Source organism: Rhea pennata, chromosome 18 (assembly GCF_028389875.1).
Source record: "Rhea pennata isolate bPtePen1 chromosome 18, bPtePen1.pri, whole genome shotgun sequence".
NCBI lineage: Eukaryota > Metazoa > Chordata > Aves > Rheiformes > Rheidae > Rhea > Rhea pennata.
In genome coordinates this window covers 10,012,758-10,138,972 of record NC_084680.1, presented here as the reverse complement: position 1 = coordinate 10,138,972, position 126,215 = coordinate 10,012,758, and the positions used below count along the sequence as shown (strand labels likewise).

Sequence of the window (126,215 nt, the reverse complement as noted above, 5' to 3'; positions counted from 1 at the left end):
GGTGGGAGACTAACAAGCTCCCACAGGAGTGACAGGTCAGCACTGCCTCCCCACCTACCTTTTTGCACTTCTTCCAGTTCCGTCTCTCAGGCGAACACTTGTTTGAAAACACACGTTTGAAAACAGTGCAAAACTCTACCAAATACAACTTTCTGCTGCCTTCAGGTATCTCCTCTAGGGAAGGGGTAAGTGAAAGAGGAGTCCGTGTGTGACATGAGTCAGGCATGTTACTCAATGTGGGACCAGAAGGTGCTCAAATTCAGCGGCCGTTTCAGGTGGCCAAAGGAGCAGGGCTGAGAGCACTGAGAAGGGAGCATAAGCAGGTGAAAGCAATGCCCAGGTGGTGAGGACAGAATTGACGGCACCTAGTATTGGGCTATAGTGAGCCAGGTAAGGAGTGAGAAGAGCGGTCAGCCTCAAAGTATTAAATTTCTCAACTGACTAACTTTTGAGAACCAAAATGACTTCTGTTCCTCCTAGGCAATTACCAAAGAGAGTTGCAGGTTTTCATGCAGTATGGTTTTGAACACTTGAGAAGGAAGGATGTTTGAAAAGCTTCAGTATAAAATTAACCTGCAGAGAGAATGAGAGTTACTAGCATTTATTAGATTAAAATAAAAAACAGTGAAGCCCACCTGATCTTATTATGATTACTATTGGGAAGGGCAATCAGGTTTAAGGCAAATGTCAACTTAAACAGAGAAGAAACCCCTGAGGATGAAAATGACTCAGAGAGAGTGATGCAGAGAGTATAAGTTAGAACTGATCTTGTGCATAAGGGGAAGAAAATACGACCTTCTCCTTCCTGATTGTCAGGTATGAATTAATAGGGACTATTGGCAAATTCATAGCAGGAGGAATACAGCCCAACTACTAGGAAATTTTATTGCTATTAACTGGGCATATAATGGTGCAAGTGGTTATGATGAATATGTTATTCATCATAACAAATGATTAATCTGTTTTTTTTTAACTTAGAATACCTTTTTATTTCAGTTTCACCATCATTTAGTAGATAGGTCTGGATTTCTGGAGTTATTATGGAAAGAAAGAGGCATGCATGCACAGCTGAAGCTAAGCCTAATTTGCTCATAATGAACTTTAAGCCCTTTCTGCAAATGTGTTTGAGTTGCAGTTAGGTGAGCAGGAACCAAATTCTGCCTGTATTTACACTTCAGTTAGATACAGACTACTCTGAGCTGTTTTACTCATTGTACCACTACCCAATCCTGAATTAGTAGTTTGAATTCAACTCAAACCATCTCCTCAATAAACCAGGGCAGGTTGTTGCTCTTCCTGTGGAGCAGGGGTGGTTGAGCTGCAGTGCTCCACGAGCTGTGCAACCGGGTTGGGTGCCTGGGGCTGCTGTGGGAGCTGGCATTTGCTGCTACACAGGCTCCTGGGTTGTCTGAGCACCCAAACGCGGAGGAGCTGCTGAGGGTCGCAGTGGTGGGTTCCCCTGACACAGTCCAGCACGGAGCAGATGGAGGTACCTGCTCACACTGAGGTGTGTGGTGGTGATGTTCAGCTGGGTGAAACTGCAGCACAGGTATTGATTTTGGTGTGGTTTGCTTTTGCACCTTGGTAATGGTGGGGCCTTACTGCCCTTCAGCGTGGAAGCTTCCAAGTGGAGTTTCTGGCTTGGAAGTAACGGTGCTACGAAGCTCTTATATAAAGCTCCCTGTGAGTCAGAGCTGGACTCTTCGAGTTTGCCTTCCTTACTGCTCCTCCGAGCCCTGCTCTGGGAGCCTGCAGTCCTGCCTCTCCCCGGAGGGGCTCTTGGGCCTTTTCCCTGCTCTTATCTGGCTCCATGGCTGTTTAGCTGGGAGCCTGAGGCAGGGCCATGCACCTTCGTCTCTGTGTCCACACCGTGTCCCCTGCCAGTAATAGGAGCCCACGTCCTCCTCTGCTGGCCAGGACAGGGCTGGCCGGCTGTGCTGCTGCACGTCGTTCCCGCAGCTGATACACTCGTGTGTCTGTAACTTTGCTGATGCAGGATTAGGCATTACTCCACGCTTGAGTTAGACCCTGGCTTGGTCGTGCCAGGAGTGCTTGGGAGTGGAGCCCTGTCCCAGATGTGGCCCTGCCTGTGCAGCTGGAGCATCTCGAGTTGGCACTGCGAGGCCTTGGGAGGAAAAGGAGCGAGGAGGTAACCTTGGCTGAACACCTGCTACCAGAGGGTGCCTAGATCTGACACAAGAGACTTTTAACATTAATACCTCTACTTCAGAGAAACACCAACTGATTAGGATAGCAAGTGACAGAACTTCCCTGTTTACCTCAATTTATTTTTTCCATAAGCTGTTGGGGGTGGGGGGAGACAACTCAGGAAAAACCTCTGATTCTTCTGAACTCTCCTTTTTGGCATATTTTTTTGGTGTTTATATGTTACAGTAAAATAGCTAAAAACAAGGTTTGTAGGAGGATTCTGCCTCTGTAGAAACGCCTGCACTGGCGCCTCTGAAGTGCTGTCTGGCAAGGGCTGCAGCTCCTTGCACGTGTGGCCTTGACAGTCCTACAGCATCATTCCCATGCCCTTCATTGGAAAAGGACCCTGCATGCTTGAGCGTGAGACGGTCAAATCTGTGTTGAGGAAGGAGATTTCACCGGGAACACGGAGAGCCATCAGAAGTGCAGAGCAGTTACACTGGTTTCTTGGATTTGTGTGTGTTGGTGTGTTAGAGAAGCAGAGTTTAGTTCCCTGTGTGTCCTCAGTGTTGTGGTCCAGCTCAAAACTATACCAGCAGAGGCAGAAGACGGCCCTCAAACTGGGTAAAAGCCCAGAGGAGGTTTGGGAGCCAGCACTGTGTTTGGTCCTGGCAAACCCAGCTGTACCAACTCACTGATGTTTTGGATCCAGAGCCTGAAGCTGACAGAAACCAAACATTAACAGCTTGTGTGTTAGAAACACTGCACCATGGGAGAAAGTAATCCTTGGAGCAGAGCTGGTGGAGTCCTCTAAATGTTTTCTTGACAGGATTGATGCCCCTCCTCAGCGACATCACTTTTACTGCTTTATCTAATTTCAACCCAGTGCAGCCTGTCCCGGACCCTGAGGACTTGCCAGGATCATGCCCATCTGGCACGAGCCTCTGTATCCATGAGTGCTGCTCCGCAGTCTTACTCTGAAAAGTTTCCCCCGGTTCTGGAGTTGCTGTAGGCGTAGGACCCAGGCTTGATGGGTTCTGCCGTCCTCTCCAGCTGGACACCGGATTTCAGACTCTGTCCCACACGCAAGCTGGGGGTGAGGCCGGTCCTTCAGCAGTTCCTCAGGCAGCTGAGAAGATGCTACTCATGTGGCAGATTCTCTGATGAGAATCTGCAGCATGTGGTGTCTTCCCTAAACTGATTTATTTTGAAGCTTGCTTTGCTTTACTCTGCTATGAGAGCTCCCTGGAGGAGACAGCTCTAGCCTTCACTTCCCCTCCACTCTCTCCCTTTCCCAGAGAGACCTGGTGTGGTGGTTCACCCTTCCCTGAGCAGCAGTTTCCTTGGGACTCTGCCCCATTGGCCCACGCGCTTGTTCCAGCACAAACTGGACCCTGTTGCTGCTTTACAGCACTGGTTCAGACCCGGTTTTACCAGGGGAGTTTACAGCTTCTTCCAGATGTGAAGTGGCAAATTTAAATATTGCAATTACAAAACGTGTAGCGAAGCCTTGTACTTCATTAATGTAAGAGAAGGAATCTGCTAAGGCTACAAGGACAATTAAATATTAGAGACTGTCTTTGATTCACATTCCTGCTGTGTAAATGGAAGGAAGGTTGCTGTATGTGCCTTGCCTTCGCACGCACGAAATGAAAAGCACACCCACTGCAAGTTGTCCTTTGATAGATTTTTAATATGATTTTAAAGAGTTTTGTTTGGCCTCATTCTTATTCAATGAGATTAATTTAAAGCACTTATCCCCTGGGTTTAAGCCAATCCATGTAGGATTTGGGATGGGGTTTGTTGCCCGGGGAGGAGGTTTGTTTGCAGGCCTCTCTGAAAGACTCCTTTCCCACTTCATTAACCCCGAGCTGGGAGCGACCCCCCCCCTTCCTCCTCCTCCTCCTCCTCACCCCAGCCCGGCCAGAGGATTTACCAAACTCCCCCATTCACATGCAAAGGAACAGCCCGGTCCACAAAGGCCAGGGGCTGCTCGACTCGGTGCGTGGCTGCGCATTTCGCCGGGCGACAACGACCCTCCGGGCGCTGCCGCCGCGGCTCGGCGGCGCCTCTCGCGGGGCAGAGCCCCCGCGGCCGCCGCAGCCGGGCCGGGCCGGGCCGGGCGGGCCGCGGAGCGGAGCCGAGCGGAGCGGGCGGTTTGCAGGGCCGGGGCTCGGCGGTGGGGGCCGGGGGGGGTGGGGGGCTCTGCAGACAGCCGGGCCGCCGGCTGCGGAGGGCCGGGGGGAGGCGGCGCGGCGCAGGCCGGGCTCAGCCCGCAGCCCATCTGTCGGCTCCCCGAGACGGCGGCCGCTCCCAGGCTGGCCCGGGCACCAGCTGCTGAGCTCGCTGGCTGCGGCCAGATGAGCGACACTTTTAAAGGGTGGAAACAATCCATTTTCCAAAGCGATCATTTAAAGCACTTAGGCAATTATACACTTAAGATGAGCGTTAATAATTCACCAGCACCGTGGCTATCGCTGCGCGGGGCTGCGCCCGCCGCCTCCGCCGGCCCCGCATGCCGGCACTGGGGCCGCCCCGGGCGCGCTCGGCCGCGGGAGCCCGGCCGGGCCCCGCCGCGCCCGGCGGCTCCTCCCGCCGCCTTCGCGCGGCCGCTTTTGATGGCAGTTGAGAAAACTTCTCTTTGCTTTTCCCTTCCCTCGGCGGCGGCTCGTCCGCCAGAGTAAACAAGCGCTCGGGGAAGAAAGGCCCGGCGGAGACGAGAGCCGTGCGTTTGTAAAGAAGTTTTATTTCCACATTTAAAAAAGAGGGAGAGAGCGCGGGAGCCCGAGCGTCTCCGCATCCTCCCTGCCCCGTCCGGGCCGGGCTCCGGGTACAGACTGACAAGAATCACTTACACAAATACGCCCTTAGGGTTCACAAATAAATAATTCATATACATTTTGCGCACAGTATTTACATTTCGCCGCTTTTTCTTTTCATTCTTTCTTTCTTTTTTTTTCTTTTTCTTTCTTTTTTCTTTCTTTTTTTCTTTTCTTTTTTTCTTTCTTTTTTTTTTTTTTTGAGTTACGGACGTCCCAAAGTGTCGCCTCAGCAGGCGGGGGCCGGGCCGGGCAGCCCGCGGCTCCCGCGGCCCTTCCCGGCGGCGGGGCCGGTGCCCCGGGAGCAGCCCCCGGGGGCGGCCCGGCCCGGCCCAGTCCCCGTGGCCCGGAGCGGCGGGGCCGGGCTGCCGCGGAGAGGCCGATGGGGGCTCCCCGAGGCTGTCGCGGTCCGAGGCCCCCTCCCCACCCCGGGCGATTGCCCGGGTGGGGACGGAGAGGGAAATTCCACCCCCACCCCGGCGCCGGAGCCCCCTCGGCGGGGCCGGGGCCTGGGCTGCAGTCCCAGGAGGGGGGCGGCAGGGGCGGGGGGCGCAGCATCCCCGCTGCTCTGCGGGGCAAAACGGGCCCCAAGCCGGGGGGAGGGAATGGGGAGCCGGGCTCTGCGGGCTCTCGGTGCTGCCAGACCTTGTCCTTAACTTCTTGCATTCATTATATATTAAAAAAGTGGGGGTGTCTCATATAGATATATATATATTTTGGGGGGTGAGCGGCAGTCTGTCGCTTGCTCGCGGCCCCCGGAGGTGGGGGTCGCCCCCGGCGGCCCCCCGGCCCGGGGTGTCTGCCGGGCGGCGGGGGCGGCGCGGGGCTCACCGGGGCTGCGCGGCCCGCGGCAGGACGCCGGGCAGCGGCGGCAGGGGCGGCGGGGGCTCGCTGCCGCCCTGCAGTCCGTGGATGAGGATGCGGGGCACCAAGGGTCTCTGGAGGGCCGGGGGGGGAGCGCTGGGTCCGCGGTACAGGTAGAGGGCGGCGCCGGGGTCCAGGTTGGAAACCAAACTCTGCGGGTAGAAGTAGGGCGAGGGGAACATCCTCTGGAGGGCTGAGTAATTCCCAGCCTCAGCCAGCAGCTCCAGGCCCACCGCCGTCTGCCTTTTCCACTTGGTCCTGCGGGTGGGGTGAGGGGAACAAGCCGAAATAGGGGGTTAAGGAGGGAGGGATGCTCCAAAAGCGGCTGCACGCCCCGTCTGTTCCCCCTCGTTCACCCCCTCTGCCCCGGGGTCTGTCCCAGACGCTAAACCCCTTGCACGCCCCGTCGGCCCCAGGCTCTGCTCCCCTTGTACCCCCTCCTGTCCACCCCCCCCCCACACCGGCGGAGCGGTGCGAGGCGCGGGGCACCAGCCTCTGGGCAGGGACAGGGAGGAAAAGGATGGGGGGAGATGAGCCCTGTGCGGGGTGGGGGCACACAACCCCCGTTATCGGGGCGAGGAAGCGCTCGCAAGCCCCTTAGCTCGTTGGCGTCCCGTCCGCGGCTCCCCGGCGGCGCCGGGGCCACAAACCGGCCGGGATCAAACTGCCGGGTGCAAACTGCGCTGTATAAAACGCGACCAATATTTTAGCCCTTTCCTTGTAGGCAAGTTGCAGATTACAAATTACGTATCATATATACGTATCTTCCATATTATGGGTGACCCCGCAGCGGGCGGCCTCGCTGGCGAGACGAGCTGCCGCGGCCGCGGAGCGACGCTGCCCGCGGCTGCGGGCGCCGCCGCGGCGGCTCCCGGGAGCGGCCCGGGCGCGGGCGGCCGCCGAGGTCCCACGGGAGGCACGAATGGGGCAGCGCGCCGGGGCCGGGGGATTCCTTTGCGGAGTTTGTGTATGCGTGTGTGTGTTTATATAAATACGCGCGTGTGTGTGTGGGGGGGGGGATATGTGTGCGTATAGCGTGAGTGCTGTATCTTCTGGGGGGGGGGGGGGGGTGTCCCGGCCCCGCTCCCTCGGCTAAAACTGGGCCCCCGACGGGGCCGAGCTGGCCCGGGGCGGCTCGGGAAGGGGCTGCGGGCCCTGCGCCGGGGTTTCCTTGCGGGAGGGATTTCGGAGGGGTTGAGCCCACAGCCCCCCCCCCCCCCCCCGCCTCCTCTAAGCATCTTAAAAGCCCCGACGGTTTGGAGGGTCGCTGATCTCTGCAGCTCGCCAAGCGGGACAGGAAATCGGGGTGGTGAAGACGGTGAAAAGCAGGGGAGAGAGGGGACGACGGGGGGGCCTGCAGTCAGGTGTCGTTCGTTTCGTCGCGGTGGCGATGGTCGGGGCTGGGGACAGCGCCGAAGGAAACGTCCGGGCAAATCAACTGAAGCCATCAAACATCTCCAGCCCTTTTACAGTTTTGTCGCTGAAGCGCTAAACCTATTTCTACCAGTAAATTATTCATCATAATAATAATTGTGTAATTACTGTAAGGGGTGTTAATTATTGATGCCCAAAGCAGTAATTGGTATCTATTATTAATGGGCCGATGCGTTATGCTGTTGTGTTTAGCTGGAAGCCCTGTCCTGCCTTCCCCTGCCGGGGCCGGGGGAAAGGGGCCCGCATTGCTCCTCCAGGCCCAAATCTGCCCTCGATCAGCACCACTTCTGCCCCCTGATTCCGGGCAAGGCTAAAAGACACTGCGGCACGGGCAGTGAGGGTCTGGCGAGGGGGAAGCGCTCCCGGCCCGGTGCCGGGGCAGGGGCCGAGCACCTCCGGGGCGCTTTATAAAGGCATGTGGTGTGCACAGTCCCTGGGTGCTCGGGGGGCAGGATCGGCCCCCCGAGCCCCGGCTGCAGGGAGAGCCCGGCGCCGTGCCACCCCCCTCCCACCCCGTACCCGGGCAGGAGGGAACGGTGCATTTTACCTTCTGTTCTGGTACCACGTTTTCACCTGCGTGTCGGTGAGGTTGAGGGACGCGGCCAGCTCCATCCTGTCCTGCACGCTCAGGTATTTTTGCCTCTCGAAGCTGCGCTCCAGCTGGGCCAGCTGATGGTCGGTGAAGGCTGTGCGGGCTTTGCGCGGCTTTTTCAGCCGCACTGGGGGGCTGTCCCGGGAGCTGGAGATTTCTCGGTCTCCTTCTTCTTTCACTGGGCCGAGAGGGAGAAAGAGAGGCCGGATTAGGGCAGGAAGGGAAGGGAAGCACGCTCGAAGGGGGTGTAATTCCCTGCAACAATAAAACGGAGGAGAAAGACTCAGGTACCGAGTCGCATTTAAAGCGCATTTGTTCTGCAGCCCCGTAAATTTTAACCGGGCCCAACTGCTCTCTACGCGCCCACGGGGGGACTCATGGGTGTCCTCAAGGCAGACCCCGGCCTGTCCCCGTCCCCAAGACCTGGGAGCAGGGCTGGAAAGCCAGGAGGGAGACATGGCGGAGCTGGGAGCTCTGGCTCCATCCCCGCCGGGCTCCTGCTCCACTCCGGGAGCTGCGCAGCGGCTTGGTGCGGAGATGCGCCGGGGTCTCCTTCACACCCTCATTTCACCCTGGGAAGGATCCGGCCTGGGTTTTATTCCCGAGAACCCAGTAGTTTTCTCACGTTCTTGATTTTTCTTTCTTTCTCTCTCTCTCTCTCTCTCTCTCTCTTTTATTTTTATTTTTTTTATCCAAAACAAAAACAACCCTAAATGGATAAGGTGAGGCCGTATTTCTGGAGCAGAAAGTTGCGGGGGGCAGATGCCTCGGATTTTGCTGCCCTCTGCACAAAGGCCCCCGCGATGCTCCCTGTCCTCACAGGGATGCTGCCGGGGCATGAAATCAGCCTCCCCCCTTCCACGGTTACAACGAAATATTTAGGAAGCGGCACCGCAAGCCCGCGCCTATGCCGTGATTGCGCTTAAAAAATGCGTGACGAGATGGTTTATTGATGGTAGATTAGCGCGGGAGGGAGCGTGTCTGTGTATTTGCGGAATATGCACACAGCAGATCAATATGACACAGCAATGCGAGCCGGGGCCGGCGGCCGGCGGGGATTTACGGCGCAAAACACTTGTAAGGTGACGGGAAAATATCCGAGCAGAAGAGGAAGATAAGAAAGAAAGAAAAGAAAAAAAAAAGAAGAAGAAAAAAAAAGCCCTGCTCTGTCCTCCCCTTCCCAACCCTCCTGGAAGAGATTATGTAACAAAAAGGCTCAGTTTATATAAATCGGCGGCATTAGGTTTTTACGGGGGTTTATGTTAAATTTCCTCGTGGAAGGTGTTAGGAGTGACAGGGCTGTAGCTGAACGCGGGTTGATTTCTCTCTGTAGGAAGACAATAATCCGGTTAATTGAGCCACCGGGGAGCGAAACCCTTCAACCAGAAATCCCGGCTCTAGCCGAGCAGACAGAGCCCGAGCCGGGGAATATCCCTTAAACATGAGAACCGGTTTCATTTAACGGAGAAACCGAGAGCGCCGGCTCCGCCCGCCCTGCGCACCGGGAAGGGGCCGGGGCCGGGCCAGGCCGGGCCGGGCCGGACCGGGCCAGGGGAGGACCGGCTTCAGGGGGGTGCCGGCCTCGCTCCCTCCCGCGGAAGGCCCGAAAGTTTCTGTGGAGTTTTTCCTTGCCCGGGGAGAAACGGGCAGAGGAAGCAGAGCTTCGCCTCCCGCATCTCGGGAAAGGCAAATTCCTGGAGCCCCTTGGCCGGCCCGGTTAGGTCTCTGAGGCCGGGGATAAACCTCCTTCCTTAAAAAAAAAAAAAAAAAAAAAAAAAAAAAAAAAAAAAAGTTCCTGCTCGCAAAGGGCTGCTCTCGCTATCGGTGGAGATTTCCCCGTTCAGCTCCGGATCTCCCCCCCCGCCCCGACTAGTCCTAGCTTAAAAAAATATATATATATATATATATTACGGGTGTTCCGGCACTTTTGCGTGGGCCAAATCCTGCCGTTCTTGCTGCGGCTAGGCCCCAGCCCTGCAGCCCCTTTTCCGGCGTCAATCAGAGGGCGTTTTGCCCGAGGAAAAGCTATTTCCAAAGCAGGAAAATGAATTGCGTTCGGACTGGGGCCCTTCGTCTTCTGCCTCGCTTAAGTGATGTTTTTAACTCCGTTGAAGAGATGATTTAACTCCGTTGAAGAGATGATTTAACTCTATTGAAGAGATGTTTTTAACACTATTTAAGCGGTGTTTTTATTCGTGGCTGTGGATGCCCCGTCGCGGGTGGGGGGGGGGGGGGAGGCAGGCGAGGAGCCGATGCTCGGGAAGAGATTTCCCTCCCGCACCCTACGGGTCGGGGAGCCTCGCTAGCACCGGGGCCCCCTGTTTCCACCATCATCATCGCTGCGACGATCTTCATCGCCGCGCAGTTGCCTAACGCGGAGCGCGATGCTCCCGTCCCCGCCTGCGGGCGCAGCTCTGGGCGGCGGTTTCTCTCCTTGCCGTTGGCTAATAACAACCACCAAAACATGCCCCTGGCAGCACCGAGCTCGGCCCGGCTCAGTGGAAAGCGGCGAACCCGCATTTCTTTTCCTCCCTCGCTTCTTTCCTATCTCGGCACGTGGAGAAAGGGGACAAAGACTGAAAGAAATCAGGCAAAAATGTAGGAGACGAAAATAAAATCCAAAGGCGGGAATCGCTGCTGTTTTCGATCCCGGCATTTCAAAACCGCGGAGCCGATCCCTGCCTTTCTCCTGGGTCACTGGCACACCCGGCACCAGCCCGGGACTGTTTCCTCCGATCAGAGAGCAAACGCACCCGGCAGTGTCGGAGCCTCCCGAGGCGCTGGCGGAACCTGCTCTGGGCGCTTGTTTTTCCTCCCCGAAAGCCTCCCGGGCTTCAGCGTGGCGGCTTCAGGCGGGCCGAGGGTACAGGAGAGCCGGCTCGGGGCTCACATCCCCGTCCCCGTCCCCGTCCTGCCCAGCGGCCGAGCCAGGGTCACCCCCGGCCGCTTGCCCCCCACCCCGCCCCCTGCCTTCCCCTCGCAAACACCCATCAAACAATTTTCCCGGGTGAAAGTTTTGCGGAGGATGATGCGGACGGGATGGGCGAAGGCTCCCGGAACAGCCTTCTCCGAGGGGGCAAGGACCAGCAGTGCCCACAGGAGACCCCAGACCTCCAGTGCCCTTCTCTCCCCCCCCGCCACTTCCTCAGGCTCCGGCTGCCGGGGGGAAAGGCCGGGCAGGGGCTGGGGGGGGGGGGCTGTGAGGGCGAACCCGGGCCCGGGGCGAGCGGCAGCCGCCTGCAGCCCCCCCCCCCCCACCCCCGCCGGCGCCGTGGCTGCGGCCCGGGGGTTCCTCGCGTGCCCTGCTTTTTTCTAAATAGTCTCCAAAATAATAATAGAGACAATAATGGCAATACAAATCAAACCGAAACCCGGCGACTTTCTCATTCGTTTGTCACTCGCGGCAGGAGAAACACTCGGCAAAATCCCGCAGTTATTTGTTGTTGTTGTTGTTGTTGTTCAGGAAAAACCCGTCCCCGGCTCCCCTCTTCCCTCTCCCCGCGGGCGGGAAGGAAACAGCCGGATCTTCCCCGCGTAAAACAACCCGGCGGATCCTCCCAGGCGCGCTGGCGAGGCACCCACCGCCCCGGCCCACCGCAGCCGAGCCCCACCGACCTTTTCGTCCCCAAGTTTTCCCAAGTTGGCGCCGACCCCGCGGTCATTTCGGGGCGCTCGGGGCCGCGCAGGAGCCGGCCTCCGCGGCGGACTCCCGGCGCTCCGCGAGGTTCCGCGGCCGCCCGAGGCTTGGGGCTAGGCCGCCTTTGCTCGCTGCGCAAAGCCCGAACGGCGAGAACCGCTCTTACCTTTGTACTCCGAGTCCGAAGAGGAGCTGCTGGTATTTTTTTCAATTTTCTCCCTAAAGTCCTCGCCGGGCTTGGTAGGGATCCTGCCCGCTGGCTCCTGCCCGCCGTGAGGTCCATTGGTGCTGGAATAAGGTGCGCAGGCGGCCAGGGGCTTGCAGTCGGCCAGGATGTCTCTGATGAGGAAGGAGGAGGTGACGGTCCGGGACTGGGAAGGAGCCGAGACCTGCCCCGGCTGGAGGTGCGCATCCAGGCCCGGCCGCGGCACCGCCGCCTCCAGGCACTCGCGGCCCGGCGAGCGGGGCGAGGGGCACCCGCTGCTGCCCTCCGAGCGGGGGCTCAGCTCCAGCGGCGACCGGCCGTCGCCCACCAGCGGGTCCCCCTTGGGCACGGCCGGGCTGCCGGCTCGGTGGGAGAGGATGGAGTCGATCCCAAACCCGGTGGAGCCTTCCATGGCCCCCGCGAGGTGCCGGCGCTCACACGGGCATTGGCGGGGAGGGCGCGGCGGAAGCGGCTTAATAATGATAATTTACAATAAACAAACAAACAAACAAAAAAAGCAAAAGAAAAAAATTCAAAAAAGCAAAAAGAAAAAGAGCAAAGTTCAGCCTGAGATCCGGGCAACAATTGCTGCAAGGCTCTCCGAGGCGCCGCGCATTAGATCCAGGGCTGCTCCGTCTTCAGCATCGCGCCCAGCTGCACTCACAGACAGACAGACAGAAGAGGGGGGGGAAGAGGGAGGCAGAGTCAAACTTTGGCCGCGGAGGGGGAGTGCAGGGTGGTGGTGGGGGGACTGACCCCAACCTCAGCCCGGGCCCCGAGCCCTACCCGGCCACCCCACCCTTGCCGGACCCGTGGCGGCGCGGGGCTGGGGGCAGCCCGGGGGCTGCCAGCCGGAGGTGGGGAGGCAGCGATCGATAGTGAGGCTTTGCGGCTCCTTAACCACTTAATGATCCAGAAATCAATGGGGAGGGCGAGGGGAGGGCGGAGGAGGTGGCCACCCGTCGGCCCGCCGCGGCTCCCCCCCCGCCCCGATTCCCCGCCAGCACCTCGGACAGCGCTGGGAAGGACGGGAGGGGGGAACCGGAGTGAATCCGGAGTCACCCCGCGTTCAGCACCTCGGACAGCGCCCGGGACCGGAGTCAATCCGGAGTCACCCCGCGTTCAGCACCTCGGACAGCGGCTCCGCTCGGCGCCTTCCCCCGCGGGGGGGAAAAAAATTGGGGGGGGGGGCCGGAAAAATGAACTTGTGCCACGGCGCCCTGGGGGCCCCGGCGCCCCCCCACACACACACTACACACACACCCCGTGTGAACGCGCCCATTGGCCGGGAGGCGTTTTGGGGGGTGTCGCTCCCCGGTGGCGACACCTTGCTGCTTGATTAACGGGAATTAATTGCCGCCCGGACCCCCGCGGTTTCCGGGCGGTTTCCGCCCTCTTTGCTGTCATTACCCCGCTGATGGAGCTCGTAATGGGGCGATTAGCCGGGGGGGGGGGGGGGGGGGGAAGGGAGGGAAGGTGAGCGGCTGTCGAGAGGTTGCAACTTTCTGCTCGCCTCTCTACCCCCCCCCCCAACACCCGATCAGCCGAAATCTCCTGAGCGGGGAAAGTTTTGCTGCACGTTAAAAAAATGAAGAAAAAAAATTAAAAAAGAGAAAAAAGAAAGAAAAGAAAAAACACTAAACCCCTCCCCAAAGCCCCAGCGCAGAGGCGGCTGCTTTGAGCCCGAGGTGAAGCTCGGAGCGAGGAATTTCGTTGAATCCCCTCGAAATCGGTTGTGAACGAGCAGAGAGGTCCTTTTGCGAAAGCAACCACGGGGCCATCGGGAAACCATCGCTCCGGCGAAACGCAGCGCTCCTAAAGCGGCGAGGAGCCGGGGCTGCTCGCGGCGCTCCCCCGGCGCCCAGCCGCGGTACGTACTGGTGCGACTGGGAAGGGGTCGAGCTCAGGGCAGCGAGGACGGGTGCGAAGTTGGCAGAACCCGCTGCTAAGGACACACTGTCGTTGCCATCCGAGGAGAAACATTCAGCAGCCGGGGCTGGCTACGGGCAAAGCCTCGGCGACCGTGTTTCCCCCCTTCGATGGGCGCCGGCGTCCCGCCTCCGGCCAAGCCACTTTCCTGGCCGAGGTGCTTTTTATTACTGTTATTTTTCTCTGCTGCTAATCTCTTTTTAAAAACAACTCCGACGGCTCGAGGGGCTCCAGGCCGAGCTGCCTGCCCTGATAGTGAAACAAGCGCGGGCTATTCAGGACCAGCTCGGTTCCCCTCCCTCCTGCCTGTTTTTCCCGCAGACACAACTTTCCTCCCCTCCACCCCATCGGAGGATTTTGTTGCTTTTAATCTTCCAAGGTAAAGGGGACCAGCTCACCCAGGGCTCTCGCCTCCCCCGCGGTGAGCCCGGCTTTCCGCGAGGTTTTCTTTTGGGGTTTTCCTGGGGGTGGACGCTTGGCCATGGACGTGGGGAAATGTCCAGAGCCGTGCGCACAAACCGGTGCCACTTTAAAGTGATGTCGGTGATTATTTCTCAAATATTCGATTTTCTCTTCTTTTCCCCTTTTCAGCCAGGCAGCTGCATCTTGTCCCTCTTCCAAAGGCGCCCTTGGCCGGCAGCTTGGAGGCGGTCAGTGCGGGGAGACCCCCCCGGGGCAGCCCGGCTGCCAGCTGTCGGGCAGCGGGGCAGGCAGGGCCCCCGCATCTCCTGCCCTCCGCCCTGCAGACTCGGGGCAGCAAAACAAAAGAGCTTTCTAGGCCGATAAGTCCAGAGGCAAAAGCAGCATTAGCCCCAGTCCCAGCATGGCCCCCACCTGGGGAATCCACTGTGCCTGGCACTGGGCGCCGCTCGTCCAGGCCCTGTCCAGGCTGGGTGAAGGATCCCTGCTGCTGCTCTGTCTCACCTCTCTCCCAGCGCAGGGATGCTGCCCCAGTGCCAGCGACTGGGGACCAGGCTGGAGGGGCTCAGTCTGCCGGGGGGTTTGGTTTTGCAGCATCCCTCTACCCTTGCAGGGCTGGGCTGAGTCCTGCATCCGATGGGACCAGTGACAGATGGACAGGAACTGGTCCTGGGTGAGAAGTGGGGCAGAGATCCCGATGGGTCTTCCCAGCTCTCTGCTGTGTGACTGTGTTGGCTGCTGGGTCAGGCAACCTCCCTGTCTACCCAACAGGCTTCATCTGGAATGGAGATTTACACTGGGATCAGGACTAGGACTGAGATTATGTTAGGGACCAGGAATGGGATTAGAAGTGGGTCTGGGACTGGATTTGGAATCAGGATTTGGACTGGGACTAGAACTCAAATTGAGATGCTTATGAAGGGAGTGGGGGCAGGATATCTATACAGAAAGAGGTTTGGACTGGTGGGATCTTTTGCTATATTTCCTCCTTTTGAGTGAAACATCTGCCTTCAAACAAATGAAAGGAAATGCCCCAGATCAGACCCACACTCCAATCTTCCCAAGGCCATGCTGCCAGCCAGGCACCTTGGCCCTGAGAGTGCCCACTGGTATGGATAATGTCTATGTGCGAGGGGATCCTGCTTATGTGGAGCCGGTCCTGAGCTTTGGGACAAGCCTCTGGGGTTGCTCATTACCTGCAGTCTCACTGCTGCAGAGAAAAATGCTGTGCAAGGTTTTGGGGTGCAGGGAGGGGGATCTGCTCCTCACCCCCAAGCAGACACTGTGTCGTGGCATCCCCAGGCCTTGGGGACAGAGACTGATCCTCTTAGGCCATACTTGGGAGTTCTCAGCAGCTACAGGTGCACTTGTTACTAGTATGGCTGATGTTAATTAATACAAAATATTAATATTATTATTAAGTCATTTCAGAGCTAGATTGCCAAAGGCAGAAACCTGCCCCATTTTACCCACATGAGGTGTCCCACTCACATCAGTTCAATGCTCGTTAATTTGAGTTCTGGCTTCAGCAAACCTGGTGCCCTGCAGGCACAAGCTTCCCTGCCTCAGCCGAGGTGAACGCTGCAGAAATCCTGAGGTGTGTGAGAACGTGTCAGACCCTGAAGGAGGTAACACGACATGGGCAGATCCTCTCTTGCTGGGGGTGAAAAGGCAGTTCAAGAGTGCTCTGTGCTTCTGTGCGCAAGAGCTGGACTGATGGCAGGGGTGGAAATCCTGAACTATGCTGTGCCTGGGCAGGCTGCTTCCATGTCCTACTGGACAAATGGGCCCAGAATAACTCATCTGTGGCTCCCAGTGTCAGTAGGAATGGGAATTCCTATGTCCACAGAGCACAGGCTGCCCCATGCCTGTCTTTCCATGCAGCACCAGCCCGTTTCCTTCCACCCAAGACCTGCTCTGCAGAGTACTGCTTGTGCAGGGTTTCTTGGTCTCTCAATGTGCCTCATGCTCAAGGAAGGGTCATGGGTCCCTAAGAAGAAGGAGCACATTTGAGGCAGGCTTGACACTGCCCTGCGCTGGTGTCCCAGTCCCACCTGATGCTTATTGTAGAGCTGTGGGAGCTTCCCAGGAAAAGTGAAGCCTGTTGGCCATACCAGTGGCTTTGATGCTCTACAACAGGTAGAGCGTTTTATTACCAGCATAGGGCAGGGCACCCAAAGGTGCTGAGCTCTACTAACATCTTCACAAAATTTGGCTCTTCCAGCTCTCAGCAGCTTGTCATTTTTATACAAACAAGTGTAATTGTCCTTAAAACCCATTTCCCGTACGCTTTCTGTTTGTAAGTACACATTGCCAGGAAAAGATCCCTGATTGTGTCTGCATTTCCAGCCATCTCCTCATAAGCTCAAGTCACATCCCAGGGCTGACTCTAGGACTCTGATGCCTTTTGGAGCTGTTGAACATCCCGTCCCACTGCACGGTTGCTGTTGTGGCAGGGTAAGGCTCTGCCAGCACCAGGTGGGGACATCAGCCCCTGTGGCCACGTGGCAAGTTTGGCCCTGTGGCTGCTGCGGCAGGACCGGCCCTGGCATTCCTGGGCTGGTGGCAGTGAGGCGAGACCAGACTGGGGCTGCACCTGGTGAAAGGCACCTCTGTGCCGGGGCCAGGAGCTGGAGGCAGCAGGCTGCAGCACTGCAGTGGTGGCTGTAGCAAAAGTTATGCTAGAAATGCCTGCAGGCACCACACACTGGTATCCAGATCACAGAGGGTCTGGGTTGGGAAACCCCCTGGAGACTCTGTGGTACTAAATCTAAAGTGACCGCAGTGTTTGCTGGCGAGGCTGTGCCTAGACAGGAGAAGGGGGGTGCTTAGCCATGCTGGGAGCAGGTGGGATCCTCAGGCAACTGAACGAAGATCTGAACGAGTGAGAGAAGAGCAGAGAGCCCTGAGGTGTGGAGGACGGCAGAAAGAGGAGGGAAAGCTCATCTGGGGGCTGCAGTGGTGGGATCAGAGACAAGTGCAGGGCCTGGTGGTGCGCAACCTGCAGCAGCGTTAAAATCCCATTTACCAGTGGGTGTCACTGCAGGACAAGGAGCGTCCAGGGCGCTGGAGGGTGGCAGGGCTGTGGGGGACAGGAGACAGCAGGCTGCCGGCTGGCCCTGCACGGTGGCAGGGGCCAGGGGCTCTGCAGCCCTGCTCCCCGGGGCCACGGCTCCCTCCAGCATCTGTCTCCACCAGCAGCTCAGCACTGAGAGGTGGCACGGCCAAGGCAGGAAGGAGGGGAAGGAGACACCTGGTTTTGGGCTTGTTTCTCCCCCTCAGTGACTTTGGCAGTGGGTTGAGAGCAGTGAGGAGCAGAGACCCTGTTGGCAATGGGGTGGCAGGAACCCGCGGTGGCACCACGGACTGGGCACCTGCTGGGGGACGAGGCCTCAGGGCTCCTGCCTGCTGTAACCCCTTGTGGGGTGGCCGTCCTTGTGCTGGGGCTGTGGTGGGTGCAGATGAGCAGGGAGCAAGTGCCAACATGCTGGATGAGCCAGCCAAGAGCTGTTAGATCTAGGCCACTTGTGGCACGGCTGTACCCAGGATTTCCCAGTCCTGCAGGACAGATCTGTCTGCTACAAGCCCCATGGACCGGTGTCTCCCCATGAACACGCTTTGTTTGATCCAGCTGTTGCTTTTTGGGTTCCTGGTCCCTTCCCTGGCTTCTTGGAGCCATCCCAGCTGGCCGGAGCACACAGGCAGCTGCGGGGCACATCATTAATCCCCTTTTCTCCCCTCCTCATGAAGGCCAGGGTTTGCAGGGTGCTGAGGGCCCATCCATCTCATGAGCTCAGGTGAACCCACAGCATGGGAGGGGTTGGCCACAGTAACATAACTCAATTCCCCTTCGGTGTCCGGCGCTCTGAATTTCTCTGAATCGGCAGCTGTGAATGAGCGTGCTTCACGCCGTGGTTGCTTCTTAGCCCCTTTATAATGAAGTGGGACCCTACTGGAAATGCCTTCTTCCCCCTGCACATCCCCGAGACACAAAAAGTTGCTGCAGGCAGGTGTGGCTGTTGCTGCTGGACGCAGGGCTGAATGTGGTTCCTGCTAGGCAGCACGGGAAACCTCTTGCCTGGATTTCTCACGCACACACCGCGGCTTGGCTAGAGGAGGTTTATAAATCATGTCATTTTTAGCAAGACAAGATATTTAAGGCCCAGCTTTTTCCCTCCCCAGGGAAGTGGGAAAGGTCTCCTGTTATATTCCACCTTTTCTAGCATGGCAAACCCTACTGTTATCCTCCTAGTTATTTTAGATTGGCTTTATTTAGAGACCTGTACTAAAAGAGAGAAACCCATAACAGGGTTTCTCCTCTGCGGAGCAGCTGGTTTCCTGCCTCTCCAGGCTCAGGTGGAGGTAGGTTTGGGCAGGGTGGGATTTGCTGCAGCTGCTGCCCTATATAAAGGGGAGGTTAACCCCCAACCTGCCCCTAAGGAGGGGCTGCTGGAAATGCCAGAGCAGTTGGTGCTGAGCCTTGCTTGTCCTGCTGAAGGTAAGAAAAGCTACCTCTGTAGCCTGCTTTGTTCTTGAATTTAGAGCAACCTGCTTGAGTTTTATGAAGGACTCTGCTCTTTAAGGTTCAGGTCTAAAAGTTTGTCTGGTGATAACGTGAGGCACAAGTCCTGGGCTCAGCACTGCTTCCTGAGCCTCTGTGTCCCTTGGCTGCTCATGGACTTGTGTAGGAGGGTGGTGGAGGGCTGGGACTGCACAGAGCAGCAGCACTTACAGCAGGGCCCTGGGATGCTCAGACTGTCCTGGGGTGGGCGCATCTGAGCTGGCTGGGGGAGAAAGGGCTGATGAATGCAAATACTCAAAGCTAACAATAGACTAAGATATATCTGGCACAATCTGAGATATGACAATAGATATGAGAGTTAGACTACACAGTAGCAATTCATTATTCAGTTAGTAATCTTTGTGATGCACAATTAGAGTAACTGCAGTCATTATCAAGTGGTATTTTCTTAAGGTGGAGCACCTAGCTGGGAGGAGGCTGCTTTGAAGGGGTTAGTACAGCTGAGCCCTGCTTGGGTGGCTGGCACCAGGCTGGTGTTTGGGTGCTGTGCAGTTGAGCTGATGTTGGTGGAGTGTGAGAGTTTGTCCAGCCATGGTTTTGATATGCTCAGTCCTGAATCACCCCATGTTCCAGCAGTTATTCAAGAGTAAATGCAGAATTGTCTGGGACTATCTTCAAGCAACTGCATGAATTTGCAGTAAGGCCTTAATCTGGCAGAGCACTTAAAGCAGGTGCTTGGATGCTTTCACATAGGCAGCTGGGTAAGTACCTTGCTGCACCAGGCAGTAATGGAAAACTTAGTTGGCAATCAAATGAGAAGGACTCATAGAGTATGAGATATTATACCTATGGTATCAACTGGGAGATGGTTGCATTTAATACATTTGTTCAGAACAGCTAGTGAAGGGAGACTCTCCTATTTTTCCCTGTGGGGCTATATTGGTGCAAGCACTGCCCTGTTTGCGGCCTGAGCATTGGTATCTTGAATGCGATGAGATTTGAGGTGATCAGAGGGGGGTAAAGTGCTGGTATTCATCCGACACAAAACAGTGAACAAGTTGAGCCAGAACCTTTTTTAAACATATTTGTGATTTATTTGGTTATATAAACATCAGAATAACTTTTCTAAATCTGAAAGAAAAAAACATCATCCATGGCTATCACAGGGGTCTAAAGGCAAAGATGCTCATCACGCTGCTGTGGTCGAGCCTTCAGCTTGTTGTGTAGATGCCCTGGTGAAGGGGACCGCATCTCACAGGCATTTCTGAACGGTAGACACTGAATGCCTTTTTACGAGCCTCACTGTCTGGAAAAGTACTGAGATGAGGACCAACCTGTAATGAAAAGAGCAGATAAGACCAGTTACAGTGAAGAGCAGTTCAAAGAAAATAGGTTGTAGCACAAAGAGGAAATCATCTGCGGTTTAGTGCAATGGTTTCTGCTCTGTTTTGGAAACATTACTCCAGCTGGTGAAGTTATACAAACCTAACTCATTTAAAATAAGGAGTGACTTTTCTGATTGACTTCAGGATATAATCTCATTCTGTTCCAGGAACAAGATCTTGCAGTCCCACTATGATTTGTTAGTTATCTGACATTTCCAAGTGCTGGCATCCCTTAAGATAGACCCTGAAATAAGTGACTTGTTTTCCACAGCAGAGAAGGTGTGTGTGTGTGTGTCTCCCTGGGCTAGCAAAGCAGGGCTCTGAGCTGCTGGGGCTGGGGACACCTTCTGTGACTTGCCCAACAAATACACGAGCAGGCTCTATCCTGGGAGCCATGGATGTGGTGGGGAAGGGATGGAAAAAATACCTGGCAAAAGTCCCCTGGCTGAATGAGGTCTCAGGAGTCCTGGGCTCGTAGAGTGTGTGAGCATGTCTTTATGTACAGAGCAGGCTTACTGTGGGGGTAACAGGCTTTACCTGCCCCAGCTCAATCCCTTGTGTTGTGCATCTGCCTTGTGCAGATGAGCAGTGCTTCCTCCCACTCTTTCCCCCTCCTCCCCTCCCTCAGGCAGGATGGATGTCAGCCTGGTTTTGCATATGTAAAAATACACAGCAGTCTTTGCCCTGAAAAGCTTGCTAGTGATCTCATTAATCAAGACAAACAAAGCATATTTAGCTATTCCCCCTCTCAGAGGAAGGCATTCAGGTGCTTAAATATACATTTGAGTGCCTAACTTCAGACAGTTGTTTTTTTGGTTGGTTTTGCTTTCTCACAAGCAGCAGTAGTGACATAACCCCTGTCGGAGAGGGAAACGTGTGGGAGGTAGAAGCAAAGGCTGCCTAAAGAGGTGGGCAGTTTCTGGGGGCCCTGATGGAGTTAGCAGGGAAAATCCCCCAGCTGGGCTGACTTTGACCTGCCATTAAAGATGCAGGAGTTTTCCTCTGTCTTGTGTGGAGGCAGAGCCGGGCTTGTTAGAAAAAAATTCACCTCCCAAAACCTCAGGACAGCTGCCTCTTCCACGCGTTTCCCATCGTGCTCCCTGCCCAGCAGTGCTGGGAACTGGGCAGGAGGAAATGTCTGGGTTGGGTTGGGCTGAAGCCTTGGAGGAAGAAACCAGCAGTTTATTCATTCCAGTCTTAGTCCAAAGCTCCCAGGTGAGAAATGACCCAGTGATCTACACTGAGGAACAACTGGCTCTGATTAAAACTAGCAGAGCCCTTGAAGTTGTGAGTGATGCCAGTTTCTGCCCTCAGTGTAAGTGGGAAGCACCAGGTGTAAGACAGGGGACAAGTGGTGGTCTAAAAAATGAGATGCCCTCTCATAATGAGGGACACTTGAGAAGCATGGATTACTCCCAGGCCAGTAATTAGAGTCAAGATAAGGGTGTCCTTGGGTCAAAGGTCTTGATATGACAGACTGGTTTAAGAAGCCAATGCCAGAGTGATGAATCCTCATCTCTGATTCTTCTAATTCATATTCTAAATGACGAACCCAATGGTACTTTCTCTAGAGACAGCTGATGATCTTTACTCTGATATGATTCTTGAACTGTTATGGCAGGATTATTTCTGAATCAGATCTAGAGCTTTGACCATAACACGACAGGAATACGCTTTGTGGGCAGAAGCTTGGTTGTTTCCTTGCAGGAGGAGGTTGCTGTTATTGCTTTCGATTGCTGATTAGAAGTAATGCTTTGCTGTTGCTCATTGCCTGTTTTATTATCAAGTTAAACTGCAGGACACTCCTGCAGCTGGAATGTTGTAACATCAGCCTTTGCCTCAAACAGTCAAAAGGACAATAACAAACCTATCACTCCTAAAACTTAAATAAGTGCTCGGGAGCTATTTTCATTTTGGTTTTTCCGTTAAGATAATATTTGAGATTGGAAGAATGGAAAGGATTACTGGCCAAACATTGTGTGCAATACCTGCTCTGTACTCTGAGCACCCTTGGGTGATGGGTAAGGTTGGTTTCTTCAAAGGTAAATGAGCAGCTCTGGGGATGGCAAAATCTTTAATTGCTATAGCTGAATGAAATAGCTTGCTATGGTTTGCAGGAGGTGTTGGGAATAAACCCATTAAAAGGACCTGGGCAAGTAATAAGCCGCAGCAGGCTTTCCTCCTGCCAGGGGAAGACCTGCATGCAGCTGCCGAGATGCCGCTGCTTTAGCTGCTCCCTTCTGCGTGCTCGGAGGTGGCTTCCCCTCCTTGCGCGATATTTCATTTTAACAACAAAGCTGCCCTGAGCCTCGGCCTCGTTTTTCCATCATCCATCTGATTGAATCCTTTTAGTGGGTGACAAAACACTTCCTTGAGCTCTCTTTACAGGAAACCAATCTCGATTCCTTTTTTCCAAAACCTCCCTCATTTACTGAAGTCTAACAACTCCAGGCCCTTTTAAGTCCTCTCCCCATTTTTTTCCTCCCCCAAACAGCACAAAAGTGTCATGTTTGCAGACTTCTGGGGTGTGTGTGGGGGTTAAAATACACAGTACAGGAGCCGAGTACCTGCGCACCCGCCCTGCGCATCCCCGCGCAGACAAAACCACACGCGCGCACGCACATCGAGATGCAAATTATTTCTGCGAAGCTATCACTTGTAAAGCTTGACAGAAAATAATGAGAAACACTAAATCTTTTATAAGGTCAACACTCAAGCAGCTGTCAAACAAGAAAAGAATTTAGCGAAAGAGCCGCAAAAACTTCCATCGCCTCATTAAATCCAACAGGGCCGGGGCCTGGCGTGGCGAGAAGGCACCAGGGCGCCTCCGTTTTGTGTCAGTAATTTGCGGCGGAGGAAGAGGGAAGACGAAACAGCCAGCGCCGAAGGGGCCTAGGGGGAGGCTGGGGAATCGTTAGTGCGCCAGGAGCGGCCTCGGCTCCTAATTGGAAGCATTGGGCATTATCAACGGAGGATTTGCCTCGGCTCCCTGACAGCTATCTAGGCCTGGAATGATAGCCCACTTGTCAGTGTAAAAGACCATTAAAAACAAACCATTTTGATTTAATTGGAGGCGGTGCGCTGGGGGCCCAGGTGAGGCGCTTCATCAGCCGATGTTGGCTGCTGATGCCTTTTTCCCCCTGTATTGATGGCTTTTTTCCCCCCTCCCCTCCCTTTCAAAAACTGTCTAGGAAAGAGAAAGAGGTACTGAAAGATCCTTCACAGCTGCATCGAGAGCTGCTTTCAATAGGGTTGTCAACAAATGCCATGACAAGTTAGAGGCAGGCAGGTATTTTTAAAACAGACGTTATCCTGTCCAAGACGAGCCGCGCTTGGAGGTGTCTTGCATTACCAGGGTTACAAATGCTGTGGCTTTTCCAGGCGGCAGCATGCTTAACCTCATCAATGAACGGGGCCTACTCGCTCTCTCCACCATCCCAACTCCAAGGACGTAGGGAAACACAGGGCAAAGGAGTCGGGGGCAGACGGTCCTTATTTGCTTCAAGAGCGCAATGATATCAAAAAGTGCTCATTTTTTGGCTGCTGTATTTAATACCCCGTTGGGATCTAGTAGTATTTTTTGCTTCCTGAAGATAAGGGCCATCGTTTTCTAAAATTCACAGGTTGCTTGGGCTGGGCAATGGTGTGAGTGAAGGAGAATTTTCCCACTCAAGCCACAACCCAGCTACGTTGCCCTTCGACAAATGTTGCTGGAATCGACGCAAGCAGGTAACTAACCTGAAAGGTGAGACGGCCTGTGTGGTTTTACCCTACCGTGCTGGGAGGATTTGATCGTGAGCCTGCATGGGGAAGCACTGCGGGCTCTGCAGAGTCCTCGCTGCAACAGCCACAAGCCCTTAGGTCGCTGCCTTGGTGCATCACACAGATGCTAGAAGTGATGAGTTTGTGTGGATTTGGAGTCCCACACTGGTGCTTTGCTTTAGGGGTCAGAACTGAATGTCTCCTCTCTCTCCTTTTTAAACAGGTCCAAAAGGCCTTTTAATGCTCTGTTTTACTGGTGTCAATCAGGAGATGTTAGAGAATAGTGAAAATGTCAGAGGATCTGGTAAGTGGCCATGTCACTGGGCAGAAGGGTGCATTAAGGGCTGTAGAGGATGGGGTAAGGATGACTGAGAGGCTCTTAACTGTTCTGGGTATCCGCAAAGGATTGCGGGGAAGACTGGACCATGGAAATACCTTGCTGCAGTATGAGCAATCATACTGCTAGAAGTTTCATCTCTTAAGCAAAATGAGAAAACTGTTTTTTTTTCTTTTTCTTTCTTTTTCTTTTTTTTTTTTTAAGTACTGGTGATTAGAGCCTGCATTAGTTACAGAACTGCAGTGACAGCAACGTGGGAGGTGAAATCTCTGCTGTTGTCCCAGTGGAGCTGTGGAGGTGCTATACCTGAAGATAGCTGGGTCTCTGCTGCCTGTTTGAGACCTTGCACAGTGTTGTATTTTCTTTTTGTATTGTGCCTGCTGTAAACTGGACACCAATTAAGGCCAATCGTGCTTGTTTGGACTGCTGTCATTAGACTGTGACCCACCAATGCATTTCACATGGGCTGCTGAATGGCCACCAGGTGACACTGACCCTTGGTCAGCCAAAACTGCAGCTGAAGCAAGGTTTGATGTGGTACCAGAGTGATGGAAAGCTCTCACACTCATGTCTTTATTCTTTAAAAATTATCCAGGCCCCAGGTGACAAGTTTTATAGCATTCTGCTGATATGAAGTTTTGCTGTCCTCCTGAAAGCTGTGAGGATAAATGCTATAGCTGAAAAGCTAGCCCACTGTGTGCTATGTGTATCAAACATGGGTTATTTAAGCGCAGTCTATGGCTTTTCTGACAAGACAACAATTGCAAGATTACATGAGCTGTGCTTGTCAGTTCAGCACTTTAGACAAAAATAGAGGTAAGGCATTAAAAAAAAATGTGGAACACTTTTGTGTGTATGTGTTAAACCTCAACTGTTAATTCTGATGAAGGATCAGGCTGCGAGCAGATATCGGATCCCTGGTGAGAATCAAATTCTGGAGCCCAGAATTTTGCTGCAAAGTTTATACAGTGGGGATTCCTCTAATTACTTTCTCTGGAAATTTACCTGACAGAGCTTTCCCAGGTAATGCAAGGCGTACGTGGGAGAGCCGCTCATGCGTTGACAGAGCCTTTGATTTTGTGCCAGGTTGCAAATTAAGTCTTTTGCCAAGGTACCCGAACACTTGCTCGTCAATTGCTTATCGCTTATTCATATCGTGCATCGAGTGCAGCTCGTTTCATCTGCTCGGGAAGGCAGCGTGTGTTGACAAAAGTGTTGTCCAGAGTTGCTGCATTTTCTTTCCTTCCCTCTATTTGGTCAAGTAAACAAGGATATTTCTCCCTGGAAAGCACCTTGAATGTCTGCACAAGTTGGAATTCTCTAATGAGCAAGGAAAAAAAATGTAGTGTGCTAGTGACACGTGGTGTAAGTAGATATTTTGATGCACGGGCAAATTCTGTCTTGTGTTGGTGCCATAAAGTGCTTTCACCAAAACGTACTGCCATTCTGGACTGAACTGACAGTTCCCAGATAATCTGTCCTGAAGCGGTTGTTGTTGACTCACCGGTTTGCATTATCACCATCAAATATTCAGATAAAGGTAGGATAAGTCACACACTGTACTTGCACCCTGCAGGGTGCAAGGCTGCAGGGATGCTACACTTCAGCAACAATGTCTTTCCAAGAATTGGAGGACACCAGGGGACCATTCTGCCCAGCAAGGGATGTGGGGATGAGATCCTGTGAGCTATGAGATAGGGATGCTTATTTGTGTCTGTGTTGGTTGCCTGAGCTTTTGTAACATCCAGGGAATGCAGTTCTGTGCCAGCAGGTAACAGCAAGGGATGGGAGCCCTATGCCTTGCTGTGAGCATTTGGGGTAGGCATCTGGTGCTGTGCCCACAGCTGCTGGGTGATGTGGGCTCTGCTCTTACTTTCTGGTATCTAGTTAGCATGGGGCTCCCTCCCTTGCTAGGGTGCCTGAGCAGGCAGACGCCCGGTGAAGACTTGGTGCAAAATCTTAACTCTGTTACCAAAACCTGTGACTATCGTAGATGACTCATGGCACTGCAGATGGCAGGGCAGAGGCTTTCTTGGGGTAAAAGGCCTTCCTGGGGATGACTGAGGAAGGGGAGGGCAGTAGAAATGCTTCACTGAGGTGAGTAAGGGGTTAAGTCCTGGGCTTTGTAAAACAATAAAATAAAAACACTTCAATTCAGCAACTTTCACTAATGAACCACTTGCCAGGACATGACTGGCTCCCCGTGACCCGTTTGTCTCCGTGAGCTGGGGGAGCCCAGGAGACCATGAACCAGGTTAGTCTTCCAGAGCGAGACGCAAAGCAGGAACGATTGCTTGGCGTGGGAGAGCCTGTAAATCACACTGTTAGCTTAATAGCATGGGCTATTATTCTAAAGCAGTGGGGCTGAAACCTAAATCCAAATGAAAATATAGTCAATTTGTCCATATTTTAGCGACTGAATGACTATGTAATGTCACACAGGCCTGGCAACACAGAGAAAAGGCAGAGGCAATTAGTGGGGAGGGCAAAGCCCCTTTGTTTTCTTCATTTTGGCTTCTTCTATAAGCCCTAGCATGATGCCAGGTGATGGTCTTGCCAGGCCCTACTGGAAAGCCCAGTTTGAGCCAGTAAAGACAGGCAAGCCCAGTTTTTGCAGTTATATGTGAGGAGCCAGGTTAAAAATAGAGAACAAATTCTCCTTTCTGTTGTTGTTATTTTATCTTGTTTCCCTGCTGACCACTGCTGTGAATTACAAACATTGCCCTAGCAAGGAGCTCTGCACCACTCCCCCAAACAGGGGGAAAGGCACCAGACAATAAGGACAAATGGTTCAAGGACATGTTGCACCCCTGTGCTCTGCACCCGCCTCAGGCCGCAACCTCTCCCCTCGAGCACTGGAGCTGTGCAGCTGGCACAGCTCTGTTTCCCCAAACTGTTGATTCATTGTTTGCCTTCCTTGGGTACTAACCAAACAAGAAAAAATATCTGTCAGTCTCTCTGTTCACCCCCAGTTCAGAAAAGTCAATAACTTAGATACTGTAACTTCAGCATAATTCCCCTGGAAACTATTTATTTCAGTCCAGACCTTGTTGCTTGGACTGAGGTGTCTAACTTTTCTGTGATGTCACTCTACAGCTCCCTACCACCAGAGGAACTTCCAGGATGGATGGGCTTCTAGTAGAGAAAAATAAAATAACTTGTCAGACCTAGTAATAGAGACTCCCATCTTTTGGTGGTGATAGGGAAGTTTAGCAGGGGTAGTGGGAAGCCTGAGAAAGGAGAGTGGCTTTAAGGAGCCTTACAATTCAAAGCAGCTCCCTCAAGAACATCTACATGTGGCTCTCTGCCACTTCATGTGTAACCTGGTACTATTGAAAGCTGCTTCTAGCCTTCAGTCTGTATACTGGATGAGAGCAGAGGGCCTGAGACCTGTACTTCACTGTTAATTGTGCCTTATACAAATTAAAGGTGGTGGTTTGGTAAACTGGTTAAAGTAAACAGTATGAAAAATTGTCCTGCCCTGGCAATGGAGTCTGTTTTAAAGCCATGGGGTAGTTATCCATCACTGAAGACGTGCCTGGGAAAGAGTTTCATAAGGATAGAAATGCTACAAGAACCAATTTTGTCACCATACTTTGAAGTGTTTCTTTTTGTCACACTTCTGGAGTGTGATGGAGTGACTGCTACACTCTGGCTGTGCTTGGTGGAAGGGTTGGACCAATCTGTTGTCTTTCAAGGCCATTCCATCACTGCCTACTGAGGACTCAGCTTTATAAGGAGACAGACTAAGGCACAGCTTGGAGGCTATCAAGTGGCTTGGGAAGCCATCAGCTTTCCTTAGGTCATCACTGCTCTTAACAGGGCAAACCCTTACGGATGTGCAAGAAAACGTAATTTTTTATGGAGGAAGCCATGCTCTGAAACCCAACTGAGCAGTGAATTTCCTGATCCAAGTTCTAATACGGGTGTGTCTGTAAAATCGGCATCTGGGGCAAGGCAAACTTCCCAGGTTAACCTAATGAGGAAGAGTACAGAAAATATGTAAATGAGATTGTCCTCCTGCCCTTTCTACTCCTGAGGAGGAAGGAGAGAGGAAGGAGAAAAGGCAGGGAGGAGAGAGGAAGACTCAGGAACTGGGTGTGAGACCTGCAGGTGGGGAGGAACCCAACTGCAGTCGCAGGTGAAACAGAAGGGAAAGCATGGAGAAGCAAAACAGGCTGAAAAATGAATAGTGATGGAAAGGTCTGGGGTGAGAGGAGCTCTAAAGAGGAGGCTTGCCCCAGTATCTCGTGTGACTTGCACAATCTGTTTAACAGCGATTGGTCATGTTCCTTCCCTGACACTAGCTGCAGCAGCAGCTCTGTGCTGACAGGCAGCCGGGATAAATGATTACTGACATATGCTAATCGGACAGTCTTAGACAGGACATAAGAAGAATACATCAAGGTGGTGCAAAACACATTTCTTGGTTGAAACTCTCCAACTTGTTCAAGTACATTAGCTTCAGGAAGTCACAAGCCCTCTTTGTTTTAAACTACAGTTAAAAATCAACAGTGTGCAAAAAGAAAAAAAAAATAACCTCATCAGAACAAGGGCCTTGGTGGAGGCTGAGAGGCTCTTTGCAGTGGTATCTATCAATGCCAGATATGATTTTAGCCTTGTAAACTCCCTGCAGGGTTTCAGGGCTCTCAGACTTTCTGGTGTCTCCTTTCCATTCTCTCTGCCTCTTTTCCCTTCCTTCCTAAAATGCCCCCTAGCTCTTCACTTGAAGTGTCCCTGTAATTTACACCACAAACAAAGCTAATGGGATTCAAACATGTACCCCAGAGCCCAGCAGGAGGCATGGATGAATTTGGGGAGCTGTTTAGATCTCATTGCCAGAATAAGAAACCTTCACCTTGACTCTTGCTTGGATCAATTAAAGGAGGTGTCACATACATCTGCAACCTGGCTGGACCCTCCACTTGGTCTCTGAATATTGTAGATCAGGTAGTGCAGAGAGGTAACGAGCTCAGGCTTTCTGGAAATCTTATTCTGAGGGGAAAATGCTTCTTGAAACACATTAATCTGGTGTGTCTTGAATTAGTTATGGTGAGAGATGATAGGCTGGGAGGCTGCACAGTCACAGGTGTGACTGTCCTGCTCATTCAGGGTAGCTGTGGGAAGGCTGGGTGCTGACATGCCAGTAGAGAGCAAAGACTGCTGAGCACTGATGGGGTGGTATGAAAAGAGGCTTCTAATCTGGTGAAACTCATGGAAATGCACACAAGTTAGAAAACAAGTCATTAAACCCATCATCTGTGCAACTGCTGCCTGTCTTCCAGGTCCTAGAGCTCTGTCAAAAAAAAAAAAAAAAAAAAAAAAAAAAAAAAAAATCCCACCCTGAAGTCCAAGAAGGGATGATATCTGAAAATGTCCAGTGCAGAAGCATTGTAGAGTCTGGATCTCTCACACTGAGCTCTGAGGCAAGAGCCTCATATCTATCTTCAGCATGTGTTTAGGGTATAATTGGGGCATGTGGACAAGGTTAGGGGGTATCTCCACGTTTGGACAAGTACTCCATACCTTCTCCAAGTGGGGCAAGTGCCAGAAGGACTCCTCTTTTGCAGGTAGTGGGTGTTTTCGGAGCAATGTGGTGCGAGTTTCGTAAGCTTTGCCTTTCTGTAACAAGATAAACAAGGAAGGTCTGAAAAGGCAACAAAGCTCTGTCCATCAGGCCAGGGCTATGAAACATAATGACGCTGGGACAAATCAGGCAAAAAGTCCCTTTGTACCAATGATAGTGTTTCTTTAGGAAAATGTGACACTGCTTCCCTGATCTGGCTCATCTTTCATATCCATATGGCTAATACTGATTTCTAGAACACAGTGGTGAGGAGAGCATGAATGCCTGCTATCTGTGTGCCTGTTTTATACAGCAGTGAGGTGACTGCTGCCTGCAGGAAGCCTTGTGCTCAAGCTAGAGTGGTGGCCCATCGCCAGCTGTGGAAGTCCTTCCCACTGTCCCCACTGCAGGAAGAAATTCCCAGTTGTCCATTGGGTGTTGCTCTTCCAACTAATTGCAGCTTGTAGTGCTTGTTACTCCCAGCATGATCCAGTGCAGGTACTGGGCGACTGTTCTGGCCTGCTTGTGAAACCCTGGAGGATTTGTTTGCTGTGTGGTCTAGGGGATAGGTTTGTGTTGCTTAATTCAGTAATTGGTGGCTGCAGGCTTCAGAAATGTGATGGAGGGAATTTAGATATTAAAAGCATCAGATATTAATAGATCAGGTAGGGATGCATTTTTCCAACATCCTAGACTCATGCATTCATAAAATAGCTGCTAATTAAGAACACTATATTCTTGTGCTTTGACTATAAAGCATACTTTGAGATGGCAGTAAGCCCATTGAAATTGGTCATTACCATATTAGCTCAACTCTTCTTTGAGCCATTAACTAACAAACCCGTCATTGGCTGCTTTTAAATGTTATTACAGTATTGCTATGTTTCACGGCACAGAGTTTCCCTCTAGTAACTGCGTGGGTGCTAGTGGCAGTCACGCCATGCCAAGATCAGGGCTGGTGTTGGTCCTTTGAATGCTTGCCACCTGCTCTGTTGTTTTGTCCTTTGTCATCCGTAACCTGAGCAGAGCTGATGTTCTCCTCGCTGCAGGAGCCTCACAAACAGTCCTTAGGAAGGCATTAAATGCCTAAGATAATTTGAAGCCTAATTCTTTATTATGACAGGGACTTTTAGAATTGTTGCAATGCAAAGAGGCATGGCTGAAAATGAGAATCAGAGCCTTCATTTATATTGATATAAGGTGTTTAGCTGGGTACACTGAGACTAGAGGCATATTGATACAGACATGCTTAATGATAGCTAGATAGGTATCTTAGCTCCTGGGTGTATCCTTAGAAACAAAATTCTCTCTCTCTCTTTCTTCTTCTTTTTTTTTTTTTTTAACAACTTTTCCATTTGTCTCTAGGTCACTTTCAGGCACAACACGTTGTGGTTTGCACATCTGGTGTTTGCTCCCACAGCATCACTCTGCTGGACATGCTCTGGCCAGAGCTGGGCTCATCTCAGCTTGGAAGCAGCTGATTTTTAGTTATGTTCTGCCAACTTTCTAGCAGTTAGGGAAAACAGTTTCTCAGCTGAGCTTCCTCCCTGTGGCCAGGAGACATCCATCCTTTGTAGGGTAGAACAGTGGGCATTTGTGCCAGGTTGCAGAGCCCCTGCCTGGGGCAAAGCAAGGAAGAGAACAGCTGGAGAGTTATCACCTTTTTCTTTTCCTCTTGCTGGATCACTGTTGTTGCCCTCTGCTGCTCTATCCACAGCTCCTTGTACTTGTGATGGAGGAGATCAAAAAAGGGAGTGGAAGGCCTAGGAAACATTAAAAAGACAACAGCCAGGGTTAATGCCTCATTTTATCTCTCCATGCTGATTGCTCTCTCTGCTCCTGATGGAAAATGTGACCATTCACAACATGGATAAAACCTTGAAATGGGGAAGTCTTCCTCTGCCTAAAGCAAGAATCAACCCCCAATTTCTTTGCAGTTTGCAATGCACCACAAATTGCACGTGCTTGTGGTATCCTGCGGCAGGACCACCCCAGGGCAATCTCCAGACTAGACACCAACAACCTCTCTGCACACTGCTTTGCAGGAGCCACATTGCCACCTCTGCCCAAGCCCACAATGAAATGGAGCGAGTGCAGAGCGCCACAGGCTGTGGCTCAGCCCTGCATCCTGTCGCAGCTCCAGGTTCCCCAGGTAGTGCCTGACTGTGGGGAATGAAAGCACCAATGGGGGCAATGTCTTGAAGTGAGCTTGGCCTTTGCATCACCATCCTGGAGCTCAGAGCAGCAACTTTGGCTCTGACCAGTTGTAAATAGTCCTGTTGGGTCCTTACACTAGTGGATGTAAAGTATGCTCTGCTAAAATAGCACTGTTTTTGCTATTTCACTGCTATGTTATTCCAAAAAGCTAAATCAGATGCAATGATGGATTGGGCAAGAGGGATAAGTGCAGTCTTAAGCAATCTGGGCAGATGGAAACCAACTCAGTGCAAATGAGGTCAGGTGTCTGAAGCAGATAGTGCAGTTGAACTGCTAAGCCCGAGCCTACGTGGATTTGCCCCTTGAAACAGGGCACCTGGGAGCATCCCAGCCAGGAGGGGACAGCAGCAGGGAGCAGCAGCTGATGAGTGTGGTTCTAGAGAAATGGCCAAAATAAGAAAGTAGTTGCTTGTTGGGCAGCATCTAAGTTAGCTGCCCTGAGCTGGTGTTAGCCTGATCAGCTTGTGGCAGAGCTGCAGCTTGGACTTCTTGTGCCTTACACCTAGAAAGTGAGGATGCTTTAGCTTCCTCAGCCACCATGGAAGGCAGAAGTGGCAATGGTAGCAATGGAGCAGCCACAGTCTTGCCATGAGGGCAGTATATCACTTGTTATTGTGGTGGTGGTGCTATTTTTTTTCCCCAGCAGTGAACACTTGAACTCCTGAAGGTGATGGAGGACCTCCAGCTTAATTTTTATCAATTCTTGTCCTTGCACATCTTCCCGAGGAGGGACTTTTCCCATCTCAGCAGCAACCAGTGGCAACATGGAGCTAACAGGCCCAGCTCTGCTCACACCTGTAGTCTGCAGTGCCTTCAGCTCCTGTAACAGAAAGGCACAGCTTTCCCTGTCTGTCCAGACCAGCTGTGAGACACCAGTGTGTGGGGCTAACTACTGGGGCTTCTCCTGGGCCTTCTCCAGGAGGTGGGTTTCTGTGGAAAGAGTCCATTTGCTGGGCCACAGAGAGGGCTGCTTCTGCTGCTTCCAGGTTTTCAGCAGGAATCTGTCCAAAATCGGTAGCAACCAGCTTTTAGCAGTCTGAAGGATCTTTGACAGTGGCAGAGGGTGCCAGCAGTGCGTATGCAAATAGTAACTCTTCTGTTCCTTGTTCCTTCACCCCTGCTGTGACTTTTATTACTTAATTATTGCACACCACATGCTTCAAAACAGCCTAATCTATGGTCGTGTTTTCTAATGATACTAGATGTGCAATCCAGCAGTCTACATCCCAAGGGGGCATTCATATCAGAGGAGACATCCTTCTGCAGACCTCCTGTTTCATAGATCACATGCTGCAGGGCTTTTCAAGGCTTTGCTTACAAATCAGCTGTGCTCCAGACTGTCATCTGGAGATACCCTGTGTCAAAGGGGACACTGCCACTTACCCCTTATCTTTGCTGCTTCTTCCTCCTCCTTCCTTTCCAGTTTGGTGTTTCAAGCTGATCAGAGCTGGGCAAATTATTTATAAGGCATAGAATATCTGGTAAAACTATAGGGTAGTCCTGACAAGTGCTGAGTATCTTATTGCCCATGGGTTTCCTGTCTCATTGTGCAGGATAGGTTTTGGTAGTCCTGGCATAAATACATAGTGAGCCATGTGTTTGGGCTTGTTCCCTTAGCCAGTCCCATCCTTGGATAACTTTGGGAGGATCTTGGCTCTACTTTGTATCATGTTGCTAGCCCAGTATGCACCAGTACAGCAGTAAAACTGGTGGAGGAGTGTGGAAAATGCCCCAGCCAGTTTTGGCATCACTGTGGGTAGGAATGGCCATGCTAGATGTTTGCTTGCTAAGTGCGGGGGCTCTGCTCTCCAAGGCAGAAGCTTTCTGGGTGTGCCCAGATAGCAGGGAGGAAAGCAGGACAACACTAAGGCTTTGTGGGGAGTGTTTGATTATTGATTTTTTGCAGTAGCTGAATGTGTCTACGTCTCTGTGGAGGTGACTTTTACCATCTCTGATGGACCAGCCAGTTGGTGACTGATTAGTCCACAGCTGGCTTGTAAGTAAATGCTTGAAAGGACACATTTGAGTTGATGCTCTTCAGAGATTCTTCCCTGCCGTGTGATTAATCACATTTAAGTCCTGATCCAGCAAAGTATAGAATCATGCCTGGGATAATACATGCATGAGCCACCTCTTTGAAATTAGTAGGAATAACCTGTGTGCTTAGTTACACACTTATGTTCTGCTGGGGCTGTAGAAAATGATGCTTCATCTGGCTTTTCCTGGCTCCTTTGAGCAAAATATCCCCTCTTCTCTTCCCCACTTTCTCTATACCTGGTAAGTCTGCTCCAGTAACTTTAGTCAAAGAAATTTCAGTGGGAAGGTTTCTCTTTGTGGGTTAAATGCTGATCCCATTGGAGTGGATGGAAATTTTGGCCCTGATATCAGTGCGATTTAGCACTATGACATTAATTCTCTTTTGCAGCTGACCTGTGGGTAACTCTTCTCTCACATTAGTGTTACTTAAGGATGGGTGTGAACTGCTTGTGTGCTCTGCTTTGTTTTGTCACTGCTCTGAACTGGGAGGATTTTGCTGCTGCTCCTATTTGTGGGTGCTGTGGGGAGGGGGGAAAGCATCTGCTGAAAACACTTAATGTGGATTAAAACCCACCTTGTTCAGAATAACTCAGATCTCCTTGTTTTGGCACAAGCACCCTGCCACAGAAAGGAAAAGGGAAGAAGTTCTGATAGGATGTAACAAATTATTTATAATTGTGGAAAAAATAATCAGCTGCTTCCTTTTATAGTCAAATAGTTGGAGCCACTTCTAATGCTGACACTGCCTAAATATTTTAAAGCTTATCTATGCACATTTTCAAAACTATTATCCCTGAAACAGTTCCTCTCTCTTTAATACGCTCTCTCTATAAATTACTTTCAAGAGTCAAGATTTAGACCTACATTCAACTGAAATGACAAGCACCTGCTAGCTTGGTTATAAAATGTGGTGCACTATTCTGCCAGAAGCCTCTTGGAAAAGAAGCTGCAGCCTTCTAATGGTTTATTTTACTGTAAAAACAATGTTAAAAAGTATAATAAAGTATTAACAATATTAAAATAAAACAATGTAGGCCTTAAATGAGCTACAAACTAGTTAAATCTATTCTATTCAATGTGAGCCTTCAGTGCTTTGCAGCTGATACCTCCGAGCTGGGATTTGCCTAAAATGAAGGCACCAGGGACATGCAAGGGAAATGGTAATTATAATTTGCAAACATTAGGCTGACACTTTTTTGTGTATGTGTGTATAAATTCTGACAGCTGTGATTTGTGTGGCATGCCAAATAGTGTGCTATAGCACTTGTAAAGGCTCCCTTTCTGGCAGGCCATCCTCATAGCAGCAGCTCATTAAAACTTTGGAGAGGGAGAACTTGCCAAAAACAGGAAGGCGTCAGAACCATCTGAGGGACTCCTGCTACACGCTTGTTGAAAGGTGTTTGAGAAGAGAGCCTTGGGTCTGACAAACTGGAATTTTAGTACGCCTCTCCGTTCACAGTGGGGCAAAATAATTGGTCATCAGTGACTACTAATTTGGTTTAGTAGCCAGAGGCGTTTTTTTTCTTCCCAGAAAATCAATGACAGTGCCGAGGTCTGCTCAACGAGATTCAGCTCAAGACGGGTCCTCATTTAGCTCTTGATGCTTCTTCCACTGGAGACAGCTATTTTGTTAAAATGAAATTAAAATCTATCTGTAATACTCAGCTGTGAGAGCGGCACCCGTCAATGCCATGCTGCTCTTGAGGTTTCAAGGTTGTCAGTCTACCCTCAAACTTATTTTCAAAGGTTTACATATCAGGTGAATAAAAAGGTGCTTGGCAAAAGCGGAAATAAAGGACTTTGCTCAGGAAGGGTTTTTTACAGTGGCTTAAAAGACAGAATCAATCTAATTGCTAAGTTGTGTTGTGAAAGGGTAAAACCTTGGCTTGCGCTTACTGTTTTTCTTGTAATTCAAAAGCATATTGGCTTGTGAATATTTTAGCACAAAGGTCCACCTTTGGATTTTTCTGGTAGAGCTCCTCGCTGTGTATCGTGGCTCCTGCAGTGTTGTATCCTGTTGATAGCCAGGACAAGCTTCGGCGGGGAGCGGAGTGGGCGAGTGGAGATTTGCACAGACTGCAGGCTCCCTGGTGGCTGTGCAGCTGTTTGGGCTGCTTCAGAAACACTGCTCCTAGGAGCCCTCTAATTTCAACAGCAGTTTAGTGCCAGCAGGATCAGCTCTGCCTGGGTGCTTATGCGATACATGGATTGTCATTTTTTTTTTTTTAACAGTCCTGATATCAAACAGTATCACAATATCGCCAGCTATCCTGAAACTTTAATCCTTTCCCCCAATGGTTAATGAGGTTTTGGAGGGTTTTGCGGTCTTAGTACATGCTAGCTTTGCTCAACCTAAAATGGTCTGCTGAGTAGCCAGAGTCCTCCTAGGGTTGCCTGGGAAGGTTGCCTCCATGGGCTGAAGACCCCTGTCATCGTGTTCTCGTGGGTTTGCTTTATGATGGGATGGATTTGTCCTATGGTAGAACTGCCCATGTCAGGTGATCTTCCTCTGCCTAATGATGATTGTTTCATTTGAAGCAACTGGTTCTAGTCCCAGCAAAAAAGGTGCATTTAAACCCTGGCTTACAGATGTTGTCACCAGGCTGCAACCCACATTTCAGACACTCTGGCCCTGAGGTGGAGCTAATGACTATCGAACTGGCTTTAATCTAAACCACCTAGGTCTGGCATGGTCTTTCATGTGCTCATAAACCCAGAAACTTCACAGTGTGGAGAGCAAACTGTTGTTGAGGAGAGCAAAACACTTGGAACCTTTTCCAAATGCCTACGTTTTGTCCCCTCTGCCTTCATGGGATAATATCTGTACAGGAGGCCCACAGTGGTGCATGCACAGGGAGGATGCTCTGCTGAGGATGTGTGTGTGTGTGCTGGGGGGCTGCGATTCTGCTCAGGGCCTCGGGGTACTGCCAGCACACCCAGCAGCAAGGCATTAGCACTCAGGCCCCTCTGCTCTGAAAGGGGGTTTACAGCGCAGGAAAACTCTGATTACAGTTCCCTTGTACCTCACTGTATTGTCTCCCTTCCTCCCTTGTTACGGATGGGCTGGAGCAATCTATCTACCGTTAATTTGTCGGTGTGTAGCCCAGCAGGAATCCAGGGCATGATTACAGCTCTGGCTGTCGCGTGCCCGAGAGCCGGCGCAGCCCCAGCATCCCCCTGCAAACCGCCTGGCTCTGCTTGGCCTTAATTGTTCCCTCTTGGCTCGTGGACCTGTCTGCTCTCCCAAAGGTGGTGAGGAGGGCCGAGGTAATTGAAGCACTTAGCTGCCCTCGCAAACATCGCCTCCTGCAGCTAATTAGGAAAGAGGGCTGCTGGGCTCTTCCTTATTTCTTTTAATTGTTTGTGGGTTTTGCATGGGAGTGAAGGGCAGAGGAGGGATGTATAGTTAGCGGTGAATTCTTGACTTTGGAATTTGTATAAAAGGTCACTTACAATTTGTTAACGCTTTCACCAGAGTGAATTCAATTAGTGGCTCCAGTAGTCCCTGCACACGTGCATGCATGTGCGTTACACGCAGAGGGAGAGGAGGAGAAGGGAGCAGGCCATGAATGCAAAGGCTTGTCATTTTCCCAAGAAGCTTGTGGGCTATACAGTAAAGTTATAGGCCCCTTACAGCTTTATGGTACTCTAAATAGGCCATGGCAATAAACCCATGGAGAGGCCTGAAAGATCATTTTTAAATGATCTCCACTTGTCCTCACTTTCCATTAACCGCTGAAAAAAATAACAAGAGGAAAAATTGGTAGCAAACACTCAGGGACCAATTTTTTTGCGGTCTTTGTGCTGGCAAAACTCCCAGTTGAAATAGTGGGTGTTTCACCCTCGTGGCAACTGCAGGGTCTGTGCCATTGAAGCCCTGATTACTGTGAATTTCTGAAGCTCCTATACAACCTTTGTAATTTGGATGAGGAAATAACAATATAAATTACTTCACTGTGGGCAGCCAATGAGACAGTGGCTTCTTCTAAGTGTCACAGGATCTGTTATTTTGCTCAGAGGGCTCGTATGTATGGAACAGTAAAAAGAATAAAATCCATTGTAAAGACATACTTTAAAAGATTTATCAGATGCTCATAGCTGTACTTAGGAGTACACATGGTTACAAGAGCACCAGTTTGCTTTACTATTCCCTCCCAAGCTAAGAGTGTGATGTATGCTTGTAAGAGTCCTAAAAGCACACATGGAAACGTGTAACTTGTAGTGAAGCTATTTGGCCAGCTCTTATCCATTAAATAACTGGCCTCACAAGTTGGAATTTGTGCATTAGCATTTTTTTTTTGGGGGGGGGGGGAGGTTGAGATACCCTTTGGCTGACTTAGTTGCATATTATTTAGGCTTGTCTTCAACACATTTCTCCTCTTTACTGATTGGAAATCCCCTCCATTCCCCTCTAAGAAACTCAGGAGGGATGTGAATATGGGACAGAGCCATCCTAGGCTGGAGACTTCACTACAGGGCTGAGACTGAGCAGCTCCAGTGCCAGCAAATGCAAAAAGTCTCAACGGGAGAGTGCTGCTCTGCTCGTTGCATAGAAAAGAGAAAACGCAGCAAAACAAATCAAAGGGCAGGCTGCTCTTTTCCTTGACCTCAAGTTCATGCTTTTTTCTCTCTGGATGGGTGGGAATATTACCTTGCTTGAAAGGAAACGATGTCAATGAGGGCTGAAAAGTTTTGCTTTCACAAAAAGGATTCTGTGGCTGTTCTCCTTCGACCCAGGTTTTTATTGTAGAGAATGAAAAAGCAGATGTTTGCAGGGAAAAAAAATCACCGCTGGCAAGAAGTGATTCGAGATCGTAAAAGCTTTGGTAGTGGTTTTAAGCCAGCTTTACTCAACAGATAAAGCCTATGGGAAACAGCTATAGTGTGTTTGTGGGGGGAGTAAACTCTCCTTTTTTCCTGTTCAGCATTATGCATCTGGTAATAACGAATCTAAATCTTTACACCTCAGCTCATTCCTATTCCCAGCTCTGGGGCTGTCCTTGAGGCTGATGTGTGGGATTTGAACCTTCTGCCAAACCATGACATGGCAGTTTATTTCCTATTAATCTCAGAATGTGAAGTAGTTGGAAAGAAACTGCTACAACTGCAGTAAGTATGCTCAAAATTACGTGAAGGGGTCTACAAGTTTTAAGGCGGTGCTTGGCCTGTGTGGAAGCTGCAGCCTCCCGGGGCAGGCGGTGCGATCTGGGGAGCGGTGCTGAGAGCTGCTCGGTGCTGACATGTGCCCAGGGAAGCGACCGTGCACCAAGCCTGGACCGTGTGCAGTACAGCACACAGTGATTCCTGCCACTTTGTCACTTTGTTATATCTTCACAGCTTGGTTTGTCAGTGCTCAGACATTTTTCTTTCCCAAACTTCTGTTTGCTCAACCCTTTTGGATTTTATGGCTTTACCTTCTCTCTCTCTCTCTCTCTCTCTTTCTTTTTTTTTTTTTTTTTTTTTTTTTTGTTCTGCTTCCCAGTGATTGTGTTTCATATGTAGCCTTGCTGTAATATTCATCTTTCTTGCCCATCCAGCTTTTCCTGACAGAGTCTTCCCAGGAACACCCTCTGCTGTTCAGTATTATTTCTTTGACTTATCTTTGCAGTCATTTTATAGTTAACTTTTTTCTTCCCTAGGGACATATACTAATGATCTGAAATGTTCTATAAGTGTCTCATAAATAAACCTGCTAGGGCACTCTTATCTGTGCCAGAGAGAGGCTGGAAATGTCAAAGGAGTATTTAGATAGCCTTCTAAACTTTGTTCTGGCTATTTGCAGATGTCACAGATGCTTTGGATGGAAAAGCCACTTGCAAGGCAGGAGTGTGAGCGTTGAGCTCTCCCTTCACAAACAGGGAAGGTGAAAGATAAGGAGAGAGCAGTGACTCAGTAAAGCTGGGAGCTGCAGGAATAGCTAATATAACAGCTGAAGCAGTAAAGACCGCTGAGACAATTGTCAACAGTTTCAGGACAATTAGAGATGATATGAAGACAAGAGGGAGGTACTGGATAACTGATCCCTTTGGTCGGTTGTATTAGTTTGAAGTAAGGAGAGGGTAGTGCCCAAATGCTCAGAGGGGTGAGTTTGCTCTGGTGATGCAAAGAAGTAGCTGCCAAAACATTAAGATTGGTTTGAGCGAATGGGAGGTGGAATGGTAGGAGGAGACGAAGTTAGAAGGAAAGTAGGATGTGAAATTCAGAAAAGGGATGGCTGAAGTGAAGGCAGACAGTAGGGGGACCCGGCAGGAGCTGCATGGATGACAGAGTGCCATGGAAAGCCTGCCAGCACGCCCAAGGTCAGCCCAACCTACAGGCCAACTGCCAAGAGGATGGCAACATGTCCGAGGCAGGGTTATGGCCATGCAGGGTTTGGAGGAGGTAAAGTGTTGGGTGGAAACAAATGGCTGGTCTGTGCAGCTTTTAGTTTCCATGAACGTGTTGTAGCATATAGGAGGAGGAATTAGAAAACTTGCATTAGTAAATGAGAGGCAAATAAGAGCTTTTCTCTAAAAGCAGTCTTGGAAATGCCACTGCGAGGACACTATGTCCTTCCTAAGGATGTGCTCTACACTAGTATCTGTCATTAGCTCCTTGAGAAAAAGACTTGTGCTTGGGGTGCTGGTTGTACCCTGGTAGGTGGTCATCTTTTTTGTTGTTTTTTTTTTTTTTTGGCTTCAGACTCCTTGTGAGACATTGTGCAAATCAATATAATCTAAAATATAGCTGTAGACAGCACCTCTATATTTAAGTTCCCAAAGTTACCATTTAGTGCCTACTATTTTCAGCACAGAGTAAACTTCAATTAGAAAAGGTGATTAGAAGTCTAATTAAGGACCTGGTCATCTATTGAGACTTTGAAATGCACCTGAATACCAAGCTCTACTGATTCCAGTGAAGATCCTGGAGGTCTTCACAGAATCTCTGCCTCTTTAGATTTTGAGTACCAAAAAAAATCTGCCCACTCAGTGCATTGAATCCTCCCTTTTGTAATACAAGGTCATTACGCAGAAGAGGATGAGGTTGAATGCACCTGCTAGTAGCACTGTGTGTGAGGTTATTTAAAGTGAAAGGACCAGGGAAGACACAGGCACTGGGATCCAGGAGAACAGTAATCTTAATCTGCAAACATCTTACAGCATGCTATGTGTTGTGCACAAAGCGTGTACCAGGATAGTAGGGGTTTAGCTCCTGGAGGTGTTGTTAATGACTGGCATTTTCCTTGAAAGAAAGTCTGCAGAGCTGCTCACGGCGGGGCTGAAGGCTGGGATGGGCAAAGCTGAACACGCATGCACTGCAATGTGGTCGTTCCCCCAGCGCTCATGCTCCGCTGATGTGCTCTTTTGTGAATTGTGGCTTGCACAAGGCAGCTCTTGCAGAGATCAGAAGCCGGAGCATGAATTGGAGAAGCCTGACTGGAGGATGCCCCATGGGGGTTGCTGGGACCCCACCGCATCCTCGTTACCACTGACCTTGGCACGAGTGCTGCCTGCTGATGGATAGGCTGTGGAGCTGGACAAGACCCTGGGGAGGCACTGTATTATCTATTATCGTCCCATCAGTGCCTCCCCTGACCCCTCCCAGCTCCGAGTGCCACAGGCATCAGGAAGGGAATAAATCTCTGTCTGATACTGAGAGAGAGAGGGAGCGAGAGCAGGAAAAAGGAGAGATGAAAAATGTCCTTTTTATGACTCTAGCAACAAAGCTGGCCACATGATTCGTAGCAAACATTTCTCAAGGAAGAGGGAGGGCGAAAATGGGGGGGAATCAGCAAAAAAGCAGAGCTGCTTCTCTCCCCTGAAAGATGCCCAGGGGGAATTAACAGAGGGGCATGGGTGACCTTTGAAGGTAAATATCCTGTGAAAGGAAACAGGCCCCAAAACTTCAGGTTTGCTCTGGTGTCTGTGACATGGCTTTGCAAAATTCTCCATGCAGCCTGCAGCCACCACGAATGGAAAGCAGAGGCGTAAGCGATCGGCTGTGCTAGAGGGAGCAGCAGGGCCAGGGCATGATTAATAAGGCACTAATAGCAACCCCAGCATTATCTCTGTTTGCTTCTCTTTGGGATGATCAGAGTGTAGCTTGCACTTGGGAGTCTGGGGAGAAGTCCTGACCTTGGTGGCTTTAGGAGACAGATGAACCTTTAGTGGTGTAGCCCAGAGCCTGAGAAGGGGCTGGAGAAATGTTGCCGCACTTCTAATACTCTGTGTGTTAGCCCTTAATGGCTGTAAGGCTTCAAATATGTTCCTGTGACAACTGCTGTTTTGTTTGGTCCTGATAATGGCCTGCACTGCTGTCCTGGGCAAGAAATGCCCAGTTTGGAGGCTGTGCACTGACCTTAGGTGCAGTTCTGGTGCTGTAAAGGAGGTGCAGTAGGGTCCTGTGTGCAGACTGGAAGGCTTTGCATTGGTGCTTGGCACAGGGAGAGGCTCTTAGAGCTCAGCATGGGCTGGAAATGTTCTGGGACGTGACCAGGTAGTACTGCTGTCCTTACGTCCAGCCATGTCCACTGGATGACACTGGCACAGTGGAAAAGCACCTCTGCTCCTTGGCTTCCTGGGCTGCACGTTCTGCATTGTGCCTTGGGCAAGGCAACACTGTGCAGGATCTTTTGCCAGTGAAAAAAGCTTCACTGCACCTCTGTGCACTCTATCTTTACTGTTTATCAAAGTTGGACATTTGTAAAAGCAAGCGAGTGCCTGAAATCATGGAAAGGGACCATATGCTGCCATTCTCGCTTCTTCTGCCCCCAGCCCAGCTTGTATCTGAATTGACAGCACCTTCCCACCTAGCAGCACTAACAAGAGTTGTGCAGGGGTTAAGATCTGTAAGCAGAAACAACTTAAATCCATTGACAGCTAAGCCATTTTCAGTAGGATAGTTTAACAGCCTGCCACACTGCCCCAAAAAACAGGGTCCTGCCCTGTTAATTACATGGTGACTGCAAGGTTCAGAGATCCTTCTACGCCTGGATTAGCCTATGGGAATATTGGATCTGTTTGTATATCTTGTCTCTGAGGGTTTCTGACAACCTTAGCAGATGCTACAGATTCAAATGGATGGCAGCTATGGTTGTGCCTATCCATGAAGCTAGAAAGCTGGTAAAATGGGATTTTCACACTAAGTCCTAGCACAGAGCTGACCACTGGTCAGATTTCAACCCAGTGCCAATGGCCTTTCTGCAACTAGTCAGCTGAAACTGGAGACAGAATAGATCTGAGGAGCACTTACCTATGCTGGTATCTTTAACTTTTCAGTTGTGAAAAGTGAGTTAAATTCCCTGCTTTTACCCAAATGGCTGTAACAACTTCTCAGTAACCCTACTAATTTGATTTTGTCTATAACGTGCCTTTAAAGTAAAGGGATAAATACAATCAGTCTGCATAAAAGGTAGCTATTAAAGAGCAGACAAGTTGTACAATAATAACTTTAAATTAAAAGCCCTTTCTCACTACTACGGCTGCCGTGGGGTCTGCAGATTTTCCTCAAAACTTTTGAAACGTGCCTAGACTTCCTACAGGCAGCCATTTAACCTCCGTTTATGAAGAAATAAAGCAAAATTGATGTTGATTTTGGTCTACATTGGGGGATACTTTTGCAACATAAAAGCCCTTTTGCCTGCAATTTGCAGAGCAGCCCTGTCACATCAGTGAGGGCTGATACTGATAAAGATAAAGCTTTATAGCTGGGGCATTTGCAGCTAACAGCAAGCTAATGCTGCATTTTCATTTTGATGCAATTAATGTTAATGTCTGCTACGAAAATTGTCATTAAATACCATTTTAAAATCCATTCAATTTGCATATGCAAAGCCCATTTACTATCATGTAAAATACACCGTGTCGTTCATCATGTCCTTTCTCCAGAATTTGTAGCTGTTATTTTTCTGGTAGTGATTATTATCCAGCTCTTAAAATGAAACCTAATGTCTAGTCCAGACCTGTATAGAGCATGAAAGCCCTCTACGCTGCAGCAGAAGGGCTGCTCTGGAGCCCCTTTCTGAAGCTTTTAGCACTTGTTCGCTCCTCCTGACTCCCATGTCCTCTGGCCTCCCTCACGCTCCAGTGCCAGGCAGGCAGTGAAAGGGACAAATCAGAGCAAGATGCCGATGTTGTCCCTTGCAGACTTTGTTGCACAACTACTTGCAAAAAAAAAAAAAAAACCCCAAACAAACAAAAAACAGCGCTGTGGGTAGCCGGGATGTGAGGGGCACATTCAGTGGGTCACTTCTGCAACTTTTTCCAAATGCTGTTCCTGTATGAACATTGGGCATGGCTCGTGCTCAGTGTTTTGTAAAACCTTTTTGGAAATGCAACAGAGCTTAGTCTTGAAGCCCTAAATGTCCTGCTGCAGTGCAGGGGAGGAATGGACAGGCTTATGCCCTGTTAGGGGAGGTGGTTGGGGAGCTGCAGGGGTCAGCTCCTCTCCAGCCCTTGGGCTGTGCTGAATAGAGAGATGCAGTGTGGGGTTATGAATTAACAAGTGGGGGGGAGAGAGTGGGGTGAAGAGCCTGAATTGATTCTTAATTGCATCAGAGTGTTTCAACCAGTACACCCAGGTAGAAATGCTGTTGTTCTGCCTTAGTATCACTTTCTCCTGGTATAAATGACCCTGGGAAGCAGCAAGTCTTGCTCACAAATTCATCACATTCTTAATTTAAAGGGTTGGCATTGAATGTGTTTTTAAGGGGTAACAAGCCCTTAGTACCAGCAGTTAAATGGGGACGTGCTGAGGCATGCAGATGGGAGTTAGGCAGTTGATTATCTGACATATGAGTGCGATCTGGAAATGCTGCCATGACTCATTTGCAGTGTGCCTAGGTTCAGGGCACTTCTTATCTGGGGACCCTGCTTGCTTGAGAGGTTGAGGAGATACAGGCCAGAGGGCAGGCAGGGTGATCTCCTTCCGAGGGTCCCAAGCTTTCCCCCTTACCGTGACACGATGCCATACGTCATGTCTGCAGGTACTTTGGGAGGCCCTCTCTTGAAGCGACTCTCCTCATCTGCTTTGCGCCGTATGTCCTTGGCCCCATAGTACAAATTAAATTCATGGGCTGTGGTATAACCGGCCTTAAGAGCGCCGCAGTTCATGGTAATGTAGTCACGGGGCATTTTCCGTAGCAAAGCAGGCCTGGGCTTCATGGCATGCCAGTGACCAATTGCTGCAGGTGGAAGGAGACAAGAGGAAAAGATGAAGCATCTCAGGTGAATGCCTATTTGGGAAGGTGGTTGCAATGAAGCCTGCACACATAGCACATGGGCCTTGCATGGCTTGTGGGCCTTTTTTCATGGCTCTATTGCAGAGTGTCACCACATCCTGCTGCAGTGCATTTCATACAGGGTGTCCCATCTGAATTGGATGTCTTCTCACCTTCCACCCTGCCTTGGTCAGCAGGTCTGATTTCACAGGGGAGTTTTCCCTGAGAGTACAGAGCAAGAGCTCTGTCCAGTTGTGGAAGTGGCCCCATGTATCATCCCTTGCAAGTGCTATATCCTTCTCTGCTTGGGTTCTGTGTGAGCTTTTAACAGCTTGAAAGGTCACAGGTGAACTTCACTAATCACCAAATAATTTTGAATGATATTTATATAAGTGGTTGCATGTTGGAGTTCTTCCCCTCCAGCTTAGTGAGAAGTAATGCAGTGCACCTGTAAGGAGGAGACACTTTCTCTAAGCATGAGGACTTTGCTGCATGGCTGTATTTTAGTGGCATTGTCATACCTTCAGGGACTCCTCCGTCTGTCCCGTGGATGTACAGCCCGTATGAAAAATCGGGGCCTGGCAGGGTATAGCTGCTTCTCCGGGGCTTTCCCAGTTCTGCCTGTGGAAGATGACTGAGGTTAGAGAAGTGTAAAGACCTGCACGGAAAGCTAACCCCCATGGAAACAGATTTGTAACAGAATTGTTGGTGGCTGCTACTGTTGCCATTAATGCCTGGCTCTGTTGGGATTGCTAATGGCACCTTGGCTCCTAAGGGCTCTTTCTGGGAGATGAAACACTGGGTCAAACCAAGGACTGGGACTAATGCTTGGGGCAGGAAGCAAAAGGCCAAGAGAGGCAGAGAAGAAGCTGCTACTTGTTGACAAGGGCCAGCAATGGCTCTGGATCTGCTTGGTGCAGGTTTGAATCCTACTGTCTGGACATAAGCAGTGCTTGATGCTTTGCCAGAGCTGAAGCTTAAGGGATGCTGAGCTTCACACAATGTGCCTGAATTAAGTGACCTAGCCTTGCTGGAAGCAGGGATTTTGACTTGCTTATAGTTATGATATATGGACCTAAGGTGTGCTTGTTTAGCTAATTTCTCCTTTGACTGTGGTGCCCAGCAGTGGTGCCTGCAGGAGAGACTTTCTAGCCTTAACTTTCCTTCAAGTTCCATTTTTCCAGTTGTGCATCCTCCTAGAAAACTGGCATAAACTTCCCCAAACGTAGTCATGTCACCACTCCTACCCAGGAAGAATCAAGCCTCAAGGTGAGTGCTGGGGGGAATGGAAAGGGGAAAGAAGGGGAGCGGAGCCTAGGCTTTATAGCACTGAAGAGTACTTGAGCTGATGAATAACTGCGTTTGTACTTAGTTTGAAAATGAGCTCTTCTCTAGCCCATGTGTATCCCAGCTGGGTGGCATCTGTGGGATTAGGTAACCTCCTCAGATCTCCATGGTGCTGTCACTGCAGGATGTGTATTTGGAAATCTTACTGTTGCCTGAAAGGGAGGTGGTGGAGGAGGGCAGGAGTGGGAGCCTGGCAGTCTGGCAGGGTCCTGCTATGGGAGGCTGAGAGCCAGGCAACAGGCCTACCAGAGCCCTGACGCAGGGCATGGGCTGCAGGTGCTTTGGGATGGATTCTTTTCCACGGGAAGGGTGCTGGGGAAGCTGGGGAGTTTGTAGCTCTCAGCATGGTTGTCTTGGAAAAACGGAAATGCTGAAACCATCCTCTGGGAAATCATTGAATATTGACACGGATGTGACTACTGTTATGCTCCAGAGTTAACACCCTCTGGATTTGGGGGGGGGGGGAAGGGTGTGCTGATTTGTACTGGGCTGGATCAAATGCCCTTTCTGCAGGGCCTGAGCAAAGAGGCTGTGATTGAAGATGGATTGGTTCCTGCCTGCTGCTAGGGCTGGTCCAGGCTGTATGAGGTTGATAAGGGACAGAGAGAGCTCTGCCCCCCGAGGCTGCTTGTGCAGGAATGTGTAGGAGGGCTCTCTGTTAGGGTCTCTGAAAGTTGCTCGTAATCAAAGTTTTTGACCCAGAGCTGTTTTGTATATTGTCAGTTCGCCTTTTCTCAGTTTCAGCTTCTATGTGGAGCTACATAAAAAATTAAACGTGGGCAGCTCGGCTCTGTGCCACCCTCCTTGCACGGCGACACAGGCGCTGGCCTCTTTGCCAGCACGTCTTGGGTGATGCCTTGCTTGAGGCACTTGTCCGAGTGGCTGTGACAGCTCTGCTCCTTTGCAGATCCTGGCAAACTGGCCACTAACTTTGCCACTTTTGATCCACAGGATCAAACCTGAATTTTCTGGACTTGCTAAAATACTTTGATGGACTTGAAAACTCCATCTGCCTCTTTGCCCTGCGTAGGGCTCCAGACCCTTTGTCGCAGCCAGACATTGGTCATTAGCTTTTTGAACACCACCGAATCACCCGCTTTGCTGCCTGCTGCAACCTGGGCAGAAGATGGTTGCTTTCTCTTGGCTGCCTCCTGCGAGCCTCGGGCTGCGGCTGAGCTCGTCGCTTCCAGATGCGGCCAGCACCGAGCACGATGGGAGTGACTGGGCTTTTAGAGCTCCCGCAACTGAAATATCGTGCAGCAGCACTAAACCATATGTGCATGCTGCGCGGGAGATGGGGAGGCTCGCTCAAAATGTATAAACTGTTGCCAGAGTGATAAACCAGCTCTCATTGTTGATCTATTTCCCCTGTATTTACAGGCATTTGCACGATAGCTATTTTTAGGTTACTTGTCGCTGATGTGCAAGGGAAATGGCATAGCATTCTTCAGCTGCCTGCAAAAAGGATTTTTCTGGGATCGTGTTTTGATGCCGCATCAGCTAAGCGAGGTCAGGCATTTGCTATTGTGGAGAAGGTGCAGCAGGTGGGAGAGAAAGTGCTGAGAAACTGCAGGAAGGGGGAGAGCTTTGTAATAAATATGTGGCAAAGCTGTTTCCAGACCTTTGAATGTGGCAATGTGTAGAATGGAAGAAATTAAGGGGCTTAAAGGTTCCCTTTTGCTGTGCACCTTAAGTAAATGCAGTTGGATATTTGTTCTGTTGCAAAATGAGCGCACGCTGTTCCCTTTTGTGATCTGCTAGAATTTTACAGTCATTTTGCACTGAATAAATAAAGCTGGAGGTGCTGGATAATTAATTAAAAAAAAATCTGGTCCAATATGTTGAACATGGCGAGAACCTGTGACTGAAGAAAACCGGGGGACTCGGAGGATACTGGTTGTGTGCCAAGATCTTTCTACCCACAAAAGCAGGAAATGGGGAGGTGATATCGGGCAGAAATCTTGCTAAATGTAATCAAAGGTTACAGATTTTCTCATTCATTAATTAACAAGATGCTGTCGCAGCCTTGTGGGCTGGTTTTGCTTGTTTGTCCTCGGGCGCTGTAGGTGCGCTGCACCCTACAGCGGTGGGGAGAGACGGAGCTCAGGTTGAAGTGGAAGGTCCTTTTTTCTTCCCCGGCTCCAGCACCGTTGCCTGTGTTCGGGTTTAGCCTGTCACAGAGCCGCTTGGCTGGAATACAGATCTGTCTGACAGCTGTGCCCATCAGTAGACAACTTCATTAAACCTCATTAAGATGTCATTTCTCTGCCTTATTTCCCACCTCTTGGCTCTAATTAAAACCGTCTCTCTCTGCATCCCAGGCGGTCCTAATTTTCTCTGGGTACCTTCTGCAAATTTTCTCCCTTTACGACATCACTGAAGAAAATCAGGCATCTTAAATATTGTTTATACAGCCCGTTCAGAAACGACAACTCTAATCTTTTTCCTGAAGCATTCCCAGTACATTCTGCAGGGACCAGGGCTGAGAGCGAGAGACGTGGGCTGAGGCTTTGTTGGCTCTCTAAAAGTGTCTTTAAGGACACTTAATGCACCTTTTCCTCTCCAACGTGTCGATTCTCACTTGTGACCCGCCTGTGCCTGTCCTGTGTTTGGATAGTGCCATGCTCAGACTGGCTGCAGCACAGCGGAGAGGAGGTTTATTGCTGCAGGTTGCGCAGTTGGCCAAAGAACAGAGCCAGGAGTATCGAGTTGTCCAGTCTTTGGTTGTCACTGGTTTGTGCAGCCCTGGATCTGAGCCGCCCCGTGTCCAATGGCATTGGAAAACGTTTGTAGCAGAGGAGAAAGAGGGCTTGGAAAAGGGTCTGTTTGTAAGAGGTGAGTGTATTTAATGGTGTAACGAAGTACAGAAACTTGAAGGATTCCAGGTTGTGTTGCAAGCCTGTGTCTCCTCCCTTGGTATTTATGGCCTCTCTCTGCTCCTTGCATTAATTTTCTAAAGACTGAACTGGAGAGTGAGGTAGGAGACCTGCCTGCGTGAGGAGAGAGGCAGGCATGCATTTTTAATCCCGGCATTTGAGGCAGCTCTTCCGTGGGGGAGATGCTGGGGAAATTCATGACTCTTCTCCGCTGGGTTCAGCCGGGGCCGCCCTGCTCCTCCGTGGCAGCTTTGGCCCGCGGCAGCCCGCGCGCCTTCGCCCTGCCAGGCCCTGCTTCTCTCCATACCTTCTGTTCGACTTTTCACTACACCCCCTTGTACAGTAAAGCCTCCCGTCACGCTGCCATTACTATTATTGCAGATTTACTGCACTTGCAGAGTGAAGTGATTGCGGTGACAAGGCCCAGCATTTTTCCCTCCTTCCCCCCGCGACAGCTTGAAATCAAGCCCTTCATTTGCATTTACATGATCTTGCTGTGCAGCTTATGAGATCGGGAGATTTATTTGCTACTTAGCTTGATGTTTGATTACACTCTAAGAAGGCAGTGAGCTACAAAGTGCAGGGATACATCAGAACTGAGCTACTGAAAGCCTCTGGGGGACAGTAACTCAACATCAGGTTTAGGTAGATGAGAAAGGGAATGTTCAGTGTTTTGAAAAAGGCAAATTTGATCAGTTTTTTTTTAAGGTGAAGGGAAGGAAAAAGTTATTTGCCCTCTCGTGAAAATGCCTGAGAACACAAGAATATTGTTGTAAAAACACAGGTGAAAATCCAGATTTGTTAGCGCTGAAGAAATCCTAGCAGGAGCTGGCTGGCTGCTGGGCTGTGTACAGCTGCCAATTGCTTCTAACTTCCACTCCCAAGAAGATTATTAATAATAGGTTGGCACTTATCTTTGAAGATTTTCATAAACATAAAAGGTCAAAGAAATCTTGCTTGATGAAGAGCCACAAAATCTGGCCCTGATTTATTAAACTTCACAACTGTCACTGAGCAATAATCCAGCTTAGGGAAATTGAGGCAGAGAATTAATGTGCTTGTGCAGGACAGGCAAGGGAATGGAGTTTGGACTGGGAAAGAAGTGGACTGTTTCTAGCACACCTGTGCTCAGCCTAGGAGACCAGATTATGGTCTCCCACAGTGGCGTGTGAGTGAAACTTGCTGCTGAGGTGCCCCTCCACTGCAACGTGGGAAAGGACACTCTAGACCTTCTGCTGTGTCCATGACCATGTCAGCATGAGATATCCATTGGAGAAGGTGTATGTGCTGGTATGTTACACAGAGCCAGGTGTCAGGTAATGGTAGCTGTAAAACACCTGCTGATGATCAGTGCTGAGGACAGAGTGGTTGGCACTGTTTTATAGATGTCATAAGGGCTAAGGCCAACCACATAAGAGAGAAAAGATTTTTGATCAAAATCTCCTGGAGGCAAGGCTGATGCTTGAGTTGAAAGCTGTTGTCACACTCAGGAAAGATAAAGCTAATGACCTTGCAGTACATTTAACTCCCATCACTACAAATATTCCAGATAAGAAACTACTAACCTAGAATATGCCTACATGTGCAGTCTGGGTTAATCTGAGATTGTGACTTTCCCATATTAGGTAGGAAGCCTCAAGGTGCAAGTCCAAACTTAAAAGACTTTCCCCTCTAGAAATCATGTTTTGAGAGGTTTGTGAGGATGGTGGGAAACAGGTGTCCTCCTTGCTGAATAAGACACCAGTGAGGCAACTGGGCTGCAGATGGCACTTCCAGCCCATGGTTTTGCTTCCACGTGCTCCATCACCAGCCTGCACCTTCTCTGCTACCGTACTCCAGCGCAGCACCCCAGCACCCAGCGTAGCAGGACCACAACTGGGGGTAACATTAACCAACGGCTGCATGTGAGGGTCCCTGAAACAGAAGCCCATATCTGAGGAAAGGCACTCACTCTCTGCTACAGTAGCATGTTGTGAGAACTGTTTGTACTTAGTACTTATTCTTAAAAATTGCCAGGAGGTATGCTATTAAAATTAATCACTAAAGACTTAAGAAAGAGTATACCCTATCACATAGAAGACTCCAGTGATGATCTTTATCCAGCTTGTAAAATGGACAGACTTGATACAACTGAGTAATTTTCTTCTCATCTGCACAAAATCATGAATGCTAGTCATACTTCTTGGAGTCTGAAGTGAACACTGTGAGACCAGCCTATAATTACCAAAATAGAAAAAAAGAACAGCGTTTTCTAATGAATGACAAGCCACTAGGTGGAAATCTAATTTGGTCTAATTAAGCAGCCTTTGAGGATTTGTCTTTAGATGAAAAAAGGGAGCCAAAGAGATCTAAATGCAAATCAACTCTAGTGTTTTGGTTTTAAAGGGCCAGGCAGATATGAAAGTATTTATGTACACAGTACTTTCATTTGTCTTCATGGGCATATTCCCCTTCAAGGTTTCCCTTGAAAAATACCTTTATGCTGAAATTCCAGAACTCTAAATATTAGCTGCCGTTTGATATAGAATATAATGCTCTGTTAGATGGACAATTTTAGCAGTATAGTATCACTAATGTCAAAATTGGCTTTCTCCATAGCAGGACTGCTTCTTTTTGATGTCAGAAAATGGTCTTGGGAGGGGGGTGTTCTTTGCTAGAGAGTCAGATCCCACATCTGTGTCTCTTGGTGTGTGGCACCCTATAATTTGGGGTCTTTAGAGGCACCTGCTGAACCCTGAGCTCTTCGGTTGTCTCTCTGTCAGTATGAATTTCTTCAGCTTTGATAAATCAACATCACCTTGCCCAGTTGTGCTCTTTCTGCTGATTCTGCCAACAGTCTCAAAGCTGTGAGCAAGCAGCACAGGTATAGCCCCAAAGGCTGAGACTTGCTAAGAGTTTTGAATATAATTGAGATGGAAATACTGAAAATGATCTTCTGCTCTATTAAATCTGCTCCTGACTTAAAGACAAATTTGTGTCTATATAAGTTTTTGTGCCAATGCTGAGGGTCAAAGAAGGAAATGTATTTATTGCAGTGGAGGGCAAAGCTTGCGACACTTGCATTAGCCTCCGCTTGTGAGCAAGCCATAAAGCAGCATCTTGCTCTATATTCATAACACCAGACCTCAGGCCAAAAGGATGGGGTTATTCGGACTATGTGAAGATAGGTGCATTTTACAGCTACCGCTAGACTCAAGGTCTTACCCATACCTGATCTCTCCTGAGCTACTACCATCATTTACCTCTAAGAGGAGGAATAAGGCTGGGAGAGATGTGAGGAAGCTTGATGAAAGCAGCAGAGATGTTTGGGTACAAGAAAGATTCTGCTTTGGCAACCAGCAGTTGGTCGTCCTAGAGTGGCTGCACAGAGGAGATATCTCCAAGTCTATGCTCTCCCTCCAGGCAATATGAGGGGTGGGGGGTGAACTGCAGATGTTTCTAGACATAGAGTAATTCTGTCTCCAAGATGAGACTAGGTTCTGGGCACCCTGGAGAGAATGTGGGCAGAATCATAGAATCACAGAATGGTAAGGTTGGAACGGACCTCTGGAAATCATCCAGTCCAATCCTCAGCATGGCCCATATGGGGATTGAACCCGCAACCTTGGCATTAGCAGCACCGTGCTCTAACCAACTGAGCTAAGCCTGCCCCCCAAATGTTGCATGTTGCCTTGGCAAATGGAGTTATTTTACCCTCCTTGCGTTTGACTTCCCATGGAGAACTGCAGCCTCCAGAGAGTGGATGGAAAGGGTGCAGTCAGGCCGTTATTTCCTGAGGAACCAGAGCTTTGAGGGTGTTTGCCATATTGTAAATCTTGAAGTCTTGTTTTGCCAGGGAATGCTTTTCCTCGGTTTCTGTTGACTTCAGTAAGAGTAGTTTGGGTTATTTGATGATTGTGAGAGAACATGGCCTAAATGTTAGAGAGATGGGACAGGTTGTGAAAATTTGTTTCCCTCTCCTTCCACCAGTTATGGGCTTCTCTCTCTGCCTCATCCTTAGCAATGTCTATAAACCTCCCCATCTGCTACTCTAAGAAAAGTTCCCCCTATGTTTTCAAGGCAAGACATCCCGATTTACATCCAGCACAACCCCCCTTAGTGAGGCTGCTGTTTGCACTATGTAGCTTCCTGCTGGCTCATTTGACTCCACACCGGTAGTTTAAATGTCCTCCCCTCAGATTTCTTTGGGCTCTGTAGAATGCATCAGGTCAGATGCTAGCAGCATTACACCACACAGCTGTGATGCCAATAAGGGAGCTGCATGTAAGTGAGAATTTGTCTCTGGGCTTTTTTGAGCAGACTGAATATGGTCATTCACAGTATAGCAAAGTAGTTCAGCAGTGGCATAGATCTCTGATTTTTTAGGGCCAAATTCAATTTCTGTATGCAGATCTGTCAGCTGCCTGGAGACTTCCCTGTCTCAGCAAAATTTGCCTGAAATCAATGCACTTGTACCACCTAGAACAAACTATTCAAATATCACAGACTAATAGACAGTCTGTTATATTTGGGCCAATCTCTGGTTTAGGAATTTCTTGGCTTTCACTTGAGAAGAAGCTCTAATCTCCAATCACTGATGCAGGAACTTATCAACTTCAGCAACCTCATGTACAGAATAATCTCCATTTTCATTAGAGAATAGATAAAAGTTTTTGCTGTTAAAAAAGGATGCTGTTTCTTTAATGTAATAAAACCTCAGCAGGACAGAACGTCTTTACTAGACTATCCCCCGCTATTCCCATAAGAAATCAAATATAATCCTATTTAAGAAGCTTTAAATAATTTTGAGCTTTCATATTGACTTATTAAAATGCAGCTTAAAAAACCACCTTTCTTTCAATCCCTTTACAAGGGTCAGGGATATAAAATTTGAAGAAATATGATTAGTAGATCAGTTGGAAAGATATATGCAGCAGCTTCCAGTTTTACTATTTAAAATGCCTTTTTGGAATAAAAGGTGATTCTGCAAAAAGTGGCACTGTTTCTCTAAAGGAATCTGGCCCCTGGGTCTCCAACCGTACCTCCTGCCTGCAGTGCCTTCAGCATTTACTGTGTTTTTCTTAGAGCTTAAGAGCCTTTGCAGCTAGGAGAGACCAGCTGGATCCTATGTGCTCCTATCCCAGCACAAAAGGCTCATAAGGCTCTAAGCACAGAAGAAACTAGTGGCGCTTGTGCCAACCAAGCTTGTTGCTGCAGAAGACACGAGGTGATGGCAATGGGGATGCAAATATGTCACAGGATGATGGCGCTGCACAGCTGTAACTGGGAGACAGTTTGGCCCACATTGCCTTGTTAAATTTGCTGGAAACTACATGGAAGGAAGAGCCCCTGTAGCCTTTCAGGTTTTGGTTGGAGTGAGATGAGCCCCTTTCTCACTCTCAACAGCCAGAGACTCCTGAGAGGTCCAGATAGAAATTTCCATAGAACAGGCTTCAGCCCAGTTGCCTGTGTTCAGCCCTACTGACTTTAGAAGAACTGGGGCTCTAATCATGAGCGTTGCAGGGCAGCTTGCTAGAAAACTTAGCTGAAACCAGCTAAGCAAACAGAAAATTGAGTCACTTGCAAGTTGTCTTGAGCTTCAGCTTTGCAGTTCTCCTGGGATTAACAGGTCGTATGGATGTAAATGATGAGACAATTTGACCCTCACTCTTAAAGTATATTAACTACAGTGAAGACCCAAATTGTGTTGTCAGCTAGACAGAACTCCTATTAAGCACAGAGGGTCTTGTGCTACTGCAAGAATCTGCCCAAATCATTTGCTCTGTCCTACAGCAAAATGTATTCTACGTGCTAAAATTTAACTGCAAAACCCAGTGAGCAAAATCATACCTTGCCCATTACACTTACAGCCATTTACTGTGAAATCCTAATGTGTCAGACTATTTCTCTGGGAAATAATGTAACTAATAACTTTATTCCTGCCTAAGGCTGGACTTTGGTCAAGGCTGTCAAGGCTTCTATGATTTTCATGTGTTTTCTGAAAAAAAAATCCATGATTTTGACACTTCGGGACTTCTCTGTGCAAGCGAGAAAGGAGCTGTAATAGCTGAACTTCCTCGAGAGCTGCAGTGCTCAACCTGGGGCAGTCTGCAACACGGACACAGACAGTCCTGCGCCCACGAGCACCCAAATGTCTTCAGCTCCCAGACAAGTCAATGGGAGCTGAGTGTGATTGACCACTGGCAGGAACTTGCCAGAAATTTCTCTTGTGGAAGTAAAAAAAGCAGTGACACCAAAGGCAAGACCAGCAAATGCTGATGAGAGCCTTAGTCCCCCAAGGAGCTGTCATGAGTTCTTTTTTATTTTTTCTGTCCTGCTTTGCCTTCCTAATTTTCTACATTTATGACAATAATTGTGAAACTGGGTTGAAATAGCACTGGGATGTTGCTGCCTATTTCTAAAAGAGCTATCATTGCCTATGGGCTGGTCTTATTAATGATGTTGAAAACATGGCAAGAGGTATTTGGGTTACAAATTAATGCTCGTTATCTTTGACATTATTATTATTTTTTAACAAAATTCCCTTTAATCCTACACCTGATTCACTCGCTGCTTTCCCCACCGAACGGTTTCACTAAAATCTCAGCTCTGCTCCATTCTGCTGTTTCTCTTTACTCCTATATTTTTTGAAAAGCTAAAACATGAGGGGTCAAATATTGCTCAGGTGACGTACATGAGTAGCCCAATTGCTTTCAAGGGGCTACTCTTGTGAGGCAAGCAAGCATTGGCTCTGAAAGGTCTCTTCGTAATTGCATCATATTTGCTAAATCAGATGTTTTGTGTGCTTAAGAATTCTCTATGTTCCCTTCATACTCAGCCATTACAAAAGGAGCCTGCTCTGCTGGAGTTCTGACCCATATTTTCCCTGCTGCAGTCCAAATTTGGTTGCTAAAAGGTAAAGAGGAAAAAAAAATCTCTCATCACATCTCTCCCAACCCCTGTTCAGCTGCTGTGGTATTTTCCTTCATTATGCTGCTGCCTCAGACTGTAAACCTCTCTAATTTCCTACATCGCAGCTATTTATTTAAATGCTAACTCGCATTATGAAGTGATAATCCACAAGCGCAGGAGATAATTTATGAAGCATTTAAATTAAGAGGAGCAGCTAATTGGGAGCATGTGTCTTATAAGCCTTGCTAACACCAGAAAACTACAAATTAGGGAGAAAATGGAAGATATTTTTATCTTGCTTTATTCTTTTGTAATGCACTAAGGAAAAATATTACCATACATCACACAAACAGTGCTGTTCACAGAAGTCTTCTTTTCTTTTCTGTTCAGTTCATAGCTAGTCTAACACACAATGCTCTCGTTATTACAAAATCCTCATTATAACACACAATCTTTGCTCTCAGCGAAGGTGGAAAGAGATGAGGTTTTCTATCTCCAAAGAAAGTGAAATAAATTTTCCAGGAAAGGTCCCCTTCCTAGCTCCACGCATTAATTTAAAAGAGCAAAGACTCCCTTGTTATATAGGGATGTTAAAATGCATTTAATTTAGGACTGCATCATGCTATAAGAGTTTTATAGTTTTCTGTTGAGAAGTGAATGAGCATAAATGGCTGTGAATCAGTGAAGAGCAAATCTGTTGTGGCCCCAAGGTTGTGGAGAATGTATTTGGGAAGCTTTTCCAGGTCAGCAGTGCTCCAGGCGAAGCATCCCAGCAACTGTTGATTTTTCTGAAATGTCTCACTATGGGACAAGGCTGAAAGCCAAAGGAGCATTTGGACACCCTGGCCAAGACAGCAGGTCCCTGGAAGGAGGGGGAAGGTGACAACCACCCCTAGCTCAAAGTTCACAGCAAGTGCACCAGAGTCTCCTGTTCTGCTCTTCGAGCCTGTTGCCTCCAAGGGGAGGACACAAGGCTTGGCGTCCTTTTGGGGGGTGGTAGGTTTTTTGCCTTTGGCTGCCTTTTTGGATGCTGGGGCTTTGATCAGAGGGAGTAGCTGGGACATTCTCCACTTCTGTAGGAGGGAGAGGCTTTCTCAGTGCTCCTTGAAGCCCATCTCTGGCAACCACAGGATTGCATTAATGCAGTCTGGAGGGAATTTGAGGTATTTAGAGGATGTAGGACACTAAGGACTGCTTCGGTATACAACTCTCCCCCAGTCTCCAGCAACCACTTTAGGGTAGTTTCCACTACAATTGTGTTCGATCTTTAGCTAAGATCCCCCTTTACTAGGCAACCAATTCTTGTGGGTCCCTTGTGTAGTTACTCAAGACAGATTTGCTGTTAGTGTAAAATATTGCGCATGCACTCTGCCTGCCTTGCTGGGTGTTTGTGAATTGCAGTGAGGTCTGTGGATGGAGGATGCTCTGCAAGCATGAATTAAACCCAACATGTGATCGCATGTGTGTGCATTGTGCATACGGAAAATACCACGCTTTCCTCTTTGCATTCCTACTTCTGCTTTTACAAATCTGCCTTTACATACATCCTGTCCAAAGCAGTCAGCAAACAGGCTCTAACGTTATTGGAGTTGTTCCTCAATGCAAAGGAAATCATAAATCTGAAACTTCAATCATATCTTTATGATCATTCAGCAAACGGAGATGGAGGATTTATTCAACACGGGATAGCAAAGGAGAAACTGCAGGGGGTTATTGCAGGAGATATTGGTTTAGCTAAGGCAGAACTGCTCCCTTGGGCCTCTCTACGGACGAGCCAATGAACAATGGCACCAATGACAATAACAAGGCAATTATGGGGAGGAGGGTGAGGAGGGGGTAATGCTTTGTTAAAGATAGAGGTACGATTCCAGCATGGTGTCTCTTTTGTGTGCTTTCAAACCTAAAAGATGGTGTGCCTGCCTGGGGTCTTATTAGGAGCTGGTGATCCTAAAAACACAGCAAATGCTTGAAAGGATCGGTAGGGGAGAATGTGCTGCTTTTAGGAGGCTATGGAAATTTCTTCACTAATTAAACAGGGCTGGAAATAGGTTCCTCTATCCACCTCACAGCCTAAGGCAAGTGATTAGTTCCTAAATGACTGCTGACAGGGTTGTCTCACCTGCTATAGTTTTTTTTTTTTTTTTTTTTTCCCCTCTCTCCATTTCGAGCTAATGCTAGTTCTAGGGAAGGGGGTTCAGGGGACCTCCCTTTGCTGATGGGACTCTTGCAGGCTGCTGGCTGTCTCTGGTGTCATGCCACAAATGCTGCTGCAGCCCTTCCACCAACTTGTCCTGGAAGGTCTGCTTAGAGCTTGCTCGGTGATGTAGTATCCAGCTTTGCTGTAGTCCAAACTTTGTATTTTATATTGCTTCTTTCTAATAGCTGGGGCCAATGTTCCAAAGCCTGACTAGAAAATGGAGCCCAATCCTTAGGGTTCAAATATGGAGGCCAAAAGACTTCTTTGAACAGTCTAGCTGTGCCTGATCTCATGGGAGGCCAAGTGGGACAAAGCTGGAGGGGGATCATCGGGCAGAAACCCAGGTTTTGGTGGTGAGTCTCCTCCTCCCATACATGCTGACTTTGAGTTGTAGCTATGCCAGAGGTCAGCAGTGACTATGGGCCTTCAGCAACAAAGTTGAAGTGCAAGGTGGAAAAACAAAAGCTTGGTACTAAGTGGTTGAAACGTTATGGGAGAGCTGTATCCTACGGCTGCTACCAACAGATTAGACTTGCATAAAATTTGCATCTTTCCAAGGTGTATTAGAGACAAATGTTGCTTTTAAAAAGATGCGATCTCGCAAAAGCGGGAAGTAAGTGATCCATCCCCACTTGTCCCGCTTGCTTTTCCCTTTCTGCTGGCAATTTTTCCTTCCTCTTTCCCTTGCGAGCCCCAGAGCATTTGTTTTTGCCTGCAGAAGAAAGCTTGAAATATTGCAAAGTGGGTACAGGCAGTGCTCCCTGCGGCCTTGCCCCTGATGGCATGAATGCAGACATAAAATAACCAAGCGCCATCAGTAACCTGTCGCCAAAGCCCCACTACGAGGTGAGAGTTTTCCTCCCTGCCGTGGCTGTTAGCTGCAATGTATTTCTCCCTGCACTAAGCACCGTCTTTCCCAGGGCTGCATTACAATGATTTATAAACCCCATTTCTGTGGAAAACTAATAGATCAAAGTGAGGAGAAGGAAAAGGAGACATGAGCAGCTGGAAAAAGATATTGAAGCATGAAACAAAAACAAAAATGAAAAACTAGTTTGTGGCACCAGTGAGTTGTTCTGTGCTGCACTTGTATTATTGAAAAATAATAGGAGGAATCTGTATTTTAATCCTTTTTTTAAAGAGACATTCAAGTCATCTGAAAAGCTCTTTCTAAAGCCAGCTTGCTTTTGTGTGTTTGCACATCTCTCACAATCAAACATTTATTTCAGTGTTTAGCCCTTCCATGTTTATTCCCATGTCATTTTTAGACCTTCTGTGTTTTCAGCAGTGTCTAGATTTTGTAAGAGATTAATAAAAACCATCATTTGGAGGACTTAGTCCAGTTTCTCTTTGATCTCAGCCTGGGACATGCTTGTTTCTCAGCCAAGAGTTGGGATCAGGTTTTTCTGAAGGGACACTTAGGGATGTGAGACCTGAACTTCTAGTGGTGATACTCTGGTTTCCACTCCTATGCAGTGGGGATAAATGGCCTAGAGTGATAGTAAAACTCCTAGTGTTAGTCAGGTTACATGCTGAATCAAGCCAGGAGTACAGACCAATGCCTATCTCAGTTTTACAATGATTAATGCATTAGTGTTTGCAAGAGCTTTAGAGCTATGAAGCTAATTGGGCTTTTGCATGTGTTCTGCTTGTCTGGTTCAGCCACCAACCACCCCGACTTCAAACACAGGTAATGGTGGAGAATTATTATGAAAATGATCATAATCCTTGGCATTTATACAGCACTTTATGTATTCAGAGTGCTGCACAAACCTTCTATCTACAATTTCCCCATGTGGCAAGTATGTAAGCACAAATGTTGTAGACAATAGACAAAATATATCGAATAGGACAAACAGCAGATGTAGTAGAAAGCAGAGGTGTGTGGTAAGACTGCAGGGGCTTTTACAAAAGATTGAGCAGAACCACAAGATGGGAGCTGATGAATTATCCCTAGGTGTGTTCAGAACTCATGTGAGGTTTGCAGGTTTCCATACAAAGTATTTTCTCCGCATTCTTGTTGTCTTTTTTTGTTTCAATTCTCACTCTCCCCAGCATTTTTCTGTTGCTAGTTAATGCTACTAGTGTCACGTTAACTTTAGGCTGGCTGTTTTACCTTTGTTCCTAATTTCTATTGCATTCTTTGGTGTTGATGAAACCGTGTTTCTGGAGGAAAGCAGATACAGGGATATGTTCACGGGTATGTATAATTGATACTTCTCATAGTTAAAACAGGGAGCAAACATGTAAAATATGCTAGTGCAACTGCTCTGCAGAGGGAAATTCTGCACTTAGTTACAGCACGGGAATTGTGTGGGCAGCAGAACAGTGTATTTTCCTTTGGGTGGCTTACAAAAATGTAGCCTGGAGAAGACATGTCTAGGGTGAAGCTCAGGAGTGAGTGTCCGTGATGTGATTTGTTTTCAGCTACGTTTCAAGCCTACCAACAACTGAGCAAAATATTGTCACTTGGAAGATCAACACTTGTCTGTTAAATCAGCGTGAGACAATCAACAGCCCTACAGCTGAGCCTGAATTTTGGCTCATAGCTCTGATCAGAGCTGAAAGAGCTAAAATCAAAATGTTGCTTTTTCCTTCATGCGCTATGCAATGCAATCTAACATCCCTCTCCAAAGTGCTTCTAACTAGAGAGGTCATCTTAATGAGAGATTCACCCCCTTTCTCCTTTTGGTTACACAACTTCAAGCAACCACCACTTCACTGAGCAATGAGGCAGGTGCTAATATCATGGACGGTATCTGGCATGGGGGGCTCAATAGGCAGATGCAAAGGCCCTATTATTTTCATGGATATTTTCATGGATATGTCATTATTTTCACAGATCCTGCTTATTGTTGGCCCAACCCTAGCCTAGTTGCCTGCTCCACAGGCATTACACTGGTAGCTGCCAACTGTATTCCCTATTACAATAGGCAGAGACAGCTATCTGTGCTCTAACAGCTATCGTAACCATCCACAAACTATAACACCATTCTTGGGGCTCCCTATGGCTTCACGAGTCTTTACTCCTATTCTGCTCCCCATTTGCAGAGAGCTCACCGAGAGGCAGCTGTAGGAAGGTGGGAAGAGCAGAACGAGGACCAAGAACTGCTGAGGACAGGACACGGGAATTTTGCCCTATAAGCTTTAATAAGGGAATGGGTTAAGAGAAATGCAGCTAAGGAGAAAAATAAGGAATATTCTCTCTCCAAGTGGGCACTGCTTCAGTTTGTAAAAGCACCAGGGATTCCCCATGTGGCTTAATTTATTATTTTCCCACTCGTTAAATGCCAAAACAATAAAGCAAAATCTATTGTTAGCTTTAAAATGCAGGTAATTTGCATATGCCTGTGATAGTCCTACTGCTGCCTTCATTTAAACTCAGTAAGCCAAGGTACCTTTAAAAATTATGACTTGTTTTACATTTAATATACTGAACTATGTTAACATAATATTAAGGGGCTGACTTCACGGCTTAATTGCTGATCACGTAGCAGGTTGGTTTAGCAGAAGCATTAGTCTAGTGTGGCTGCTAAGGCCTGATGTGACGGTGGCTGGAATAGGCGGCTGCACAAAGGAGCTGCAAGCTGCTCTTTTCCAGGTATGATGCTCCCCCTGAGAGCACCCTAGAAACCCAGGGTAATTTTCACTCCACTGCTGGTTTACTCACTTCTGCTAGAAGATGCTTGGTCCCCTAGTGCAGTGCGGTGCCAATGCAAAAGAAATGGGCTGTAATTGTATCGGTACAAAATCCTCATGGAAATATTAGTGTTTTGTTTTTTTCATTCAGTAAAATTTTGCAGAGGAGAAGGAATGCACCGTTTGCTGGCAGAGATAATCATGTTGTATCTCTCTGCACAAGGTCCCCATAGTTGAGAGAGAGACTGTAATTTTGGTGGTGGCGTATCTTCTCCCCTTTTCTTTTCCCCTTATCTGACACTTGCTCGCATCAGGGTGAATGCAGACAGGGCACTGGGAACGGAAACTGGGTCCACAATAACCTTTCCTTGAACTCCAAGGCCCTATGACAATGTTTTGGTCGATATGGTTGCCCAGCCCCAAAGACTGCAAGCTGGTGCTTCCTTGACACCTCCTGTGCTTTCAGTGTGCTGAACCACTATGTCAGCACTGCAAAGACAGGGAGGGCATCACCTTTAGGGAGCTTCTGCAAATGGTTGACTCCCAAACTCTCCAGCTACAAAGTGGCATGCGGCACTACCCTTGTCCACTGAGTCAAAGATGAAACAGATTAAGAACCAAATATCGCCCCAAGATATGTCCAAGGTATGAGGTATTCATGGGCTTTACCAAGAGCTTAAGAGGTATCCAAGTGTTACTAGATACTTTCATCCACAGATCTGACTTCCATATGTAGCTTCAATTTGGAAGTTCTAGAATCCTTAAATTTGTTTTCTCTTAGTTAAAAAGACATTGACAGAGATGTCACTGGAACACCAAGTTCCAGTCTTCTATGATTTAAAAGAGCAAAGTTATAGGCCCCTGAAAACTGAGGTTTATAACAGAAGCACTGGCAAACCCTTAACTACAGAGAAGCTACCAGGCATTGCAACAATAATTGGGAGGGGAGGGAAAAAAAATCACACTGTGTTTTTCAGTGCTTAGCTAAGAAATACAACACGAGAGTTTATTGCTTGCAAAACACAGCTGCACTGCCTCAAATTGGATGGAAAAACGAACCCTGATAATTTATTACACCCCTAAAGTCACAAGAATGTACCCATAAATTACTTTTTTGGAGGGGGAGGGAAGTGGTACCACTGTAGTCCATTCTGCACAACCTACTTATTAGTATCATAATTTATTATTATTATGCCCTGCTGCAAATAGAGAGGCAGATAAAACTCAAATCTATTAAAACAACCGCTCCACTTTCTCTAAGCCACTGAGGGACACCATTCGAAAGGAAATGAGATAAATTACTAAGACGAATGTATGGGTCTTGCATTACAGCATGTAGCTTGTATATATGCAAGAGCTGGAAGATAATTCAAGCAAAAAAGAGTTGTGTTAAGTTTTACCATTCAGGATTCAACACAGAGGGATTGAAACAATGTCAAGTGGTCAATTAAATATTTTTAATATATTGATCTCTTTTCTAGAAGATCCTATATGTTAACTCTGAATAAATGAAGATGTATGATGCTGAAATAACTATTCTGCTTGTATTTTGAAGGTACTTGATTCAACATGTATTTTAAAATATTCTTTTTCCAGCTACTTGGGGGAAGTAGATATTATACCGATAAGATTGAAAATTATAGGAATATAATTAATATATGTATGTATCTGCATATATATATATATATCTATGTGGTACAGATTGATTACAAGGCTAATGTGAATTAAAGGTTTATGAAAAATACTGTATTGGCACTGCCAGAAGGGCAAAGTGGCAGAGCCAAAGGTGCAGTTATAAAGTTCACTACGTGCCTCTACTAATGGGTTTCAGTTCAGTCAACAGGAATTTTGTAGTATTTTTCTTCCTCTTCATTTCCTTCTGAAGTAGTTAGCTTTATCAGTAGTTCTTAAAGCCATTCTTGCTTCCTTGCTACATGGATGCACTAGCAGAGATGAAAACTACTGGGGGGTTATTGTTTATTGTAGTTTCAGGTGCCTGTTTGGTTGTGACAAAGTCAGGATAAGTTTGGGCTTGGGTAGGATAACCTCCTGTTTAAGGATGGACTAGTTTGTGCTTTTGACTTTTATTTTTAAAAACAAACTTTGTACATGTGATAAAAGTCCATAGTGGACTTCCCAGAAATGTAAGAGTCACACAGGTGCAGCTGGCTTCACTCTTATGAATGCTGGGGACTCTAAAAGCAGAGAGTGAGAGACATGGAGCCAGCAAAGCTCAGTGGTCCAAAATGCAAGCAAGCTTAATGAGAAGAAAAGTCAGCAATTATTTTATCTTTGAGATAAAGCCTGCTGCTCTAATCATGAAAACAACATCCAAGCTATACAGTGTGCCAACAGCACTTTGTCCCCTTACTAAGGAAAGGTGGTGGTGGTGGTGGGGCAGAATGGATTCACTAAGGAGGAAAATGAGGCCACCTACTCACTGTGATACACAGATTTTGGTATTTACAGCCTGCCAGTGGCATGCATCAATCTGTACATCAGATTGACTTCTGCACTCTTGCATATTTGGAGCAACTGTGTTGCATAGATTAGATGAGAGAATTGTATCCATGTGTACTGGAGAGACTTCCCATGGGTGATGTGCACCTGCCTGTCCTGTATGTTGTAAGAACTCTTCCATACACACAACTTGTGGCTGGGTTTTCCAGGATGGCTGGATTTAGAATTGACAGTGACACAGCAAGATAGATATTGCATATTATACAATCCCCTGTACAAAATGGTCTATTGCTGCTGGTTATAGCAATTATGTTCTCGCTATCTAACATGCTGCTTTCTATGCTACAAATGAGCCTGGCATCTCATGTTTGAGCTTGGCTAAGATATTTGAGAGCTAAAAGGAGAGTGCATGCACTGAGAGATAGGACTGCCTTGCCATAGGAGAGCCTGGCATCCTCAGATCAGGGGCATCTCTGTCCCCAATCCATAAAGGGGGAAGAAACTACTTTGCCTAGAGAGGACAGCTAGAAACACTGAAAGTTTGATCTTGGGGACCCATTCTGTGTTGCTCTGAGACACATGTCACCCTGAAGCCAATTCTCCAAGCCAGTATTGCCCCCTTCTAAAGCAAAGAGGATGACTGGAGCCTAAGCAGAGTAAGGATAGTGAAATGTAAAGTATTATGACATACGTGCATTTAACATTACATCATAAGTAAGGAAACAAGTATATGTGATTTCAATATTACAAGATGAATATGGCTCCTAGAACATTAAATTTAGTGCTTTGTGACTGATGATCCTTTGTTTATTGGTTTTATGTATATATTATTTTTGTAGGATAAGCACCTTACCAGCTGGAAGAAACATACAACTTTTTTATTTTCTAGCATGTAATTTCTGTTTGATTCACAGCTAATAAATAGGTCATCTTGTACTTTCAAAATGCCAACATGCAGTAATTCAGTGAAATGAGACTCTACATTAAAAAGCTGTCAGTCTCAGTGCAATTTTCCTGCACCTTGTGCTCTGGAAAGATACCTTGTCACTCATGGCTCAGCTCTATTTTCCTGAAATATCTCCTCTTCTGCATAAATAATGAATATAGTTGCATGAAAATAGCTGGCACAATGTCTATTCTTCCTCCTCCTCTAAGGAGCTGCAGCACAGGCTCTGTATTTATTGGTTGATCTTCCAAACAAATCTTGCTGAAATCACAGGTGTGGTAATAGCCTGGCCCCCTCCCACCCGCAGGCAGGTGTTTTTTGGCTGTGCCAACCTACATCCCTCCCGCCGGCCTGAAGGCACAGAAATGCTGCCTTGAAAAAAAGGTCTGTTGCTATTTAGCACTTCTCCAAATGGAAAGACTACATGATACAGATTAATTTAGAACACTTATTTGCTTTCCATCTCCTCTTATTTCTAAAGTGTTAGGGATGTCTTGCACACGCACAGTAGCGGGCTGCAGCTGATCCTGTTTAGGAGTCTTCAAAATGAATTCTGTTCTTGAAAAAAAATGAGGTATAAAATGCATCAAATTACTAAGCCCATCTTCTACTTCATGTGATCTCAAATGCACAATTTACTGTGTTTTTTTATGGCTTTCTCCTAGTAGCCCTCTAGAGATGACTCAAAGATGGCAGAATCTGGTTCTGCTACATCTGATCTAAATCAGCAACAAAATTGTCAAGTTGGGTTGCTGTTGCATTACTGAGAGTGATATATGAAAGAAGGCAATCCTATTTACTCAGAGACTTAAGGCCAGGAGGAATCTTGCGATTTTCTAATCTGATCTGGAAAATCTTGATGCATTCAAGTGATCCCACTTTCAGAGACAATTTTTAGATGCAATACAGTTAAAATTCTGCAGTAGCAATTCCAAAATCTCTGCTACATACAAGCACACCATCACAGTAAGCAGGTGAAGTTTCAAGACAAAGATTTAATCCTGCAAGCATTACTCACATGATTGCTTTCACCCAAGCCTAAATTTGATAATGTGATGTGAGGCAGGGGAAATGCTGTTTCAATGGAAATAACTGACTCAAACCATGAAAAATTTGGTGGTGCCTTTTGTGTTTTTGAATCAATAGAAAGCTGAAGCTTGCAAGATGTCAACCCCATAAAAATGGGAAAAGCAGGGTGTGCTAACTCCCTGTGAACTGAGTTTTACAAGGGATAAAGCTAGTGAAGCCACACAGTGAGGTCCAAAAGTAATTTAAATCTCTTCCCCTCTCTCCTTGCTTCCAATTTCCCCATCCCAGTTGTTGTTGCTAGATGCATTAGCTGAGAAGGAAAGTTAGAGAGTGACATTAATAAGGAGGGCTCAGACACACTAAGAGTATTAAAAGGTTAGGTCACGGCATGTTCTATTAAATAGAATATTAATTGAATTCTTGACATCTGAGGTGAACTGTGACATGCTCATGGGATAAATATTGCATTTAATAGAGCATCATGACCTAAAGCTCTAAATACTATTGAGCATCAGCGCCAATCCTTCACAACAGATCTCGGCCTCAGTTCTCAGGGTATGGATTCTCCCTTAGAGTTTTGGAAGCTGAGCCTAAAAATAGGTTTTTTGTTTTCATCCTCAGATAAGTACAAAATTTGGTTCTTCCATCTCTAGGCATACATACGCTTGCTCTCAGACTTTTGCTTATAGACTCTTATTACATACAGAAATGCACACCTCAAAAGCTGTGCGTTACAAACCTATTGAGCACGGTACAAGAAAGCCTGAAAGAAAATTTCTCTGTCTCCACTCCCACATCATAAAGGAGATTAAAACATTAAAAAGACCAATTAAAAGTAGGGAATCTCATGGCAACATTTTCATTAACCCTCCCTGGTTCTTCTTTCTGTCTCATTAGTCATCATAGGGAGAGGAAGGATCATTTTAATTAGCAGCATTGTAAAGCTTTATTTAAGGCAACTGCCCCTCCTGCTGCTCTCTGGATTACCCTGCTGGCTTATAAATACAATACCAAATCACTAACAGCCAAAAACACCACCACTGAATGGTTTGGAAGAAAGAAGATCCACTATGGTCAATGTTTTGGGCCCTTTAACAATGTTCTTTCTCTTTATTCAGGCATAATTCAAGCATAACACTGAGCTTTATAAAAACAGCTCAGTATCCTCTTACAGTAAAGCTCTTTCTAGTTGCAGATACCATGTGTTAGACTTTCTCCCCCTTTGTTTTCAATATAGTGAAAGCACAGAGCCATATCTGATAGGATCGACATGCTAGATAGGATCACAGGTTTTTCAAAGTCCCAATTTAGAATTACTTGTTAAATTCTCAAATTAAAAGGACCGCTGCATGCTAACAGCCCTGCAGGAAAGAGGTGAGGGGCAGACCCTGATTAAGAGAGGCTGGTGTCATGTTTTAGGAAGCTGTTTCTGTGAGTTTAGGATAAAAACAAAACAAGTACCCAGGTTTTCCTAAAAAGAAAATTGCTTTTTCCAATTGTTGCTCGGTGAATTTTGTTTTTGCAGAAATCCATCTAGTCAGTTTTAGCCTGTTAAGAAATCCTCAGCCAGTGTTTCCAGCTGGCTGTTTCTACACCTGGGAGTCCAGTCTCAGGAGTGTCAGAGCAGAAAAGCAAATTCTGCTCTTCATGACACCTGGGCAACTTGTGCCTGGCCACTGGAGCCAGGCTGAATGACTCCAGAGGCAGGGCAGAGCTTATTTTGAGACTAGTTTGAGTTGCTAAGTTCTGATCAGGAGTTAGATGCTGGAATTCAATGATTAGATCTCCCGTCTCTGCAATGATCACGATTCCATGCCACATTAATGGAAACAAACAGAACAGTGTGATCCCAGATCCTAAACACCCAACAGCTGGGAAAATCTGAATGCTCTGGCTCCAGGCTATTTCTAACTCTTGAGAACAAATAAATCATTTTCCCTCTGTACCATACAGCAACAGCTTCTCACTTGTGCCCAGCAAAACAGTGATGCAAACACATCTCTTAAAATCTAAGCTGCGCAAAGCCTCCTCCTTACCAAGAATGGGCACCTCAGGCTGTCAGGATTTGCTCTCCAGATCTGTGGCCTGCTTTCCTCCATCCAAGTATGTGCCTAAGGGCTCTTCAGTATACCCATGTGGTGTAACCCCTAATTGTTCATCATTGCCTAGTGTAGGCAGCCCAGCCTTTCCTCTGGAAAAATCTCTTAGCTACCTTCAGGAGTTTAAGTAGTCAAAGTACTCTACTGTGGAGTTTTCAGTGACAATCATATTGGACCAAAGCTGCTATTTGATTTTTCAGAGCTGTAAACCAAATAGCTGAAGATAGCTGACAGTTTGAGATCTCCTCTTTGCAGCTGGGTGCAAAGTTGCACCGATGTATATTAGTTACCGAATACTTCTACTTTATTGTTTCACATGACGAAAATAAAATCATACTACAGAATACAAACACTTAATGCTCAAGTCTGAAAGCACAAAGTCCAGTTTGTTTCCCCCTGAAATCAAACTCATCTTGGCTTCAGTTTGAGCATTAAGCAGAATGTAGAGATACTATCTGTCTCTTTGAAAAGATGTGCATATTCCTTGAGAAAGGTTTAAGAATAGCTAGATAAGCTTGACTTTACCTGCATCATTTATTGTCTAAGTAATAATGAAAAGGGTGACAATAATGATGAAATTGCAGAAAGATTAACATGTTGTTAAATAGAGCTCATTCTATATTAAGTCAAGGTCTGTATCTGTGGAGGTTTGTAGGATCAGCCACTCGGTACCCATCTCAGATCTTTCACTGCTTGCTGTAATGAGGTGCTGCTCAGACAGACTGAGCCAGTCACAGGACCTGAGCTACTGTCACTAAATGCTCTTCATTGACATCAGTGGAGGCTTATGGAGACCAACACACTTCCAGTGCCTGAGCAAAAGAACTGGGCTTTGAAAGGATGTCAGTCTCTAGAGATTACGGATATTAAATGTGCTTAAAAACAGATGGTGACAATAGTTTGAGTAATAGTCATTGTAAAAGTTTATATATGAGCTGCTTTGTTTTCTATTTATAGTCATCCTGTATTTTTCTTATAGCACATTTTAATGATTTATAAGGCCTAGTTATTTATTCTCCTGAAACCCAAAACATTTTCACCCTAATAATGCAAGCAAACGAGCTCTGCCCAGCAGAGCTATGTGGAAGCAGGGGGCTGGATAACCTGCCTGCGTGGGCAGTGGCCGGGGGACACCACGGCGGGGCTGCACCGATGCAGCCTGAGCACCCAGCGGCCTCTCTGCAGGGGGGCTGCCTGTGCGGGGGCCTCCCGGGCTAATAAAGTGGATCTGTCGGTCACCCAGCTTGGCCACTGTGTTCCACTACACCGTGAGTGGTACCAGTTGCCCCTGCCTAACCTGCTGGGGATCTTCTTCCTGACTTGTACCACCAAGTGTCCTATTTACAAGGCCCTCTCTCATTATTCCCTTCTCTATTTCTTAATCTCAATTTAACCTTAACTAAAAACCAACATCGAAATCGGCAGCGCCATGTATGCAGAGGCCTCCTTCTGCCTGTATGCTCAAAAGTTAAACAATTGAGCAAAGAAAAGTAGATGACACACTTTGAAAAGCAGGTTTTTGCATGAAATATAATCAATCTGCTAAACCATCATCTACCTCAAAGCACAAATGCTGATTGCTTCACGATGATTTAAACCAGAATGATATTACCTCTGCCGTTTTTTTCTAAATTGTTATATACCCAATATTTTCCTGACCCTTCTTTAGGTTTAGATTAATAACTATGTAATCATCTCATTAGTTTATTTAGATTGTGTCATTTTAAGAAATTATTGTTTAGATCAGCCTTGTCCTTCCCGTCTACTCACGCCTTCCCAAAATTAAGTAATATCTGAGGAAACCAATTAATTGCAACTCGACCGCTCTAATAGGGTCTGCTCTACAATGTGGCACATCTAATGGAGTTTTAATTTCCCTGTGGTGAGTCAATATTTGCTTAAAGAGGGAACACTATCAGTGCAAACCAGTGCTCCAAGATACACACAAAGCTTCTTCAAACTCTGCTGAGGTTGGACAGGGGCCTCTGGGCTTCTTGCTCTTTTGTTGTGGGTAAAATTCATACAGGGCCATAGCTGGGGCATCAAAGATCATCCCAGTTTCCCTTGAAGGCTGAGGTTTCCTGTGGACTTGCAGAATAAGGAAGACATACAGCCCACTACAAGGCCCTTAAATAGCATCTTCCAACTTTGCAGAGGTCCTGCGTGTTAAAATGAGCTTGTCGCTCACTAAAGGTGCTACAGACCTTTTCCAACGCACTTCCTTAGAAAACATGTATTTAACAGTCCTGGGTCATTGCTATGCAGCTGCAGTAGGGAGTCCTTGCCACGGACCAGATCACACTGGAGCAGGGGCTGTATGAAGCCAAAACTAAGAGCCTCTTCTCCAAGGAACCTGCTGCATCTGCATAACTCGGGACAGACAGTGGGTCCAAACAGACAGCGGAGCATAGGAAACAGATTTTATGACAAGACTTTTCCATTAATTGGATAGTTCAGAGGTTGTAGTGCAGCCATAAAATGTAGCTGGAAGGGAAGGTACCCTGATCTCTCTGAAACACGGTGAGACCTAGCCCCTACCTCATGTAGGTCTTGGGCATTTTTGAGGAGCTCAGCCTATGCTACCATTGACTAATGAGTGTTTTGCTTGGCAAACACTGACAAACTTTTAAAGATAGTCTGCCTTTCCCAGTCTCTTGACAGTTTAAAAGATTAGAAACAGAGCTACATTACAATGCAACCAATTTCAGCAGCATCTGATTAACAAAAAGGAGGCCACAGCTACCTGACAGCAGCTGGTGGTTATTTTTTATTTCTAAAACAAACTGAGGGCCTCAAACATTCATACATGCATTTTTTTGTTTGTTTAAATGTCTCATTTTCAGGGTTTTGGGGTTTGTGTAAAGAAATAAAGTTTTGCAATTCTTCTCCTCATAATAAGTCTGTCCAAAAATGATGTTGCTCATTGTGTTGAAAGATGGTTTCATTTTCTACTCAAAATTGGTATGAAAAATTTGCCTTGCCAAATGAACATTGTATACTGAACTTGTCAAATCCTCTCTCCTGACACAAATAAAAGATAACATTGGGTGGCAGCATGTAAAACAGCACTGACAAGACAGCTAGGATGGAAGCAAAGAAATACATATTTTTCTCTTTCTCTATTCCTTAGATGGGTAGGGGAAAGATCCAGGCGAGAGAATGCTGGCATGTTACAACAAAAAATACATTATCTAAACACTTCATGAGCCATTTCAATGCTGGTTTAAGATGAACATAGTGACTCCATTTCTAATTAGCAAAACTATGACAAAAGTCTCAACTTTTTTCAGGCAACCAAGAAAGCGTCTAAGTTGAAAGAGTGGCTGAATGAAAGGCGGGTATTCAGCTAAAAGTTCACAACTGTACTGCGCAGGCTGGATTGACTAGCTATACCACTATGGAAAATTATTCAAAGTATATTTAAAAATAAATACAGTAATGATAGCACTTTCATTAGATCTGCAGTCACATCATGTAAGTGAATTTTTTTTTCCTATTAAAATTGTTGATTGAAGGCTGTTAGCTGTTTATCAGCCCAAAATTACATTTCTTCTCTCCCAGGGGTTGCCTCTGTTAAAAATCACAACAACTGCCTAGTTAGTAACAAGAAAAGACTCTGAAAACTGCAGTTTCGGGTAGGGGGGAGGAATACAAGCATGAAACACAGATTGCACCTTCAAATCCCCAGTGGCATCACGCTTCTTTGTTCTGCTAAGAAAAATTAACCTCAATCTCGGCTCAAGGTCCCCCGATTGATTATCATAGTCATTTAAATACTGTAATCTCATTTTCAGCATCAGGGAAAGGGAGCGAAAAGAAGAAAAAGAGAAAGAGGTGGGGAAGTGAGGGGGAGCGAAAGAGAAAACGGAATAAATTATCTGACAAAAGGAAAAAGGGCCTTTCTGCTTACGGAGCCTATTTCAGATCCTTCCACTTGATTGGAAAAGTTGATGAAGTTTAAATGAAGCAGAATTAGAGGCTCAGGCCGCTGCGTATTGACAGGGGCCCATGGAAGAATGTGCAATTCAATAGGCCCGGTTTCTGTGGAAAACAGGGGAAAGGCCTAAATGGTATAATCTTCAATCAAATCTAACATCGACACTGACAAGGCAGGGTAATGAGATAGGCCAGATCAGGCATGTTGGTTAAAGAAATTAATCCCTCTTGCCGCATCGAGAGTTCAGCTTTGATGCCTATTGTACAGACCCCCGTCCCAGCCTATCTAAATGCTAACTAACCGCGAGCGCGATCCGGGACTGTGCGTTTCAGCACCGCGGCTAATCTGATAACAATTTTTAGCTCCCTGATTGCGGAGGCTGGGACAGCGAGGAAGCCCCTGGCAGCAGCGACGGGAGGAGGAGCGCGGCGAGGGAGGAAGCACCTTCCTCACGGTGTGCGGGGAGCCTTGGTGCTTCAGCGGGTATTCGGGCTTTAACGCCCGGTACTTCGCGGTACTTGCCGTCCTTACGGAAAGCGGCACGCAGCGACCCAGGAGGTGATCCAAGAGGATGAAGGCAAAGGGCCGCTGCTAACTTAGAAAGCAGGCTGCAAACAAAGAGGCTCCTCTACCTGCGCAGGCAGCCCAAAGCTTGTCGTTAAAATGATTTTTTGTTTTTCAGACGAGTTTGCTCTTCCATCATACAAGCAATATCTTCCATAATATATTTTGCTTGCTTTTCAATTCTTTTTTTTTTCCAGCTGGGAATTATAGGAATTATACTAGTGTTTTTAATCAAGTTCTATTTGTAAATTTTTTTAGGCAGAAAACAGCACACTGATTTACTTTAAAAATTAGAATTGGACATATTTCCACTGATAATAAAGTTTTCTTAAAGGCTGCCCTGGGAAATCTAGTAATAGGGTTCTACTTCCACTTATTGATGTCTCTTCAGATAAATTACTGTGAATAGAAAAGTTATAGCGTAATTTGCTGCACTTTAGAGAACATAAAAGGTTAAACAAAAGAAAATACCCTTAAAAATTTAGAAGTTTTGTCTAATTTGTACAATGCCAGCAGCCGAGCAAGAACAAAATGATCCCTGCAAGATGAAAAAGGCTTCTCCAATACAGTAATTAAACACAAGAGCGTCTCTAAGAATTTGCATGGAAAGAAATCCGCCCTTGGGGGAAGTACGGCTAAAAACTTGCAAAAACATGGAACTACAAATGTTGGTCTCTGTGACCACCACGAATATGTATTGTTTGCTCTATGTTCTGCTGCACAGTATTCAAAAAGAGAGGAACTGAATTCGGTGGTAAAGCAAAGGTTTAAAAAGGAAGCAGCGCTTTTTGCTTTCTTTCCGGCCGTTGCCTACTGATGCCTGCGCGATGCCTGCCAGTACTGCGCAGTTCCTACCCACCCTCTTGGGTTTTTTCCTGTACACTCAGCACACTTTCGTGTGCCTCTTCCAGGAAAGCCGGGATATTTCTTGTGGCTGGTGAAAGGAGTATGAAGGTGGCGAGGAAATAAGGCAGCAATATTCTCATGCTCTTATAAGCTTTAGCTGGGTCCGTGGTGCTGCCCTCAGACTGTTCAAGGCTCCTGGAGAACAGCTTGTGAATAAGGGCACGTTACCAAGTTTTTCTTGAAATGGCAGAAAGGAATAAACTTGGAAAGGAACTGCAAGACACTATACACAGCTGTCTTGAGGACCGTTGCAAACCTTTTCCCTCTGTCTGACAGGGACTCAAACGCCCCTGACTTTTTGCATGGCATCTTGGATTTGAGCTAGTCTGAAAATCACCTCTTGGCTTAACACAGTTTGGGGCCTCCGCTGTAAGCTGATGTTGGCTCTTCCTCAAAGTTTCTTAAATCTTTCAGACAATACGGCCTGAGTTTCAGGTTCATCATAAAAATTTATAGCCTGACACAACCCTGGGTGCACTGTGAATAGTGCAGCCTTATTTTATGGATGGACCCATTTGTGACCTTTTTTCATTTTACTTTTTACCTCTTTTCTGTGCGTTCTTTCTTCCTTTAGCTTAATTTCTGATTTTGTAGCGCCAACAACTCATGCAAGTGGTTGCATGGATGTTCTCTGCTAAGACAACACTGATGTTAGGGTCATACTAATGCAACAGTTTAGTCTAATGGTTATTATTGTGCTGGCTGATTTTAATAATGCACTTTTAAATCAAACGGCCTTTGAAGCTTTATTTCCATTGTATTAGACAAATAAACACAGGCATTCTTCATGAACATGAAAGGCATTCACCTTGTAATGTTTCTGGGCTTATTAGTCTCACCAGTTTGCATTGTTTTTGTTCATGTAAAGGATGAAAATGCCCCCTTGCTTGCTTCTATATATCGCATGCCAATCTTTGGGGTGAGCAGCAACAAATGCCTAGCACTGACTCTCTGACCACTGCATCACAGCTGCCAGGTTGCAGCCTAAGTCCTGCCTTCGAACAACCAGGAGAAAATTCCACTCTTTTCATTCACGCAGAGTGTTTACTTGCTTTTTGGAAATGCTTCATTTATTTCAGAGGTGTTTGTGCAGAATGTGGGAGGGCATTGAGGCTCATGAGGAGTTTAATTTCTACTGTACCAAATAATTCATTTAAAATCTTAAATGAGTTCATGCTGAGAAGCAAACCCTTAGAAGTCACAGCACTGGCAAGACAAAGCTCAGAACCAAACCTAATGATTATTTGACTAACCAGACCTTTATTAGTTTATTTCTCTAATGAATTATTGAGCTGTACAGTGCAGATATTTCAGAACACATTTTTTACAAACAAAACACTGGTTTTAGATTGCAAAAATATAATAGTAGCAGCAATAGAATAATAACAGTAATAAGCACACAAAATGCTGCATGAACACTAATTAATCCTCAGTGTCCCTAAGCAGCAAGCGCAGAAGGCAGAATGCTCAGCACATGTAGTGATTTGAGGTAAATAGTATAATTAACACCAAATAAAACACCAGCTTATTCCAAATACAGTTCGCATTACTTGTGACTGCTCACCTTCCCATCACAGGAGTTACCCACCTGAGACAGGTGAACTAAAATTTGGCCCTGAACAAGTTCTGAATCCATGCTTTGATTCCAAACAGCTGAAACTGGGCATGTATTAGGAAGGGGGACAGAGCTACTTAAATCAACACAGTGAGTACCTGAGGAAAGTTACCCAAGTGTCTGTGGGTGTGGCTGGGCTGGGCTGGGCTGTTGCAAACAACCTTATCACGTTTGGGGCCTTTTGTCTATCTTTAGTCAACATCACACCAGATATGAAGCCTCAGTTGCACCCCAGGAATTGCTCCAAGCAGAGGAGAGATGAGGAGGCTGCATGGACCTACTAAAGAAGATGACTGAATCTGGAGAAAAGAGTTTTTTCTTTCTTTTTCTTTTTTTTTTTTTCTTTTTCTTTTTCTTTTTTTTTTTTAAGGTGGGAGTTAAGTAAAGGCTTAAAGACTGAGTACAACAATTACATGCATAAAACCCCTGTTAATGATACAATTCAAGCCTGCTAATAAAAGCTTCAATGCTGGGGTGATGGAAAACCTGTCCCTTTAGTAATTACTATTGCAAAAGATGTTTTTAATGAGCGCATTTTGCAAATCAAAGTAAATACCCTTACTCACACCGTGCGCATGTTCATGTTTGTCTATTACATGATTATGGCATCTTTTCATGATGTGAGAACTCTTCTAGTCTGATTAAAATGCTGCTGCTTCCCCTTTTTAGCTGTCCATTTTGTTTTGGGGAGAGATACAGAGAAAGGGTTTTGTGGGTTTATTTTTTTGGGGGGTGGGGGAAACAACTCACCAGTGCCTTGCTGTGTGATACATCAGCTGACTTAGAAATGCTTCATGATGAGATGTACAAAGAAAAATCCGGTGAGTAATTCCCCCCTTTACTTGGTACCCATGTGGCAAGTGGAGTCCTTGGCTGTCTGCCTAGTGCCCTGCCTTCACCAGCGCTGAGCTGTTCTCCCTGGGCATGGAGCAGGGTGACCGGGTGGCAAGCTCTACCCACAGTGTCTTGGGTAGGTGCAGTGGAAATCCATTTCTTCACTGAAAAAGGCTGTTCAGCCTCCCTGGCCTAATTGATCCCTCCTTCTGCTGAGATTGCCAAAACCAAGGATATTGGTGTGTCAGGTCCTATAGTTTTGTGAGTTTTTTTTTTTTTAGCTGTACACGCTGCTGAAATGTCATAGCCTAAGCACTACAGCTCTTGTTCAATTTTATAAAGAAAGGTTCTAGCCCTCGGAGCTGAAAAGAAGAGCATAGGAAAATGAAGCTTAAATGGCCTGGCATCAGTTTTCATGTAAACAACAAGCTTTTAAAGCAAATATTGTGCATTCTAATAGTTCTAAAAGCTTCTGTTTATTAAATCTGGTTATCCTGTTTGCAGTACAGATGATGGATTAAGACCTCCTGGCTGTGGCAGGTCAGCACAGAGAGGCCTGCCTCACAGGTACTGCAAGGGGAGCATCCTTCCCTGCAGCTTCTGAAAGCTGCAATTTTTTTCTTCTTAATATCATAACATTTGGTTTCAGGTCTGAATGCCAGCTAGATGACACTCAACTCTGAAGTTGCTCCATGCAGAGCAGTTATTGGACCCCATTTTTTGCATGTTCCCTGTATATATTTTAACAGGTTAGAGCATGCTTTGATACATGGGTATCAAAGAGATTGGGTGAGCTGTGATTTTGCATTTACCCTTCATACGCTGGGGATCTGTCCAATTATAAACTGGTGACACAACGATGTTGGCAGGTATGTCATGCTTAATTACGGCATGTTACTTGGAAGAAATTATATGAACATAACCAAACTTCTATGAGGAGCTGCTGTTCTGCAGTGAATTTCAGGTGTGCTGGGGGTTAAGTATGGTGGTGTCTTGTGTTTCCTACCTAGAGTTTGCTTATTTTTGTAAGGCAGAGTGGTTTTTAGTAAGTTTGTACTGAAAAATGTGCTTTGCTAAGGCTTTTACTGGTAAAAACAAACAAGCTGAAAATGCTTTGCTAAGATTTTTACTGGCATCAGTAGATGAAATGCCTTCTTCAGTTTTATACTGCAGGCAAACATATATTGATAAACTAACTTATCAGTTTCATTAATCCCCTCTATAATGACAGAACGTTCATTGCTCAGAAATGCTTATGTGAAAAGATAAGCCAGCTAGCACAGATTAAAAACAGTATGTGTGCACACATCCCCGTGAGAGAAGAGAGCTGGGCAGTTCAGAGGCAGGAAGGGCAGCCTGAAATGCAGCCAGCCGGGGCATGGTCTCCATTTGGTTATGTGATGCTCTCTTCCCAGGGAATGTGGGGGAACTGGGTGAGGAAGAAGGGGATCCTGCTGTTAGTTGCTGTAAAGCAGGCGAGCCATCACATTTGCACCAGCTGTGCTCACTGCTCCAAGCACACTGCAACCCTGAAGGTTAGGGGACCAAACACGAGGGGGAGGACGACTGGTGAGTAAGTGTCCCATCTATCACTGTGGTGCCTCGTTTAGGCTCTTGGGTATCTGCTGCTTGGTGCAGCTGTGGCCAGCTGTGCATTCCTCAGGGCCCTCTCACTGTTCCTTCTCCTATGCCATCTGCCTGTCCTTGTTTTTTCAGGTGGCACCATACAGCATGGATGCTGGGACCCACATTGGCCACCCCCTTTGGTGGCTGTCCAAAACGCGTGGTCTGGAGAGCTTCCCCAAGGGGAGAAGAGATCCAGGACTTGAGACAGAATCATGAAGAGAAAACATGGCAAAGGACTGGTGCTGTGAGCTTGCTGACAGGGGGTGAGTGTGTGTGCACGGGGGTGTGTGTGGCAGTGAGTGGGACCTGGCCACGTACCAATGCTCACAGAGCAAACTGCTGTCCCATTGCAGTGACCTCCTGGCCGTGGAGGGCACCCTGATAAATACAGCAGCTGGGAACAGCGGGGCATGGTGCAGTGTAGGAAGGCAGCTGGATGGTGGCCAGAGGAGTTTGCCGCACAAACACTATGACATAACTTGATGTGAGGTGAAATTACTGCTGACTTCAAGAGTGAAAAAGCATCCCTGTTAACAGCCCAGCTACTTCATGTTAAAGAACTGAGTCACATGGGTGCAGATCTTCCTACATCTCCACCAGCTGGCTTACCGAGAAATAAGCCCTCCTGGAAAGAAGACCTGAGAGCAGAGAAGTTGGCCAGACTGCTGAAATTGTCTCTACCTTTTCTCACAACCTGCTCAGGTTTGAATTTCCCTTGGCCAGATAGCAAAAATCCAGACGGAGATGTATAAAAATATCCCACGCTTTATAACAGCCCAGAAATCCCATTGCCAAGATGCTCTGCAACAGTCATGCTGGGCAAAAACTCAAACCCTGGAGCTGAGCAAACTGCCTGTGGGACCTGAGGGTTTAACACTGTCGACTGAGCTTTAGGGACATGCAGCACTCAGCCGAACGGCTCAGCCCAGACAGACAAGACTCCCACACAAGTCAACATACTCTTGGTGACTGCATATAATCTAACTGCAACATATACACCATATTACAGGTGCTATCCTCAACAGGATTACCTCCAGTTATATAATGGTAGACCTGGAATTTACTGTGCTGACTGGTGATTTATACCTCTTTTCAAATAAAGAATGTGACTACATTGTGAAAATAAGTAGGATTAGCCCAGCCCCTGCAATTATGTCTTCAGTTACTTTAAACATCATATAATTACATCTTTCTCTAACACGTTTTTGTTATATGCTTTTCTAAGAAAGGGGGGAGCAGTTGGAGGGATGAGGAGGATACTGGCCTGCCTCCTCTTGCTCTCCCCCATCTTCCCTGGCCCCTTAGTGCTGCAGCTGCCTTCATCCCACCGAGGTTTCTGTACTTGCATGCAGGGCATCATAATTTGTTTTGCACCTGTCTGCACCAGATCCTTTTGGGGTGATAGCTAGGTTAGGAAATCCTGCCCCAGTGCTACTTCTAATCAAAAACACCATCATCATTTCCTATCATTGCAAACTTAAAGGAGCCAGGGAACAGAAAGACTAGAAGTTCTGGTTTTGAAAAAGCAAAGTTGCTCTTGAGTTATGACACAAAATACACTTCTGTTTTTCTTTGCTCTCTTAATGTAACTGCTCAGTGAAATCTTAACGCTTCATGAGCAAAAGAAGATACTAGATGTTGCAAGATCCAAATTTCCTGTCGTGTTCACAATCTGAAATTTTATGGCCAACTTCCAAGCATGGTGGTGAGGAAAGATTATCAAGGGAACTCAAGACCTTAACTACAGCAGCACAGGCTGAACAGCACCAGTTTAAATGTCACCACTGCATGTTGTGAGGGAAAAAATAAGGAGTTTGAGCAGAACTGGCTGCCCTCATAAGGAGAGGAGAAAAAATGCAGCTAGTCAAATCATTTGCTGTTTGCCTGAATGCTGCTTGCTCCAGAGAGGGTTGGCACCAACTGAAGCCACCCTCTCTTCTCTCTCCCGTCAGAAGCAACAATTGCGTCCATATAGCACTGAGGGAGAAATAGATTTTTTTTTTCCTGATGAGGATCGCTGGGAATGAAAAAAGTGGTTAAGGCAAGAAGCTATTCTACTAGTGCCATCCAGGGGACAAGAGCTGTAATTCAGCTGCCTGCTAAGGGAGGGGACTCCAGGAAATAGCTGTTGGTTGGACAGGGTATTTATGTTTGCAAGAGTGGTGCCTTGCACAGCTCTCCTCCAACTCGTGCAACTTGCCGTAGTGGTAGAGGTTGCCCAGGAGGAGTGGATAGATCCCACAGGTCTCATCAAACAGAAGACAACAAAATCAGTGGCAAGCATCCAAACAAGCCAAATCTGATCAGCTTTGGGGCACAAACAGAATTTTGCCAGTGTGAACGGACTGAAAGCAACCATGGTGGAAAAGGGATAGTCCCAGCAGGACTCAGCTTAAAGATACACATGAAGCTTTATGAAGCCCACCCAGGGCTCAGTTTAGCTGTAATACAAGAGGAAGCAATAAGATGAGAAGTGCAGGAGTTTGTGAATTGACTATAAGCTCTGTGGCCTGTCTGAAGTACTAATTCAGGCTGTTAGATTTTGCCAGACCTCTAAGTATCTGGTGGCCTGCAGGGCTCCTGCTTGCTGCTGGCCTTCTCCATTTGCGGGGTGGCAGCAAGGGGCATTCCCAGTTGCTGTCCCTGAGCACTTCACAAACCACAGGGCTGTCCTACAGGAAGCCTTCCCAAACTAATTACTGTGTCATTCTCTGAGGGTACCGAGTGTTTAACAGTGATAAAACATGAAGATGCTTGAGAAGGAGAAGTGAGGAGAGACATTTTATCTCTTGTTGTATAAACAAGCAGCAAATGAAATGCTTCCAGCTGCTCCCCGTGTTTTCACGGGAAACTTCTTCCCGATTTTGTTGCGGGGGGCTCAGGCAATGCGCAATGCGGTGTGACCCCCCCCCCCCGGGTCCTGCTCATGGCCAGTGGCGCAAGGATGGGGGACAGCTGTGCCGTGGGGGGTCGGGAAGGAGGCTGGCGTTGGGTGGGATGATCCCGGCCGTGTCCTGGGCTGGAGGTGGATGGGGGCGTCCCAGCTGTGTCCCAGGCTGGGGGCCGGTGGGGGGGTCCCGGCTGTGTCCCGTGCTAGGGTGGGGGACCCCGGCCGTGTCCCGGGCTGGAGGGGCAGGGTCGCGGGGGAGGTCCCGGCCATGTCGCAGTCTGGAGGCCGGGGGAGGGGGGCGATCCCGGCCGGGCCCGGGCAGCGGGCGGGGGGCTCACCTTGGCGATGAGCGGGTTGCGCAGCATGCTGTCCCGCGCCACCCCCAGGCGCTCGTTCTCGCTGCCCGGCGCCACCTCGGCCAGGCCCGGGGGCCGCCGCCACCGCGGGGGCTCCGCGCCGCCGCCGCTGGCCATGGCGCCGCCAGCGCGCTCCGCTCCGCTCCCGGCCCCGGGCGCCGGCGCTGCCCGTTCCCGTGGCAACGGGACGCTCGCTGCCGCGGCGGCTCCCGGCAGCAGCGCGCGAAATAAAGGGCGAAGCGGGAAAACTGGCACAAAACTGGCCCGGGAGGCCGGGGGGGGGGGGGGGGGGGCAGTGCCGCCCGCCGGGCCCCGCCGCGCCGGGAGCGGCCGGGCCCCCCCAACCCGCACCGTCTCCTAGCAACGGCGGCGCCGGCCGTTGGGTCCGGTCTTGGGTAGGTCCGGGCGGGAGCGCTTCCGCTCGGAGGAGCGTGCGGAGAGGGGAACGGAAGGGCCGCGGCAGGAGGGCGAGGGGGGCCGCCGTTGCGGGCGGACGCGGTGTGGAGCGCGGGCGGCGGCGAGGTGCGGCGGCCGGGCGGGCGCTGTCCCGGCGGCGGGGAGCGGCGGGCGGGCCTTATCCTGGAGGGGCGGCGCGGAAGGCCGCTGGGCGGGGGGGCGTGTTGCCCCGGGGAGGTAGCGGCCGGCGGGGAGGGCGCTAGGCCCTGAGGGGAGGGGAGTGCGGCCTCCCCGGCGAGGCCCGTCCCACCGCCGGGAGGCCTGTGGCGGCTCCGGGTGGCCCGGCAGTGCCGGCGGGGAGGCTGGAGGCGGGCGGGCCCGGGGCGCTGCCGCGGGGCCCGGCGCGCCTGGTGCGGCGGCACGTGTGCTCCCAGGGGCTCGGCGTCGCCTCGTGGCCCGCAGCGGGGCGGAACTGAATTGTAATGTGGGGTTTGGTGTTTATCTCGAGAGGCTTCGTGTGCAGCTTCTTCCCTGCGGCGGTGCGGAGTTAATGCCTTGTTCTGGTCAGCGCTGGAAACTGATTTGGGGATGTGAAAATCAAGGTGTTGTATTTCTGGGGTGCTGGGCTGTTGGCTTGTAAATGTTCTTTGTGTGTCAGCTGTAGAACATCTGCTGAAAATGCTTCCTGTGTGCTCAGTGGAACTTTGTAGTTTTCAGGGATGGATTTGTTCTGGGTAACAAATGGTCGGTTCAAGTTAGCAGGTTGTGACTAGATTTGGACCACTGAATGTAGGCAAAGCTAGTCAGAAGTTCCTGATAAAAGAATTTGGCTGTTAGTGCTAATTTATGTAATATCTATTATTTTATCTCATTACTATTTTAATACTGTAAGCTGAGTTGAGTTTAGCTGTCTATCTTTACTTAGTTATTCAAAGCTAGTAGTTATTAAAGTGTATTTTTGTTGTTACAGGAAAGCAATTTAAGTCTGAATACAGCTGTGATGCACATCTGTTTGATGAAGAAGACATCACTTTTACCTAGTCACTTTGCAAAATTAGCTGCACTGAAAAGCAAGTATATTTATGTTTCTTAGAAAATACTGAATAACTAAGATAGTTTTATACAAATGTTTTTCTTTGTAACTGTATATAACAGTGTGAGTAAGAGTTGCCAAGATTTACGAAAGTACTATCTTTTTTCATTAAATTCTTAAATTATAGTACTTCAATAAAGCCCATATCTTTTACTGAAGGTAAGAAAAAACATGAGAGAAGAAGCAAGTGCAGATGACTTTCAAGTTTGGGATTCTCTCAAGAAGAAAAAGAAAAAACGCAAACACAATAAGAAACATGAAAGTAATGAAGAGGAAATCCTGCAAAATGCAGAATGTAGCCGTGCTTCTCCACTCCTTTTTGAAGAGCAAGCTGTGCAGAGCATTGAAGTCTGTCAAAAGAAGAAGAAAAAGAAAAATGAGGGAGAGAAGGAACAGCGTTTGTTAGATAACATGTGTGCAGAGCTGGAAGATAAAATCAGTAATGAAACTGTAATGGATGGTTCCCCAAAGAAAAAGAGAAAAAAGAAGCAGAAACGTGAGGATAGTGCAGATGGGCCTAGTGATGTAATTTGCACTGAAGTAAATCAAGACAATATTGAGAGCTATCAGGAGAATGAGACTGATCATGTAAAAAAGTCTACTAAGAAGAAAAGAAAGGAAAAATCACCAGAAAAAGATGAGGTAAATGAGCTGCCTACCTCAGAAACATATAGTAAAAACGACAATAAAAAGTCAAAAAAGAAGAAGAAGAAGAGAAAACACAATATCACCCAAGATACAGAAGAAGGCACAGATGTAATGGTTAATCAGTCATTCTTGTCATCTCCAGAACAAAATACCCAAGAAGACGTAGTGTTGGCGTTACCTACAGAAAATAGTAGTATGACAGTGTTCCAGCCATCCCATGAAGATGCTGACTATAATGCTTCTCCTGCTTCGATCAAAGATCCTGGGGATGCAGCTGCTCAGCTTTCTAAGCCTACTCACGAGGCTGATCGTTCTTCTAGAAAAGCTAAGCGCATTCGAAGGATTAAAAGCAGGAGCTTAGTCACTGAAGAATCTTCAGAATCTGAGATAATGTAAGTTTGGGTATTTTTTTTTCTCTCCGCTCCCCAAATATGTTTACATCACAGAGTCCCACGTTTTCTTCTAGTCCGTATTGTATGTGTTTAAAGAAAACGCCAACTTCCAAAAGCTAAACTGTAAGTTGAAATTCCATACAGACCTACTTGTAGAGCTTAATTCTTGGTTATCACACTGAAATATAATGGAAGTTTGTGAGAGTGCAGTACCATTAGCTTCAATTTAGATTAAAAAAAAAATCCATTCTCCCATATGAAAACTCTAAATATAGAAGCAATTCATGTGCAGGCAATCCATGTTTAGTAAAGGGATTCCAGTTGTTAAATTCAATCTTTATTATGCTTTTTTACCAAACAATTAGTAAGTTGAATTAAAAAACTTACAATTCAATGCAAACGAATACTCGTGTAAGTAGTTCTTGGTGCTTTTACAGCCTCTAGAACCCATAACTTTATCAAGAATGAATGAATGAATTAAAAAAACAAAAACAAAACAACAACAACAAAAAAGGGGTTTTCACAGTTAGAGTGTCATTTCTCTCAGGTAGAATCTATATGCAGAACTCCACTTGTCTATATGCTATTATGCAGTGTGGTGCCAGAGCCAGAATGTGAAGTTAATCTTTTTTCAAGTTTAATGGACTAAAATTATTATTTAATGAAAAATAACATTAAAAATAGTCTTTTGCTCTTACTGATAATGAGCACTAGCGAGAGACACATGGAAAAGTTCTGTGTTGCTGCTGGTAGCAAGAGGCACTGTTTCTTTTGTATATCTGTGTGCAGCAGTTCTGTGGGATTTCTCTTAACCTAGGCAAGCTTTTTAGATATTGTAGGTACGGAAACGTCATAATAAACAACACCTTTTAAACGTTGGGAATACAGGGGGACAGTGTGTGGAATAGTTTCTTATTCTTCAGTGAACATGTAGAGATACTAATAAAATCTCTGTTTTGGAGCTCTAGTAGTGTGGTGATGGTGGCGTTGTTGTTGTTATTATCAGGACACCAGAACCTACAACATCAAATAGAGAGGAAGACAAGAATAATTCCATTTCTGAAAACATAGCCTCTGATGAACTGGATGATGAAGATGGCCTGGACTCTAGCATGTTTTCAGTCTTGGATTTGGATGCTGCAAAACAAGAACTTGAAGAGTTTATTCCTCATGTGAGGAAAATGTCAGATAGTTCAATCAGGAAGATGGCTGGAAGAGACCTAACAAGGTTTAAACATTTTAAAAAGCAAGGTGAGCCATCATAAGAATGCTCTAGTGAGGGAAGAATGTGCAGCTGCAGCAATGTTTTGGCAGAGGAGAAATAGCTGTTTTTTTGTCATGTCTGGCACAGTCCAATTCCAAGTGAGTGACAGTAGTTTGAGTTACATAGTGATGGGCATGTGTGCATAAAACAGGCAGTATCTTAATAGACTCTCTCTCTCATATATTTAATTTCAACGGACATGTTTTTTTCTGCTTTGTAGCATCTGCTACCTCCATCAAATTAAAATCCAAAGTCTAGGTGTAAGTTACCTGCTCCAAGTTTTTGTTTTGTCCCACTTTGATTAGCTTTTCTACCTTTTCAATTCATTGAACTTTCATTATATGTTTGCTAAAAAGTTTCTGTAAACTTGAAATTCAATGCAGAATAGATGGTACGTGTAGCTTGAGTATTTTTTGTTGTTTATATTTTTCTTTAAAAAAAAAATTATGTATTTTTAGGTATTGCTATCAAGTTCGGCAGATTTTCCCAGAAGGAAAATGATCAAATCAAGAAAAATGTTGAAGAGTTCTTATCACTTACTGGAATAGAGAATGCTGAAAAACTCCTGTTTACCTCTAGGTATCCTGAGGAGAAAGAAACTATCAATCGCCTAAAAGCAGAGTTTCTTTTCTGTGGGAAAATTGGTAAGTGTTCAAGTTCCTTTTAAAATAGCTGGATGTTGTGTTCCACAACCTGATGATAACTCTGTATGTTTTGTAAATTTTTCTTCTTATTGAAAAACACTAATGTTGCAAATTGGCAAAAAAAAAAAAAAAAGCTGCTGAGATTATGTAGTTGTTAGTCTGTATTGTATACTATTCCCATGATTTATCCTCAGTTATGAAGAGGTTAGAGATTAAAATTTCATCCTGACCAGCTACAAATTTTTGAACTGGTAGTTGGGTATTAAGATCTAAAGGTGCCCTATTCACTAGGCCATAACTAAGCTTAGTGATTTATTAGTGGAAGGTATGATTTTTGTCCTTTCTGAAAATGTCTATTATTAGAGCATGTAAATTGATGGCAGATTCAGAATGGCCTAAGGAAATGAGGTCACTAGCAGTAGTTATTTTCCAAGACATGAAAAAAGCAAATAAAGTTGTAATTACTAGGCTTCTGTTTGCAAGAGGAGCAATCTTTTCTCTGTCTATCCTAATTTTAATTGTTAGGCTTCTCCCTCATATGACTAGAAAACTTCCTTTCAAATAGCAAATGTTCATCTTGAAACCGGTCTGAATCTACTCAGTGCACTTTCTCAGGTGGCTTTTCATTCTGTTTACTCTGTATCGTTGTCACAGCAAGACAGAGTAAATCCCAACCCGCAGTGGATTTGGCATTTGTATCTGTAGATCTTCCTCCCATTTGCAGGATTTTTTCTTCAGCGAGGGTCTTCACTTTCTTTTTACTGGATGCCCCCCAGCCTCTAGTTTTCCCAATCTAAAGGGTCTATATGCAGAAGCAGAGTATGTGATCAGCTTCCTAATTAGTGGCTCTGCCTCATATGTCTTTATTAATTGGAGGATTCAATGTATATATATTACTTATGATTAGTCCATGTGTTATCAAAATTTACAACCAGCCCTACTAGTTGTAGTTAGCAAGCAGCAGGCTTGTGCTTGACAAGTCTGAAGTTTAGCTCCAAGTGTGTGTCTACACATATGCATGCATGTGCACACACGATCATCTGCTACCTGTCAGTATTCACAAATCTCAGCTCTTTTTTGCCTACCACAAACATAAAAATTACATCTTTGAAACTGTTCAATATTTCTGTTCAGACTATTTCTTATGCAATTTTGGAAGCATTGTAGAATACATACTTTTGAATGGAGAGGATGTTTTGTTGATAACATTCATGAAAATGTATGTTATGGGTGGATTTTTTTAAGTGTCTTTTTTGGTGTGAAAAATGTTTCTGAACAGTGTGAATCGTATCTTCCAGCTGAGGGCATTCCACGACCCTGGAGACTGATATATTATCGAGCAAGGAAGATATTTGACCCAAATAATTATAAAGGGAGGTAAGTAAGTAATTTTAAATAGTTTCTGAGGCTCAATACCAGTCTCTGATGTTTATTTGTATATTAAAGGATACAAGTTAAGATCATCTCTCCCATTTGTGCCACTTACTGTGATTTAATCGACGGTTAAGTTTTTCTGATGGATTTTTATCAATTCCTCTGTACTGAAATGTGACTTGAAAGGGTAGTGATAAGTAATGTTGAAATGTATGCTACTTTTAAGATATTAGAGCATTTTGAATTTGCAGCTGAAGCTGTGCCCATTTCTTCTACTAGGTATACTAAGGATGAAAAAGAAAAATTAAAGAAGTACTATGCTATACATGGCAATGATTGGAAGAAGATTTCTGAGATGATGTCTCGTTCTAACCTCTCAGTTGCTATGAAATACTCTGAAATCAAGTCGGGTAAGTAATTTTAAGAATAACAATTCCTTTTGTGCATTGCAATTTGAGCAGTTATTTTAATTATGGGTTGTATGTGCCCTAAATGAGGCCAGTTTCTAATGGGGGGGGGGGAGGGAGAGAACTGAATTCATCCCACTTCATTTATTAATGGAACTAATACCCTGGCAGGCATGTCCTGGGACTTGGGGGAGAAGAATTTGGCAGTCAAATGTTAAAATAGACACTCCTACTTGGAACCAGGGCCGTTCTGTAGTCACTGGGCTGAAATGACCCTCAAGCCTCTGGGATGCAGAAGAGCTTCTGGGAAGCATGTTAAGAAACTGATCCAGTAAATGAGAGTTAAAAAATGCAAATACTTCAATTTGTAACACTTTTTTATGATAAATTCTGCCTTAACCATTATTTTTTTAAAAAAATTTAGCTATTAATTATGGTCCTTGGACTAAGGAAGAAACACGTAAGTTAATGCGTGCAGTGGAGGAGGTGATTACAAAAAGATCAAAATTGGAAGATGAGAAGTCTTCATCATCAGAAAAGTCACGTAGAAATCGCTCAATCGACCGTGAAAAGCTCTACCAGAAATTACCCTGGACTGAGATTGAAGCTAAAGTGGGAACTAGATACTGGAGGCAATGTAAACAGAAATGGTAAGATTTTATACTAGATTTAGTTATCAAAATATGTTTTGGGGAGTATTTGTCTGACTTGATTTTGTAAAACCGGTTGTACTGTGATCTCTGCTGTTAAGATTGGTAACAGACTGTAGACTACAGAAGAGGTGTTGCAAATGCATCTATGTGTCTTAAGAGACAAATAACTTTGCTAGCTGCAGTAAACTTTCTCTTCACTGTGGTCTTGAAGTATGATTGCAGCTTCTCTGTGGTGACAGTGCCACTTAGTCTCTTTCTTTTGATGCTTAGAATTTCCTGAAAAAAGTATGTTTTTGTTTGTTTTCAAAGGACTTCAATTTTAACAAGCAAGATGACCAAGGGACAGCAGTTATACAAGGGGACCAAAGGATTACAGGCCAAAATCAATCTTATTAGAAGGTATTTTTCAAAGTTAATGTGTTTTGTGTCTCTTATTGTTATAAGTTGTGTTTGTTGTGCTTACTGTTTGAGAAGGGCATGCAGTGCAGTTTTATACTGATTTTGCAGACGCTTTCTTCTGGACAAAACATCCTCTGGCTTTTGACTGGGGGGAAGTGTCAACATTGTTGAATTATTTCTTGAATTCTGTCTACAAATTTCTTCTGTATTACATTCTCAGGTTGTATGAAATGAAAGTGGAGGATGCAAATGAAGTAAACTGGGAAGAACTCAGTAATGCTATTGGGTAAAAACTTTTTTTTTTTTTTCTCTTCGTTTGGAAACAGCACATAATTGAGGCAAACTGCCTTAAACTCCACAAGGGAATCCATGTGTCTAGACGTTTGCAGTTGTAGAAAATGTTACTTAGTTTGGTAACGCATAGCAATATATTCTTGTGTAATACTGAATAATGAACCAAACCCATCAGTGCTGAAATTTAATTTTAACCGCTCCTAGTAATCCTTAAGGTCTTCCCAGTGTTTTCTACATATGAAAACTGTTATATACTGTGTGCTAAAGTCTTTTGTTAAGAACTTTTCCAAGTGTTAGTCAATAAATAGCAAAAGGGTAATTACTGGAATGTGGAATGTATCATGGTAGTCTTCTTCCAAACAGAGTAAGTTTTGAATATGAAATTACCAATATTGTGAATGCTGTGCTTTATATACAGCACTCTTTCTGTAGTATATTTCATTTGCTTTTTCTTATTATTAAATGTGTGATAAATATGCCTAATGTCAAGATAGTTTTAGGTGCTTACTTTAAGGGGAATTTCTATCTTGGCAGACTTTTTATTAAGATTTCAAGACTATTCTTTCTACTTAAAGCTAACATTGTTTGACTGGAGTTATTCTCATGAATGGGTAACTGAGTAATACAGAGACTTTGTAACAGCTTGTTGCACCTATTAATTCTTTGAACTCTTCCCTTTTCAGAGGTGTCCCTAGAGCCTATGTTCAAGCCAAATTTTACAGGCTAAAGGTCTCCTGTGTCCCTTGTTGGCAAAAAAAGACTTTTCCTGGTCAGTATCCCAGCTATTTTTATGTATTCCTTAAAGCAAAGTTTTTGTTTGAATCTTAAGTGGGCAAATTTCCTAAATATTTAGTGGAATACTTATTCCTAAATATTCTACTCAGTTAGCTTTCCTCTAAGTAAACTGGCTAAAAGCCACAAGCTTTGTACTTATTTTACTGAATCCTCTCTTGTTTTGTGTGTGTGTGTTTCGGAGGGGGAGGGAGACATTTAGTACACTTTCAGTAGACTCTTCTTGCAGTACTTAGCAATCTCATCTCTTTAGTACTTTGATTTCTATGGATTAAGAAATGTATTTATATATTTTGTCAAACTAGAAAGGGTGGGGGAATTGTCAAAATGATTATAATTTAAACTGTAGTGTGAAACATTGTTAGTTCCTCAGAAGGCGAAGAATCAATTAAGAATACTTTTTTCTTTTTTTCAAAGAAATTATTGATTATCTCTATGATGAGAAACTTCCAGAACTTGAAGAAAAGCTGCAAAAAATGAAAAAGAAACAGCTTAGTTCTGACAATTCAACCGCCAGCCAACAGAAGAAGGTTTTCCAGCTCAGTGAAATTTTTGACTCCAGTGAAGGCAGTGATAATTGATTGCCTTAACAACTCCTAGTCTACATATTTAAGATGCAAAATGGATCTAGTTGGAAGTGGACACAGATCGGCTACTGCAGGTATATGGACTGTGAAATAATGGAAAAAGCAAGGATAGGCATGCCTGCTTTTCTTGTTTCATATTGAAGACTGAGGTAAATACAGCTTTTGTGCCACCTTTTGTTACTAGGAATTTATCTTTGGTTTTGGGTTTTTTTTTTTCCATTTTTAAAGATCTCATGTTGCTTTCTACAAGACTCAAAAATAGGTATTTTTTCCTTTTGTTTTTATTCTGTGGAGCTGGAAACTGCTGTTTACCTTTTGTGTGTGAATTTGGTTTTCAGCACTTTAAAGACTTTTAAATCCTTTTTTTCTTTTTTTAAGGAAAAAAGCTCGACCAAGAAGAAGCCTTTCTATTTGATTTTAGATATCTCTAAACCAAATCTTCAGACACATGTTCTAAGGGGAAACAGCAAAACAATTTTTTTCTACAGATACTATGTTCTTAAGAATTATTGATTTCCATGTTTTGATGTAGAGATGCTCTTTTTTTCAGTTCTTCCAGGAAAAAAGTGGCTTATGTCCATTATTAATTATAAACTGTTGTCATGCAAACCAGAACGAAGTATTTAGAATGTTTTCTTTGGAATACAGAGAGAAAATGGACAGTATATATATTTTTATTATACTAAGGAGAGTTTCTATGTTTTAATATGGAAACTAAGGGATAAAATGAAAATTGTACTCATGTCTTTGTATGATATTTTTAACCATTTGCCTAAAATAATTATTTGTAAATTGACAATGTGAATGTAAACAATCTTACTGTGCATGTATGTTTGGCTTGTTTATATTTCCTGTAAAGTTGCATTAGAAAGCAGTACCCAGAGTTGTGTTTGTTGTGACATTGTTTTTTGCTTATATAGGTAAGTGAGGATTTCTTTCATTTAATTGCCACTCAAAATGGAGACCTTCTAAAGGATCGATGGAAGGGCCTTGTTTGAGGCCTTTTGGAGAGAAACTTTCTAATGAAGATTTTTAGAGAGAAACTTTCTGATGAAGATATGTTCTTTTTGTAAAGAAACTGCTCTCAAAAAGTAAATAAGCTGGGACAAGAACTGCCAGCTGCAGGCAGTGTGTGGGCAAAGCTATTGCTGCAGTGGCTGCTATGGGAAAAACACAGACCTGACTGCTACTACAGAGCGGTCACTGGGCAGGGAGTAGGGGAACAGTTCCTTACCCTGTCCTATTCAGAGGACACAGAGTGGTGAAACTTGCACCTTGGTAAATCATTTTTCACTTAGCAGCCGGACAAAAGCTGAGGGAGAGGGAGGGTGTTTGCTGATCGCTTCTCATCCTCCTAACAGTGGCACTTGAGGTGTAAGAAAGCGTCTGTTCCCTGTATAGTCTGCTTACAGAGGAGCCTGGGTGCTCAGGAAAGGAGGCAGTTATTTCATATAGATCTCTGAAGGAAAAAATTACTGCAAAACAGAGCAATACCAGAGAGAGTTTTTTTGTTTTTGTTTTTTTGTTTGTTTGTTTTAAAAAAGCTCCCCAGAACAATGAGGGAGATAATATTGACAAAGCTCTGAGTAGCAGGCTCCATTATAAATAAGAGCATGACAGCTCCTTAAAAAGCTCTGCAGCATCCCCTAAAAACTTAGGTGATTCAAACAAATAGGTAGCTCCAAGCATTTTCATGGCACGTTAATAGCCTGGATGGTATTATGAAAAAAAAATCTTGATTATGTTGCCTTATCAAGGATGGAGACAGCCATGTTACAAGAGTTGTGTTTGCAGCTGAGAAGCACTTCAGAGTTGGAGAAATGTAGTGGTGGCAGCAGCTGAAGATCAGAGGGCACCTTGGCTTCCTCTCCTCCTCTCCCCTTTCCGGTAATGGCCTAAATACGCAACATAAGTACAGTGAAGGAGGCCAAGGGGGCAGCAAATGCTCTGTTCACTGCCTCAGAGCCCCCTACCTCTGGGGCCAGCATCTTTCCTGTGATTTGGAAATTGGATGATCGGACAAAGGAACAAGCCTTGAGCCAGCCTGCTTCATCTCTATCACTTAGGGGCTTTTAAATGCGCAGAAAGACGGGCAGCGAGTGCTGAGCATCGCTTCGTCATTATCAAAATGCTTGGCATCAGCTGTCGGGTTGGGGTTACGTAGTACGCTGCAGTTCCATGGTAAAATACGAAGCCCGACGGAGCCCCAGGGCTCTCGCTGCGTCGCTGCTTCACCTCGTGAGTGGGGCGTTCCTATTTTCGTAGTTAAGCGATTCAGTTCCGTTGTTGGGGCACTGCCCTGGCGGTGTTGTGCTGCTTGACGCTCTAACCCTCCTCCCCACACTTAATGTCCCCATGCAGCCTTCTCCTTTCTTCTTGTCTCAAAAAACCTGAGCTACCGCGTGCCTCAGTTTCCCCAGGGCGCTCGCTGCGGAGCGACGCGCTGAGCGCGCCCCTCGCTGCTGGCCCTTTAAGAGCCCCCCCCACGCACCCCGCGGAGGGGGCGGGGCCTGGCGGCGCAGCAAAGCGGCAAAGGCGGGGCCGCCCCCGGCCCGCGCGGAAGCGAGCGCGGCCGCACTTCCGCCGCCGGACCGGAAGCGAGCGGGAGGCGCAGCCTGAGGCGGGGCCCGCGGCGGCGCCACGGGCGGCCCATGGCGGAGGAGTAGCAGCAGCGCCGCGCCGCGCCGCGCCGCGCCGGCGGCGGGTGAGCGGGGCTGAGGAGGGAGCGAGCCGCTTCGCCCGTAGCCCCGCCGCGGCCAGGCTCGCGCTTCCCTCCGCTCCTGGCGCCGCGCCGGCGGCCGGGCCCGCCGCGGAGGGGGCGGCGCGGGGGGAGGGTTCGTGAGGCGGCTGTTACCAAGCGCCCGGGCCGCGGCGCGGCCGGCGGCGGCGGCGGCGGGAGACCGGAGACCCGCCTCGCTGCGCGTGTCGGTTTCGTTTCTGGCAAGCGGGTGTTGGTTCCGCCCGGCACCGCCGGGTAACGGCGCGGCCGTGCCTGCGGTGCTCGTTCGCACGGTTTCGTCGCTTGGTGCGCGCCGGTGAGTTCGGGCAGCGCTGCGAGCGGAGAGGGCTGGGCCGCAGCCCGCGCAGCCCGCGCTCGGGTGAACGACGGATTTCGGTTACCGAGTCGTAGGAGACGCACTAATTCAACGAGTGGTTGTCTTCGGTATGAAGATAACACGCGCTAATCTACACACCCGCAAAAGCTTTTTCTTTTTTTATGTGTCGCGAGTGAATTGAACTGAATTCTGACGATTGCTGTCTGCCTCAAGGTCTTTGAAGCACAACTGACAGCTCGGTTACCAGCGGACGGGTTACTAAAGTTGCTGTGCTCAAGTGGGCATGTCCAGCTGAAGGTGTGGGCCCTCTTTGCCAGCTGTGGGGCAGCACTGTTGGCTTTCCCATCATGTGACCTGGCACACCTGCACAGCGGATCGCTTCATTTTCCGAAGGTAAAAAAACCACATTTATTTTTTTCTGTGTGTATATGAAGATACACACGGCTTTACTTTGTCTGGATTTCCCTTCTGTCTCACTATTCTGAAAAGCCGGGCAGTTACCGTTGTTCACTCTATATAGTCCCAGTGTTTGTACTTTTCTAGCATCCAGTCGAGTTCTTCAAAATGTTAGGCTCTGATATTACTTTATTGCTACTTATAGAAGGAATTTTGGTTTTAGATGTAAGAGTATCACAAAATTATTACTGCAAACTGTCGTCGAAATAATAAAAATGGGAAAATTTGGAATAAATACTTAGCCCTTTTAACAACAAGGACTCATAAATTCTAGGAGATTCAGGAAAAAATGCTGATTAAGTTTTGTACTTATAGACCTTGATTTCACAGATACAAACAAAAAGCTATTCAGATAAACCCCTTAACACTGCAGTTGTTGAAGGTGTGATTAAGTGTGGACAAGATTTTTTTTTTTTTGGTGGGAAAGTGAGTTTTCATATGCTGTTGTTTGGTAATTTTCAGACTGTCTAATTAATGGGGCTTCTTTTCAAGACTTCTTAATATTCCTGATTCTATGCTCATTTTGATGTGATTTTTATGTAGATACTTTAATTAAATTTCATTGTATAATTGCTTACATGTATGCAATATAAGAGCAGCTAAGAATATATGCACGCACATCACTAATGAGTTGCAGAAATCTGTGCACATTTGAGAATTAGATACTATTGTGGCTGAAAGGAAATAACTCTTGCTATTTCTAGTCTTAAGAGTTTTGTTATTTCCTCTTCTCTCCCTGTAAAGAATGAGCACATGTCGATGGTGTACGCCTAGTGGGTCTGATACCACTGAATTCCTGAAGAACTATGCTTCTAAATGGTTGTCCCAGGAAGATCTTGAAGGATCCAATGATGATCTCTGTTACTGCCTGGAGTGCGTGGTTGAATACCACAGAGCAAGAGAGAAATTGCCAAGCTTGCATGAGGTAATTGAGAGATTTAACTATTGGCCTTTACTGAGTAGGAACAATATTTTATAACTTTAGAGGGGACTTCTGTGGTCTGGCTTCGGTGAAGAAGGTTTTTTTCTTTCCTTTTTTCTTTCCTTTTTTTTTTTTTTTTGCTTGGTGGCTGAGTTTTACTTATTTTTGGAAATAAAGTATGTTGCTTCTTAACTATGTGTGGGTATATTGGGTTGCATAGAGCCTGGCATAAAACAAGAAGTCCCCTTTGTTTTGCATATATTCAAATGAGTGAAAATGAAAACAGTAGCTTGAATTTCGTTCATGCTGTGATGGTTTTGGGTCTAAAAAAGGAACAGCACCCAAACTGCTGTATTTCGTAATGTAGCCTTCCTTTCTTTGCCTTCTGTTTGATTTTATGCTTTCTTTTCTCTCTTTGTTTTTACTGCACAGTCTCACACGCCTGCAGGAAGAGCTCTGAAATTCAAGAATAGAAAACTGAGAATGAAAAGTGAAAGCAAACAATCACAATTATTTTAAACCCTTTATCTTCTTATAAACCTATTACTGTTCTCCACTTATTAGCATCTAATTTGATATTTTGGAAAGCTTATTTTTGCGTGTGTGTATGTAAATAAGTATTTATAGCTGATTAACCTTACTGCTGTTATATAAAAGGTTGCTCTTTAAGTTATTTAGACTTCTTGTAAGTCTACTGAGGGAAATAGATACCTCTGGAGGGCAGTTCATCCTATCTGAGTATAGAGTGGAAATAACTACAGTGGTTTGACTGCTGAAGGTGCCTTTCTCTCTCCTTTGACTGTAGGAAGTAACCTACATTTCTAATTGAAGTTTGGAGCCATTCTGTAAATGGCTATGTGAGAAGAGTTCTGTCCAAATATTCGGCCAGTCAGTCCATTTGCATATTCTAGTTTCTCTCTCTTCCACTGAAATGTTGCAAAATATGTGAGGAAATGATTACTGAAATGATTACTGAAGCCATTTATGAATATTTAACAGAGTTACAAAAACAATTCCAGTTGGAAGTGTCACTGACTTTTTTTTGATCATTTTATAATTTTGACTCTGAAGTGGAAGTTCTGTGACTTGTACAATCTGAATTCTCTGCAAAACCTTTAATATTTCACATCGTGCTGGAGGAAAAAAAATCTAAAGTTAAATTGCAGTTTTGAAAGTCTAATCAAGGTTTTTGTCTACGATAAGTGTCCTTAATTTCTCCCTTCCCAAGTATACATTGATTAGTTATATTTTCCCCTGCTAAATAGGTCCTGTGGGAGTTGGAAACTTCCCGTCTCATTGCCCACATTGAGAAATCCGTGAAAGAAGAAGTTGGAGAGGATGATGAGTTGTTTATAGTGGACGAGAATGGGGAGACACAGCTGTCTGGTTACATAGGCCCAGATTTTGAGAATAACTTGCGAGTGCCTCTTCTAGAAATACTGAAATATCCGTATCTGCTGCTGCATGAGAAAGTCAGTAAGTACTTTGTAGTACATAGTTGGAAGGACGTGGTATTATTCCTACTGCAGGAAGCAAAAATAACAATTACTTGCCATTACTAAAGTACCAGTATTTTTCTTTGATCCCAAGTAGATTAATTTATTTTTGTTTCATGAGAGTGTAAGTTAGCCCTTACTGTGTTTGTGTCTTCTCTTTTAGGTGAGCTTTGTGTAGAAGTGCTCTGTAGAATGGAACAAGGTCACAACTCGTTTCAGGTCTTTGAGAAATATCCTGGAATTTATCTCTTCCTGGTACACCCCAATGAAGTGGTAAGTTACATTTTCTGTAATTGGAAACCTTTTTAATCTTGGGTCACCTGTATTCTAAGAGTTTGATGATGCAGTCTTGTGTTTTCTCCACTGTAGGTAAAACAGACTGTAATTAAGTTCAGATGTCTGTAATGGAGCTGGTTTGTATAAATAATCAGTAGACTTATGCCACTTGATTAGCAGGGAGATAGAATTAAGGTATCTTGAATTTGTCTAGGAATGCCATGCATGATGATAAAAAAAAAAAAAAAAAAAAAAAAGCTAGTGTTCTGCATGGTGTTCTGCAAAAGCAGCTAGCTTTTGTGTGTGTTCTTTTATTAAAAAAAACCTCTGAATGACCAAGTGTGTGAAGCTGGCAGCTTCTCTGTAGTCCAAACTCTGTTGTAAGGCTTTAAATTTTGCCACTTATCTGGCTTTCTTTGGCTTTTCTTGAAGCAGAGTGTATTGGAGATGCACCAAGCCTTGAAATATCTTTACTTGTTCTGATTTTTTCCTGAGCTTTTTCTGAGTTGCATACTGTATTATTATTATTTTAAACTAACGGGGTTTTGGTTTTGTATAATTTCACCTATCAAAAGAAATTGCACTAAAGTTTAGTTATTATGTTAAATAACATCGTATTCTTAATTTTAGCGATAAGAATATGAAAACCAGTGGCTGCGTTCAAAATTTAAAGTGGTTGACTTTTCTTTTTCCTCTAGCTTCTGTAGGAAGGGAGTTACTCTCCCTGAAGGATAGAGGATTCTTTTGCCATAGCTTCTAGAATTTCTTTAGCATTGCAGTTAGTCAACAGAAGCTAGAGGTGTTCAACTCAACTGCAAAGTAAAGCCCTATACTCCCAAATGGAATTCTCCTCAAGAGGGCCACAGTTTGTAATCTCGCGTGTTAACCGCTTCTCCTTTGCCGTTCTTTCTCTGTCCATAGAAGCTTTTATCTTTTAGTAATACTCAGAACCTTGCAATTTTCAAAGGATGTATTTGGGATTATCTCCAGTTTAAATGCTTCTAGTGAGAATGGTGTAGTTAGCTGAAAGGAGATACATACTCAGCAGTGTACTTCCTTTAAAATTCACCATAGTTAAGTGTCAGATGGTTTTGTAATAGTATCAGGAAGCATTATTATTTTTAAGTGGACTTGTGTATTCTGTGGTGGGACACCTCAAGACTGTAGAGTATTTTGTCCTGTGTCTGAATCCGTGGGGAACACTTTAACATTGAACAGTCGGAGGTCAATGAAAATGTAAGCAGGAGAGCTCCATCACATGTGATGTTTAGATGTACCAGCTGGTTTCGGTAGTGTTCATACTAGTGTAGATGTCAGAAACAGGTCTTGTTTTGAATCTAATAGCTTGAGGAAGAGTGACAAAATGAGGAATTTTGAGATACTGAATATATCTAGATTAAAAGTGTTAGTAACATTTTCAGTTGTGAACTGAACATCTTTATATTTTTACTGATCAAGGAGAATTGGGAGATTACAAAAAAGACCCGAGGTTCTGAAAATAGTACTGATGTGGCTGAGAGCTGACTTTTCTATGTTTTTAAGATGATGTTTTTAAGATGACGTATTATCCTGCAAAAGGAGGCTGTTCCTTAAAACTGTATATATACATAACGTATCCTAAAAGTGAAGCTGATATTGGTAATAGGGGAGAGTACTGAAAAATGGTGATAATATAGAGAATGCAGAACATATGCCATGCTGCAACTGGGAGGGCCTTTTGGAACAAAGTGGGTTGATGTGTTGTGTTAATACTGAAGTGAGAATGAGTTCTTTCCTGGCATGATCCTAGAGAGGTCCCCATGTGATGTATTTATCTGTGTAAAGTGAATTTGGATGTGTAACTCTTAAAGCAGTATTGAGTTGTTACAACTCACATCAGATGTTTATTTTCCCTATAGGGAGAGGATATTTTTCCTTTTTTCCTTTTCCACATCGTTTTATGCAGCTTTGGACAGTCTGGTAACACTTACTGTGGCTGGTGGGTGGTCTGTTCAACACCAGTGAGAAGTACAGATTTTTAAGCTGTCTTAGGAAATGGTGAAACATTTAATGGTATTGTATTAAATACTTGACAGTATTCTGAAATTCTCTCAGTGGATCAGAGAATGATTCCACCTTGGCAAGAAATAGCCAGTGTTCCCCTGCTGACAGCGCAGCTTATGTTTGCTGTTATAGTATACAGGTATCTAGATAATACAGATTAGTCAATAAAGTTTAAATGTTTTAAATAAGTACAAAGCCAAATGATGCCTCTTTCTCATGTGAATCCTAAGGAGCTTTATTTGTATATGTTTCCCTAAGTTTTAGACTCTTCTTTGTTACTCGCACCTTATAGTAGATAGAGTAAGCCAATTTAAGTCAAATTGGAATAAGAGTAGCCCTCACTTCTGATTACGATACCTTACCTCAGTACAAAATATATTTTATCCCTTTTGTTTTAACAGTGATTCCTAATTGTACAACATTGACTTTTTTGCCTTTTTTTTTGCTGATATTTCATATCAAGTTTTTTGTTTTAATCTGTAGATTCGTCGATGGGCCATCCTAACAGCAAGGAATTTAGGGAAGGTTGACAGAGATGATTACTATGACTTACAGGAAGTGCTGACATGCTTGTTTAAAGTTATTGAGTTGGGGCTTTTTGACAGTCCAGATATTTATAGCTCTTCAATGATTGAAAAGGGTAGACTCATCCTTCTGCCATCTCATTTATATGATACTACCAACTACAAGAACTATTGGCTAGGTGAGTATTTATGATCAGAAATTAACTTGTACCTGTGATGTTTCTCATCTCTTGAGTGCTTCTTTCAAGTGAAAGCTTTACTATTTAAAGTAGGTGCTTTTTATTTTTGGGTATGTCAGTTGGAAAACCTGAGCACTGCATACAGCAGTAGTGAGGTAGTGATTTAGTTTCGTATTTCTCTGCTGCTAGTCTCTTTGGTCAGGTAGTTTACTCATGGTGGTACTTGAAAAGTGATTCTTGATTTGATTGAACTTCAAATGGAACAAACTTTCACAAATATAAGGTCAAATTGTTTTTTGTGTGTGTTGTAGGTATTTGTATGTTGCTGACAGTGCTGGAAGAACAAGCTATGGATTCCTTGTTGCTGGGTCCAGACAAACAGAATGATTTCATGCAGTCTATACTTTACACCATGGAGAAGGAAACAGATGGTAACGAATTTTTTACCTCTGAGATTATGACAGTTTGCAGTCTAGTTTTCATCTTTGATTTGTTTGAATTTACTGTTATATTCTAAAGAACTTTCTTGTTTAGTTGAGTAAGTTTGTAGCATTGAAATGCTGAGGTGATGAAAGTTTAGCTGTGAGGCTTATTTGTTGTCTTGAAAGATGGCCAATATGTCACAACATTTGGACAATAATGACAAATACCAAAAAATGAGATTTGAGCAAACTTCTCACTAGAGAAAGAATGATGGGTTATAAGGTTCTGAGGACAAATCTTTGATTTCTACCAGATCACTTTCACTTGACTATGTGCTATGTACTGTAGCGTAGGGGGGCAGGTTTAGCTCAGTTGGTTAGAGTGTGGTGCTGCTAATGCTAAGGTCACGGGTTCAGTCCCCAAAGGGGGCTGTGCAAAGGGTTGGACAAGATGATCTCCCGAGGTCCCTTCCAACCTTCTATGATTCATTAGATTCATTAGATAAGGTTTGAATTCGGAGGCCTAAAACAGAGGAACTCCTTATTTTGACTTGCTTGAGTTTACTTTGAAATTGAAATTTGACTCTTCCATCCTTTTTCTCTCTCCTCCCCTTTCTTTCTATTTCATCCATGTTTATGATGTATTGTGAAAGTGGAAATTGGAAAACTTGTGGGTTTTTAACAGCTTCTTCAGGAACTTTGATATTATAATATTTACATATATATGTCTCATTTCAAACAGTGATCATTTGGACTATTTTTATTATCTTCTTGAGATGTAGGTCCTTTTAACTATGAAATAATTAATGATAGTAATGAGAGGAAGATGAACCTGAGAGTTGCATGTCAGAATGCTTAATAGTGCAAAAACTGCAAGATGCATATGAGGTACCTTGAAGTGTCAAATAAGTTCTGAGGGTAGTTTGCAAGCAGAATATAATGATTCTTCAAGAGCTTTGCTGCAGACTGTAGGTAGCTGAGTTTTAGGCAACCCCTTTTACAGTTGGAAATTCAGACTAACTGTAGCTCTTGGGCATCCTTGTAGCCCATGTACGATAGCATAGCTCTGGAATGGCACATGAGCTAAAGACTAGGCTATGCGTGCTACCTCTTAAAGGAAATGACTAGATCTTTACAAGGTTAGCATGTTTGTTTAGGATGTGACGTGTCCTTACCTTACATGAGGAAGGAAGAGCACACATGCAGAAAAACTGGAAAAACTGTATTGCTTTTGTCTTGCATTTGCGGAATAAATTGACTTATTTATATCTACTACTAAGGAGAGTAGCACCACAAAAAAAATAGTGTGGAAGAGCAAGTTTCACAGAGTTGGTAAATGCTAAGGATAGTTTTCCAAGTTCCTGTCTGTTTCAGACTGCATAAGCAGCAGTGTCTGTACATATTATTTTTCCTCCTTCCCTCCCCCCACCAAGATTAAAAACATAGTTGCAACTTAGTAAAATGGTTATCTCTTAATATTTAAAAAATCAATGAAAACCAACTTATGTCAACTTTGGCTTACTCTAAGAATATACAGGGCTTTTTTTGCATTTCAGCTCTCCCCAATATTACTGTTATGTTTCAGATGATTCTACTGACCCCTTCTGGCCAGCGCTGCATTGTTTCATGGTTATTTTGGATCAACTCGGATCTAAAGTATGGGGTCAGCTTATTGATCCTGTCCAAGCCTTTCAAACCATTATCAACAGTGTGAGCTACAACAATGAAATAAAAAATATACGCAATAGCTTTAAGAGGTCAGTTATATCTTTTTAAAAGATTGAAACAGTTTTAAGACTTCTATATCTGGTAGCGTAGTAGCTCTGATCTTGCTTTCTTTGTTGGTGGTTGCCTTAATTTGTGTTAGTAGAAGAAAATGGCAGCAAGAAAAGTCAAAGGTTGCCAACTTCAATCACTGAAATGAAGTAGGTCCTCTAAAATTGTGAAATTACTTTAAAAATTACTAACTTCTTGACTACCTGACATCTTTTTATGCTTTTCAGGATTTTTTTTCAAAACAGGAAGGCTGCTAATTATTTGATGTTTGCTACTGCTGTAACTAACTTGCGCTGAAGCTTAAGGAAGGATGCCATATCTGAGATTCCTGATAATAATATGGGAATTGCCAAGTTTTCAATGGGATACCATAGTTTTAGGTTTTACTGTAGTTAAGAATGTTCACTGTTTTAGATTTACTTTCAGCTTGTGTTAAGTCTAAAATATTTCTTAAGATTAGATTTCCTAGAAGGTACTGCAGAATCTTAAGTTTCATTCCATTTCTGAGTGTATATCTTCCAGAGAAGGTAGTAAAGCAAGAATCCCTGACCTGTCCTTTAATAGCTGGTATAATATAGTGAACTTCCAAAAGAAAATGTTTCAAAACACATAGCAGGCATCACGTACTCTTTCTGCAAGGCTTTGTGTTCATATAATTCAATCCTAAGATAAAACATGCTTTTGAATTGCTTCTGAGTGGCAGAATGTTAATGTATTGAGAATGTATTGAGAATGCTCAGAGTGTATTGAGCAGGAAATGAATAGGTAACACACTTGTGCAGAAGCAATCGGTTAATAAAGTGCGAGGAATTCCACAAATAACTTGTGTGAACAGAATTTTCTTATGTAAACTTGAATGCCATCTTTTGGCATGCTGTCCTTTTAAGTATTCGTACCACAATTCAACCTTAAGAGTTCAGGGATTTCCTATTCTGGAAAACTAAAACGATACTAGTTTTTAAAAAGTGTTAGTGAAAAGTGGCACATGGATGGCCATATAACTTGTGTTCTCCTTAAAATATTTTGAATCACTTTTTGAGTAACAATGCATTTATTGTTTAGTATTAAACAGTGTATGTGTGTACATATATGTAAAAAAAACTTTAAAATTGTATCTTAAACCAAAATTGCCTCTTTACTTTAGTCAGAGAAAAAAACTAGAAAGAGTAGACTAGCTCCGCAGTCTGTGTCGAGTGATGTGTAAAACGTACATATAACAAATAAACCAGATTATTAAAATTGATAAGACCTGTCTGAAACTAAAGTTAAAACTATTAAATGAAGTTTTATTCTGTTAAGCAAGATATTTCAATGTTTTGTATGAACAATTGCATAACATAGCCGTGATTCAGCTGCGTTTACAGGTAGAAAATTCAAAAAAGCTGGAGTTCTTCTAAGTGTGTATTCTGTTTAATCAGTCAAACCCATGATATAGTGGTAAGCTTTCTTTCCTGATGCAGTCATGTTTTTGTTCTTTTTTTTTTCTCCCCCATGTTTTACAAGCAGGATAGAACAAGCTTGCACATTTTTCTGTATAATATATTTTCCTAGGTGTGGTTGTTTTTATTACTGACAGCCTCTAATTGTCACAGGGTCAGTATTTGAAAAATGAAATCTGCCTTTCCTAGTCAGCTTTCTTATCATTTGAATAATTTGTGTGAAGTCTATAATGACTTACATTTTTCATTCTAGGACCAAATCCGAACCAGAGTCAGACTGTGATGATGAAATGGTTACTTGCAGTCAGATTGTGTATAATTACAATACAGAAAAGCCTCAAAAGGTATTTGAAAATATTTTTCTTGCTTTTTGAACTGATCATCAAATGAAACCTAAATTAAATCGTATGTAAAATATGGAAAGGAAGCTATTCTGTTTCTACAATTAACATTTTAAATGCTGTAAATGTAAATAAGATATATAAGTAGTATATGTAATTATTGTATGCCTTTAGTAAACAGCAGCCAGTATAGTCATTGTTGCAATTTGAATGTTGTATGCATGGTGCTTTCAGACTGCAAGAGGAAAAAATGTTTTTGTGAACTTGGCAGGTACAGTATTAGAGCACCAAAATTGGTAGCACAATTGAAACAAAGGTTCATACCTCAAAGAACTCTGAATTCAGTCTTTTTTTAAAAAAATCCAGTTGTTGCTTGATATTTAAAAATAATTTATTGAATGAGGAGTAACAAAGCATAAAATGATGTACTTCTAAATGTTAGTGCCTGCTTCAGAATAGTCACAGCTTGTAATACCATTAATTGATTTAAAACAGAGGAAACATTTGTGAGCATGTTCTGTTCTTAATGTTGGAACACTCTGTTTTTACATAATGTCTCTTAAATGTTTCTGATGTAGCATGTTTAAATATCTGAGGCTCAATTATGTCAGCTTAGCAATTTTTGGAAGGTTTTTAAATAACTTTTAAAGGAAACAGTACTCAACTTTTTTATTTTGTAGGTTCCTCTTTAGGAAGTATGTTTTGTTTGTGTGGAGTTTGACCTTTGTTATATATTTGTTATGTATTTGAAATAAAGTAACATTTATGACTAGAAAACACTAGCAGATCAAACTCTGCAGATGTGAATAATGAGGATGATATATGGTCAATTTATTTTTCAGGATACTGGGTGGAAAACAGCCATTTGTCCAGACTATTGCCCCAACATGTATGAAGATATGCAAACGCTGGCTAACGTGCTTCAGTCTGATATTGGCAGAGATATGCGTGTCCATCATAGCACATTTCTGTGGTTCATCCCTTTTGTTCAGTCACTTATGGACCTCAAGGACTTGGGTGTGGCATATATAGTTGAGGTTATTCACTACCTCTGCTCAGAAATCAGGGGTATTCTTAATGCAAAAATCCAGCAGTGTGACAAAGTTTCTGAATTTTTTGTCCTGATCTTAGTGTCGATTGTTGAACTCCATAGAAATAAAAAATGCCTGCATTTGCTATGGGTTAGCTCACAAGAATGGGTGGAAGCAGTGGTGAGGTGCGCTAAGCTGCCAGCCATAGCATTTACGCGGTGCACTGAAAAAGCTTCTGCAAGCTATCAGAGATCAGCATCAGCATTGTCTTCGCAGGCTTCTAACTCTGTGCAACATGCCTGTGTGCAGTTGATACGTAGCCTTCTTAAAGAAGGTTATCAAATTGGGCAGCATGCTCTCTGCAAGCAATACCTAGACAAACTCAATCTCCTTCTGCGTGGAAATTTGTCCTTAGGCTGGCAGCTGAGCATCCAGGAAACCCAGGAATTACAAATGTGTTTAAAGCAGGTTATAAGAAGTATAAAGGGCAGAGCAATGAATACTTCTGTGCCCACAGAAAACAATGCAAACTCTACAACTTTGTCTACCCTTTCTATAAAACAAGAGAAGAGGATGCTCAGTGATGAATGTAAAATGACTGTACATGGCAGAGATGACCTTTGCTTGCCGCTGCCTTTTATATCAAAGGGAGTCAGAGATGGAGGTTGTCAGGAGAACCTTTTCTCGGGAAGAAATGATGCCTGGGAAGAAGAATGCAGAGATGCTTATAAAACTTCAAGATCTTTCACTGAAAGGCATCTTGTGGATGTGTATGTTAAAAAGGAACCTGATGATAAGGCAGCTCAGGAATATGAATGCCTGCAGAACTCCTTGACAACAAAAATATTTGGGGAAGTTGAGAAAAATAGAGACAATCATCTTGTGTCAGGGACCTCCGATAAGGATAACTGGTTCTTTAATCCAAATTTTCAGTGCTCTGATTTTAAAAGAAGTGAAGAATTGGAAAATAAATGTGTAACAGAGCCCATAACACCAAAGCATCTGGTTACTCAGACTTGCATTGGTTCTCCAGAACATGTTCATAGCTCAGATGGGAGGGAAAGCAACATATCTCCTAATTCCTCATCAAAATTTAAAATAGATGCAGATAGACTCACGAATCTGAAACAGAAGGTGCAGAAAACTGACTGGACCTCAAAACTATCGCAGCTGGTGAAGCCACCCAACTTGCAAAACAGTTGTATGGCAGCAAGTGCTTCAAAAGCCGAAGCAGACCAACCTCAGCTCTGCACTGACAGCACATGTACAAGCAAAGATTGCTATGGACACCAAGGAGTGAATACTGCGTGTGGAAATGAAATCTCTGTTAATTCTCAGACTTCAAGGAGCTTTGAAAGCAAGCAGGAGAAAAGCATGAATAATACTTTTCAGTACAGATCAGTCTCCATTAAACAGGAGTTAAAAGAGACACTACAAGATTGCTCTCACTCCTCTAAAAATGAACCTGATTTGCAAAAATATGAAGATGACTGTTTTTCACTTTCAGGGGTTAGCAACAATTTGATGAAAAAAGGACCCAGTGAAGAAAGATCAAGATCATTGTTGAAGTCTGTGTTTAGGAAAGACCTTAACATGCAAACTTCAGACCAGGAACAACCTAATTTAGACAACTTAATTGAAGATGACCGTAAAGGTCAAGTTTTGAGAACGTTGTGTATAGACAAAACTTCAGCAAATGGTCATGTTCCATCTAGCCCTGAAGATAAGGGGGATGTATCCAACACTGCTCTTTGGAACAGTCCACTCTCAGTGAAGTGTGAATCAAGTGACAGGTTGTTAGAATTTTCCAAGTATTTTAAGAAAAAAGACAATTCAGTGGAAAAAAGTGGTGAGGATTTTGTGAAGGTGGTTTCTGGAGATAGCAATTTAACAGACTTTGAGGTTGATAGAGACCTCAGTAGGTTATCTTTAGCTGCATATGCCAAAAGTGTCAATTTTTCCGTTGATTCAAGCCAAGAAAGCTCAGTATATCATAATATATGTGACATTAAAAGGAAGGTGAAAGGTGCTGTAAGATCATCTAATAATGTGCAGAGTAACGAGTGCCCTGACAATCAAGTCATTATCATTTCAGACTCCTCTGATGAAGAAAAAAGTGTGCTTCTTAAAGAGCAAACAAAAAACCCAAATGAAGATGAGTGTCCAGAAAAAGAGCCTTTAACATCCAGCTGCGTTTCTAATAGTGAAATCAAAAAAGAATTGAAGATGCCTAGCTCTCCCTTGTCTCATGAAGAATGTGGGTCTCAGTACTTTGAGTTTGAAACAGAAGATGAGGTCTTCTCAGTTTGGCAAGATACTCAGATGTACAGTATGGAAAAAACTCAAGAATATAAACAAGACCGTGTTTCAACATCAATTGGTAGCAGTGACTCAGATAACATGTTGAAGGATTACACAAATGAATGGGGCTATGATACAGATTATGTAAGTGATGATACCATTGAAAAAGAAGCAAATGTGATAGAAAAGCAGATAGATAATCTCTCTCATCAGAAGGAAGCTGGTAATGCAGAAGAAGTATCTAATTCAACCTTACAAGAATCTATAGATAAAGGAAACAAGGTTGATCAGCTGGAGAATTCTGCAGACAAAAGTGCTGTTGCTAAAGACTTCATCCGCACCACAGAATTGACTGAACCCAGAGCATCTACATCTAACATGTCATTAGCTGCGAAGTTGGCTATTAAAAAAAATAGTGTGAGCCCCCAGAAGAATTCAGCAAATTCTAAGGTGGTAAGAACTACTCAAGGAAGTCCTAAAAGAACTCTTCTTAAAACTTTACAAAGTAAAAAACTATCTCAAAATTCCTCAAAAAACTCTCAACCTGGGAGGTCAACACCTGCTGTGGTTCCTCCAAAGAAAGTTCGGCAGTGTCCTGCACCAACATCAACTGCAGAAAAGCTTGGCCTGAAGAAGGCACCTCGGAAAGCATTTGAATTGTCTCAGCGTTCTTTAGACAGCCTTGCTCGATTGCGTAGCTATGGTAAAGCTGCTGGGAAAGTTGGAACTGCACAGAAACCGAAGACTAAATTAATTAATCCTCAGACTTTGTCAGTAAAACATAATAAAAAAATGCTAGTCTACCAAGAGTTTCAGATTTTAAGGCAACAACGTGTCAGAGGAAGAAATCTTGCAGGAAGTTCTGACAGTAGGAGGACAAAGGTTAGCAAAGTGGATTCAAAATGTGTGAAACAAAAGCCTAAAAGTTTTGGCTTGACATCTGTTGAAGGAGTTGTTGAAAACCAAGGGGGAAGAAAAACGGAGCAGACCTCAGCCAGTGAGAGAAAACAAATCAAAGATGTATCTATGGAGAAGGAGGGTATGCAAACCACACACCTCTCTGAAATACCTGTTTTTTCAGACTCAAACAGAAAAAAGAAAGAAAATAGTATGATGGTTCCTCCAGTACCTATGGATTCGGATTTCTTTTCTCTTGTAGCTACTGAAGATGATAAAGATAAACCTTCAGAAAGAGGTTGTATTGTTCAGTCTAAGCTTGAGAAGACAACTTTGAAAGAAAAGGAGTGTAAATCAAATGAAAACAGTGAAGATGACGATGATTTATTTCTAACTCAGTTAGATCCTGTGGATATGGAATTATGTTCGCAAGAAGAAAATGATGGAGAAATTATTATACCTAGTAAACCAGTGGAAATGGCAATAGATGCTGCTGAAAATCTTCCGCAGGACAAACTTTTGAGTATTGTGAAATGTAAGTACAAAGACTGTGTGGCAAAAGTGGAAAAAATAGGTGAGTACTGTAGTAAGCATTCAACTACCAATTCAGAAACGGATCATGTGTTTGCCAAGCCTTTGCTGCCGCCTTCTAAAACAAGAAAGCCTTCCACTACTAAAATTTTCAGCTCAGTAAGTTCTTCACGGAATGCAGCCTTCACTAAGGATCTTGAAGATGTTAGAAAACTACCACCATCTTCAAAAAGCAAAATAAACTCAATGAAAGCTGTGGTGTTCAGACCACCAAGTGCAAAGGCTGTACCAGCAGGAAATCAAATAAGCAAGACCCCAAGTTTCAGTAATGTGCCTCAGCCCTGCGTTTCCAGTAATGTTCTACGACCGCAAAATACACAGATCAACAATGCTTCGAATATTTCCAGAAGATCTGTCAGAGAAGAATATTATTCTTCCTTTCTTGGGGCTCAGCAGCATGATCATAGTATTTTTGTTAAAGAAGTCCTGAAGTGGACATATGAAATGTTTGTAAACTGCAGCCAGTATGGACCTCCGGATAGTCTACTGCAATCAGTTGTAGCCTCTGTTCCCATCAAATTTCAGGGATACAATGACTATTTTAATACGTTTTTCCCCTTGATGATGCTAAATGCCTTTGAAACAGTAAGTACCTATCTGCCTTTGGTTTGCTTTCCTTCAACACTTAGTCAATTTTAGAGTTTAAAGATTGCTTTATGTTCTCTGTTTAACTTCTGAAAATGTTCTGTTCTTAATTTTTAGAAAAATCTTGATTAGTTCTGCATATCTGAGTAGAAGAATTATTTGGGGCAAATAGTCTAGACAGATAATATATTTAAGATTGGGGACTGTTAGTGTTTCACTGAAGTGAAGGGTAACTTTTTTGTTGCATGTCCACAATAACTTGCAGAAGGAGGAAAACAGGATGCCATTCTTCTTTCTTCATAGTGTATAAAGCCTCAAACAGAAATCTTCATGTCTTAGAAGTTGAGATCTTTCTACAACAGCCTCTGTAAAAGGGAGTTAAGAATGTAGTGTTTTGTTTTATGCTGAGAATTTATATGAGAAAACTGGTTGATCTTAGAGGTGTTGTTTCAAACTATTTCTCTTTAATAGTTTATTCTGGGAGAGGCCTCAGTATTCCCTCAGTTAAAGGCTGTATGCTTTTAAGTTCTGTCATCTCATCACTTTTCCAGTAGAAATAAGGTAAAAAGAATGTTGCTGGCATTTTAAAGCAAGAGTGAAAAGGGTGAAAAAATGTTTGTTTTGAAGAACTTTGTGGGAAAGTTGCATTCAAAATGGAACAATGCTTGTCCTTTGTGTGTGTGTGTATGTGCATGTATATACGTGTGTGTATGTGCATGTATATATGTGTATACATATAAAGAAGGAAATGAGTAAGACTTTTCAATGCCTTGTCCATTAGTTTTCATTTCTGCCTAGTCACTTTTGCTGTTTGTGAGTTACGATAAGCTCTTTTGAGAGGGGAAAGAAAAAGAAAACCCTTTAGAGTGCTTTATTTAGCTTCTGCTTTCCAACTTGTAGCTGGTGCAAGACTGGTTAGAAAGCCAGAGAACGAGAGAGAGGAGTTACTACTTCCACTTGCAAAACTTCTGTGCTGACTTGAATAGAGCAGATTTTATAGGTAAGTGGATGGTTTTGTTTTTGTGTGTGTGGTTTTTTTTTTTTTTTTATATATAACCTTAGAAAGGTAATGACACAGCCTGTTTTTCCCTCTACTGTTTGTTTCTGCTTTCAAAATACAGGCATAGATCTGCTAGGTGATTTTTATCTTCTTTATTACCTACCAACTTCCAACTGATATCATGCGTTTTGGTGCCACTGTTCTTCAATAATAAATGTGGTGTGCTGAGTCTTGAAATTGGAGAGGAGTTGCAGTAAAAATCTGAGTGATGCTGTCTCCTGTTCACATGTCTACCATCAGCACAACTGTTAAGGGCCTCAGCTTGTTTCCACTTGCCTTCTTTCAGTTTTGTGACTGCTTAATCAAATCTGCAAGGGTTTTTATTTGCTTTAAGTACAGAAGAATCATGAATTTATTGTTTTACAGAATGCTCATAGTAAAAATGCATTTCAGTACAAGAAATATATTGCTTGGGGTTGGAATACTTTCCATCTCACTCCTCTGGGATTTTTGCTTCAACTTCTTTTTGTAAATAAAATAGTTCTTGACCTAGTCTGTTTTTTGAATAGATCTGTGTTCAGGCTGAAGAATGTGGAATGGATTACAACTGTTCATTTTCTTTTGCTATAGCTTTATAGCTTTAAAACTTAGCTGATAGGTATTTCTGCAGTGTGTGCAATATATTAATCATAATATTTCTCTAGTCAGAAAGCAGTTGTGCCCATATTCTTTTTATTGTTCTAATTCTTAAACTTTTCTTTGGGTAGCTCATATTCGAGAAAGTGATTTGGCAAAGCAGCTTCATCCAAAAGAGGATGATTTAATCTTTTTGGTAATTCAAGAGAGAAAAAACACCTTCAGCGAGGAAAATGAGATGGTGAAGCACGTGGGTCTTGTGACACGATTTTCCCGTGCATCTGGCAGTTCAGCTAGTAAGTAAATGGATTTGAGATAAAAATACAGTTCCCTTTGATTACCCTCAATTGCTGCTTTGTACTGGGCTGATACTTGTTATAATTGTTACCTAAGAGGAAACGAATTGCTTTTTTTCTATTCCTTGCCAGAAGTACTATAAAATGTTACTAACTGAAGTTGTAGATTTGATTTTTCATGCATTTTTCTAGAAACTTCTTATAACAGAGATGGTAAAACTTTGTGTAAAGGTGTAAAATAGTTATGAAAATGCTGTGCATATATCTTTAGGAAGGTACTACTGGAAAGTAAGGAGTGCAATCAGCTTCATGACTTCACTGAATAAAATGTTCAGTATCTTCTAGAACTGGGGCTGTGAAGTACTAGAATTGCCAAGTACCAAGGTTAATGCTGCTTGATTAAAACAGTGATAGTATGGCTTTATTATATGACTAGTCTATCATAGCCTTTTTACAGAGCAATTTTTTTTTGGCAAAAATTAGTTGCTGACTTCATAATATGAGGCAGCATCTGGTTCTGGTAGGTTCTTTGAACTGTTCAAGTATCTTTTAACTAGTGATTTGAATAGTCTTTCAAATAATAATTCTAATGTTGTGGGTTTTTTCTTTTTAATAGGACAAAATAAGCAGCACCCTGTCTGTCATCTCTCTGTGCAAACGCGAGGCAATTTGTCATTCTTCATAAATAAGCAAGTGAAATGCGTGGTGGTTGGCTCTCTAGTAACCACACAACGAACATTCAAAGGTCTGCTGCTACTGAGCAGGAGTCCCCTGGCTAAACCCATCATAAACCCAAGTTACAATGATTTCTGTCCCAGAGATTTGCACGTAACTTCAGAAAATGCTGTAAGTCCTGTGGTGAAGAGAACTGCTGGTGAGGGATGACAAGTGGGCATTCATATCTTGTCACTTTTGCAAGAGTAGTGGTCATGCTGGTGTTTGAGAGATGACGAAGTGCAAATACACAAGTTTCAAAGGCGCTGAGTCAGTCTGCTTTTCAGAGTTGGTGGACTGGGTGTGTAGACAGGAAGCTGATTTTGCTCAGGTGCTTCTGATTTGTTGACACAAATATTAACAGTGCATCTTAAAGAGCTATCAGTTTATTTTTTCTTTGCTGGAGAGGAAACGGGGGAGGAGGGGTGGGAGACAGTTCAGGAAACAAGGAATAGTAATGAAAAGGTAATGCAAACTAAAGGTGTGGAGAGTAAACAGTCTGCACTGCAGCCTTTAAATCAGGATTGGGTGTGCCTAGAGCAAAGCTAAAGGCAAAAGCTTCCATGACCTCTGTAAGGTATAAGGCTTTTTTAGGCTTGTGCGAAGGGGCGGGCGAGGTTCTGAAAATATATAATAATGAGCATGGAAGCTTTTAATCATCCCTTTAGGCTCATATGAAAGAATACAATGAAGATCAAAAGAGAGCCATCGATACTGCTTATGCCATTGTAAAACAGCATCCAGGACTTCCCAAGATCTGCCTTATACATGGACCACCTGGAACAGGGAAATCAAAAACTATTGTTGGATTTCTGTCTCGTGTTTTGAGAGAGGTAGGTGAATGCGGTGCATTCATTATGTACTGCTGTTTGCTTTCCCAAGAAGATCACTGCAATGGAATTGATGATATCTTGAAATAAATCAGTGTGTTACTAGGGCTACAACTCATTAAGCTGGATTTCTTTAAACCTGTATTGTGTAGGCTGTAACTATAGGAATAATTCTTGTACATCTTGGAAAACACTTATTTTACAGAGCTTAGTAAAATTGAGAAAGCTTCTGCTGAACATACATGTAGGTAATGTAAACATTAGTCTCAAAAATAGCTTCGTATTTTGATATATTAAAGAACATTACCTATTCCATCCATTTTTTCTGCATTAGCATCTGAGGGATCCATCAGGTATATCATTGTTGTCAAAGGGAATTTGTGAAAGTAGAGTTCATACATTTGACTTGCTTCCTTACTAAGTGTAAGGCATACTATACCTTAAGAGATGTTCAAGTACAACAGTCTTCTTACACTGCATGCTGATTAATAGAAGTGTACAGTCTGGCTTTTAAAGTACCAAAAAAACAATCTAAAGAGCCTGTTCTGATTTATTGTTAATTAATCTACAGAACACTAGGAATGAGAAAAGAACTCAAAAACCAAATTCCAAGATCAAGTCAAACCGTTTTCTAGTCTGTGCACCATCCAATGCTGCTGTTGATGAACTCATGAAAAAGATCATCGTTGAATTTAAGGAAAAATGCCAAAACAGACAGGATCCTTTGGGTATGGCTTATTTGAAAGATTTTTTTTTTTCTTGTATTAAGTAGATAAATCCTGGAGCAGAAACTGGAACAGCTTATTAGGTATGACACTTGTTTGTTACTCTAAGCAAAAGATGTTTTCTTTTGCTGAATGTTACTGGTTCATCCTCATACTGTTGCTTTTCAAAAAAAAAAAAAAAGTGTATTTTCATCTTTACAAATAAATTACATGTGGTCTTTATGTAGGTATTGAACCTTTCACCTTCGTGTTAATATCTGTTCACTGCTATTTAAGTTCCCCTTAAAGGTTTGAACAGAGGATTCTTATCTTTTGTATTGAATAAATTAGGCTTCACAGATCATATTAAACAGAGACCGCTAAAATAATTTCAGTGTCAGATCCATTCAATTTTTTCCTTCTGAATTTTTCTATAGCTAACTTTGTATAAATACAAATAAATTATTGCAGTCTCTCTAAGAGAAGAAAATGTTAAAAGCTTTGCTTGATATTCACAATTTAAAAAAAATATTTCTTCTCTGAAACCTGAATGAAGAGGTGAGTGGATCAATCCAAAAGGATTTTGACAATGTTATTTTTCATAAACAGGAAACTGTGGTGATGTCAGATTAGTGCGATTGGGTGCAGAAAAATCAATCAGCAGTGAAGTACGTGGATTTAGTCTGGATAAGCAAGTTGAACATAGAATGAGTAAGTAACAAGAAAATCAGACTCTCTTTTTCAGTTTTCTTTAAGAGGTTGATGATGATACACACTTTGAGACTGCTGCATGCTCAAAAAGAGGGAAGATCAGGCAAAAGGTTTTTATGCAATGTTACACATTACACAGTGCTTTCACAGAATCATAGAATGGTTGGGCTTGGAAGGGACCTCAAGACTAGTCCAACCACCCTGCTCAAGTGAGGTCACACAGAGCAGGTTACCCAGGACTGTGTCCAGATGGCTTTTTAATATCTCCAAGGATGGAGGCTCCACAACCTCTCTGGGCAACGTATTCCAGTGTCCAGCTACCCTCACAATAAAAAAGCTTTTCCTTATATTCAAATGGAACTTCTTGTGTTTCAGTTTGTGCCCGTTGCATCTCATCCTGTCACTGGGCACCACTGAAAAGAGTCTGGCTTCACCTTGTTTACATCCTTCCTTCAGATATTTATACTCGTTAAGATCCCCTCTAAGCCTTCTCTAGGCTGGACAATCCAAGCTCTCTCAGCCTTTCAGTCTTTTAATCATCTTAGCAGCCTTTTGCTGGACTTACTCCAGTAGCTCTGTATTTCTTTTGTACTGTGGAGCTCAGAGTTGGACACAGTACTCCAGATGTGACCTCACCAGAGCTGAGTAGAGGGATCTCCTCCCTTGACCTGCTGGTAACGCTGTACCTATTGCAGCCCAGGACACCACTGGTCGCCTGTGCTGCAAGAGCACGTTGCTGGCTCATGTCCAGCTTGTCGAACAGGACCCCCAGTGCTGCTTTCCAGCAGGTTAGCCTTCAGCACTTAATGGTGCATGTAATAGTCCTCCCTAGGGGCAGGACTTTGTGCTTCCCTTTATTGAACTGCGAGGTTCCCGTCTGCCCATTTCTCCAGCCTGTTGAGGTCCCTCTGAATGGCCGCACAACCCTCTGTATCAGCCAGTTCTCCCAGTTCTGTATCGTCAACAAACTTTGCTTGAGGGTATACTCTGCCCCATCATCCAGGTCATTAATGAAGAAGTTGAACAGTATTGACCCATGGGGTACACTGCTAGTTACTGGCTTCCAACTAAAGTTTCTGCCATAACCCCGTTCCGCTGGATTTCAGTCCCCCTCACTGCTCTTGTACCCTGTACTTCATCAGCTTGGTTATGAGGACATTATGGGAGATGGTGTCGAAAACCTTACTGAAGACAAGGTAGGCAATGTCCACTGCTCTCCCCTCATCAAGCCTTTCATTTCATTGTAAATGGCTGTTAGGTTGGTGAAACATGAGTTCCACTTTGTGAGTCTATACTGTGACTACTCCTGCTCACCTTCTTGTTCTTTGTCCAATGCTTTAAAAGCGTTGTTTCTGTCTTACATCAGTTTACATCTAAAAATCTAAGTGGGGAAAAAAATTTAAGCAAGACTGTCTCTTGTAATTTCTTTCTTTTTTAAAGTGGCAATAAATACATATTAAAGCCATTGCCTTTAAATAGTGCAGAATTATGTCTTAAAACTAGGCTGTGCAGCATTTGAGAGCTGGACTTGGAACTGAAAGTGTATTATCGTCATTTTTACTGTCCAAGATAAAAGACCTCAGAGGAAAAAAAGAGGGGAAGAAAGGGAAAAGGCAAAAAATCATTTAAGATGTTTGACTGAGAGGGAAGAGATACTGTAACATAGTTGTTATTCCTCCTGTATGTTTTCTTTATTGTAGATCGCAAACTCCCTAACCGTGACCAGGGTATTCAGAAGAGAAAAGAAGCTCTAGATCAAAAGCTGGACATGCTGTCTCGTCAACGTGCCATGCATAGATGTGAGAAGAAGGAGATAGTAAGATAGTATTCTTAATCTGGTTGTGATTTTGAATTCATAGATGAATCCAAAGAGCAAAGAACTCCTTATAAAGTCATGTCTGAGCAGAAACAATGTCTTTCACCAGCTTTTCCAACTGGTGGAAATGCTGGTTAGCACCATGGAAAGGAAGGAGATATTTTACATCAGGAATTTTCTTGTCCGTGTATGTTTGTGTGCTCAGCTGCTCAACCATGGCACATTTTTCCTTTTTCTGTGGCCTTCGTTTAGTTTTGTCATCAGTTAGAATTCAGTGTAATCATACTTATAGAACTTCATGATTTCATTCCATTGTATACTTCAAAGCTCTCCTTTATTTGTCTGAAAATATCTGAAGATATTTTGCAGTCTGAGATTTGGAGATCTGTTTGTTGCATTTGAAATTTTTCAACTGCATAAAAATCTGTCATTTGTGCTCAAACTATAGCTTGTTGATGGTAAATCATGTATCCGGTTGCACAGAAACTTAAAAATTTAGACGCTGCAGCACACAATACTGGATATGTTGACCGTTTTTATAAAAATGGTGATCGGTGTTTTTTTTAACATATTTGATATTAGAAGACAGTTTACTTAAGTTTAGATGTTTAGGAAACATCTGAGGATGTGGGAGAAAAAGATCTCTAGGAAACGTGTATTGTTAATTATTCTTTATTTCTATCTATATAAAAAATGGAGTTTCTCTTTATTTTTCCCCCCTCCAGAATCAAATGTTAGATGATGAAATTGGCAGACTTTCAAAGGAGAGACAACAGCTTGCATCTCAACTAAAGGAGGTAGGAATTTATCCTCAGGGCAGTTCTTTAACAAACCTCAGCTAATGTATTTATCTACTTTGGTATCTCTTAAGAATAGTGGAGGTTTGGAATTGATGTGGCTTGGAGTATTTATAAATAAAGCAGCAAGCAGATAGAGGACATAAACTGAGTAAGTAAAGAATGGGCTGATGTAAAATACAGATGTAGTCTGCTGGCTGCATATCACAAAAAAAAGTGGATGAGGAAGTTAACTTTGGCAGATGAGGGTGAATGTAAAACAAAACGTAGCGTATTTGGAAAAGAAGTTAATGGAAACATGCATGTTGTCCTCATGTTCTAGGACTCATCTTCACCATTTTTATGCCCTGTGCTATCCTACTGGAGTCAAGATGTGCTTAAATATTTTTTAAGGAAAGCAGTAGCTGGAGGATTTCTTTTGTGTGAAAAGAGATATATTTGAGAGTGGAAATAAAAACTAATAGAAAAAAAACCCTATAAATTAAAGCCAAGTAGTACAAATCATACAAAAGATAATGAAAGGTTTGATATTCAACAGATATAGGCTGACTGTCATAGTCATGGAGGCTTGGAGTTAGAGTGCAATGGCAAACTAAACTTTGTTCACAGTTACTATGTTTAGATTGTTTAACTGTAGAGATGAAGGAATACTACTTAATAGTTTGTCTAGGCAGCATTGATCTGAATTCAGGTGAGTAACGTTTCAGTCAAGCAAATTTGTAACTTGCATTTGTAGTAACAGATAGTTTCACTGGGATGGCACATTATGTGTGATCTGTTTGCCAGTTGGAATTGTTCAGGCAGTTAGAAATTGCTATAAGAACAAAGTAGGTGTTTCAAGAAAGCTAAAAGAAAAGAGGAGACACAGTGACCTGTTGTACTTGAAGGTTCAAGGGTGCTCCCAGAGAGTACAGGCAGAAATCATCTTGGAGTCTGACATCATTTGCTGCACACTGAGCACAAGCGGAGGGACTCTGCTGGAATCCGCTTTTTGGCGGCAAGGACTTGATCCATTCAGCTGCGTTATTGTGGATGAGGTCAGTAAAGCTATGTAGAACTGAAGCATATTCCACATCTAGCGTTTGCCTTGTTCTTTGCTTAGGCTGCTTGTAGCTGTTCAGCCACTGATGTAATATATTGTGGGTTAATTCCCCTGTCTCCATGTTTTAATTGATAACCAGCCTGTCCTACCATGTAGATCCCTGAGCAATGTGATTTTTTTTTTTTTTTTGCTTGCTTGGATATTGCTTTAATGGGAAACATTTTTACTTTAAAACTATGGTTAAACTTTGGCTCTATAGTAACAGACTTCCAAATGTTTGGGTTACGGTTGTATCTGTTTGGAGAGCTCTGCGTATCACTTAAAAACTCTGAACAGATTTTTCAGTTATTACGAAAAAGATCCTTCTTTTTTTCTCCCTCTTTCTTTAGAAGCCTTTAAAAGGATCTCAGAGTTATTCTGGCTGTGTTGCAGAAAATGTAACATACTTCTCTCCACCTCTTTGCTTACAACTTCTACTTTTTGTCCTGTTTGTTTGCATATACAAAAGGCAGGACAGTCCTGTGAAGTTGAAACACTCATTCCGCTGATTCATCGCTGTAATAAACTTGTCCTTGTTGGAGATCCCAGACAGCTCCCTCCTACTGTAAAATCGCAGGTAAGTGTTCAAGCTGTTTGGTCTCTGCTGTGCTGAGATCTTGTCAGTATTGCCTGTAGGTGTGTGTGTGAGCCTCTATAGAAATACCTGATATAGCTTGAAAATAACTTCATGCACTAGTAAGTAAAACTGTGGCACCAAAACTTTAGTGCTGCTGTGTTGTGTTGTTATGTGAAGTTCAGTCAGTGTTGCATCCTTTAAAGAATGGGGATGGAGACTGTTTGTGGGGGGACTTCCTCACCTACAAAGGTATTTTAAGGATGAACATACTAGGAGCATTTTCTTGTATCCATCAGTTGGGAGAACTATTTTAAACATCTGATAAAGGAGGAAGAACAGTGTTCCTTCTCCAGTAGCACAAATTGTGGGGAGGTTGAATATTTGTTTAAGGAGATCTTATTTGCAAAATCTTGTTTTCTGCTATTGTTAATGTGTTTAAATTTTAATGTGTTGCAGCTCAGAGAAAGGAAATGTGTTACTGAATACCGCACTAATAAGATTCAGACTTATGTAGGTGACCTGTATTGAAATAATAAGACAAGTATGAATAGAAAACTGAAGTCAAGTAGTTAGGCTGTCAAACTCTTCATCAGTGATTTAGAATCTTAAAAGAAAGTAGTGTCTAGTTTAAGTCCAAACTCCTATTAAGTTTGGACCTGATTGCCCAGAAGTAAATCTCGTGTCTTCCCCCTGGCAGAAAGCTCAGGACTATGGCTATGATCGGTCCTTGATGGCGCGCCTGCACAGACACCTGGAAGCACAAGTGCAGCAGAATGTTTTAAGAAGTCTGCCAGTTGTGCAGCTCACTGTGCAGTACAGGATGCACCCTGACATCTGCCTCTTCCCATCCAATTACATTTATGGCAGGAGTCTGAAGACTGACAGGTGAGTAGCAGAGTGTTCTGCTTTCTGAGCACAAGCAGTTTCAAAGAAAGCTTTTTCACATTAGGCTGTTCTTTTGCATCTAAATTCTTGTGGTTGTGGAGGAAGATGCTTAATGGGCGAAAACTTACATGCCTTCTCCTGTTAATGCTGGCCATGATGCATGAAATAACTAGATCACTTTTAAGACTGAGCAAATTCCTTACTGCGCGGAGTTCCATTCCAGACCTCACTTTACACGGATGACAAAAAATGAAAAAGTAGGAACTCTGGAAAAAAAGCTGAAAGTTGATTGTGTTTAATAACCATGTATCAGTTTTTTAGTATTTTTTATGGTTAACCTAGTGATACCAATGTTCTTTATAGAGCAACAGAAGAGAGCAGATGTTCTTCAGAATGGCCGTTCCAGCCTTATCTAATTTTTGATGTAGGAGATGGTCATGAGGAGAGAGACAATGAGTAAGTCCTGCATTCTGCTCTGCCAAATCTTAGACATGGTAGTAATTAATTGCCTGCAGAGAAATCTTCCTTTTTCCTTTATTCTCCTTATACAGCAAGTAGCCAGAACTTCGTTTTCTGCTAGACTTGATTTAATTTTCTGGAAGAGTGTTTTACTGAAACCAGATGTTAAGTGTTTTTCTTGGTGTGTAACTGGTTTTAATCCTGGTTTGACTGTCTGCTCGGTGCCAGTGTATGCCCTCAGTCTGTGCTAACTGTAATATAGTTGGTCCTCGATTTTCCCCACCCCTTCCTTTCTTAGTGACTTGTTTTTCACAGCTGCATACTGAGATGATGCCAGAAGAGGGCAGGCTCAGTCCTCCCCTTCATGTCGTCTCTAAGGGAAAGCAAAGCTATGAAGCTTTAAGGGAACCTGTAGACCAAGTTTTCAGTACCAACTTTTCCATTGTTGCTAACCCTTGTCAAGGCCTGTTTCAGTGGGCTTTGACCATCTGTTTGAAAGAGGCTGCAAAATCTTAAAACATGGGCTTTGACTCACAGTCCCCCTTTAACTTGGGCTGAAGCGTTGAGGTGGGAAGAGATCAAATGTGTTTCTTCAATGTTTTCCTTCCTTTCTGTCTTGTTCAGCTCTTTTAGTAATCCTCAGGAAGTTAAACTCGTGATGGAGTTAATTAAAACAATTAAAGAGAAAAGGAAGGATCTTGGTCTTCGTCATATAGGAGTAATTACTCCTTACAGCGCGCAGAAAAAAAGAATTCAAGAAGCGCTAGACAGAGTGTTTAAGAGCAACAGGTAAAGAAACTCTTGAGGTTTCACACAGAACTTCCTTTTTCTTTATCCTCTTAAAATTGGACCAAAACCTCTCAAACTTTTCTGACTGTCAAAATATGTACGTATTTACATCTTGAAAAGGGGACACCCAAGCCTTTTCTCTTAAAACAAGCAAGACCTTCTGATCTTAGCTGTTACTTGTATATGAACTCTGATTACATTGCTGTTCTGAAAAAAGCTGATTTGCAGATAAACTTAAGTGATTCTCAAGCCACGTGGAACTGAACAACTTTTCAACAGTGATCCTGGCCTCAGAAAAACAAAGATTGCTTTAGATTCATAAACTGAGTCTTTCCATGTTCAGAAACAGAAGCTTACCCCTGAACTTTGACAGTTGATCATTCAGGATAGTGCTTAGACCATTTCAGTGTGTTGCTAAAATTCAGCTAATGTATTTAGTGGCTTACTAATTCTTTCCTTAACAGCTTGGGGGAGGTGGACACAGTGGATGCGTTCCAGGGGCGAGAGAAAGACTGCATCATAGTGACGTGTGTCCGGGCGAACAGCTCTAAAGGGTCGATTGGGTATGTTTGCCTTCAGTGACTTGCAAGTCTCTTACATTGGTGCTCTAGGTGTAGTTGTTATATTCTGAGCTTCAACACTAAAAAAGTTATTAGAGAACAAATTATTATAGCTAACAAATTAAAGTATCTTAACACATGAGCCAATGTTGCTGGTTTAAGATCTTTGAACAAAAGGTACATGGAAGTGCTAGGTATTGTGTTCTTCTGCAGTGTGTGCTGATGAATCCGCATGATTGCTTTAGCCCATCACTGTTTGGCAGGATTGGTCTTAGAAACTTTGCTGTTTGTTAGTGTTGCAGCAGTTATTCTCCTTATAGCTTTTTGATGTATTGTAACTTTCTGAATGCTGCTGTCCTAAAACAAAATCCTTTTTTTGTGACTATCGCTATCCTATTAATATACCATTCTGTCTGTAAAAGCGCTGCTAAATGATTATATGTTGTGTTAGGAATGTGACTCAAACCAGCTGGATGGTTCATTCATCTATGAATGTGGTTGCCTTTTGAGGGATGAAGAAGCTCTCAAACTCTTGACTCTAGATGACAATTTTGATAATTGTATGTAAGGATTTCCCTTTTGAAATAGAAACAACTAGATATCAGGTGTGATGTTTAACCCCAAACCACTAACTTTTGTCTTGCAAACTTGCACTGCTTTTTGGGAGCGCTTTCATTAGAGAAGAAATAGTGGATACTAGTTTCACAGAGCTTTTTTTCTCCCGAAGATTTGTTGGGAGTTTTGTTAAATAAGTATTAACAGAAATCAACCTTTAAGCAGGTATGTTAAGCATTTATTTGTTTAGATTTTAATGCCTTGATTTTTTGGTCCCATAGAAACAGTCTAGATGTGGTCTGATATTTGTAATACGAAAACTTTCTTTTGCAAGGAATATGCTTTTCAGAACTTGAAACATGATAAAGCAAAAGCAAAAATGCTGTCACCTTTAGAATAAGTAAATACTCTAGTCCAGCATTTTGCATCTCAGTACAAAGTTTTCCCATTAATCATACCAAATATTAATCTATTTCAGTTCAAGTCAAAAAGAAGCTTAAAGTCATGATAGGTGAAGTGAGTTTGATATCTTCTGCACATGAGTGTGTGCAGGCAGAAGTACTAAGGCTTTGAGGAACAGTTAAGGAGACAGTGATCAGTGTTAAGAGGGGATTTGCACTAAGAGCGGAAGTATCAGTGGTGAGAGCTGGAGGGCTGGAGTTCCCTGCAAGGAGTCGAAGCACTGAAAGGAACATACTTCATCCAAAGCCCTTCACGCAAGGCAGGGCTGCTGTAGTGGGATCTGGAAATGGGTGACGAACGGCCTTCTCTTTAACTACTTGTGTTATCCTCGTTTCACTGATAAACTGACTGTTATCTCCTCTTCTTGTAAGACTTAAGTCTCAGAAGAACCAGCTTAGGAACTTAATTTTATCTTGTCACTTAGGTTTCTGGCAAGTCTTCAACGACTGAATGTTACAATTACCCGGGCCAAATTCAGCCTCTTCATTCTCGGACGACTGAAAACGCTCATGGTGAGTGCAGTGTTGCATCTAATGATCCTTTGTTTGATCCACCCTTTTAGGTCAGGTCAGGGGTGAGCAAATGAAAACCATCCTCAAACTACTCCAGTATGTGAAAAGGGATCCTTTTTAAGTGTGTTGCTAAGTTAGACCGGTGAGACACTTGGCTATGATTCTCACAGCTTTAAAAAGTCTGTATTACTTGCTTCCAGGAAAGTAAGTTGTATGTGTGTTGTTGTTGTTGTTGTTGTTTTTTTTTTAAGGCTTTCCTAGTGTTTTTAGCTATTAAACTATATCATAGTACTTTTAAATTAGAGGAGGGGGAGTGCAGAAATCCTGTCTACAGGTAAGAGGGGATGGTGGCAAAGATGCTTTTCTGCTTGATCATTACTGTTCCTCCAGCTCCTGTTACTGTAATTGTCATCAGATATTTGAACAAGTAAAATGATTAAAAAAAAAACACAAAAAACAAACAAAACCCACAGTTTTCTGATTTTCAGATTGTTTGATGCTAATCTGTGTAGTCACATGGATCCTCAGGATAGTTGTACTCTAAGGCAGATGTTTCTGAAACAACTACGTATTTGGGGAACTACAAAGGCCCACCAAATGGGCAGGGAGTGCTATAGAGTAGATTTAAAGTCTGACTGTACTTTGTTCACATTGAGTGGGGGTGGTTTGGCTACACCACTAGAGGGCATTGAAACAATATTCCTGTTGCACTTGCATTCTGCGTATTCTATGAACTTCTCTTCTAGCCTTTGCAAGTACAACAGTTTAAACAGTAATCGCTGGTGGCTGGAAGTTACAGCAGCCAGAGTACCCGTTGCTGTTTTGCTTTCAAGTGAGTCTTTAATCCTTTCATTCCAGAAGGAGCGTAAGAATGATTCTTGTGACAATTGGGTCATGTACCTTGAGTGAAGGAGGATATGCATCCTCCAGCATACATGTTGATTTCCTTCTGCTAACTCTTTTGTGTGATGGAGAATGTCTCTTTTTTTCCCCTTTCTTTTTTAAAGGAAAATAAAGACTGGAATGAGCTGATTCAGGATGCTCAGAGAAGAGGTGCCATTATTAAGACATCAGACAAAAACTACAAGAAGGATGCTGCTAAGATTCTGAAGCTCAAGCCAACCCCCTACCAGCCCCCCACCAAACCAGGGACAAAGAAAGCTCCTCCAGTGCAGGCTTATTCTTCTGGTAGCAGGCGGGATGAGCTCTCAAATCCACGGGAGGCCAGCAATCCACCGGAACTCCCTGCTGCTGCCGTCCCTGCAGCGCCGCAAGGAAGCAAAGGGCTGCAGCAGCCACAGGGGCCTCAGGCTATAGACTCCAGGAGAGCCACTGTTTCCACACCAGCGGAGGCTACAGCACAGCCTGCTGATCAAGGGAAACCACGGGACCCAAGGCTGGCTAGTAGAACAGAGGCAAAAGGGAAGGAGCAGGTCTCAAAAGACAGCAGTCAGTCAGCCAAAGGCGATCGGGGAACAACATCACAACAAGGCCCGGAAGTATCCTCAGCTGTCAGGGATCAAATTTCCAAAAAAGAAACTTCTAAGAGGCCCCAGCAAACAACGGGGCAATCCGACCTGCCTTCCACATCATCTTATGCAGCTCAGCAAGACAGTGACTGGAGATCTTTATCAAAAAACGGTTCAATGGCCCAGAGTGGAGGAGGTCAAAGCAGTAGCAGTAAATGGAGCAAAGACAAAGACTATCGTTTTGGAACCAGGAGAGCATCAGATGAAGTACCAGAGAGCAAGGACTCAAACAGTGCTAAGCGAAGAAAGACCTTTCACTGACTGCAGTGTGTTTAGTATTGGCCAATTACTCGGAATCCAGCCCCAGATTTCTGTCTAGCAAGGACTTTATTTTAAGATGTTTTATACACCTGGATCTCCCTTATTTTGATACTTCTACAATCAGTAGATTGATCTTTTTCCCATCCTGTCACTAATTGCAAAGAGAATTTATACCTGATGGTTGATAACTTTGAGCTTTTGAACAGAAAAGTTGAGTTAGCTGCATTGCTTGGAAGGGCAGTGAATTTTGTCATCAGATTGTAAATGTTTAATGATGTATATTTGTACAGTACAAAATTATTTTAAGATTTAATTTGGCAGGTATATAGCTGCTTGTTTCTGTGTGCAAACGCTAATTTCATAGTGATGCAATTTTTTTATGAAGAACTCAGGCAAAGCAAAAAGAAAAAAAAAATCCAGCCAGACTTCTTTTTCCTTTTGTCCTGGTAAGTCTAACTTATTTGATAGCAAACAAGAAATTTTGGAAAGATGGTAGCAGTGATTCTTCCTTGTGTTCTGCTGGTGCCTCAGGGAAGACAGAGGAACATAGGTTGAATGGAGAAAATTCCACTTATTTTGTATATTCTATTTCCCGTTTTTTATAGGAACAAAAGAGCTTATGTTTATACGAATGTGCCTTGAGTTTTGTTCTTGCTGCTGCTTCATCAGCTGGAATCCTTTGTCTTGTTGCAGTGGTGGTACGAACTATGGATTAAAGCCTATGAGCTCTGAGTCCATGTGATGAGTAGTCAGCAGGACTGTGGAATCTCTGTCGAAGATCTATTTAATGCTTAATGATAATGACACTTGAATTTCTTTGTATAGAGCTCTTGGAGATCTACAGAGATCAAAAGGGCAAGCAGTTGGTTCTCAGTGTTACTACTGAATTCTGTTTCCTCTGTTGATGTAGAATATATAACCAGTAAAGGGGCAAGGAGGGGACCCGTTATAACTATTTTTAAGAAGCCCATAATATTGGCTTTAAGAAAGCCCTAACATCTCACTGTGACACTTTCATAATCAAAGTAGAATTATTTCTAGTAAGAATGCTCCTGGGTTACTGTGAAACACTTTATTCTTCCCAGAATATAGCACATGTGTCTCAAGCAAGTGACTAACAGCATTTCCTATGCACACTGTTTTGTATGGAGACGACCTAGCATGCCTCTGCTTGAAAATTCAGCACCTTTCTATATTAATGCAAGTTGGGTGTATCGTGTACAGGCCAGACCACTATCTCCGTGCATCTGTGTTTAAAATACAACCTATTATGGCCCAGGCGGTATCCTGTCATCCCTTTCTAACCCTGACTCGAGAAGGGATGTTAGTGGTATGCCTAACTTCTTGTGCTGTGGCCTAATGCTCTAAAGGGTAGAAAGAAACCATCAGTCTTTCTTTTGTGTGTGGAGTCCAGTAAGTTTTAAGTGAATTTTACACCTGAAAGTCAAGACCTGTCACATAATTGGGGAGCAGGTTCTGGTATGCTGACCTACTGAATAACTTATCCTTGACCATTACATGAGGGTTTCTTGGTTCCATCACTGCAGATTGAGCTGCTGGACTTCTCTGGCCAGAATTTAACTGTTATCTTTAGCTGTGTTTCAGTCCTGACATATTCATTGCGATGATTAGTTTTAGCTTTGTTTTTTTAACCAGCTGACAAATGCGTATGTGTGATACAGTTCAGTAAAATACAGATGGCTAACCATACAAAAATTAAGGTAGCAGTTTAAATTAATAGTAATTGCCAGTATAAATTAAGTTTAATGTATTCAAGCATTGAACAGATGTTTTTTTATTAGCGACACCGGAGTAGTAGGTGTGTTGGAAGGCTTTTAGTCACTGTATGTGCCTGTCCTGCTCACAGTGCTATAGTGCTTAGGATAATAAGGGAAAAATCTGACCTTTGAGATGCCCTTGAAGTGAAATCAGTACATGGTGCAGTGTTTAAGAATTACACTTTGGGCCCAAAGCTTTGGTTTATTCATTATGTTGCAATCTTAATTGCTTCACTGAACCCTGACCCTCTCTTGTCAGCAGGATACGCACCTCTAAAACTGTTGTGAGCGTTCCTTATGTTATGTACCTTGAGTGAGAAGGAAGGTGGTTTGAATTAATCTTACTGTCATAAATTGGGCATTGCTGTCGCTCCCAGCTCACAGAATCCATGCCCTATGTGTTGTCTCCCTTTATGTTAATAGGAGTACTTAACGATACTGTCTTCACATGAACCTCTTGGCTCTTCTCATCACTGCCATGTCAACTTGCCTGCTGTTTCTACTTAGCACATTAAAAAGGCTGCTATTCTGCAAACTGCTGTAAGATCCGAAGCTACGGTGGAGACCATGTAGTCTTCATGTATATAAATAAAGTGAAGGCAGCAACAGTGCGAATAAAGAAATGTGCTTTTCTGGCCATTAAATAAAACTTTGTCAAGGAAACATTTTTCAAAAACTTCCCTTCTAGTTTCTTTTCTACTT

The 126,215-nt window shown here is 44.7% G+C and overlaps 4 protein-coding genes across 7 annotated transcripts; 2 read left to right on the top strand and 2 right to left on the bottom strand.

Annotated features, from left to right (window-relative positions):
- Positions 1-5,794: 5,794 nt before the first annotated feature.
- BARHL1 (BarH like homeobox 1) lies at positions 5,795-12,111 on the bottom strand. Its single transcript, XM_062591118.1, has 3 exons — positions 11,661-12,111; positions 7,813-8,035; positions 5,795-6,089 (listed from the first exon to the last, which is right to left on the bottom strand). Exons 1-3 carry the CDS (start codon positions 12,109-12,111, stop codon positions 5,795-5,797), a joined length of 969 nt encoding a protein of 322 aa, XP_062447102.1.
- A 7,627-nt stretch (positions 12,112-19,738) lies between these two features.
- On the bottom strand, positions 19,739-81,400 carry CFAP77 (cilia and flagella associated protein 77). Its single transcript, XM_062591313.1, has 6 exons — positions 81,266-81,400; positions 45,593-45,692; positions 44,807-45,035; positions 31,281-31,383; positions 29,581-29,676; positions 19,739-19,904 (listed from the first exon to the last, which is right to left on the bottom strand). Exons 1-6 carry the CDS (start codon positions 81,398-81,400, stop codon positions 19,782-19,784), a joined length of 786 nt encoding a protein of 261 aa, XP_062447297.1. The 3' UTR covers positions 19,739-19,781.
- Positions 81,401-81,752: 352 nt separating this feature from the next.
- TTF1 (transcription termination factor 1) lies at positions 81,753-91,103 on the top strand. 2 transcript variants are annotated; one of them, XM_062590771.1, is made up of 13 exons: positions 81,763-81,805; positions 82,188-82,281; positions 82,650-82,749; positions 82,932-83,812; positions 84,819-85,063; positions 85,535-85,720; positions 87,019-87,097; positions 87,374-87,504; positions 87,926-88,151; positions 88,464-88,553; positions 88,774-88,839; positions 89,531-89,616; positions 90,057-91,103. In XM_062590771.1, the coding sequence occupies exons 4-13, from the start codon at positions 82,944-82,946 to the stop codon at positions 90,218-90,220; spliced, it is 2,142 nt and encodes a 713-aa protein (XP_062446755.1). In that variant the 5' UTR covers positions 81,763-81,805; positions 82,188-82,281; positions 82,650-82,749; positions 82,932-82,943; the 3' UTR covers positions 90,221-91,103. The 2 variants fall into 2 exon arrangements, with proteins under 2 accessions (XP_062446756.1, XP_062446755.1); XM_062590772.1 differs by lacking the exon at positions 82,188-82,281 and having other exon boundaries at positions 81,753-81,805.
- Positions 91,104-92,856: 1,753 nt separating this feature from the next.
- On the top strand, positions 92,857-124,063 carry SETX (senataxin). 3 transcript variants are annotated; one of them, XM_062590708.1, is made up of 26 exons: positions 92,857-92,930; positions 93,496-93,675; positions 94,483-94,663; positions 95,926-96,136; positions 96,320-96,429; positions 98,959-99,178; positions 99,490-99,609; positions 101,186-101,357; positions 103,069-103,159; positions 103,999-108,561; positions 109,462-109,561; positions 110,329-110,493; positions 111,110-111,339; positions 111,876-112,040; positions 112,609-112,765; positions 113,351-113,452; positions 115,153-115,268; positions 115,994-116,065; positions 116,953-117,102; positions 117,616-117,723; positions 118,421-118,608; positions 118,972-119,064; positions 119,692-119,856; positions 120,321-120,419; positions 121,858-121,945; positions 122,953-124,063. In XM_062590708.1, the coding sequence occupies exons 3-26, from the start codon at positions 94,484-94,486 to the stop codon at positions 123,733-123,735; spliced, it is 8,448 nt and encodes a 2,815-aa protein (XP_062446692.1). In that variant the 5' UTR covers positions 92,857-92,930; positions 93,496-93,675; position 94,483; the 3' UTR covers positions 123,736-124,063. The 3 variants fall into 3 exon arrangements, with proteins under 3 accessions (XP_062446692.1, XP_062446695.1, XP_062446693.1); XM_062590709.1 differs by lacking the exon at positions 92,857-92,930 and adding an exon at positions 93,333-93,389; XM_062590711.1 differs by lacking the exon at positions 119,692-119,856.
- Positions 124,064-126,215: the final 2,152 nt, after the last annotated feature.

What these genes read in the sequence shown, in the direction of transcription:
- CFAP77 (XM_062591313.1), bottom strand. Translation starts at nt 81,400, where the DNA reads ATGGCCAGCGGCGGCGGCGCGGAGCCCCCGCGGTGGCGGCGGCCCCCG. An exon ending in GCAACCCGCTCATCGCCAAG is followed by an intron (nt 45,693 to 81,265) that starts GTGAGCCCCCCG and finishes CATCTTCCACAG; the next exon opens with GCAGAACTGGGAAAGCCCCG. An exon ending in ACGTATGGCATCGTGTCACG is followed by an intron (nt 31,384 to 44,806) that starts GTAAGGGGGAAA and finishes AATGTTTCCTAG; the next exon opens with GCCTTCCACTCCCTTTTTTG.
- TTF1 (XM_062590772.1), top strand. Translation starts at nt 82,944, where the DNA reads ATGAGAGAAGAAGCAAGTGCAGATGACTTTCAAGTTTGGGATTCTCTC. An exon ending in AGGCAATGTAAACAGAAATG is followed by an intron (nt 88,152 to 88,463) that starts GTAAGATTTTAT and finishes TTGTTTTCAAAG; the next exon opens with GACTTCAATTTTAACAAGCA. An exon ending in AAAATCAATCTTATTAGAAG is followed by an intron (nt 88,554 to 88,773) that starts GTATTTTTCAAA and finishes TTACATTCTCAG; the next exon opens with GTTGTATGAAATGAAAGTGG.
- BARHL1 (XM_062591118.1), bottom strand. Translation starts at nt 12,111, where the DNA reads ATGGAAGGCTCCACCGGGTTTGGGATCGACTCCATCCTCTCCCACCGA. An exon ending in TTCGGACTCGGAGTACAAAG is followed by an intron (nt 8,036 to 11,660) that starts GTAAGAGCGGTT and finishes CTCTCGGCCCAG; the next exon opens with TGAAAGAAGAAGGAGACCGA. An exon ending in ACGTGGTACCAGAACAGAAG is followed by an intron (nt 6,090 to 7,812) that starts GTAAAATGCACC and finishes CCCCACCCGCAG; the next exon opens with GACCAAGTGGAAAAGGCAGA.
- SETX (XM_062590708.1), top strand. Translation starts at nt 94,484, where the DNA reads ATGAGCACATGTCGATGGTGTACGCCTAGTGGGTCTGATACCACTGAA. An exon ending in GCTGCTGCATGAGAAAGTCA is followed by an intron (nt 96,137 to 96,319) that starts GTAAGTACTTTG and finishes CTTCTCTTTTAG; the next exon opens with GTGAGCTTTGTGTAGAAGTG. An exon ending in CTCCTACTGTAAAATCGCAG is followed by an intron (nt 117,724 to 118,420) that starts GTAAGTGTTCAA and finishes TCCCCCTGGCAG; the next exon opens with AAAGCTCAGGACTATGGCTA.